Genomic DNA, 144,179 nt, shown 5'->3' on the forward strand with positions numbered 1-144,179 from the left:
CAGCTTCTTCCCTGCTGCCATCAGACTTTTGAATGGACTTACGTTGCATTAAGTTGATCTTTCTCTACACCCTAGCTATGATTGTAACACTACATTCTGCACTCTCTCGCTTCCTTCTCTATGAATGGTAAGCTTTGTCTGTAGAGTGCGCAAGAAACAATACTTTTCACTGTATGTTAATACATGTGACAATAATAAATCAAATCAAATCAAAAGGGTTATACTTCCAGACTGAACGGAGGCATTCTGCAAAAAGGTTACCTAGTCTCCATTTGGTCTCCCCAATGTAGAGGAGATCACATTGTGAATATAGCACACTAACTTGAAAGAAGTGCAGTTAAGTCACTACTTCACTTGGAAGGAGTGTTTGGGGTCTTGAATGGTGAAAAGGAGGCATGTGAAAAGACAGGTGTTGCAACGCCTGTGCTGGCATGGAAAGATGTGGTGGGGAAGGGAGAGGGTGTTGAAAGTGGCTCAAGAGTGTAGAAGGGTGTTGAAGAGGAAACTGTCCCCTCAGTATGCTGAAAGGGGAAAGGGAGATCTGTTTGTTGGTGGCATCTTCCAGAGCTGGCAAAAATGGTGGAGAATGGTTCATTGAATAGAGCTGGTGGGGTGGAAGATGAGGAAGAGGGGAACAGGTAAAAACAGAAGTACTCGAAATGCATCAGACACAGTAGAACAGTCCTGTCAATCATGCCGGGTGAGAATCTTCATCTAAGGAAAAAGGAAGACATATCTGCAGCACTGGTGTGAGAAGTTGCATCATCATACTGGATGCAATAGACATAGAGAAACTGGTAGAATGGAATGAAGTTCTTACATGAAGCAGAGTGTGAGGAAGTATAGTTAAGATAGCTGCGGGAGTCTATGGGTTTGTAGCGAATATTAGTTGATAGCCTAATATTTTAAATTTGATCGTTAGGGGACCTATAGCCAATGTCGGTAAGGACCAGTTAAATGGACAAACAAGATTTGGTGGGATGCCAGAGCTCCAGGGACACAGGTGAGTGTAGTGGCCATCACTAAGGAAAAGGTTCTGGGGAAACAAACAAGTCTGAAGGGGATAAATCACCTGGACTGGATAGACTACACCCAGGGTTCTAAAAGAGATAGTTGAGGAAATTGTGGAGGCGTTGGTGGTGATCTTTCAGGAATCACTGGAGGCAAGGAGGGTACCAGAGGACTGGAAAATAGCTAATGTAACATCACTGTTTAAAAAGGGAGTGAGGCAGCAGATGGGAAATTATAGTCCGTTTAGCCTGACTTCGATCATTGGCAAGATTTTAGCATCCATTGTTAAAGATCAGTTCACAGAGTACTTGGAAGTGCATGATGAAGTAGGACTGAGTCAGCACGGCTTTGTCAAGGGAAGGCCATGTCTGACAAATCTGTTCTTTGAGCAAGTAACAAGAAAGTTAGATAAAGGAGAGACAGTGGATGTGATTTATTTAGATTTCCAGAAGGCCTTTGACATAGGAGACTGTTAAATAAGTGCCCATGATGTTAAGGGTAAGATTCTGGCATGAAGAGAAGATTGGCTGATTGGCAGAAGGCAGAGAGTGGGGATAAAGAGGTCTTTTTCAGAATGACAGCTGGTGACTAGTGGTGTGCCTTAGGAAATCGGAAACACAAAGGGACTTAGGAATCATTGTTCAGGATTCTCTCAAGATTAATATGCAGGTTCAGTCGACAGTTAGGAAGGCAAATGCAATGTTAGCATTTATGTCGAGAGGGCTAGAATACAAGAGCAGAGATGTACTTCTGAGATTGTATAAGGCTCCAGCCTGGTTCCATTTGGAGTACTGTGTAGCCACCTGATAATATAAGGAATATCCAATGACACTGCAGGAATAATCTTCCCAAAACACCTTTAACACAAATACCTTGAGCCAGGACACATGTGTCTCAAGTTGACCATCCTGGATATAAAACAACAGGTGATGTGTAAACTGCATTTTTTCTGGTTTTAAAAGAGTCACCTCATTTATTAAGTAAACAATGAAAATTCTTGGGAGAATTGCTATATCTATGTCCTTGAAGGAAAATTAACAACATTTTCAAAATTAATGTCAACCTGCTATGAGACTCAGTTTGAAAATAAAGGTTTTAGCTCCCACATAAATCAAAGATGTGGGGGAATTACTTCTCTCAGAGGGTTGTTTCTTATTGGAGTTCTCTTTCGCAGAGAGCAGTAGAGGTTGGATCATTGAATATATTAAAAACTGAGTTAGATAGATGATCGACAAGTAAGTCAAACATTATGGAGGATAGGCGAAAAAGTGGAGTTAAAACCACAATCAAATCAGCAATGATCTTACTGAATGGCAGAGCTGCTTGAGGTGCTGAATAGTGTACCCCTGTGCCTGTTTCTCATGATCTTATAACCTGCTTTACTACAAATAATTAATAGAAAGTGGCACAATGAAAATAACATAAGAAATAGGGACAAGAATAGGCCATTCAGTCCTTTGACTCCACTCTACCATTCAATGCAATAATGGTTAACCTACTACTTCAACATAATTTTCCTGAACTATACCCACATCCCCTGATGTATAGACATCTATCCATCACAGTCTTGAAAAGATCCAACAACTGAACATCCACAGGGCTCTGGGGCAGAACATTCCAAAGATCCACCATTCCCTGAGTGAAGACATTCCTCCTCATTCCAGTTCTACATGATTTACTCCTTATTCTGAGCTTGTGTCGCTGATTCTTGACCCTGTCCAGCCAAAGAAACATCCTTCCCCAACCCAACCCTTCCAGTCTCATAATAGTGGCTGGTGCTGTAACTGCGCACGCGCGAATTGCTGAACCGCGTGGGCAGCCTCTGGGGAAGGAGCCGTGGAACCGCGCAGTCGCAGAAGCCAACCCCTTTTCTGCCCGGACGAAACATGGCGGCACTGGAATAGTCACAGCCTGGCGGCGCGCATGCGAAGTGAGGTCACCGGTACGTGGATGGCGATTGGAAGGTGCTCGCGGCGCGCTATTTGAAAACAGGGAGTCGTTGGTGAGCGGGGCGTGTGTAGTTGTGCATTAAGGCAGTCTCAAGTCATCCTTAATTCAGAGCAGACAGGAGAGGCTGCGGTTACAGGTTAGTGCGAATACCCCGGAGGGGGCGGCTAGTTGGCGTTAACCGGACTAGGTCGCACTCCCCTCCCCTCGCACACAGACACACGATATACCCCGATCACTACCACAGGCTTTACTGTCTGAGAGCTATCGGGCTGGGCCCGGTCCCTGGTGCAGCAAGCACCCACCCTTCCCATAGCAGTGTTGCTGCAGGTTCACATGATGGTCTATCGCAGCACTCCACCCCACACACCACCATTTCTCCTGAGGAGAAAAATAAATGACCTTCCTGCAGCTTGATCAACAGCCGCAGAAAGAGCAAGCTGCATTTTTTTAATTTTCGGAAGGGATGGGGATTTGCCCTCGCCCGGTACGTCTGGCATGTTTGTCCATTCGGCACTGGGGATCATCATACAGACTCTGCACAGACAGGCATTTCAAACTGGAAATTGAACTTGCTCCCTGGTGCTGTGAGGCAGCAGTGCTTGCCACTGTGCTGCCTGATGTGTTCAAGGCTGGCATTTATGCCCATGCTTATTTTCTGAGGTGGTAGTGGATCTGAATGAACCATGAGGGAGATGTTTTGATTTTGGAGAGTAATTAACAACCAAAAGTGTTTTGCTTTGTGAGTGGAAGTATGTATAAGCCAGATAAGACGAAGACAGCAGGTTTCCTAAAAGGCAGCTGACAATCTGATTGCTTATTTTGTTTCTACTTTTTATAAACTGAAGTCAAATCTTAATGTGGCATGGTGGGATCACTGCATCCTGCTGATCAGCAGTCTTGCTCTCTTGTTCGCCAGTCCAGTAATATAACTACTGTGTTGTTTGATAGTTTGCCTAGTGTTTTGAGTGGTGATTTTGGGGTATATTTAAAATTTATTTTATCACTGTAGGTGATATTTCCAGGGATTCTAATTTTTAAAACCTTCAAAATTAGTAACTGCAAGCCCCCCAGCGGAGGTGATCTTGCACAGCATAGGTAAACAATTTAATGAAGAGGGGCCACCACTGGAAAAAGGGAAGGAAGTAATCTATGATAGAATTCATTTGACTTTAACCACTTTGCCCTGAGGCAGTGTTTTTTATTTGTGCTAAGATATAAAGAGGCACTCGCTCTGGTTTTCTGAATTTACGTCCTCAGAGAGTCTTGCCTGCTGGCTAATCCTATCAGCAAATCTTGGGCATGCTGCCTATATTTTTTCTGAATGTTCATTGTAATTGTGTTGAAAATTATGGGCAGCATGCTGACAATTTTCTGCTATATACAAATTGATGGTTTACACTTCTAGTGTTGACTCTAAAATAATGAAATTTTGCTCCTTTTGGTGTCTGGCTGCATTACAAAATAGCTTTAGTTTTGGCATCCAAAAGATGTTTTTACAGATGAGGACTTTGGGTGACCACAGGACCTGCAGGGCAAATCAACTAATATGCTGTTAAGTGAAGACCGCTTCCCCCCCCCACCCCCCGACTCCCCAGCCCCCTTCCAGCTAGTACATGGTGTGTGGTTGTATTAGCATGATGAGACTGGCATCTGATGCCTATCTTTAAAAATAACGGATAGAATGGCACATGAGGTCAATCTCCTGACACTTCTGAAAAGAAAATGAAGTGCAACAGTTTCTAAAATCCAATATTGCTTAGTTTTGGTCTGAATTAATCAGTTTTAAGTAATAAAATTATGCAATTTTTTGTTGTTTGATTGTTTGAGATTAATCAAAACAAGTATGTATTGTCCCATGGTGTTCCTAGCATGTTTGCAATTTGTGATTGAAGTTACCTTTTCCTGGTTTAAACCTATTGTATCTTTTCAAACTTTTATAACTGAAGAGTTTACCAGATATTTCTAATTTTGTGTACAGCAATTATTATTGAATGATCATTCACATACAAATTCTTTCATGTACATAGTTTTGTTTTCAAGAATGCAAACCATCTACCAGGAATGAACTTTGTCAGCATTTCTTTTGTGTGCAAAGCCAGCTTATTTCTTGTCTTTGTCACCATTTCTCCCTAAAGCACCATTAGTCAGTTCATCTATTATTTTGACAATTCATCATCAACCTGGAACATTAACCTTACTTTTCTCCTCCACAGATGCTGCCTGGCCTTGAGCATTTATTATTTTTGAATTTGTGTTGCTTGTGGGGTCTTGCCAGTGATAACTAGCTACCCAATAGTGGTTGTGTTTTGGAAAAATAATACATTGCTTGAAAAGCATGGGATATTGAGGAGGAGGCAACTCGCATAGCTTTGGGTATAATGTTAAAATATTAAAACTAATTATATGATTAAATGTAAACTAAACTAGTGTGAATAAATAGGGATGATGATGAGTTGGATAATGAAAGTCCATTGGATTTTAAAAGCCCTGAAGGATATTTTTGTAATCTTTGTTTTTATTTCATATGTCATTTGTATTTTCAGTTTTAGCTGAGAAAACAAGCAGTAATTTTGTCAATTGTGAATGGTTTGTTTTCCTGTGGCAGCATATTTCTGTGCTGTAGCTTTGGCATTAGTTAAAAGCAGTGTCAAAGTCGATGTTTGCTCGTTAGCTGAGGCAGCCCTTTACTGCACCGCAGAGATCATTAGCTGGAAGTTAATGACAACCTTACACTGTGGACAAGGGGCAAAACTTCAAACGTCCGAAGCTTTTTTTTGTGTGCATTCACAGCAGGCAGTGTTAGAGGCCCTAGTGATGGAATTCTCCTAACGATCTCTTCGCATGACATCAAATTACTGCTTTCTCTTTGAAACCTTTTTTTGTGTGGATAAAGTGAAATTTGTTTTCTGGAGTAGTGTTCAGGATGTAGCTATTGTCTGGTGTCTGCTCCTTTTCACAGTAAATGTAAATATACTTGTGACTAATAAATAAACTTTAACTTTTAATCCTTGCTTGTGTGATGGTTGATGTAAACAAACCAAACAACATCTGGTTTCACTCCAAAGACTTGGATGTGAAGTCACTATATTTAACATCTGGAGTAAATGAGAGCATTCTTTATGTGGGTCAGAATTTGAATTTGGTTGTTTGGATTACTGGCAAATGGAAAGCCTGGTCCAGTCCACTGAAATCCAACGAGTTAGTTAAACAAGTTTTATGAAGAATGCAGATCAGCTCCATTGTTTCCCTTTGTCTCATTCTGGCTGAGAACTGTAAAATTTTTACAAACATCTGAAAATCATTTGGAAATTATTCTGCTGACCCCAGTAGCCTCTTGCACTTTAATGTTAACGTAACTTTACTTTATGCAATAATTGTCATTTAAATATTCAGTATATCTGGAATGATGAGGACTGAGATTGAGAGGGTTTAGACTTGTAAATGTATACTAATTAATGTGACAATAAATCAAATCAAAACATTCCTGCTTTCTCCCTCAGCCCTGCCTTTTGAAAGTTCCTGTGTAATTTGCTTCCATTATAATTTCAGACAGTTTGTCCCACTTCTTAACTGTCTGTGACAAATGCCATTTCTCCTTCTCGTTTTTTTTGGCAATTACTTCAAATCTCTATGACTGCTGGGTACTGACCACTTGCCAGTTGAAACTGGTTTTCTATTTGCTCCATTGTAATCCTGAATACCTCTATTTGGATTTCTCCTTAACCTTCTGTTTTTAAAAAAGAAAAAAAATCCTGATGTCTCCAATCTTTGCATTGCTGCAGTCTCTCATCCTGGTAAACTCTCTGTTCCTTCTCCTTCCTAAAGTGTGTTGCCTATGGTTGTATACAGTGTTCCAGCTGAGGTTCAGTCTGTGATTTGTAAAAGTTAGAATGACTTGTTTTTATATTGGAAGCCCAAATATCTGGTAACATTTCCTTAGCCACTTCATTAATTTGCTCTGTCACCTTCAAACATTTATGAATGAATCCCCCTGCTCTCTCAAAATTGTTATACTACCTTGCTACAAATTGCATTTTATTGCATTGTGTCTGCCCATTTCACCAGTGTATCTTCCCAAGATCTGCTACAAAGCTCCTCTTTATTATATAGCCATTTGTTATATCTTCCTGAAACTTCAAAATTTTACTCCCTAAGCCCAAGTGAAAGTCATCTAGAACAATGAAGTAGTAATCTTAAGGGGAACAGTCATGTATTTTTCTCGTTGGTCAGGCAAGCTTCTGTTCACCAATCCTCTCCACCTCCTGTTCCTTAGTCAATTACATATTCAATTCACTTTGCCTTTCATCACGCGAGTAGTGTTTTAATCAGGTTAGTCAGATGCAATGTCTTTAACTGATCTGTCTGGATTGCATCTTATTAATTCATTCTCTTCCAAGTGAGAATTAATCTTGTCCTTGACAATAGTCATATGTGATTATCCCACCCCTGGCATTAGGTTGAATGGCCAGGTTTATCCCCTCATTTTATTTAATGGCAATATTACCAGCCCTCCTGCACTCTAGCACTACCCCCAGATCCAGTGATATCAGATTGAAAGATTGTGATCAAAAGTTTCTGCTATCACCACCCTTGCTTTTTTTTATAAACAATTTAGGATGCATTCCATCTTGACTCAATGATTTGTTAACTATGAGCAATGCCAAACTATTCCTCACCACCTCTTAGCTATTTTTATCCTATCAAATATCTTCTTCCCTGCTGTGGTATTAACTTCATCCTTTTCTTTGGTGAGGGCAGGTGCAAAGTACTTATTGAGTACCTCTCATTTCCTCTCCCTTATCAGGATTTTTGGGAAATTGGAAATATAATGGTTATGCTACTGAGCTATTAATCTTGAGGTCTGGACTAATGCTCCAGAAAGGCGAGTTTAAGTATCACCAGGGCAGCTGAGGATTTTACATTTGATTTTGATTTATTATTGTCACATGTATTAATAGCGAAAAGCATACCGTTCATAGAGAAGGAAATGAGAGAGTGCAGAATGTATTGTTACAGACATAGCTAGGGTTTAGAGAAAGATCAAATTAATGCAAGGTAAGTCCATTTAAAAGTCTGACGTCAGCAATGAAGAAGTTGTTCTTGAGTCTGGTACGTGACCCCAGACTTGTATCTGTTTCCTGGTGGAAGAAGGTGGAAGAGAGAATCAAGTAGATAAGGTTGTTAAGGAGGCATACAGTGTCTTGGCGTTTATTGGTAGGGGGATTGAATTTAGGAGTCGCAGCGTCATGTTGCAACTGTACACAACTCTGGTGCGACCGCACTTGGAGTATTGTGTGCAGTTCTGGTCCCCACATTATAGGAAGGATGTGGAGGCTTTGGAGAGGGTGCAGAGGAGGTTTACCAGGATGTTGCCTGGTATGGAGGGGAGGTCCTATGAGGAGAGACTGAGGGATTTGGGGTTGTTTTCGTTAGAAAGAAGGCGGCTAAGAGGGGATCTTATTGAAACATATAAGATGATTAGAGGTTTAGATAGGGTGGACAGTGATAGCCTTTTTCCTCGGATGGAGAAAGCTAGCACGAGGGGGCATGGCTTTAAATTAAGGGGGGGGGGGTAGTTATAGGACGGATGTCAGGGTAGGTTCTTTACCCAGAGGGTGGTGAAGGATTGGAATGCCCTGCCTGCTGTAGTTGTAAATGTGCCTAGTTTGGGGGCGTTTAAGAGATCTGTGGATAGGTTTATGGATGGAAAGGGATTGGTTTAGGTTAGAGGGTCATTGTTTTTTAACTGGTTAGTGCAACATCGTGGGCCGAAGGGCCTGTTCTGAGCTGTTATGTTCTATGAGAGAATGTCTGGGGTGCATGGGGTCCTTAATTATGCTGGCTGCTTTGCCAAGGCAGCAAGAAATGTAGACAGTCAATGGACGGGAGGCTGGTTTGTATGATGGATTGGGCTACATTCATGACTTCTTGTCATTCCTTGCGGACTTGAGCAGAACAGAAGCCATACCAGACTGTGATACAACCAGAAAGAACGCTCTCTATGGTGCATCTGTAAAAGTTGGTGAGAGTCGTACTGACATGCCGAATTTCCTTAGTCATCTGAGAAAGTAGTTGGTGGGCTTTCTTAACTATAGTGTCAGCATGTGGGAGACCAGGACCGGTTGTTGATGATCTGGACACCTAAAAGTTTGAAGCTCTTGACCCTTTCTATTTCATCCCCGTTGATATAGACAGGGGCATGTTCTCCTTCACGCTTCTTGAAGTTGATGACAATCTCCTTCGTTTTGTTGACATTGAGGGAGAGATTATTGTTGTCACACCACTTCAGTCAATTCTCTATCTCATTCTTGTACTCTGTCTCATTGTTTGAGATGCGACGCACTATGGTGGTGTTATCAGTAAACTTGAAAATTGCATTGGAGGAGACTTTGTCCACATAGGAATATAAGGAGTATATTTGGAGGCTGAGAACACAACCTTGTGGGGCAGTGTTGAGGATGATTGTGGAGGAGCTGTTGTTGTCTATCCTTGCTGATTGTGATCTGTGAGTTTGGAAGTTCAGGATCTAGGGCCTGTACTGCGCTGTAATGTTCTATGTTCTATGTTTAGTCACAGACGGAGGTGCCAAGGCCCAGGCCATGGAGTTTGGAGATGAGTTTCGTGGGAATAATAATGTTGAAGGCTGAGCTGTAGTCAATAAATAGGAATCTGCCATAGGTGGCAAATTAAATAAATATAGAATAAAAAAGAAACAAATAATGACAAATGGTGACTGAAACTCACAGGTTGTTGTTAAAATTCACTTGGTTCAGTAGTGTCGCTCTGGGGAAGACTATTTGCAGTGTTTGCCTGCTTTGACCCAAAGGTGACTCTAGATTTGCAGCAATGTTGTTGACATTTCACCATGTTCTGGAATGGTCAGGATAGCCACTCAGTTGTACAGTGATGGGAATTGATCTTGGCTTTGCCAGTGACATCCATATCCTTTGAATGAATATAATATTGTACAAAGCTATTTTATAATCCATCATTCATGGATTAAGATTAAATTTTGTAAAGCTATTTTCTGCACTCTGGAACTTGCTAAGAAAAAACATGAAATGTTGTGAGGCAGGATTTTGATTGTACTATTTGTATTTCAGTGCAGGGACAAAGCTGTAAAAGAAATGGCCACAGGACTAATTTCTCCAAATGGACTCTCCGATGATGAGGAGGTTGGTGTTTGGGAGTCAACTGCTGTCGATGCAATGAACGTTGTGAGCAAGCAATTGTTGCCAGAACTCTCTGTCATCTCACCAGGAACCAACACACCAAATTGCCACGATGCAGGGCAAAATCCTGTGGAGACATCTCCAGAAGATAGAGTGAAGGTTTACCTCCGGGTTAGACCATTCACTGAGAACGAGCTTGAGAAGGGAGAATCACAGGTTAGTGGCAGACTACTGAAAGGTTTCATTTTATAACATTCTTTTCAATTCCATTCAACGATCACTGTGTTTTAATTTCATTAGATGAGACATTAAACAGAGGCCTCATCTATCTTTTCAGGTAGACATAAAGTATCCCTTACCAGTACTTTAAGATGAACATGAGTGTATTGGTCAACATTTATCCCTGAAAGAATGCCACTAAAACTGACCATCTGGTCATTTGCATTGATCTTTGTGGGACCTTCCTGTGTGCAGTTTGGCTGCTGCATTTCCTACGTTACAACAGTAGCAACACATCAAATGTACTTTATTGTAAAGCTAATTGCTGGTTGCCTTGCGGTTGTGAATATGCATTTTTCCCAATATAATTTCCTCTATCAATCTTTTCTATATCTCTTTCAAATTAGAAATATTGTAACTGTTTTCTTCCAATCTGTTTTTAAGACTCTGCTGAGTGCTCCGTTTCACGTTAACTTGGTACAGTCTGTTTCTATCGTGACTTCTATTTGGCCAATCGGGCAGTATTGGCATTAATCCTCTACACAAGAAAATAGTTGTAATCACATTTTGCCTATCCTGTTTTTCCCCTATTACTTCAGCTCCTTTGAGTAATCATCTACCCATCCAATCTAATCTGGGAACATGAGTTAAAATAGAACATAGAACATTACAGCACAGTGCAGGCCCTTCGGCCCTCAATGTTGTGCCAAGCTATGTCCACTCCCTATAATTCTGGTGTGCTCCATGTGCCTATCCAATAGCCACTTGAAAGTTCCTAAAGTGTCTGACTCTACTATCAGAGCAGGCAGTCTATTCCACACCCCAACCACCCTGAGTGAAGAATCTACCTCAGACGTCCCTCCTATATCTCCCACCATGAACCTTATAGTTATGCCCCTTAGTAACAGCTACATCCACACGAGGAAATAGAGTGGACATGCAGAGACTATCAATCCCCTCATCATCTTATAAACCTCTATGAAGTTGCCTCTCATCCTCCTCCGCTCCAAAGAGAAAAGCCCCAGCTCCCTCAACCTTTCCTCATAAGACCTACCTCCAAACCAGGCAGCATCCTGGTAAATCTTCTCTGTGCTCTCTCCAATACTTGCACATCCTTTTTATAGTGAGGTGACCAGAACTGAACACAATATTCCAAATGTGGTCTCACCAAGGTCCGGTGTAGTTACAGCATAACCCCACGGCTCTTAAACTCAAACCCCTGTTAATAAACGCTAACACACTATAAGCCTTCTTCACGGCTCTATCCATTTGACTGGCAATCTTCAGAGATCTGTGGATATGAACCCCAAGCTCTTTGTTCCTCCACACTCCTCAGAACCCTGCCGTTGACCTTGTAATCTGCATTCAAGTTTGTCCTACCAAAATGAATCACCTCACACTTATCAGGGTTAAACTCCATCTGCCACTTTTTGGCCCAGCTCTCCATCCTATCAATGTCTCTTTGCAGCCTGCAAGAGCCCTCCACCTCATCCACTACTCCACCAATCTTGGTGTCATCAACAAATTTACTAATCCACCTTCAGTTCCCTCTTCCAAGTCATTGATAAAAATCACAAATAGCAGAGAACCCAGCACTGACCTCTGTGCTACAACGCTAGTAACTAACCTCCCAGTCTGAAAATTTTCCTTCCACCATCACCCTCTGTCTTCTATGAGACAGCCAGTTACTTATCCAATCGACTAAATTTCCTTTTATCCCACACATCCTTATCATCTTTATGAGCCTACCATGGGGACCCTTAACAAATGCTTTACTAAAATCCATGTATATGACATCAACTGCTCTACCTTCGTCCACACACTTAGTTATCTCCTCAAAGAATTCAGTCAAATTTGTGAGGCAGGACTTACCCCTTATGAAACCATGCTGACGATCCTGGATTAAACTGCATCTTTCCGAATGGTCATAAATCCTATCTCTCAGGACCCTTTCCATTAACTTACCAACCACCAAGTATGACTAACTGGCCTATAATTACCAGGGTCATTCCTATTTCCTTTCTTGAAGAGAGGAACAACCTTCGCCACTTTCCAGTCCTCTGGCACAATTCCCGTGGACAGTGAGGATCCAAAGATCAAAGCTAAAGGCTCTGCAATCTTATCCCTTGCCTCCCACAGTATTCTAGGATGTATCCCATCTGGCCCAGGGGACTTATCCCCCCTCAGGTTTTTCAACGTTGCCAATATATCTTCCGTCACAACACTGGTAACCAGCCTCGCCACTAAATAAGAGGATTCAATATAAATTAAGTCTGGGGCTATCGCTAGCCAGGCACTTGGAAGTAACCTTACAACATGCAAGTAGCTATATTTTGACAAGCCAGAGGACAGTTTGTTTTATTGGCCCATAATTAATTGTTACCTTTATACAAAGGCATACACGCGGTGAGTCATGTGAGGGCTGCTCTTGGATGTTTCAAGAGTAACCTAGTGCTTCACGTCGTTAGTGTACGCTTAAACTGGACCTGTTGATGGGCAACACGACAGTTCAGTGACTATTACTGTTTGCTGTGCCGACACATGGATTTGGGCCAATGTCTGTGGGAGTTTGCGCATTCTCCCTGTGCTTGCGTGGGTTTTCTCCGGGTGCTCTGGTTTCCTCCCACACCCCAAAGATGTGCTCTTAGGCTGATTGGTGTAACAAATTGTGTCCCTAAATTAGTCTCCCCTCAATCTGGTTTCCAATGTGGAGTGCCATAAGCGTAGTCAAGGGTCATGGGTGGAAGAGGGGACGTACAATGTTGAAATGGCAGTGTGGACTCGTTGGGCCGAAGGTCCTGTTTCCCATGCTGTGTTGTTCTTTTTCTTTTGGGTTTAGTTCCCTGCAAGTTGTATATTTCATTCATTGTACTGTTAATGAGGCTCTGTTTGTGCACAGTAGCATTTTTTTGAGTGCCATGCTATCTGGCATTATTAAATTATTTCATCAAATGTGAAGCATGAAGGTCAGTGCTTACCATAGTACTAAGTCATTTAAATGAGGCATTGTTTTCCCAAGGGAAACCAACTGAACTGTATCCTTTCTGCCCTTTCACATTTGCCCTGATTGTCAGTTGTGCATTACACATTAGTGTTACACATTAGCATTACAATTAGCGAGCCCAATCTAATTGAATCTTTAATACTCTTAGCTTTAAATTCTGGAAACAGTTGCTTAATTATGAATATTTCTGAATTCTCAACAGGGTTGTGTTCACATTGAGGATTCTGAGACACTTGTGCTGCAAGCTCCAAAGGACTCATTTGCCATGCGGAGCTCTGAGCGGGGAATTGGCCAGGCTGTGCATAAATTCACCTTCTCTCAGGTTTGAAATAGAAATGAGATTTTAATTAGCTGCACCAAAATCATCAGAAGTGAGCCATGCTTTCAGTGTTTTGTTGCATTTAAATTGTAATTAACTCGCATGTTCTCTTTTTCTCTGTCTTCTGTTTTTGATACAAGGGAACTTCATTCAAAAGACAGCACTGGGGGAAGGGGGGTTAAAGTAATTGGGCTATGTGAGAGTTCAGTGAAACAAGTGAATGTACTGTATCCACTATATTCATTAATGCGGATTATCATCTGTATCATTCACTGTGTTCTGACCTCCCCAGTGTCAGCAAATTACCAACGACATTTTGATAGAATTAGTGTCTTTCCAGTTGTCAAGTGACAGTGTCGGCATCCCTAATGCAACTGCCATTCATCCAAACCCAAAAGCCAAGCAAGAGTTCATGCTCTGAGGTTTTCCTATAGTAAATCCCATAAACAGAGTCAATCACTTTGCAGAGGGTTGATTTTAAAGCCTATTCAAACGCTCCATCTTTATTTTTATTTCAAAACGTCTCCACTCCATGCTTCTTGCCAATTAGTTGATGGCCAGCAGAACTTCCAGAACCTCGGTTTAAGTTCCAGGTGCAATACTCCAAATTGTTAGGCCCCTGGTGAGGTAGGATGAAGTGATTCCCCTTCTTCATTCAACAACACCCACCCCCACCCTGGGTCACAACAAAATAGCTTCAACAGGATCCCTTTGTTTGTGGATACATTTTCCAGTGCCAACACATTTCTACCTTAAAAGAAGGCAATTTAAACAGGCTTTCTTGACATGAGTCTGTTAGCTACTAAATATGGAAAATATTAAAACACATGGGTATACGTTCACACAGATTACAAACGAGGAGTGAGTCCAAAAATAAATTTAAAAAATACAGATCAGTCTTTGACTTGTCCATGAGTAGATGGTGAAACATTTCACTGTTTGCTACTGAAATCACAAATCTCACTGACTTCAGCAGTTGAATAGTTAGATTTGAGGTTCCAGGGTTCTACAGTCTAGCTGAGAAGTTGTCCTGCTTCATTTTCAGTAGTGGCTTTGCAGACTTGACTTGTTTCAACAATCAGAAAGAGAGCAAGGTCTTCTTTTAAAACTGCAAAAGTTGCTGCTGCATTTCTTCTTTTTATGTCACACACTCTGACATGCCCAGCACTGGTCCACAAACCAAGCTTTTTATTCCAGATCTTGTGTATTTCTGGGAGGGGGAAAACCCACAAAACAGAATGCAATTCCTGCTGAGATCATAATCAGCTTTCGTTACCATCACAGGTGATGGCAGTTCACTTTTGCTTGGCTTCTTCCTTTTGAAATGCCTGTTTGAGAAGGAGTGTAACATTCCACTGGGTCTCTACCACAGACAAGTCTCTCAGACAGTTACTGAATTTTACATTCTCAGAATTTACATCCTCAACCATCTTTGGCTTCCATGTCCATTTTTAAAAATGTGTGTCTTATTTAAAAGTCCAATATGTCTTTATGTAATTTGGGGTTTTGGTCCATCATTATGACTGTATAAGGTGGGGGGGAGGGGAGGAACCTTAGTATATTTGAATTTTCCAAGCTTGATAAGGTGTGAGACTAATACAACACTGGGACTAATGGCATGGATTGATTGGTTAACAGATAGAAAAGAGCGTAAGAATAAAGAGCTCTGAAGAAAAGTCATATTGGACTTAAAGTTAACTCTGTTAGCGTCTCCATAAGTGCTACCAGATGAGTTTTTCCAGCTTTTTTTATTTCAAGAATTTGAGGATTATTTTTGGGGTGGCATTGCATAATTAATGGAACATCATGAAGGGCCTCAGCTATGTGACCTTATCGATGACCTGGATGAAGAGCTCAATTGTTTTCTAAAGATACAAAATTAGGGTGGAAAGTAAGCTTGTGAAGAGGTTGCAGAGATAAGTGACTTGAGCAAGGTGCCAAATCGAATTTAATGTGGGTAAGTGTGAAATTGCCCACTTCAGTAGAAATTTTTTTATATAAAAGTAACAAGCTCAAAAATGTGCGCAGGTGGCCTTGGACACGAATCACAAAGTTAACATGCAGGTACAGCTGAGATTAGGAAGACTTATGGAATATTAACCTTTGTTGGAAGCACTGTGATTATGTAGTACTTTGGTGAGACCACTATGTACAGTTTTAGTCTCCTTACCTAAAGAACGATATATTTCTCTTGGAGAGGATGTAAATTCACCATCTCATGTTCCTCTCAAGCATGCTATACCGTCTGTGTCATGACTCATATTCTGTGTCTCGTGCACTGTATTTTAAAATATTAGATTCCCTTCATTACCCAATGCAAACTAAGAAATCCTGATGTAATAAGCTACTATTAACATAAGCTGTACATTTTTATTATTTTCACAGGGATGCTTAATACAACATTGTGTTAAAATTAAACCATTCATAACAATGAATAATTTGAAACAAAATCTTGGTATTGTTCTGATTAACATAATTCCATATAACATCTATCTTGTCTGTTCCTTCAGATATTTGGCCCTGACACAAGCCAGAAAGTGGTCTTTGATGTTGGCATGAAGAGCTTAGTAAAGGATGCACTGGAGGGACAGAATTGCTTAGTTTATACCTATGGTGTCTCAAACTCTGGAAAAACCTATACCATTCAAGGTCAAATACATTTCAGTCTGCTTTTATATACTTGGTTTATCACACTAACGTGCTTGGGTGCACTGCACAAAGAGTATGATTTATTGGATCCTTTTTCATTTGTAGGCAGTAGGCGTGATAATGGAATTCTCCCTCGATCATTGGCAGTAGTATTCAGCAGCATCCAGGGAAAACTATATCCCAGGATGGACCTGAAGCCTCACCTCTGTAACGATGTAATTAAGCTGGATAACAAAATGGTGAGACAAGAGGAACTGAAGAAACTCTCATTACTGGGTGTTGTCAGAGAGGTCAGTGCTGAATTTCTACTGAAAGCATGTGATTATGGTGCCTAAGTGTGAATATGCAAATAGCAAGGCCTTGTATGTGAGCTGTTTGGTATTCCATGTTAAACACAATATGCAAACTCATTATCAATCATGTTCTATGATTATATAAATGCAGAAAATCTTGTATGAGAAACTATTTTGGGTTTTCATGATGTTTGCCACCATCAAAACATCTAAAGCATTGAATGTGTTTATTATGCTGAATCTACATTTGCTTTTTTTGTAGCACAATATATTACTTGTAGTTATATGAAGTAGTTTGAACTGACCTTTGTATTTGTGAAACTCCAAAAATAGGATTTACCTGTCTGCTGATGTCTACTCTCCATATGAGCAGTAGTCCCAATCCCATGTGTCTTCTCTGACTGCATATCCTATTCTCCTTTTGTTCAGGCACCTATGCAACCTAATCTGAAACGAATGGTGAATTTTGTTCAGTGTAAAGAGATGTTAAATTCTGAGGCCTTTTAATAACTGTTACTTGGGTCACAGATTTATTGAACAATGAAATTGGATAGAGGAAAATGAGTTTTTAATGGTTTGTAAAAACTAGCTGACTTCTAGTAGAATGTACGTCAAAAGATACTGCCATCGAATGCACATCTATCATGTCCTGTTCGTAACTTAAAACGAGGACTGTGCTCCTGTGGAAGCTACTGAAACCACCCGATTTTACCATCACTTTGCACCTGTCTCTGGTGCAAAATAACCGTGTCCGAAGCGGACATGACAGCCAATTAAATGCATTTAAATTGACTTAATGGGCTGCATGCCCAACTTTGCCAGCACTTCCCCCTTTACCGCTGCGTTTGTCCATCGGAATCAGCGCAAAACAGACATGCTCAATAGAAGTCCAATTTGGCTCCATCAGTGAGGGCTAGTGAGGAGGTAAGTGCATAGTGTCCGATGGCTGTCTGCTTGAAATTGGGTTGGGGGATGGCGGGGGGAGGGAAATGATAGGTCCAATGCCACTGTGCCTGTGGTCAGTGAGGGAGAAGGGAGATCCGCTTGCACTCTGCCTGAGATTCATTGATGTGTGTGTGTGCGTGGTTGGGGGGGGGGGGGGGGGTGGGGCGTGGATGCACACGCCTGTTATTGGACTCGATGGTTGGGGTGTGGGGGGATAAGGGAGTCAGTAATGTTGTGGGGGTGGGACAATCTTTGTGGGTGTGAGGGGAAGGCTTTATCTGGCCTGGGAGGGATGTGGCAGTGGAGCAACTGCGTGTGTGCAGCTGGAGGTGCTGATCAAAACTTCAAAGTTTTGGGTGTGTTAAGCCCCACCCACAGGCTTGTGCAGCACAATTCAGACTAGCTGATATTTTTGCAGGCAGAGTGCTTATAGGGGCACCTGAGAACAGGTCTAAAAGTCGGATCTGAAATACTCCCAGTTTCAAGTTCGCCCAGCGCTGATAAAATGGTAAAATAGGGCCCTCCAAGTGACTAAGGTAGCTGCCAAGAGAAGATGACCATTGTTTACTCTACAGAGACTTTCATAAGTTTCCAGGAGGCTAAGTCACCTGGGTGAATCATAGAATCCCTATAGTGCAGAAGGAGGTCATTCACCTAACGAGAGAGGCCGACAACTTAATGCTGAGTGGGTCACTGCACGCTCCGAGCTGTCAGTGAGAGATCGGCACATGCGCCCAGGCCCCCCCATCGCCGACCACCCGATTTGCTGACCTGACTGTTTGCCCCTTCTCCACCAATCCAAATGCAGAATGTGCAACAGGTCTCCGTTTTGCCCACCAGTCCGATCGGCCCCCAGCAGTGCCCCCCTCAATGGCATCTGTCCTCACCAATAGGGTGAACGTGCCTGGTCCCTGTTGGTAGGGAGCAGTTGTAAACCCTGGGGTGAGGTGGGGCGGGTGGGGGGGGTGGGGTGGTGGATAGACAATAGCGGGCCTGGAGACTATTGTCCCAGGCTTACCAATCACATGGAAGTGGCAATTTCCGTATAAGACATAGGAGCAGAGCTAGGCCACTCTACTCATTGAGTCTGCTCCGCCATCCAACCATGGTTGATATTTTTCTCATGGTAATCAGCCCTATGCCAATTTCTGGTGCAAGGCTGAGTCACCCAGGCCCTTCTCCCCCCACATAACCAATCAGCAGGATGCCAGTCACTGATGTGTCTTGGCCCACTGTGCTACTCAAGCAGCGCTGGGAGAATCCTCACCATTGTGTAGAATAGCAGAAATAATATTGAATATAGTTCCGAAAGGATAACCTTTATCCACCTTCTTGAGGCTGGTTACAGTGACAATAAGTGGATTGTTTATATCCCTGCAGCTGAAGATTCACAATGGAATAATCCTGGACTTGAATACAGATATGCATTGCACCTTTTGGTTTCTCACTCTTCTTTGCTTGATGGGATGTTGATGTTAACAAGGGTAGCATTTATTGCTCAACCTATCTGTCCTTAAGTGTTGGTGAGCCTCCATCTTGAATTCCTGCAATCTCTGATGAATCTGATTTCAATGTACTGTGTAAACTCACTTTATAAATTTCTTTGTAATTTCTTTAATTTCTTTTCTAATGTACTAGGGCAGAAATTACTTAAATGTTTGTGCAGAACTGAACATTTTATTTGTGGGATTATTCTTATTCCTCTATTATTGACTTTAATTAGGAGGATCTGCAAACTCCAAAGAAGAAAAACATCAGCACAGAATTTACTCCTACAGCAGGTCTTAGCTGTGATTCTGATAGTGGCATTGGGAGCATGTCCTCCGTCAGTAACCTGGAAGGTAAAGTGGTCATTCATTTTGGATATTGTGCTCAAATTGAGATTTGTGATCAGTGTTCAATTCTGGAGCAATTTCACCGATTTTCATCTTTGTAAAGTGGTCATGTGGGCAACCTGCATGTAAAGTAATAGAGGAGCTTGCAGCATGCAGTGTCTTTTATATCCTTGTGGACTTTGCAAAATGCTTCACAGCTTTAATAACTACCTTTTGAAGCGTAGTCACAATTTTGTGGTATCCAATTTAAAACCACAGAACAATGACATAAAAGACTGATTAATTGGATTTGATGGTACAGGGATAAATAATGACCAGTACACCAGGGAGCATTTCCCAGTTATCAAATCAGGCCTCTATAGTTAGTCTCCAGAACAGATCCATTAAATGGAGACAACTTAGAAGAATATTTTGCATTGCTTAAAATGTCTGCATACTTGAAATTACTTGTATGTAATGCTATGCAATTGAAATTTGCATAATTGTTTGCTTAAGATTTCACTGATTTCTGCCGTCTTTTTCTCTCCTTTGCTGTCTCAGAATCTGCATCCCGCTGGGCTGAACATGATACAGTTATTCTTCGTCAGGAACAGCGCACACATTACTCCATTTGGGTCTCCTTCTTTGAGATTTACAACGAACTCACCTATGACTTGCTGGACACTACTCCTGTGGTAAACCGCAAACGACAAACCTTAAAACTGTGTGAGGATAAGAATGGAAATTCCTATGTGAAAGGTACTAGCCCTAATCTGCAAATGGCTCTTTGCTTGCATTTTTGAAAGAACAATGTGTTGATTTGGGTATTTTTGTGTTTTGCATTATGAAAATAGAGATTGTGCTATAATTTACTAAAAGCTGAAAATGTAGCTTGACGAGAAAGCACGAGTGCCATATGCAGACGAGTTCATATGTTCACATAACTCTGTCCTTGGCTATGGGGTTGACTTGTTTATTGAAAGTTCCTCTGAGTCTTCAACATTGATCCCAGACCCCATGGTATCAGGTCAAAAGTGCTGTCCCTCAGCTGATGAATCAATATACTTCCATTTTGAAAACCAATTGTATGACGCATTGAGGGCACAGAATGTACTCTGGGGTGGGGTTTTCAATGTCCATCATTAAGAGTAGCTCAGTAGTACCACTATTGACTGGCTGAGCCCTGAAGGCTAGACTAGGCCTGTGACAGATGATTCAGCCAACAAGAGGGAAAAGCCTGCTTACCATCATCCTCACTGATCCACCTGTCACAGATGCATCTGTCTGTGGCAGTATTGGTAGGCATAATCACCACGCTTTCTTAATGATGACAAATTCACATTGAAGATATCTCCATCGTGTTGTATAGTACTCCCACTGTTCCAAATGAATTTATTTAGAACAGATATAGGAACTCAAAAAACTGGACATCTGAAGCATTGTGGGCCATCAGCAGTAGCAGACTTGCATTGGGCCTTATCGTTTGATATATTCTTCACTCTCATTTTCATCAAACTAGGGGAACCAATCCATGATTCAGGCACAGGAAAGCCAGGAGAAGCACTAGGCATATCTAAAATTGAGGTGTCAACCTGATGAAGCTACAGTACTGGACTACAAACGATTGTGCAACCAACCAACCAATCCAATGAAAGCTCTGGTTAATGGTCCACCACCCTTCATAGTGGCTATGGCAAGACTGCAGAGAAGGAGGTTACACAAGTATCCCATCCTCAGGGGAGAGCCCAGCACATCAATGCAAAAAGAAACGCTGGAGCATCTGCAACCATCTTCAGCTAGAATACTGAGTGAATGATCCATTCAGAACTTTTTCTGAGGACCCCCGGATAATTAATGCCAGTAGTCAGCAAATTGATTCATTCCATATGATACCAAGAAATGACTGAAGGCACTGGATATTACAAAGATTATGGGTCCTGGTGACATTCTGGCAGACATGTGCTCCAGAACTAGCCACATCTCTTACCAAGCTGTCTGGTTCATCTACAACACAAGTTTCTACCTCACAATATTGCCCATGTATATCTTGTCTACAAAAGGCTGGACAAATCAAACCACCTACCGCCCTATCAGTTTACTTTTGATCGTCAGTAAGTGGTGGGAAGTATTGTTAATGTGCTATCAAATGGCATTTAATTCAGCAATAACATGCTCACTAGTTCTAAGTTTGGGTTCACCAGAGCCACTTGGCTTCTGACCTCATTGCAACCTTGGTTCAAGCATGGATAAAAGACCTAAATGCAAGATGAGGTGAGAGTGAATGCCGTTGATTTCAAGGCAGCATTTCACCTAGTGTGGCAGCAAGGAGCCCTGATAAAACTGAAGTCAATGTGGGTCAGGGGAAAGATCTCCAATGGTTGGTGTTGAACTTAGCACAAAGGAAGATGATTGTGGTTATTGGAGTTCAGTCATCTTGGTTGCAGGACATTGCTGCTGGAATTCCTCACCCTGTGCCTGACTTTTTTCAGTTGCTTCATCAATAAATTCAAGTAACATTTACGCAAAACAAGTGACAGGCAATGACCATCTCCAAAAAGAGAGAACCTAATGTTGCCCCATGACATTGAATGACATCACCATCCCTAAAACCCGCATGATCAACATCCTGGAGGTTGCCATCTACTGGGAAATCTACAGTAAATAATTCGACTCCCCAAAACTTGTCCACCATCTACAAGGTGGTTTGATTTGAATCAAGGTGCAAGTCAGGAGTGTGATGGAATACTCTCCATTTGCTGAAATGCAGCTCCAAAAACAATTCAGTTCAACACCATCCAGGACAAAGCAGTCTACTTGATTGACCCACCGCCAATGTATAGTGGCAACAGTGTGTATCATGTACAAGATGTGCTGCTTTAACAGCACTTTCCAAACCCATGACTTCTCCCATCTAAAGGATGAAAGCAACAGATGTGTGGCAATACCACAGGTTCCCCTCTGAATCGTATGCCATCCTAACTTGGAACCATATCGCAGTTCCTTCACTATTGCTAGGTCAAAATCCTGTGTATCCTCATTGTGGTGTCCCTATACCACATGTATTACAGCAGCTCAAGAACCTTCTTGAGTGCAACTGGTCAACCAATGTTGGCCTAGCCAGTGATGCCCACATCCTGTTAAAAAAGTTTTTAAAGTTGTGCTGCATTATTGACTACAATGTTCCTTTATTATTGGAACAAAGCTTGTGTGAACATGTTCTTTGACCAATTCCAAATTTGTTTTTTGCTTCATTTTAGACCTGACCTGGATCAATGTGATTGATGCAGAAGAAGCCTGGAAAATTTTGAAAATTGGCCGTAAGAACCAAAGCATGGCCAGCACACACATAAACCAAAACTCCAGCAGGAGGTAATTTTATTTTTATTTTAGATTTTGCGCCTTCTCCCACTAATGGGTGATCATTTGAGTCCAGCTCATTAGACCAGAGTAGGGTGAAGAACACATACCTGAGATCATGACGTACAATTTTCCTAAAAACATTCATTTGTTACTGTTCAAAAGCACTGGATTGACCATCCCTTCTCCCTCCACCCCTAATCCTTTCTCTCACATTTATTTTGCATACAGCTGGATATTTGTGGTAACAAATTATACCATGGAAGTTTTTAGGCCCAATTTGAATGAGTTAAAATGATGCCCTTAATCTTGATTGTTAAAATTCTAAGAGCTGTTCATAGATCCTCCTCAGATTTTTAATCTGAGTCCCTGTCTTTGTTTTAAAGAAAACTAAATGTGTTTTAAATGAAGTAAAAAGTCTGAAATTTGTGTAAAAGCGAAAGTAACTGTTTCCTGTATGTAAGCTACTTCAAAACGCGTTAGCCTATAATGTTTCTGTGTTCGAATAGACTGATTATCGTTCAGAAGAAACTAAATGTTCAGTATTTTGATATCCCTGCTCACTCTTTCCTTTCGTTTATAGTCACAGTATCTTCTCTATTCGGATCCTGCATGTATCTGAAGACTGGAAGACTGTTCTTAAAACAAGCGAGTAAGTATTGATCTAAGTAAGTATTATTGTGCTTTTATACTGACTATCTGTTGCAGTGTTTAACAGAAACATAGGATTTCCAGTACCACCTGCCCTGAGACCAGAAATTCCCAGCTGAGGTCAAAAAACCTTTCAGTGATCAGTCAAATTGTTTGCCTGCCCATGACAGTTCTTGCAGTGGGTGAAACTGGAACATTTACACAGTAGAAAATGAATGGTCATTCAGACCACTACTATTATTGGCTGCAGTGATGAGCAGCTAGATGTGAAATTTGAAATCCTTCAGCCAGTTGGCAGCCTTCCCATCAGCCTGATGTAGGGCACCAGCGCAAAACCACCACCACCACATCCTACTTTCTGGTTAATGTTCCATAACCCCGTAGATTATGGCACTTGAGTGCAGCTTTTTTTTAAATGCGATAAAGGTTTCTGATTCTGCCAAACTACATACAGTGAGTTCCTGTCTGCTTGTTATACCAATTAAATCTCAGCTCAGCTTCCTCTGTTCCAAAGAAAATAATCCCTGCATTCCTAATCTTGCCATTCCTGGCAACAGCTTCATAAACTTTTTCTGTATCGTCTCTGGTATGGTCACATTCTGCCTTAATATCCAGTATCCAGAATTGTATACAGTACTTTGGATGTTGCCTAAGTAATGTTTTATGCAGCTCTAGCATAATCTTCCTACTCTTCCATTCTATATCTTGGCCAGTAAATGTCTACACCTTTCAGCTCTATCTTTTTAACTAGGAGCCTCTGTCTGCCTCTTTCTTAACTTCCATGAATAATACTTTGTTCACATTCCAGTTTCTTTTGTCCCTTTTGACTTCAGTCTTCCCGGAACTTCTCTTTCATTCCCTGGTTTCTAGAACTATCTGTTCTTTAGCTTCTGGAATTTGCTTTCTGCCCCTACTCCATTGCCCTGCCCTGCGGCAGTTTGTGAGAGCTGCTTTCTTCTCGGGAACCTGGTTTTGCCTGAATCACAAGTGCTTAGGCTTTTTGGTATGGGCCCTAGTTGCTAAGTAAACTCACATCATAAACCCATTAATTACAAGAGAAATTGAGAATTAAACTTATGCTTTATTTGCAGGTATTAGAAACAAGATACAAATATATAGTTTCAAACTAATTCCAATTCCTAACAAGAGAAAGAGTTGAGCCGGTATGACTCTTCAGAGCTCAAGAGTCATATGGACTTGAAAAGTTAAACTTCCTCATTTGTTAACACAAATGCTGTCAGACCTGTTGAATTTTTTCCAGCATTTTCTTTTTTATTGTAATCCTCCATACTTGCTGGGAGCCCTAAGTGAGTCAGTGTAAGTACTGGGTAATCAGCTCAGGTTTACACACTGATCAGTCCCAGTGGGCATGGGCCTTCAGCATGGCCTGTTGTGGAGCCCTTTTAAGATGAACTACAACTCTCAGATTCAAGCATTAGTGAAGTTATTATGTCCTTCCGCTATTGGGACTACAGTAGGCCGTTGTTCCAGTTGTGAATTTATTTACTCCTAGTTACATTGTGATAATGTCAATGGGCTGTTAATCCAGAAGTCTAGGCTATTGCTGTGGGGTCACAGGTGCAATTCCCATTGTAGCAACAAGCGGGATTCAATTAATTAATAAAAATCTGGATTCGATCCATCTGTTTCACATTAACTTTCTAAGCGGTGTTGCTGGGAATATCCTTTTTTTTAAGATTTGCTTCCTCTAATCCAAAATTTGCTCTAACCTGGACAAAGTCAATAACTGATTTTTTTTTTCCTTTACTCCAGACTAAGTTTGTGTGACCTGGCGGGGTCAGAACGCTGCAAGGAGCAGAAGTCTGGCGAAAGGATGAAGGAGGCAACTAACATCAACACCTCCCTGCACACATTAGGCAGATGCATCAGTGTCCTGCGCCAGAACCAGCAGATCAAGTACGTGCGTCATGATCTTGTTCTTTCAGCAGCTCATTCCATACACTTCGTTTCAATGCTCCATGGTCTCTGCAGTGGGTTGGCTAAATAGGAAGTGGGAAATTAGAATAGTGCCTGAAGGTTGCCTCCCTTTCTATTACTAAGTAGTGCACTGTTTGGCTATGTAATAAGTGTCTCTGATTCAGCTTGTTGATTTGAATACTAGGGTGCCCTGCAACTAATCCATAAGTACTACTGCTGGCACTCCTTATCATTCAAGTTTGTTTTGAGTGACCAAATTCCTGAAGTTTCTAATGCTGTTTCCAGGTCAAAGCCTAATGTGGTGCCCTTCAGGGACAGCAAATTGACTCGTGTGTTCCAAGGGTTTTTCTCCAATCGTGGGAAATCCTGTATGATCGTAAATATTAATCAGTGTGCGTCCATGTATGATGAAACATTACAGGTCATGAAATTCTCTGCTATTGCCAGCCAGGTAAGAAATCAACAGCTCATTTTAAGTTAGTGAATGGTACAAGATAAAAATCCCATTAGTCATGGTTATGGTTTGTGCATGTTTGGTTTTGCTCTTGCAATCGTGAAATAAGCCACTTTGACAAAGCTGGCAAAGCATGATGGTTAGAATATTGCTTAATATAATCAATGATAATTTGCACTTCACAAATCTAATTTAAGGGGAAATATCTGATTGCCATTCTATTTATTGCAGCTGATACAGGCACCATCATCAAAACTGTTTCCTACTTTCCGGTCTCTACTTCGAGAGCATGATGGTTGGAATAACTGCAATGCTCAAGAACCTCTTGAAGAACAGGAAGAATTTGTTGATGAGGATGATGGTGAAGATGAGACTGATATCAGTACGCTGGATAAAGAGGTGAGTTCGTTGCATTAGCACACAGCAATGAATATCTATCATATGGTCCTTTTTGGCTTTTGGTGTCTCTTGAATCTTCCCACATGTGCTAAGGTTATAGTGTCTGAACAGCTCTCGTTAACATAGTGAGAAATTAAGAAAGGAAGGTATGCGATTCTAGGTCAGCAGTGTGCTACCAAACTTAGTTGACCCAATTTTGTTTTTGTTGGTATCTAACCGGGTGCACTGTAAGACTGTGTTTTAGACTTTTTTGCTAAGTTTTTTGAAAAGTTAATAACGTTACAGAACCTTAGACAGAACAGAGAGAAACATGAAACCTGGCACCTGAGAGAAGAAGTTAAACAGCAAATCAAATAGAAGAATTGTAAAATAAATAGCCCAAAGGCTGAAAAGGAAGTGTAAATAAATTGGGTGAATTCAACGCCAAATTGATACAGAAGAAGAAACCAGGAAAGAAAGATTAGACAAAGATAGAAAAAGAGGCACAAAGTTAAATATTTTAAATTTTACTTTTTAAACCTCCAATTGATTATCTGGAGGAGTGACTCCCACTTGTAGTAATTAAATTTCAGTGCCAGTGAAATTGACTAGCAGTCGTAACTTTCTGTGAAGAGTTCAATGTGTCCTATAGTGCAAATATAGCATCTTCATACCATTCAATAGATTTTGATGGTAAAGTAGAGAGCAAGATGTTGCTTTAACAAAGCTAATTTTGGAGCGGCATAACAGAGCAGCACTCTAATGTTTAGATGTTCTTGTTTAACTATATATCTGAAGTTTCTGTAACATTTTATGCAAAAAAATTACAGTAAGTGCTATTAATCTTGGCATTTTGACAGGGCAACCTAGCCCAATTTTTTTTTTAATACACTTGTAACAAGTTGGAGTCCATGTGCCAATATTGTGGTTTCCCATGGAAGCTGGATATGCTCTGGTTGAAATAAAAACAGAACGTGCTAGAAATACTCTGCATCTATGGAGAGAAATTTAACATTTCAGGTCAATGACCCTTTTGTCAGAACACTTAATAAATCTGTGCAAGCGTATTTTAGCATTTGTTAGTGGGTGACCTTCAGGCAACGTTCATTTATTGCTAATTAATTGATTTTATAAATCTTTTATTGTCCTAGTCTTAAATGGGGTGACTGGTTCTTCAAGAACGTGACTTGATTTCTGATTTACTTTTTTTCTATCTCGTGCTTTTATTATTTAACTGACCACAAGTTTATTCCTCAGTCATTACAGAAAATTATTGAAGGCCTGCAGCAACACCTGATTAAGGAGAAGCAAGAGAAGTTGTTAATGGAAAGTGAGATCAGGCAAAATGTTGTCAATGAGATGATGGAACAATACAACATCATGGAGAGACACTGGAGGTAGATGTTGCTTGCTTTAGAAGTGTGACGTTATTGCCTGTTGTCATTAAGACTGGCTAATCCTTGATATTTTACAATGTATAAAATATTTTATTCATCTCAATTTGGGCAAAACTGCCAATTGGAGAAACATACCTGTGTCAAAGAATTGTTTATGAAACACATTTTCCACATCTGGACAGCTCAGTGTGATTTTAAAATCACAAGCGTAACAAGTCCCCAGAAACAAAACTTGAGTGAAAGACTGATGTTGGCCAGGATGCTGGATAAGCTCATTGATGTTCTTTGGAAAAGTGTCTCAGTAAATCTTGCACTCCAATGTAACAGGCTTTAGTTTAACATATCATCTATAAGATGCAACAGTTCCTCAAAACTGCACTGAAGTGTGGGCTAAATTATGTCACCGATGCTGGAGTGGAACGTGAACATGCAACCTAACTTGGAGGTAATCATGGAGCCAGGTTATTGCACAATGAGGTTTTTTATATTCTGAATTTGGATATGTAGACTGCTGTATTTTAGCTACCTTTTTGTTGCTGCAGATGGTTCAAATTCAAGGTTGAATCTACCCAACTTTTTTGTAGATTCTTGAAATAGTGGCATAATAATTTAAAGCTTGAATATTGCTAAGAAGAGAGTCATGTTGCCAAAGCTTTTCATCTTGCAGTCATCAGGACAAACGTATGGCCAAATTTTAAATGATCACGATTTATACTACAGGAGAAAAGTGCGGTGATTGGCAGGTCAACTCTGACTGAGGCATTGCTCTGAAGAGTGTTCAGCAAGAGTTGTTTGATCACAGAATTCCATCTAACAGTTGACATTTAGTTTTGGGTTTTGCAAGCTGGTTGAATACAGTTGTGCGTTGCATATTGTGCATAACCAAAAGAATATGCCGTTAGTTGGATCAACCAATCGTGAGGTACGGCCTATGTCCTTTGCTCTGCATTGGGACTAAAATTCATGGAGAATATTGCTTAATAGTGTGATGGGCAGAAGTGGATTGGACTGTTGGCAACCTAATGGAAAATACTATTTGCATTGGAGCAGCGTGAAACAACTTGCTTAACTGCTTTGAGATACTTTGCCTTTCCAGGGTAATTTGAAGTAGACTGGACACATTATCAGTTCGAAGTAGCAGCCTTTAGCCCAATTGCACAATAAACAATGACCTGATCAGGATAACTTTGCCCCACAGATTAGCTTTGATGAACCCTCCTTCTATCAGACTTGCAAATTGAGCAAATGGCTAGGGCTCTATTTACAAGACTGAGGCCAATGCTACAGCATGTGGCGCTCTATAAATCTCACATGTATGTATATTGATCTTTCTCTACACCTTAGCTATGACTGTTTTAACATAATGTTCTGCACCCTCTTCTTTGTATATATGCTTTGTATAGTGGCAAGAAAGCAATACTTTTCATTGTATACAAATATGTGTGGCAATAAATCAAAGTAAATGTTGATTTCATTGCTAGTTTGATGCCAGATATGTAGATTGTACGTCAGAACAGACTGTATTCAGCCAAACCTCAGCCAAAACAAAATGTCTGCTGTTAGATGTGATCCTGTGATTGGTGAACTATCCTGAATGTACATATACCAGAAGCAAAATACCTTCTTTTGTAGGGACCTATTCTCTGCAAAGAAAAGGAATATGTTCAAGTGCTGTGCTGTTTTGAATTACCAGAGATCTTGAGAGCCTATAGTTCCCCACTGCTTTCTTCTTGTGTTTGTCCCGATGAGCACAAGATGCAAAGCTTCAGCCATCTACCCCTCTCTCCTGCAATATTCCTGAAATACTAAGGATTTCATTCTTAAATTTTACATACTATTTAACATGCACATTAATTCCTTCCCCTTTTTTTGGTTATTATGCAAGTGTGAATGTGTTTTTTTTTTACCCTTTTCAGTAGCTTTTATTGAGATGGATTAGCATTCCAATCATCTTTTTTTCCCCCAAGCAGCCCTTGAACAGCTGACTTGCTTTTTTGCAATGAATATCTCTCTCTCTGACTATCCAAATGCATATTGTGGAGGGGAAAAGTTGTAGTTTTCAGTTTATGTTCTGATTTCTGGGGAGGGAAGACAGTGTCCTTGTGGGAATGGGGTAAAATTCAACTGTTTACCTCTCAGAGAGCAACTTGAGGAACAAAAGGATCATCTAGAAGACGCCTTTGAAGCAAAGATGAAAAACTATCAATCGTATGTGAAAACCTATTATCAACTATCCTCTGAAGAGGAGGATTCCGATGATTCTGGTGATGAAATGTGTGATGGTAAACCAATGGTAAGAGAAAGCTCTTTTTTTTAATTCCTAATATTGGGATATTTAGAATAATCCTGAGGAGCAAAATATCACTGGTTTGTAAAGCAATGAGGAAACGGGCAAAGTAAAGAAATAAATGTTTAGAACTGGAATTGATAGTTGTTTACATGGCTTAGAATCAGAATATTTTCAATTGGTGGCAAGTTATGTAATACTGTCAATATATTGGTACTTTTTATGGGGAGATTTCCTTTGGGAAGCACATAAATTAAAGCATCCTTTTGTGTAGCTATATTTCCTTTATAGGCAATTAATATAGAAAGGTTCCACTTGTGCAAATAGATAACATTTAAGGAACTAGAAATTTGAATTAATTTATTTCTATAAATATTTAAACAGGAAAAAAAACTAGGTAAGATTTTTTGGTGCCGTAAAGAGTGAAAATGGAGAGCTGATAGATAATAAGGAAATGGTGAATGATATGAACAATTTTTTTTGCTTCTGTCTTCAAGAGGACACAAAATAATAGTGATAAATCAGAGGGAGAGGGTAGAGAGGAACTTGGTAAAATTTACAATCACCTAAGGAAGGGATGCTGAGCAAATTGATGAAACTCTAAGCTAATAAGTCTCCAGGCCCAGATGGACCCCATTCTTTGGTCTTGAAACAAAAGGAATTCATTTCCAAAATTCCCTAGATTCCGGAAAGTAGCAAATATAATCCCTGCGTTTAAGGTGCAGAAAACAGGACATGGTCGGCCAGTTAGTTTGATATCTGTGTGGGGAAAGTGGTGTCCTTTCAATAAAAGAGGTTATAGCTAGGCATATTCAACCAGTAAGAATCAGCACTGCTTTGTGAAAGGGAATTCCTGTTTAATGAGTTTATTAGAGTTCTTTTAAAGGAATAACATGTGTTGTGTTGCGATTAAAAGGGAGTGTGTAGACATGCTGTACTTGGATTTCCATAGGGCATTTGATAAGGTTCCACATCAAGGGTTATTGCTGAAATTAAAAAAAATCTAATTGTAGGATGTAATAATATATTAAGCTGGACAAAAGATTGACTGGCATGAATCAAGAGTATGCATTAATAGGTCTTTGTCTGACAGAATGTGACTAATGGAGTCCCACAAGGGTCTGTTCTGGGGCATCAACTTTTTGCAGTTTATGTCGATGAGTTGGATGAGGGGAGCATATGCATGATAGCTAAATTTGTCGATGGCACAAAATAGGTAGGAAAGTGTGTTGTGAAGTAGGTGTAAGAAGTTTCTGGATGGTTATAGATAGGTTGAGGGGATGGGCACGGAATCTGGCAGGTGGAGTATAATGTGAAAAAGCAGAGTATTACATCGAAGGAGAATGACTGCAGAATTCTGAGGTACAGAGGGATCTAGGTGTTTGTGTGTATGAATCACAATGTTAGCATGCAGGTGCATGTGTAATCAAAAACGCTAGTGGGATGCTATCCTTTACTCTGAGAGGAATTGAACAGAAAAGTAAGGATGTTATGCTTTAGTTTATAGAGGATTGGTTGGACAGGCTGGGCTTGTTTCCACTGGATTTTAGAAGTGTGATGGGTGACCTGATTAAAGTATAAAAGATCCTAAATGGTATTGACAAGATGGATGTGGAAAGGATGCTTTCTCTTGTAGGTGAGTCCAGAACTAAGGGACGCTCTTAAAATTAGGGGTTGCTTTTCCAGACAGATGGGGAAGCACAATGGCACAGTGGTTAGCACTACTGCCTCACTGTTCCAGGGATGTGAGTTTGATTCCTGGCTTGGGTCACTGTCTGTTTGCAGTTTGCATGTTCTCCCTGTATCTGTGTGGGTTTCCTCTGGATAATCTGGTTTCCTCCCACAGTCCAAAGATGTGTGGATTAAGTACATTGACCATGCTAAATTGCCTCTGTGTGTCCCAGGATGTGTAGTTAAAGGGGATTAACAAGGCAAAAATGTAGGGTTACAGAGATAGGATGTAGGTGGGATTGCTTTTGGTGCAGACTCAATGGGCTGAATGGCCCCTTCTGCACTGTATGGATTCAATGATCCTAAGGTGAGGAGAACTTTTTTTTTAAAGAGACTTGTGGAACTTTAGAACTCTTTGCATCAAAGGGCAGTGGAAATGGGATCACTGAATATTTTTAAATAGATTCTTGTTTGGCAAGAAGGTCCAAGGTTTTTGGGGGTAGATGGGAATGTAGGAATCAACCTAAATGATCAAGCATGATCTTATTGAATGATGGAATAGAGCTGTGGGTCTGAATGGTTTACTTCTCCTATTCAGAAGTTTGTATTTGACTCTGATCGGGGAGGGGGGGTGGGTGTGGTGGTGGTGGGTTGTGTGTGTGGGTGTTGGTGGTGGTGAAGTGGGGTCAGCGCACACTCCTGGGCTGCTCAGAGGAAGACCCCAGTTAACTGTGGTAACTAGACTGATGTTCCCACAGCTATTTTTTTTTCCACTGCTCCACAGTTTTCATTGAATGGCCCCATTGGAAGCTGCCCAAGTTTCCTTATACCTTTTGTCTCTTCCCTTCTATCATCACTATACTTCATAAAGTGCCACCCAAGATTTTGGAATTGTCTGAGTGGGCTATATTTTCCCCTAACCTTCACCTTTCTATAAAAATGGGTAGAAATATAATCGTTGACAAATGAATATTTTTGTAACTTCAAGAAATTCTATTATGAAATTATTAGCAAGGACAATTAAGCTTTTTCATGAAAAGCAGAAGATATCTTAACTAATTCCACATTTTCAGTTGAGATGCTTGTTTTTTATACTCTTACGATTATTTTGAGAGATTTATTTTTCCCCATTCCCAAGTCACACAAAATCAGAGAACTAGAAGCAACTATTCAGCAGTTAAAGGCAGAGAGAAAGTCCACTTGCCAGCCAACAAGGCGATCTGCTCGCTCAGCCAATACAAAACTCAATGATGAACTGCACAGTCTGAAACTGGAGCTGGTAAATGTAAAAACTGAGCTGGAGCAAAGCAAAGCAGAAGCAGCGACCAATGCAGAAGGTGAGTGCTCCTCAGGAATGGTATTAATGCTTGCTAATCTCGGCAAACAATAGATTGGGAGAAATTAAGGGAGATGGACCCAAAATATGTTTTATTTGTGGCTATTTCTACTTCTTCTGTTCAAAAATACAGTTTTGAGACGAGGGGCACTTTAAGACCTTGTTAATTGACAGTGTTTTGGCTCCTCAAGGTGGACTAAAATTGTAATTGATTATAATGTAGTCACTTCTTTATTGCACCAACATTAAATCCCCTGTGAAAACTTGCTATAATTTCCTTGCAATTTACAAAAACATGTTTTTCTGTATATTTTGAAAAACTAATGCTACCTTATTAAACATGTGGCTTGTCACTCTCTCTTGTTTTATGTCTGTCCCTCCTGGAAATGTCTTGTTGCCTGATTACATAAAACTTGTTGAACTATTGATGGAGGTTTTGTAAAGCATTCTAACAGGGCTGGACAGACTGAATGAATGCAGGATTGTTGGCGAAGTAGTGGTTCTACAACAAGGTTCTCAATCCCAAATGGCCTATTCCATATCCTGGAACGGACAGGAGGAGAAATTTCTTCACTTGAACAAAGAACAAAAACAGCCCGGGAAACAGGCCCTTCGGCCCAACAAGCCCGCACCATCATTTTAACATTACCAGTACCCCCCTCCACCCATGACCCTTATCTATTGTTTGTGGCATTCCACATTGAGGGAAACTAATTTAGGGACAATTTATTACCTCCAGTCAGCCTAATAGCACATCTTTGGGGTGTGGGAGGAAACCGGAGCACCCGGAGAAAACCCACGCAAGCGCGGGGAGAATGCGCAAACTCCCACAGACACTGGCCCAAATCCATGTGTCTGCACAGCAAACAGTGATAGTCACTGAGCTGTCGTGTTGCCCAGCATCTGGTCCAGTTTAAGCACACAGTAATGACATGAAGCACTAGGCTACTCTCGCACATTCAAGAGCAGCCCAAGTACGACCCATCGTGTGTATGCCCCTCGTTGGACAACAAGGCGGACTGACTTAAAACCTGTGAGTTAAAAGAGAAAAACATTATTATTTATTATTATTCCATATCCTTTTACATTACCAGGGACGTCCCAATGCTAATGAACCTTATTTAAAACAATCTCCTATATCCTCCCATCTGCAACCCACTCATGTGCCTGTCTAAGTTACTCTTAAACAACTCCAGCGTGCCTGCCTCCACCACCTTACTTGGCAGAGCATTCCATACCCCCAGTACCCTCTGTGTGGAAAAACCTCCCTGTAATATCTGTTATACCTCTCCCCCCTCACCTTTTAAGCCCGTGACCCCTCGTACTGTGTGTCTCTAACATAGGAAATAGCTTACCTCTGTTTACTCTATCTATACCCTTCATAATCTCATATACCTCTATTAGATCCCCCCTCAGTTGCTGTCTTTCAAGGGAAAACAGCCCCGATTTTGCTCAATCTTTCCTCATAACCCAGTCCTTCCATACCAGGCAACATCCTGGTAAACCTCCTCTGCACTCTCTCCAGAGTCTCCACATTCTTCCGGTAGTAAGGCAACCAGAACTGGACGCAGTACTCTAAATGCAGTCTAACCAACGTTCTATACAACTGCAACATTAGACTTCAGCTCTTTATATTCTATACCCCTTCGTATAAAGGCTAACATACCATAGGCTTTCTTCACAACCTTCTCCACTTGTACTGCCACCTTCAAAGACTTGTGCACTTGCACCCCCAGGTCCCGCTGCATTTCTGTACTCTTGATAGGCTTACCCTTTATCATATAACTCCCCCCTACATTATTCCGGCCAAAATGCATCACCTCACATTTATCAGGATTAAACTCCATTTGCCATATATCTGCCCAGTATACCAGCCTATCTATATCCCGTTGTATTGCCAGACACTGCTACTCGCTGCCCGCCAATCCAGCCATCTTAGTGTAATCTGCAAATTTGCTGATCACACCACTTACTCCCTCTTCCAAGTCATTGGCACACCACTAGTGACAGACCTCCAGCTAGAAAAGGACCCCTCCACTACTACTCTCTGTCTCCTCTTAGCAAGCCAGTTCTCAACCCATCTAGATACCTGGCCTTGTATCCCATGAGCCTTAATCTTTTCTACCAACCTACCATGAGGGACTTTGTCAAACGCCTTACTGAAATCCATACAGGTGACATCAACGGCTCGTCCTTCGTCGACCGTTTTTGTCACCTCCTCAAAAAAATTCTACCAGATTCGTAAGGCAAGACTTCCCCTTTACAAAGCCATGCTGCGTATCCTTAATCAGATCGCAACACTCTTAAGTGCTCATACATCCTATCCCTAAGAATCCTCTCCATCAACTTGTCTACCACTGACGTCAAACTCACCGGCCTAAAGTTACCCGGGTTATCCCTCCTACCCTTTTTAAACAATGGTACCACGTTCGCTATCCTCCAGTCCTCTGGGACCTCACCTGTGTCCAAAGAAGAGACAAAGATTTGCGTCAGCGGCCCAGCAATTTCATCTCTCGCCTCCCTAAGCAACCTAGGACAAATGCCATCAGGCCCCAGAGATTTATCAGTTTTAATGCTACCTAAAAGCCCTAACACTACTACCCTCGTAATCGATAGTTCCTTCAATTGGTCTAAAGCTCCCTCGAAGACCATACCAGACATCAAGCCCCTCTCCTTCGTGAATACCAACGCAAAGTATTCATTCAGGATCTCCCCCATTCCCTCGGACTCTAAGCACAATTCCCCTCCTCTGTCCCTGAGGGTGGGGAACCTTTGGCGTTCTCTACCACATAAAACTGTGGTGGCCAAATCACTGAAAATATTTATGAAATAGATTTCTTGACACTAGAAGCAGCAAAAGGTATGGGGAAAGAACATGAATATGATATTGAGATAGAGAATCAGCCATGATTACATTGAATGTCAGAGCAGGGCTGGAAAGCTGATTTTTGTTAACTATAGGCTTCAATGTAATGAACATTCCAGGTTTGAATTCCTATTTTTTCCTTGTATAATAATTTTGCTGGGAATAGATCCTGCTTACTGCGAACTCCATTCCACAGTTGAGGGGGTTATGACTCCTGTGGCAGTGTATGCAACTAACAGCAATTGAAGTTCTGCTCCAATTTTTTCACTTATTCTTCTGTACCTGAAAGTTGTGATTTAATTGCTTTTGTGATTTTTTTAATTAAAATTTTGGTGACTACAGTCTCTCTATTATTAGGAGAAAGAGTGACATTTAATGGGTACATAAAATAATGTCCTAATTTGAATGCTTGGTGCGCAAACTTATGGAATTTTTTTCAGTGGCTATTTCCCTGGGACATGTGCCTTCGGAATTTACTGGCAGATTTAAAAATAATCTGTCATGGATTCTTTCTCTGCTGTGTTGCAGAATTGAAGCGATACAGGGATATGGTTGAGCTTCCAGTTGGAATGAAGTATCTCACAGTTGATGCAGATCGAAAAATAGAGGCAGGACAGAAGGTGAGTCATGTATTTCCCTCAGTTTAATCTTATATAGTGGGATTTACCTTTTGATATTCTATAGCCAAATGGTTGCTTGGAAGGACTGAGTTACTATTCAGGTGCATTATGGCACCACAGAGACACTATGATTTATCCATCTCAGCAATACTTTCAGGTCCAGAGTTTAGCTGGAATGTGAAGCTGTACGTAACGGTTAAGGACTGCCAAAGGAACAAATTATTGGGAAACCTCTGGGTGAGACAGTGTCTCCCAGTCAGTTAGCACAGTTTGCACACCTGAACTGTATCTCTGAGTGTAATGTCCTGGTGACCTTGAAACATGAATTGCCCTCTGTGCTAAAGGAGCTACAACAAATAGAACGGGAATTGTTTAATTTACAGCATACAAGAAGGCCATTCAGTCCATCCAGTTCTCTGGAAGGGTTGACCACTTACTTCCATTGTTGCTGTTCCTCATCCTTGCTGACTTCAAATATTTTTTTTAAAAAATTGCATTTATATAGTGCTTTTCTCAAGCAAAAATTTATTAAGGATAAAATGTGATTTAATGAAGTGGGCAGTAATTACAGGTTATATTTCCCGTTTCAGCAATGAGCGACAGAGCATGTAAAAACTCAGACTGCACTCATTTTGTAGACTTCTGTAGTTTCTTCAGACCCTGGAAATCTGCTCTCAAAATCCTGGGTAGAGGCAATCCTTTCCCTTTGCAGCAAAGAAGGTTTCTGTTGCCCTAAGCAGTTAATTAGTCACCTCCTGTTGCAGGCTTTGATGTCAGCCTTTTTAATTGATCACAACTTTACCTTTCGAGTAATCACACAAGTAACAGAGTTTTCTTAAAACAGCTGTTTTAATACAAGCTATAACGAGAACGTTGGAAAGCTACAGTTCACCTCCCTGTAGCTAGCCAGAGTGGTGCATTCCAAGATACAAAGGCAATTAAAGTTTTCAAAATCGATTACAAGTGATTAGTATAAACCAATCACAATCATTTTACCCTTGCTTCATTATAATAGCAATCAGTGAGAACTTCATAGGATAGCTCGTTTCTGTATCTGTGGATCATTTCCACTTTCCAGTTACAGATGTTTGATTTTTTTGTGCTTTGTCAAATTAATGGCCTTGGTTTCTGTCTATGAAGGCCCTTTTGTTTCTCAGCCTTTTCATTTTTAAGCATGTGACTATTACCCTTTCATCTCCTTTACAAAACATTTGAGCCAATTGACCAATTATTAGGGCACAGAATTGATCTTTAATTGGTACCTACATTAAAACATTTCTAATTAAGAAAATTCTCACACATCCAAATCCTCATCAGTGACGTACTGGTTGTGACTAGTTCAGTTGAATGCCACAGCAAACATGCAAGTTAAGTTTGCAAGGGTTTACTTAGAATCCAAACTATGATTATTACTGAAGTTGTACAGACGTGTGTTAGAGCTGCAGAATTTGAATAAATTGTTCATTTCCCTCAAACCGTGATTCTAAAGCATGGTTTTCTTGCAAAAGTGAGGAGTCAGAGTACAGACTAAACAGTACAAATTTAAAGTGGGAGGAGGAGCAGAGACATCTGTGGTTTCACATCCTCCAATTCATTTGGCTGTGGTAAGACAAGTTGATGAGGCTTTCTAAATGGAGCATGGAATACAAAGGTTGGGTAGTTATGAAAAGCCTTTAGAAATCACTGGTGGAATTAGAATTTGACCAAGTATAGTGGGCACTCCACTTTGAAGACAGTAAATCTAGGTCATGGAAAGCGTGTAGAGGAGATTTCCCAGAATGGTACCTGGAAGGAGGCAATTCAGTTATACAGAGAGATGAGAGAGACTGGGATTGTCTTTCTTTTCAAAGCAGTGAAGGTTTAAAGAGATATAGTATGGGTGTTCAAAATTATCAGTGGTTTTGAGAGTGCGTGAAAAGTTGTTCCCAATGGTGGGGTCACTAACTTGATGTGGAGATGCTGGTGTTGGACTGGGGTAAAACAGAAAGAAATCCCACAACACCAGTTTAAAGTCCAAACTGGTTTATTTGTAGCAAAAGCCGCAAGCTTTCAGGACAGCCTGTTCCTTCACCAGGTGGCTGGGAGTTCACTGTTTTTAAAATCTATGCATGGAGTTCCCAGCCACCTGATGAAGGGACAGGCTGTCCTGAAAGCTTGTGGCTTTTGCTACAAATAAACCTGTTTGGACTTTAAGCTGGTGTTGTGGGATTTCTTTCTGTGTCACTAACTTGAACAGACAATAAGATAATTGGCTGGAAGTAGATGAGAATTTTTTTACGTAGAATGTGCTGCCTGAAGGAGTGATGGAAGAGATTCAATAATAGTTTCTGAATGAGATTAGAAATGTTATGAAATAAAACTATAGTCCATATTGGAGTGAGAAGTCAGTATACAACACTAATTATTGCAATCAAATTCAGTGCTAACACAATGGGCCAAAAGATTTACCTGTGCTATATAATTCTAACTTATTGGCTTCTTCTTTAAAAGCTATTGTAGATTCTTGAGCTCTTGCTTCTGCTGGAACACTTTTTTTAAAACTGAAATTCCCTGAACCCTTCTCTTTTGGTAATAATCTCCATTAATTTTCAGAATGCAAAGGCCCTGCAGAAAGAGCTACAGAAAATAGGGGAGGCTCTGCAAGCATCAGAAAGGGCATGTTGCCATAACACTGGAGCAGAAAACCTTCGGCGTACTCTAGCCAAATGTGAAGACATCATGGTGAAACAGGTATGTTATCACTTGTTCTTTAACTACAGGGATCCAAGGAAATTTGGCAAATTGGATCCAGAGTTGGCTGAGGGTGTTTTTCAGACAGGAAGACTGTCCAGACTGCAGTGATCCGTATTGGATCAGCCCTTGCTGTTTGTGGTTATATAAATAATTTAAACTTAAATGCAGGAGGATTGATCAGTTAAGTTCATGGATGATAGGAAAACTGGTAGGGTGGTAAATAGTGAGGGGGAAGCTTTAGATTACAGGAGGATATAGATGGGCTGACCAGTGGCAAATGGAATTCAATCCAAATAAGCGTGAGGTGGTGTACTTGGGCAGGACAAACAAGATGAGGGATGATGAAAAAGCAGGACCCTGAGAAACGCCACAGATCAGAGAGATCTTGGTGTGCATTTACAGATGTTAGATAAAGTAATTACGATTTTTTTGTATACTTGCCTTTATTAGCCACGGCATGGAGTTTTAAGAGCAGGGAGGTTCTACTGGAACCATGTAAAATGTTGGTTAGGCCACAGCTAGAGTATTGTGTGCAGTTCTGGAATCCACGTTAGAGGAGGCATGTGATAGCACTGGTTAAGATGCAGAGGACATTTACCAAGATGTTGCATAGGCTGTTAAGTTTTAGTTATAAAGAGAGATTAAATAGATGGGGGTTATTTTCCTTTTGAACAGAGGAGACTGAGGGGGGGACATAATTGTAATGTATAAAATTATGAGCAATATAGGTAGCATAGACACAAAGATACCTTTCCCCTTGGCGGAGGGATCAATGACTAGGGGGCCTGGATTTGAGTTAAGGGACAGGAAGTTTAGAGGGGATGTGAGGGAAAAAAAACCTGTTCATCCAAAGGTGGTGGGAGTCTGGGGTTCACTGCCTGAAAGGTAGAGACTCTCATAACATTTTAGTAAATATTTAGATGTGCCAAGGGATACAAGACTTGGGGACAAATGCTGGAAAATGGGATTAGAATACTTGGGTGGTTTGCCTTTGACTGGCATAGGCACAGTGGACCAAAGGGCCCTTTTCTGTGGATCTCTGTGAAAGTCCTCAGTCATGTTGATCTTGATTCTGTGCATAGATTTTAAAAATAATCAAAAGTGGCAATACTTGCAACCTTGGTTAACTTTTCAACTCTTTTTCAGGTAAACTTCTGGTGAGTAAGAGGTTGAAATTTGAAAGTAGGCATTGTAGAACTGGAAAGGCGAATTTTATTTGCTGTTTAATTTTTTGTGTTAGAAGAAAGCGCATACCTGTTTTTCCAAGCTTTTAAGTTTGAGATGGTACATTAAATTGATCCATTAGGCACTAGAGCCTTGTTGAGACCACACAACTATTACAAAACTACAGGTGTAATATTTGCATTGTGATACTGTGCTATTAATGTATTTTATGTTTAAAGGATCTGTTTTAAAATTCAGTTTTTGTACAGGCAGTAGGTATGTCTGGAAGGAAAACAGCTCAGATGCTGGGAAAGCAGGATAATTATTCATTTTAGCCATATAGTGTTTACTTTGGAGAGGGCTAATGGAGTCTTGTTTATAAATGGGAAAGTTTCCTAAAGTTTTTTTTGATAAAGGGAATAGAAGATGGGGTTTTTATTTGGGCATACAGGGTCATGTGGTGATGCGAATGGGATGTATAGCAAAGATTTTTCTGCTAGTTTAGCTTGTTTAGATTTCAAAGCTGAGTGGAGTTACAGCAACTATACCTGGGTTTGCTAGCTATATTTAATGTAGGTTTAAGTCTATAGGAACAATAATTTGCAACTTTTCACTATTTCAGATCTAAATAAGCAAACAGAGTTGTTTCCTTTCATTTGTTAACTATTGTTCAAATGTCAAAAGTTAAACTGCTTCATTTTGTCAGTTATGTTTAAACTGTTACGAACAAAACTTATTTTGATAAAAGATCCTTACTTTGTCAGTAGCTTTACTCTGGAGCAAAGCATCCCATTCTTGTACTTGTGCCAAAATAGAAAAATTGTTGGGGTCTAGTCTGGTTTCATAATATACTTTTGGGTTTGGGACCAGGACTCTGATTATATATAGTATGCATTTGTATTATCTGCTTGTATTTGAATATATAATCATGTTTCAAATTTAATTGGTGAAAGTGGTTAAGTTTCCCTCACTGTCTCATTGTTTTGCTACTTGATCTGGATTGGGAATTGCTTGATTTGATTTCAACTTATTTATAGCCACCGTTTCTAGGCCCACGTCTTAGGTAGCCAGAAGGATTTGAGGATAAGACTGATTAATGTGTTGGAGGGACCTACCTACCCTCATTTAGTTTTCTACTCAAGTGTTGTGGCAATTCCATTGAATGTTTCAACTGCTTAATGGGGCCTTGCTGGGATATACAGCACACTGTCTTGCATGATGCACACATTATGGAGGAATCAGACTTCACTTCTAGACCGTAGGAGGCTATCTTCAAAAGGTGTTGATTCTAATTGGGATAATTGATTGCAACCAGACCATTGCTACTTCGATGAAAAGCCACTCTTAATTTCAGCAAGTTATCTGATTGTTAGTAGGCACCACCACCCAGCCCATCCAGTTGTTGCTTCAAATCTGTACTTGTTCCTTTTGCCAGCAGGAGTCACTGTTAATGTCAGGACTCGCAACTGACTTTTCTCTCCAAGTGTGCTGAGTTTAAGTGTGCTTCAACTGCTGTCTGAGATGAAACGAATTAAGTCAGCGCAGTTGAGAAATCAAAATTAGTCTGCTTGTCTGAAAGGTTTAGTATTATGTCTGACCATGCTTTTTGCCAACTAGACATTCTATTTGTTGAGTTTCTTGTGGGTGAGTCCACTTAGGGGTAGCCCCTTTAGGACAGAGATGAGAACTTTTGGAACTCTCTGCACCAGAAGACAGTGGCGGTGAGGTCATAAGAACATAAGAAATAGGAGCAGGAGTAGGCCATCTAGCCCCTCGAGCTTGCCCCGCCATTCAATAAGATCATGGCTGATCTGTCGTGGCTCAGTTCCACTTTCTCGCCCTCTCCCCATAACCCTTAATTCCCTTGCCTATCAAAAACCTATCAACCCGCGTCTTAAATATATTTAGCGAGGCAGCCTCCACCACTTCAACGGGCAGAGAATTCCAGAGATTCACCACCCTTTGAGTGAAGAAGTTCCTCCTCAACTCTGTTCTAAACTGCACCCCCCCCCCCCCCTTATCTTGAGGCTGTGCCCTCTAGTCCTACTGTCCTTTGAGCGGGAAGAGCCTCTCCACCTCTATCCTATCCATCCCATTCATCATCTTATATGTCTCAATGAGATCTCCCCTCATTCTTCTAAACTCTAACGAGTACAAGCCTAGTTTATTCAGCCTCTCCTCATAATTCAACCCCCTCAACTCCGGTATCAGCCTAGTAAACCTCCTCTGCACTCCCTCCAAGGCCAAAATATCCTTGCGTAAGTGCGGCAACCAAAACTGCACACAGTACTCCAGCTGCGGCCTCACCAGTGCCCTGTACAGTTGCAGCAAGACCTCCCTACTTTTATATTCAATCCCCCTTGCTATAAAGGCCAGCATCCCATTTGCCTTCCTGACCACCTGCTGCACCTGCAGGCTGGGTTTTTGTGACTCATGCACAAGGATCCCGAGGTCCCTCTGCACCGTCGCATGCTGCAGTTTTTCACCATGTAAGTAATAGTCCTTCCTACCATTATTCCTACCAAACTGGACAACTTCACACTTGCTAACATTAAATTCCATTTGCCAGTTCCTGGCCCATTCGCCCAGCCAATCTAGATCCTTCTGCAGACTTTCCACACCCTCCGCACAATTTGCCGTTCCACCAATCTTGGTGTCATCAGCAAATTTCGACACCATACACTCGGTTCCCTCCTCCAGATCATCTGTATAAATGGTAAATAGCTGAGGCCCCAGCACCGACCCCTGGGGCACTCCACTAGTCACCAACCGCCAATCCGAATAGCACCCACTGACCCCCCACTCTCTGCCTCCTATTTGACAGCCAATCCCCTATCCACGCTAACACCCTGCCCCCCAACTCCATTCCCCCTAACCTTCTGTAATAACTTCTTGTGCGGCACCTTATCAAACGCCTTCTGAAAATCAAGAAACAATAATGAATATTTTTCAGCTGGAGGTTAATGGATTCTTGTTAGGCAATGGAATCAAAGATTATCGGGGCAGATAGGAATGTAGAACTTGAAACACAAGCACATTAGCCACGATCATAATGCATGGCAGAGCAGGCTTGTGGGGCCTAATGGTCTACATCTCCTTTTCCTATGTTTGTATGTCAACCTCCTAATCACATTGCTAACTGTGGAAGTATGTCGTCTTTGTTTAACAGCATCCCACTGCAAAGAGTTATCCCTGTGCTGACAGTGCATATTGTAATTTTACAATGGATCTGATAAGAGACTGAATAGGTTTTCTATGCTTGTAGCTGAGAATGTGTATAGCGAGAAGGCAATGTTCAAAATACTTGCATTTGGTGCGACTACAGTTACAGCTGTTATGCTTTCAATTAAAATCTTTTTTTTTCCTGACAGGATCAAACATTAGAAGATCTCCAGAAACTGATGATCGTGATAAAATTGGACCTGAAGAAAAAAAATACCTGCATCGCAGAACAATATCAAACAGTCCGTCAGCTTCAGGCAGGTCCAGGCTGCAATAAACGACGCTGTGCTGGCAATATTGAAAATCAACCACCCCCAGGGAAAAGACCATTCCTAACTGGTCTCCTGACTCCATTGAGGCTTGCCCAGCAGCAGCGCAATAACACTCCTTCCAGTTGTATTCTACGATCTAGGGCCAGACTGGATAAGACATCACAGGTCTCAAAGATACACTATTAAGTAAAATTTTAGGGAAGTCATGGGAGAGGATTGCAGACTGTTACTTTTTAATTTTAAAAGCATTTCATTTGGAAATTAGGCCTAATTAAAAGTATTTACATGGTAATGATTTCTACAATAACGGAGTTTGCTCCTTTTTTTAATAACCCTTTGTTTGTTTTTAATTTTTGGCAAAGATTTGTATGGAATTGGGAATGGTATGCTGGGAGATTTGTGCCAGAGGTTACATGATCACTGTTTTATTTTATAAATATTTTGTGTACTATGCTGCTCGAAGAATCCACTCTTCAACAACCTGTTTTTTTATTTTGTATCCGGCCAGTATTTGTATAAATGTTGTTTGGAGTTCTACTCCGAGTCAACCTACAAAGAATTAAGCAACAGGGGACTATTAGTGCATTAGATGTTTTAATAGTTTGTAAGGGTATATTATCGTCAATATCGTGGCAGATTTTAAGTTGAAAATGAACAAAATGTTAGGATTTAGAATTTCCTTTCAGTTGGCCTGATGTAGAAGAATTGTGAAGGTATTGTTTTGGATCTTGTTGTTTTTGCATCTGCTGATGTGGAAATAGGCAAGGTCTTTGGCCATTAACACTTTTTTAAGATGTACCTAACCCATGAATATGATTAATAAGTTTCAAGTAAGCCATATTAGTGTGTGGTATGCATTCTGTATATTCCAAAGATGTTCATTTGAGGAGAAAGTGTTGAACCAAAAGAATGTAAATTCAGTTTACATTATTTTTTTTGAGCTCCCACTTTATCTGGAAGTTTATGCAATTCTGTCAGTGCCTTATATATTGCAAAATGCTTTGTTTCTCCATGTATGATGTTCTGACTAATGTAACCAGTAGAGTTTTTACAGACAAATGATGTAGCGTACTACAAAACTAGCTTTGAAAATACAGTAAAGGTGCTATTGTTAAAGCATCATTGTTTTTAAAATGATCAGAAACATTCAGTTGCAAGAAATTTTAGAATCGTACAGTACTTGCTGTGTATATCATCATTCTGCTTGGAAATATTTTTCCCAGTTTTGATTTAAACAGCCTCTCAAAAGGATTTATACTGTATATGTAATGATGTAAGAAGTCTCACAACACCAGGTTAAAGTCCAATAGGTTTATTTGATAGCAAATGCCACTAGCTTTCGGAGCACTGCTCCTTCATCACCTGACAAAGGAGCAGCGCTCCGAAAGCTAGTGGCGTTTGCTACCAAATAACCTACTTTAACCTGGTGTTGTGAGACTCCTTACTGTGTTTATCCCAATCCAACGCCGGCATCTCCACATTTACATAATGATGTAACAGGTAGCATGGTGGTACAGTGGTTAGCACTGCTGCCTCAGGACCAGGGACCCAGGTTCAATTTGCCTTGGGTGACTTTGTGGAGTTTGCATGTTCTCCCCATGTCTGTGTGGATTTCCTCCTCTCTCAGTCCAAAGCTGTGCAAGTTAGGTAGATTGGTCATGCTCAATTGCCCATTAGTGTCCAAAGATGTGTAGGTTAAATGGATTAGCCATAGGAAAAGTGTGGGGTTAAGGGAATGAATGCTCTGACAGAGTCAATGCAGATTCTATAGGCCAAATGGCCTCTTCTGTACTGTAGGGATTATATTCTATAAAAAATGAAATGTTGGTTTAAATGTTAGTCCTTCACCTTCAGTTATATCATTAACAAGTTGCTTACTCCATATCATTAGTATGTAGGCTTTAGTTGACTTAAGTTATCAGGCTTATTCCATAAAGTTAAATGTGCCTTTTTTAATGTAAAAAAACACCACTGTTGTACTTTGCACACCATTGTATTGGTATAATTATTCAAATCTTTCTATTGAAATATTTACTCTTACACTCTTGTATCTTGATGTGTACCTGAGAAATGAGGAAAATTAAAATTGAATTTCAACTACAAAAGAATGAGTTTTATGAAAAAAATCATTGTGACATACATACTTTGCCTTACTGTACTACATAGACAGTAAACATCAGTAGTCCTGATGTCAAACATGGAGTAAAGAGTTGCTGCTCACTAGTAAATAGAGTTCACATTGACAATATCTTTACCAGCTGTTACCTATGTTCAAAACTATTTATTTTATTTGTTGCCCATCTCTAATTGTCTGTGACAAGGTGGTGGTGAGCTGCTGCCTTGGATTGCTGCAGTCTAATGTATGCTCACAGTGCCGTTAGGGTAGGAGTTCCAGGATTTTGACCCAGCGACAAAGAGTCAGGCAGGTGAGTGATTCAGGGAACTTCCAGGTGGTGGTGCTCTCGTGTGTCTTGTACTTCTAGATGGTAGCTGCCGTGAGTCTGGAAGGTGTTGTCTTAAGGAGCCTTAGAGTTCCTGTGGTGCCTCTTGTACATGGTGCACACACTGCTGCCAATCAAGCAGGCATTCATGGAATTTATATTAAGGAGCTGCACTCATCCAGGCAAGAGTATTCCATCTCATTCCTAACTTGTCTTATAGATTGAGAAGCTTTGGAGAATCAGGAAGCAAGTTACTTACTCCCACTTTTGTTCTCTACACTATGGATAATCACTAATATTTAAGCATTCATGGATTTTTTAAACTGTGTTGGCATTGCACACCAAGTTGAGGCAATTGTTTGAAGGCCTGCCCCTTGCAGATGTTCACTGGCCAAGTGAAATTGAAAGATGACTCTAGTTCTGTAGAATCGACTGTCAGTTAATTCAATCCTTGGGCAAAGGGAAAATGTGGGGTGGGTGGAGAGATAAAGTTAACTGGTTACAAAAATTGTAGCAATTATGATCTCTTCATTGAAAGATATTCTCAATCAAGAAGGGAGAAGTGCATTTTTATAAACATATTTAATATTTACACATGCAGAAATTACACTTCCCGTGAAATACAAAATCCAACTATTAATGACTGAGTGGTTAGTTATTGAGGTTGTAATAGGGACAGAGCCACTAGAGTCACATTGCTTTCGGATAGCAGCACCAGCATTTTCATGGTGTGATGGAAGATAAGTTGAGTGGCGGCAGTTTTGCAGAGGGAGTATTGACTCCAGGGACAAAAGTCCGTGATACATCAGCAGCCATGGGTGTTGTTGTCACGTCACCCTGGCTACGAAGCTGTGATATCTGTCTAAGCAGAGCTTTTCCTTCTTCTCTTGTCTGGGGGGGGGGGGGGAAAAAAATCAAAATATTTAAAGTCCAAAAGAATCAAATCAAAGCAGTAAACATTTTATTGAAAGTTAACTTGAATTTAGTACTACTAAGGTCAGCTCAGCTCATTTATATTGAAAAACTTACAATATTCTACTTTGGGACATTTCCAATCACTTTATAGCTAATGCAATACTTGATATTTTTAAGATACTTTTAATACAAGTTACATAGCAATGAAATAAATGACCAGAGATCTTCTATTTAGCTGTCGGATCAGGGAATTCCCTTGCCTTTTTTCTTAAGTTAGTGCCCTTGATTGAGAGATCAGATGAAACAAAGGGCTCCGTGAGCATCCTTGCGCTCAACAGCATACATGAAATACAGAACTGACAAATAATATGGCTTGCTCCTGTCCATGAACTGTATTAGCTTGATGTTTTGGTATGGACATCAGATTACAATTAGCATAGACAAGCAATCCACCAACACAGACCAGCTGGCTGATGCCATTCTACTTTAAGATAGCATTGGACAAATTGCAGAAAGTAGGTAGTATTTCACGTGTCAGAACTACATTGGTTTACTATTCTAAAATCCAAATCTTAATACTGATCAGCTTCCAAATGAGTTCACAGGCTCTTTCTCAAAGTTTATCAAAATGAGTTATTCTTGAGGAAAGAGAGACCTTCAGTAATGCCTACAGCAAGGCTAAAACTAGTAAAGCCTGGATTACTGAAAACAAAAAAGCAAGTTGTTCTGTCATGCCAGCAACTTATACCGAAGGTATTTGGTTAAGACTTACATCATTGTAATCACAACATTTCTGTGCACAGACGGATGCCTCATCCCACCGTTTACACTTAAAATAATACTGTGCCAGAGCTCGAAATGCAGTGCTCATTTCATGATGCTCCAGAATCTCCTAAAGATTCAAACAACAAAAATTACTTGGTTCATGGAATGACCACGATAAATCTATACATTTTCAATTGAGAGCTGCAAAAAAGACATACAAATGTGAAGTTACAATGCAAAATAAATTTACAAATAAATCAATATACAACTATTCACTTCAATAGTTGCTCTTCTGTTCTTTCCCTTCATGTCTCCAGGCAGTTTATGCACCACACACATTGATAAGATTATTCTACATTGCATTTTACATGCACAAGAATGTGTTTCTGTAATTTGAACTCTCAAGGTTGTATCTGTGTGATTAGCCCAAATCCAAGAAGGCAGGGGCCAACTTCATATTAAGAAGCTATAGGAGTTTGTAGACAGCAGGATTGTGCTGTGTGCACATCTGCATTAGATGTCTCTGGCTCAGCATAACAGAGGAGTGGGAAGAGGTACTTGTATTCAGTTCACGCCATGCTTTGATTACTGCCTCTTAGAAGCTCAGATTCTGCATAGATATTGGTCACACCTACCATCTTCTGAGTACACAAACACATGAGGTGGAGACCAAGGATCTTTAGAAACTGACCCAAAAACTAAAATACTACCTAAAAGATTGTTTGAAAGATAGCCAGATGCAGACTATGGAATCTTGGAGCAGTAATGGGCTGGGGAGGAAGAGGAGGATGTTTAATAGAGGAGCAGATTTATAAGCAGGATAGAGTCCCACAGAATATCCAGGGTGAGAGTGAGGAACAGCATGAATTAAGATCATATGAAATTGGAGGGAAACATTTAAGTCAGTGATCCATGTTTGGGCTGACAACTTAAAGAAGACAAAAGGAACCAAGTCCTAAATTAAAGCAGTCTGGCTTATTCAACCATGTGCAAATTTGTGTAGGGACAAACCGATCAGGTGGGTTTAAAGAGTGCTATGGGAAAGGGATTCAATTTCATGAGACACTGGCAGTGAGAAACTGGGGCAGGCTATCTGATTTGGACTGGGACCAGGATTCTAGCAGTTAATAAAGAAGGTGGTCACAAGGACTAAGTGCAAGAGGAGGAGGAGATTTCAGGTGGAAAAGATAAAGATAACAGTTGAAAACAAAAGGGAAAAGTACTACAGGGGATCTGTGTTAGGTCCTCAAGTATTCACCATATTCATTAATGACAACTGGATAGATAACCGATTATTTAAGTTTGCCAAATGTTTAAGGATAGGTGACAATGCAGTTGAAGGGTGAGATTGAAGAGATATTAATAAATAAAACTGAGTGGACAGAAGTGATGAATAGCTTTCAATGCAGGCAAAAGAAAGCAGAATGAGAAGCGATGAATAGCTTTCAATGCAAGCAAAAGAAAGCAGAATGTGACTGAAAAGAACAAGTACAGTATAGGTCCAAAGAGACGTAATGGTCCAGATATATCAAACCATTATTTGCTGACCCGTTCATGACATTTTAATCAGAAAACTAAATTAATGCTAGATTTATATCTAAAGGAGTAGAATACAAGGGAGTAGAAGTCATGCTTCAAGTATATAAAACCTTGGTTAGACCACACAGTGCAGTGTAAATTTACTAGAACACCTAGGCTCCTTGGGTTAAATGACTAGGACAGATTACAAAATTATAGGGTTGTATTCCCTGGAATTTAGTTAAGGGGTGATTTGATCAGAGTTTAAGAAAGTAAAGGAAACAGATAAAAACAAGTTTTGCAGTGGGGAAGTCTAGGAACGTAGGACATGGTTTAAAAATCAGAGCCAGATCTTTCATTGATGAAGATAAGCACATGTCTACACGCAAAGGGGTGGCAGAAGTTTGGTTCTTCCACAACCAGCAATTTGTACTGGATTAGTTGTTCATTTTGAATGACGGACTTTTATTCGTCAAAAATACTTGGGAATTTGGGATAAAGGGGGTAAATTGAGTTAGGTCACAGATTCTATCATGGCTAATCTATTCAATGGCTGAACAGGGTCATGGGAAAAAAAATTACCTACTCCTGTCCTATGTTCACTGAACAACTAATGCTTGTTTCAATTCTTGAGCCTTAAAATGCTGCACGGACAGCAGAAACAATATGATCTGTGCTGGTTTGTTCTTGCTTGTGTCAGAGACTTACCCCACAGTCGCAGATGTCTTGGACATATTTGATGTAGCACTGTGCTGCTTGATCTGATTCACCCAACTGCTCATGAATTCTGCAACATGGAAGGAAACAGATATTAAATGAGTATGAATGTACAAAGCTCTGGGTCCTGCACTCGCAATGCTAGATACTTAGAAGAAACACCACATAAAACTTCAAATAATTGAAAGTTCTTCACAGTAAGCTATCGGTTTCCAATTTATTACCCATCCCCAGTTCCACAAGTGTGTAATTTCTGTTTGACCACAAACAGATTAAAGTATCTTGTAAACATAGCAAGATATCATTGCGATCTTGGACTTGGTGAGATAAAAGTATTGCTTAATGTTTCCTGGTATCTGATCCTCTATTTGGACCCTGTCAGGAGCAGTGTAAAGGAACATGGTAACATGAGAAATCAACCCTGAGTTCCAATCTTAACCACGTCTTCCTCCCAATTCACTTCATTTCATCCCTCAGCAACTCAAGCTCGCAATGGAATTAGCAGTTGAGGGCAAGTCAGTGGGTTATAAATGGTGTATGGAGACACTGGTTTGAAAAAACTGCTGCAAGTCTGGATGAAACATGTACCTGTTGTGCAGGATTTTACCATGTCATCCTCAATGGGATTAAAGCTCTCCAAAGTACTTACTTCGCTAGTTTCACCAAAGCCATTTTCTCCACATCACCAACAGAAAATGCTCTCCAGTAACACTGCCAATGGAAAATAGAAAGGAAGACAAGTAATTAATTCCATTGTAGGAGTGTCTGATAAATTGGCTGGACAGCACTAAGTGTTACAGCTGCAGGAGATGGGCCTCTTAAACACACTGGTAAGTGCATGGTTAAGTGGTTAAACACAAACAGGGACTGTCACAATTGTGTCTATTGATCTGAACTGAATAAATGCCTGGAATATCAAAAACCTCACCTTAGTGTCAACACATCTTACAGTAAATTGGAATAATCAGCGATATTATGCTGACATGATAGTTTGAGCTCATACAGGCATTTCTAATGATGCATTTTTTTAAAAATGACAATGTTCACTTTTACCAGGGAGACTTTTATCAGCGAACAAAATTGCAGTTGCAGTGTCTTGAGGTTTATATTTTGGCTTCACTGGAATGAACATCATTCTTTTGATCAGTTAACAGATTTCAAACCTCTGCTTTTCACATTTCTCCAGTAAAGGTGTAATATGCTGCTACTGCAAAGTAAATAAGAACATGGCTGTAAAGTACCTTCTTGGCTTCAGACAACTGATTCAGCTTTTCATAACATTCACCTAAGGCAATGAGCATTCGAGAGTCATTGGGTCTGTGGGGGAAAAGTCACATTGAATCCAAATCTTTTCAAATTACAGATGGCAAATGCTAATAGAAGTCCAGATGCAGACTTGTTCCCTTCAGTGGCTTACCTCAACTGATGGGCTCGTCGGTAATAATACAAACAGTAAAATGGCATCTTGAGGATCTCGTAAGTCTGTCCCAGTCCATACCAAGCTCTGTAATCGCGTTTGTTCACCTCAATGGCATGCCTGCAGAAACACAAAGAATAATTGGTGCACACTGCTCCTTGATGGACAACACAGCAACTTAAAGATACTTTTCCCAGAACTTAGGCCAGACTCCATCAGGAGTACAGTGTCAGCTCTGGGCTCAGGAAGGATGTACTGGCCTTAAAGCAGGTACAGGTTCACCAGAATTATAAGAGTGCTAAAAATGGTTAAATTGTGACAACTGGTTGCATAAATTTGATTTGTTCTCAACTGAATTTAGGTTGATGGAGTGATTTAATTAAGGATTTTAAAAAGGATTTCATACAGTAACTACAGAGAAGCTATTTAAGAATACGGTGATTTAAGAGTAAGAACATTTAAGAATAAGGTGACAAGAACTTCAAATTAAAGCTAGGCTGCTCAGGAGTGAAATCAGGAAGCACTTTTTCCTCAGAATGGGTACTGAAAATATGGAATCTATTCCATAAATGGCTGTGGATGCAGTTAATTTAAATTTTTAAGACAAAATAAATTGAGACAAATATCAACCTGCATTTAAATGAATGTTGGATTGGGTTCTAAGGGGCTGAATGACCCATTCTTGTTCCTATAGTACTAAGGATTTAGTATTTACTTCAGCACTCTGGTTTAAGACACTGTCAGGACCTGATGTGACGTGGAGATGCCGGCATTGGACCGGGGTAAACAAAGTAAGAAGTCTGACAACACCAGGTTTAAGTCCAACTGATTTATTTGATAGTAAACTCACAAGCTTTTGAGGTTTCCCTCTTCGTCAGGTGAACGAAGAGGGAAACCTCGAAAGCTTGTGAGTTTCCTATCAAATAAATCGGTAGGACCTGATGTGCCAACTAACTTGATGGGTCTGCACAATAACAACCCTTATAATCATAAGACTGCCTCCAGTTTGTAGCATAATAATATCTCTATTGCTTCTTATCTCTAAATAAATAGATTCTACCCTTGAACCCTCGAGGACAGTCTCTGTCCAGCACATATTCTCCTTAATCAATACTGCCATTCATCCTCCTCTCTTTCTTTCCCTATCTTTTCTGAACACCTTGCATCCAGGAATATGTAGTCCGCAGTCCTGCACTTTTTTTGAGCCAAGCCTCCATTATCGCCACAAAATCATATTCTTAAATAGCTACAGTGCTTGCAGTTCACCAACCTTATTTACTGCACTCCATGCATTCACACGCATGCACCTGGTTTAAGCCTTACTACGTTCCCTCATACATGCACTCTGGTTTCTCTTGACCCTATAAATATTTTACCAGGCGAATTCCATGCGCCACCAACTGGTGGGAACAAGAAAGACAAACCGCAAGGAAATTACAAAGAAAAGTACAGCCGAGAAACAGGCCCTTTGGCCCTCCAAGTCTGTGCTGATCATGATGCCTTAACTAAACTAAAAAAACCTTTCTACCCTTGTTTGGTCCGTATCTCTCTATTCTCTTCCGATTCATGTACTCATCTAGATGCCTCTTAAATGTTGTTAATGTGCCTGCTTCCATCACTTCCTCTGGTAGCACAGTCCAGGCACCCACCACTCTGTGTGAAAAATGTCCTCCGCGCATCTCCCTTAAACTTTCCTCCTCTCACCTTGAACCTGTGCCCCCTTATATTTAATACTTACACCCTAGGGAAAAGCCTCTGACTATTGACCCCGCCTACGCCTCTCATAATTTTGTAGCCCTCTATCAGGTCTCCCCTCAACCTCCGTCTTTCCAGTGAAAACAATCCTAGTTTACTCAACGTCTCCTCATAGCCAATATCCTTGAAACCAAGCAACATCCTGGTGAGCCTTCGTTGCACTCTCTCCAGAGCTTCTGCATCCTTCTGGTAGTGTGGCAATCAGAACTGAATGTTATACTCCAAATATGGCCTAACCAAGGCTGCAACATGATTTCCCAACTCTTGCGCTCAATGACCCTGCTGATGGAGGCAAGTGTACCATATGCTTTCTTAATCACCTTGGCTGCCCACGTTGCCACTTTTAGGAAACTGTGGGCCCGCATGCCCAGATCCCGCTGTGTGTTGATGTTTCTAAGGGTTCTGTCATATAGTTCACACCTAAATTACAGAGACAGCCCAAAAATACAAGTACTTATAATGGGGCACTTGAATCATCCTAATCTAGACTGCAATAATAATACTGAAAAGGCAAAGAGAGGGAAGAGTTTATGAACGACTTTCAGGAGAATTTCAATGTCACCACCTTCACAATTCAACAGAAAAGGAAAGATTACTCGAACTAGGTCTTGAGGGGTGAGATGGTGAAGTGGATCAAGTGACAACAGGCAAACATTTATAGGACAATGATCATAGTATCTCAAAGTATAAATTGGCTCCAGAAAGGGCAAAGAGCAATCCAGAGTAAAACTAATTAATTGGGGGAAGGCCAATTTCAGTGGGCTGCGAGTGGATCTTGTCCAGATAAACTGGAATCAAGGACTGTCAGGCAAAGCTGCAATTATACAATGGGCTGCCTTTAAGAAAGTGATGGTTCAGATATAATACAGGTACGTTGCCACAAAGGGGAAAGGTCAGGCAACCAAAGTCAGAGCTCTCTGGATGGCGAGAGAAAGAGAGTAACATGAAGCAGACCCATGGTGTGTATGACAGATTTCAGGTTGACTATAAGAGTGAGAACCAAGTAGAAGACGGAAAGTTTGAAAGGAGAATTGTAACATAACAGCAGCAAAGAGAAGTGGGACTAACTGAATTGATCTCAGACAGCCGGCGAGGCAAGTGTGTAAATTTCCTCCTTCTGTGATATAACCAATCTATGATACCTAAGGACATGTCAATGCAAAAGCTAATGGATGCTGAGATGCTGCCAATGATATGTATAACCTTCAAGCAAAGGCAGGTACTAAATCTTACATTAGTTCAATTGGACCAAATCTATTCTACAGGATGGGAACTGATGCATTATTCAATGGTGTTTTTGTTGTGAATAAATGGAAAAGAGTTGCAGGGTTTAGATCTGTATCAGTTTAAAGACGTTTTGTGTGTGAACAGTCAATTGGCTTGTATACCTGTAGGCCTGAATAGCTGCTGATATGTTCTTCATTTCCATGTACTCATGACCCATTAATGTCCAGGCACCAAGGTAGCGAGGATTTAACTTCAGTGCTCGTTGGAAGTACAGGGCTGCTTTCTCATGTTGAGACCTTAAACTGTAGTAATTGCCTTGATGATGAGAAAAAATATTGGACTCACAATTCAGATACAGCAGCTCTAAATCATACAGATTTGAAGATCCTAGGATTAAATACTGATCTACACTTAGCCAAGCGTCCTCAGCAATACAGTAATGGGGGTGTTACAATTAGTTTTAGGATCACTGGCATAATGCATAATATGCATATATTAATATGCATAATATAATGCATAAAATGCATAATATTCTTCACATGTGAAGGGCCTACTTGGCTCAAGTTCTAGCACTTGTGGAGCCACGTCTGAACAAAAGGAGGCAATAAAATGTAAGCAACCTATAAATGGTGACCTCACTTAAATTTTTCAACTCTGGTAGATATGAGTGACCTCAATAGTTTGCACTTCTGCATTGCTCCATTCAGCTATGTCATGCATCACAGAATCAACGGCTGCCCAAGACCGTGAGGAACTGCAAAACGTCGTGAATGTAGCCCAATCCATCACGCAAGCCAGCCTCCCATCCATTAACTGTCTACATTTCCCGTTGCCTCGGCAAAGCAGCCAGCGTAATTAAGGATCCCATGCACCCTGGACATTCTCTCTTTCACCTTTTTCTGTCGGGAAAAAGATACAAAACTTTGAGGTCATATACCAACTAACTCAAGTACAGCTTCCTCCCTGCTGCTGTCAGACCTTCGAATGGACTTACCTTGCATTAAGTTGATCTTTCTCTACACCCTAGCTATGACTCGAGCACTACATTCTGCACTCTCGTTTCCTTCTCTATGAACAGTATGTTTTGTTTGTATTGCACGCAAGAAACAATACTGTACGTTAATACGTGACAATAATAAATCAAATCAAATCAATACCTCACACTACAAGGTAGAAGAATGAAGCTGTGCACTTGCAATTCCTGACACAGTAAACCCATTGTTACATCCAATTCCTGGCGGTCTTGTGATGGCAACAGATCTGAATTCCATTCAACTCCCTGGTATTTAATAGAACATATTTCCCTGATTTCTCTACTATGTTGCAGAGGAGGGGTTTGGCTGGGAGATAGAGAAAGAATGTAGCTGTTCCATTGCGAATTTTCAGCTGACTTCAATGCAACCCTTCTAATGAACTGAATGCCAAGTAGAAGAAGAGCCCTAATGTGCTGTGCCACTGGATGCTGGACAGTGCAGCTGACTTGTGATCCTTTACGTAGATTTCTCAATCTCGGCCACAGGAGAGATCAAGCGCAGGCACGTTTCATAGGGAGAGGAAGAATTAACTTGGTTTCAGAGAGGCAATGGAAAAAGCAGCTAGTGCAGAGGACTGAGAACATCGAAGAAAACAGGAGCTAAAAATATAACGCAGAAATCTCACTGGGTTCACCAATTAATAATGGGTTAAACAGACAGGGACTGCAAACCAGAAGAAGTACTTGAAATCAACTCGAAGTTGATTGATTGAAAAGGCAGTCTGCTGTTGAAAATGAATAGTACTCACCAATCACACAGCAGGTTTCTACTCGATACTTGTCGATTTCACAGAGGTTGTGAGCCAAGTAGCTCAGCTCAGGCTTCATGTTCTAAGAGAGAAATAAAAACACAAATTTCCACAACTACTGCAAAGAAAACTGTTCAACTGGAATAACAATTTACTCTTCTTAATTCAAAGTTACTTAAATCAAACAAACTGATGAATCAACTGGAGATGATCAAAAGCAAGCTGTGCATGTGTATTTCAAAGGGAATTTAAAAAGGATGACAATCTGATGCACTAGGGTTGGAAAAATAATTGTCCTCCTTTTGTACCTTTATGGATGAAAGGAACATTTCCAAAAAGCTCAATTTATCCTTCAAGTGAATGTGCATGTTGTCTGCTGAAGACATGGACAAGCTTCAGCGCCCAGAGACATATTTTCTCTTCTCTTCCCAAGCCTTCTGTAACATTAGCACTTATTATCCTTTAGCAGCTGACATTATTTTGCAAATTAGAACGGAAGTCAAGGATTGCCCGTGTGGTTCCCACATAGATTGGAAAATTCCCCATATAACAGGTCCAGGGACAATACAACATTTAAACAAGTTTCTTCTGATTTAAACAGTGCAACATTAACTCTCATCAAATCCTGATCCTATTTACCTCCATCTCCTGCTTTCTTTCAATTTCTCTGACAAGTTCTACTCCGACATCCAAACCCAAGGAGGAGTTTTCTCATTGAAGGCCTTACTGCTTGTTTTAACTCAGTCATCAACTTCTCACCTCCCATGCCTAAAAATCTCTCTCCCTCACATCACCACAGTGTCTTTTATTCATCTAACTTGGACAAATCCCAAGCCAAATAAAATCTATCAACTATGCTTTAAAGTGGACATCCAGTTTAAATGTTAGTGGATCCAGTTTCACAGCAGAATTCAGGGAGTATTTTCTATTATTTTCATTAAGCATTTATAATCTCCCAAAGGGCAACACAGTAGTTAGCTCTGCAGTTTCACAGTGCCAGGGGGCATGGGTTCAATTCCGGCCTTGGGTCACTGTCTGTATGGAGTTTGCACATTCTCCCCGTGTCTGCGTGGGTTTGCTCAGGATGCTCCGGTTTCCTCCCACAGTCCAAAAATGTGCTGGTTACATTAATTGGCCATGATAAATTGCTCCTTAGTGTAAGGAGGATGTTAGGGGATTAGTAGGGCTTGGGTGGGATTGTTGTCAGTGATGGCTTGTTGGGCAAATGGCCGCCTTCTTCACTGCAGGTATTCTATGCGCTGTACAAGAATGACTTCCAACCATCTCTCTCATAAATTACTAAGCAAGCCAGCAGTCAAAGATGACCGACTCTCAGCTTTTCCCTCTCTCGGACAGAAGTTCAGCACTTCCCTACAGTAGCACAGCAAGGCCAGACACTTGAGCCTTTTTGTTATCAATCATTGTAAGCAATCGATGGATTAATACTTTCTGCAATGCGGTAAGGGTTGTTCCTCACCTCTGTGCAACTGACTGGTCATCTAATTAATGGACCACTGCTCCTACAATACAGTCAAAAAAAACCCAATGCCCAACTCCTCCAAAATTTAACTTTTCCCATCTGCCAAACAAAAAGTCTCCACTTCAACTTTGCCAGTGTTTGGAACCAAACAGGAATAAATTATTATAAAAATATAGAAAGACATGACTGGGTGCAATGGTGACTGGAGGCTAGCGATGGGGAAAAGATATGTGTCAGATAAGAAGCTTTTGTGTTATTTTGACCAGAAGTGAAATGTACTGAGAGGGCCTCTCCTGTTATACGAACATATGAATTAGGAGCAGGCCATTCGGCTCCTCAAGCCTGTTCCACCATTCAAAAAGATCATAGTTGATTTGATTACGATCTCAAATCTATATTCCGACTACCTCGGATAACCTGTGACTTCTTTGACGGTCGAGAATCTATCTATCTCTGCCTTAGCAACATTCACTGCCACTGTCTCCATTGCTCTCTGTGAAAGAAAGAGTTCTGCAAATTCACAACCTCAGGGGAAAAATATTCTTCTCATCTCCATCTTAAATGGAAGACCGCTTATTTTTAAACTGTGACCCCCTAGTTCCAGCCTCTCCCACAAGGGGTAAAAGACTTTCAGCATCCACCCTGTGAAGTCCCCTCAGGGCCTTATATGTTTCAATAAAATCACCTCTCAATCTTCTAAACTCCAACGGATACAGGTCCAGCCTGTCCAACATTTCCTCCTAAGATAATAACGCCTTGGTCTCCAAGTCCCAGCATTCCAAGTATCAGTTGTGTTTTTCCTGCATCAGAGGCAGCGTTCAGTCTGCATAAACTTGCAGCTGAGAGAAAAACAAGTATTTGACACAAGGTAAGAAACTGAGCTCCGAGTGAGCCCTTCTAGTGAACATATGGGAGATCCAACCAACAAGTATGTCAATAGATGAAGGATGACTCAAGATGCAGGAGTGTCATGAAGGCAAGAGATGATTATTGTTGAATAGGGTTGCACAAGAAATGATAAAAAAGTGAACTGAAAGAAAATGTCATTGTACTTTGACAGTCATGAGGAAGATTAAGATGGGGGAGTACTGGAAACTGTAAACTGCAGACATCCAATATATCAAATTTTACAACAGAACGTGCAATGAAGTTGGACAGCTTTGAATGATGTGAGAAAGTCATAGTGGGTATACGGCCTTGTTTAATGGACAGAAGTGTTTCTGAATCAATCCTCAACTATAGCACAGAGATTTGACAGGAATCTAGATAGCTATGAACATACCTTTGGTGGAAGGCTATTTAACAGTAATTTGTTAGAAATATGCACAGGGAGACCAGTCGATGGCTTTAGAAATGTGTTCAAGGGCAGAACCCAAGAGTTGTGGAAGGTAACCAAGATGACAGCTAGCGAAATAGTTGTGTGAAAACCATATTGATAAACATGGAATACATGCAAGAATAAAGTATTACATTGGAGCAGGAAGAGTTAGAATAGAATCATAGATTCCCTACAGTGCAGAAGGAGGCCATTCGGCCCATTGAGCCTGCTCTGACCACAATCCCAACCAGGTCTTATCCCCGTAACCCCATGTATTTACCCTGCTAATCCCCTTACACTAGGGGCAATTTAGCATGGCCAATCAACCTAACCCGCATATCTTTGGAATGTGGGAGTAAACCGGAGCACCCGGAGGAAATCCACGCAGACACAGGGAGACCTTGCAATCTCTACACAGACAGTGACCTGAGGCTGGAATTGAACCCAGGTCCTTGGCACTGTGAGGCAGCAGCGCTAACCACTGTGCCACTGTGTCACCCATGAGGTTCTGCCTTCAATGTGTTCCTTTCAAATTTTTTAAGTACACAAAACTAGAGGACTCGAGATGGAGTTGATTCAGGCCGTAGAGACTAGAAAAATCAGCTTTTCTGTAAAGACATGAACGCAATGGTAAAACGGAAGGATGGGACTGATTGAAATTTACTAGTTGAGAAAGTCTCTGCGCAGGGACTCGGCAATGGCAGCTGCTTGAGTTCACACGTTTTATGTCAATACTTGTTGCATTTGTAGTGCCTTCCTTCCCAAACAGCTGCTAATTTGCCCGAGAAAAATCCCAAGTAGTAGCAAGAGAAAATGCTGGTGTTTGATTAACAGGAAGGCACTGGTCCTAATTACTGGTTAGCTGCAGTTTCCCAGCAGATGTACCAGTCATCATTATAATCCCTGATCACCTTGACCAGGCTACAGTCTCTAGTCTACAGGTTAAACTTAAAATACTGATTCAATGGATCAGTGAAAAGCTAGCACCAGTGTAACTGTTTTCATCAATAAGTTCGAAGTATATATAACCAACCATACAGTGCTGATGAATAATACAGGCCATTTTCACTTTGTAACTAACTACAGGTTCTCAATCTTTCTTCCATTGTCTCCTCACAATGTGATGTTGAGCAAATAGTTCATCAGGTAAAATTTAGGTTAGAGAATTAAAACTTAATGATTGTTCATATAGATTCAGACTGGTGTAATTAATCTGCTCTGTACTAGAGGCTGATGGTTCCTTTCAATGCCATTAAGGGATTAGGCTGATTTACAGCATCTCAGATAGATTTCTGCACCAGTATTATTTTGTTGAGATTTGATTGAGATTTATTTACCAGTATAGGTGAAGGATGCTTATATAGGAATTCTGAGTTATATTCGACTAGAAGCATCAACTGTTTCTCTTCCCACAAATGTTGACAAACCATGAGTATTTCCAGCATTGTCTTCATAGAATCCCCAAAGTGCAGGAGAATGACATTCGGCCCATCAAGTCTGCACTGACCCACCAACAGAGCATATTACCCAGGCTCTATCCCCATAACTCCACGTATTCACCCACTAATCTGAAAGAATTTATTATGCTCTATAAAAATTACGCAACAGTTAAGTCATAGAGTCATTATGGCACAGGAGGTCATTCAGTCCATTGAGTCCATGCCAGCTCTGTGGAGCAATCCAGTTAGCTCTATTCCCACACTCTCTCCCTAAAACTCCGCAGGAGTTTTCTTTCAGGAGCCCATCCAATTTCCTTTTGAACCTTGATTATCTCTGCCTCTACCATCATCGTAGATAGTGAATTCCAGATCATTACTATTTGTTGCATAAAATGTTTTCCCTCACATTTCCTCCCATATCCATGGTTCAAAACATTAAATTTATGTCCCCTAGTCCTTGTACATTCAGCCAATGGGACCAGCTTTTCTTGAGTCAACCTATCTAAAGTTATGGTAATCTTCTACATCTCCATTAGATTTCCCATCAACTTCCTTTGCCACAAAGGGAATAATCTCAACTTCTCCAGCCTAATATTATAGTTAAAATTCCTGGAATCATTCTGCTAAATGACAGAGGCTTGTTAGATTTGTAGAATGAAAATAAATGCGACAGGTATGAGTTTTTTTTAACCTTTCAGGAAGGCAGTAACTCTGAGTGGGATATGAGTACAGAACTGCCTCTGGTATCTCTTGACAAAACAACGTACGTTGGAGACTAATGTGAGGGATTCACAGCCAATCACATCAAACCCTCATCCAGCATTCACACATGCACTTTCACTGCAGGGTCCACTGAAGAGTAATCAGATAATCCAGAAACAAATTACACAGATTAATTGTAATTATTAAATTATAAATCACACAAATTATTTTGCCAGGACTGAAACCCAATTAACTCAGAACAAACCTAGAATGTAACCCAGGATTCACTTTTCTAAATAGCTTATTGCTGTACTGCAAGTGTCTTTAGTATAGAATGGCAGGGGAGCTGGAGGGTACAATTTTACATAACTGATATCAATACCTAAATACAATAGGTCTCAGCCATTGTCACAAAGGACACCTTAGTTTTAGTCACAAAATTGTTAACAGAATGTATCACTGATTGAAATACTATGGAATAAATGAAAACTTAAATCAAAAATAGAAAGCATAACTAGACTAATATTGAGTTTACTGGAACAGACATCAGCCCCATGCATCCTTAAACCCGTGAACCAAAATAGCCAGCCTTACCCGAACATACAGTAGATTAGACAACGTGTCCATATTCTCTATCCTGTATGGGTCTTGATTCCGTAACTCATTGAAAAGGGTTAAAGCTCTGTCAATGTCTAAATATTAGGGAGCAAAAAAATGGAAAAGTAGCTCAACGTTTCCTGAATACATGACACAGATTACAAACAATCACAATAAATCAAAAGTACCCTTTGTTTTCTAAACACAGGATAACACACTCTAGCATATATCATTCAGCAGTAACACACTTGCTGCTTAAGATAATCTCACAACTCACAAACGTAGACATGTAAAGATATATAAAATGTTATTTTTAAAACACACTAGTGTGGTACAGAAATAAAAAAACAGACGTTTATTCAAAAATTAATATAAAGGCACCCCTTGCCTCATCAGGTGGTTTTATTTGTACAAGTAAAATTTATTGTATGAGGCAGCCATTCATAGAATAGAATCATAGAATCCTTACAGTGCAGACGGAGACCATTCAGCCTTACAAGTCTGCACTGACCACAATCCCACCCAGGCCCTATTCCCATAACGTCTCATATTTACCCTGAAACTAAGGTCAATTTAGCATGGCCAATCAACCTAACCCACACATCTCTAGACTTTGGGAGGATACCCAAGCAGACACAGGGAGAAAGTGCAAACTCCACACAGACAGTGGCCCAAGCCAGGAATTGAACCTGGGTCCCTAGCACTATGAGGCAGCAGTGCTAACCACCATGCCAATTCTCTCAACCATTATCTCAGCTTCCCTCACAGGCCATTAAAGCATTATTTTTCAATGCACAATGGGGAATCCTCCAATTTTATTAAGTGCCCAAAAATAATGATATGTACAAATTCAGATTTATAATTTGTAAAAGCCCAAACTTAAAGCCCACAGAACTGCAATGTAAAGCAGGGGCCCCAAAGTGCAACTAAACAAATGCTCTGCAAAAACAAAAACTGTGTTGATCAAGAGACATGTTGAACTTAAACTTAGCAAGAGAAACATTGTTACGGATCCCATTTCAAGTGTTACACATGTCTGTTTAATCCTAGAAACACTAGCCCCATTTCCTCTCTTACAGAAGTTAAAACGAAGATTGGTAAGGGGGCTTTGGTCTGGATTTTCGACTTGATTGCTCTGGATTTTTCAGTGTAATTCACCTGAACTTGGCACAAAATAAAAATTGCAGAGTCTTTAACGCAAATTGTGTTTAGCCAAGTTGCATTTCCATGATGTTCTGTGCCAGTTTTAAATCATTCCACAAGCAAATCTCATCCTGTACAAAACGAGCTACCCCCAAGGGTGAAACTGATTACCATTAGGAGTTTCTGCTAATTGTATTTGCTTGTAGGCTTTCAAGGAGAATCTAGAAATTAAGTTGGGTCTTTTGGGCACGAGGACACTAATAGGTATATTTTAAAAGATTTATAATGCAATTTCATTTTTTTTATTTACTAAGGAACAGGCTAAATAAAAATTTTAAAAATAAATAAACCAATCTAAATAGAAAACAGCTTTGTATTTTTAATAAAGTCATTTCCAACAAGCAAAATATTTTCTGAACCATGTTTTTGTTAAAGTTGTTTAAAACATTTGCTAGTCTATGATAGATTATACATTTACCAATATGTATGAGTTTGAGCAGGGTGTAATTTGTGCTGTAATTGTCAACTGTACGCAAAGTTTAAACACTAGATCTTTCTCTTTAAGCAACCGATAAATCCAAGCTGAAATCCACATTTACTCTCAACCTTAGCACAGCACCAAGTTGCAGTCTCTCTTCAGAGGGGTCTTCTGGCATAAAGCGATATGCAGCAACCAAAATCTGCCACATTGTCATACAGGGTTATTGGATCTGAAGGTATTCGTTATCCCGGCACCAGGATACAGCTACTGTGATGTCATATTAAGTGGGTACAGTAAGAAGTCTCACAACACCAGGTGAAAGTCCAACAGGTTTATTTGGAATCACGAGCTTTCGGTGCCCTGCTCATCAGGTGATGAAGGAGCAGCGCTCTGAAAGCTCGCGATTCAAATAAACCTGTTGGATTTTAACCTGGTGTTGTGCCCACTCCAATCCAACGGCGGCATCTCCACCTCATCACATTTAAGTGGAGACAGAGACACGTGTTGGTATTTAGCTTACATTTTTAGAAAATATCCAGATGCCAAGGACTGTTGAGTGGCAACTCCAATGACACAACTGACAAGTCTTGCATCTAATTTTGTCATCTACAAAATTATATCAGGCAAACAAGCAAAGAATTTGGTGGATAAGAACATAAAATGTTGGAAAAGCTCAGCAAGCCTGGCAAGATCTGTGGAGAGACAAACAGGTAACGTTTCCAGTCTGTGTGCCCCTTCTTCAGAGCTCTGTGGGCATCATTATAGACTCAAAACGTTAACTTTGTTTCTCTCCGCAGATGCTGCCAGGCCTTCTGAACTTTTCTGTTTTTATTTCAGATTTTCAGCATCTTCAATATTTTGCTTCTATTTTAAGGATTTGGTGGAATTGGGTTGGATCAAGGCCAGGTTCTAGCTACACTGAGAGTCATGCTGAGACAAAGCTTTTACTGCAAGCATTCCAAAGCTTCTGAAAAGGTTGACAGGCAGGAAAGGAGGCCGAAAAATTGCATTTTAAAAAACAAATTACACACAAAATTTGAGATCATCCCAATTTGATTTTAAGATAGTGAAATGAAGAGACCTCAAACTGACCTCGAACATTGTGATAAGCCACGGCAATTTGGGAGATGATATAAGTGCTTTTGGAGAAGCCAGCATCAATTAGGTTCTGGTATTTTTGCAGTGCCTCCTCAATCAGCTGCAGTTCAGTGTAGATGTGAGCCAGGAAGAACTCTTTCATCCATGTACTGGGCAGTACCATGGGCTTGAGCTGGAAGAGGAATGCAAAGGATATCAGGTATCAGTAGTGTATACAAGCCAAGGTTGAAGTCACTGCCAGAGTCCAAGTGCCTGGGGAGATCCTTGAATTTCCATAAAGCAATCGAGGCAGAGACCTTGGAATCATTTAAGAAACCATACTGCAATAGGTGAGGGTGGGATTATTACAGATTAATGATTAAACCAGGTTTCCTCATCTGTAAGTATCATGATCTCCTCTAACATTAGATCCATTAACGCATCCTACATGAAGGACCTCCAAGTTAGCTTTAAATGAGCCAGAATAAGGGGCTTTAAAATGACTGATCCAGACATTAGTGAATGCCTGGCTTGAAAAACCAGACTCAAATTAAAAATTGGGGATAGACCCAACTTTTACAGCAGAATGATCATACAGCAAGTGAACAAAGCCTGTCACGATCTCATGGGAGTGTGAATTAAGCTAATGTACCCTCCTGCTTCAGCTTTTATTCAGCACAAAGCTTGTACCATAATTGGAAGGGACTTGTATTTCTAGTGTTCTATTGTACATTGCAAAGATTCCACAGTACTTCATAGTGATTGGTTTGAAGTGCAGTCACTCTAAAGCAGGCAAACATGGCTCAGTAAGGTCTCACTGACAGCAATGAAATTCAGTAACTAGTTAATCCATTGTTTGTGGAGGAATATTGGCCGAGACACAAAGAACTCCTTGCTCTTCTTCAACTGTCGCCAGTGCATCTTTAATATCTTTCTGAATGGGCAAATAAATTGGCACCTCTGGCAATGTAACACTTCCTCGGCAATGAAATAAAGTTTATTTATTAGTCACAAGTAAGGTCTACATTAGCATTGCAATGAAGTTACTGTGAAATTTTCCCAGTCGCCACACTCCAGCATCTGTTCAGTTCAATTCACCTAACCAGCATGTCTTTCAGACTGTGGAAGGAAAGCGGAGCACTTGGAGGAAACCCACACACGGGACAACATGCAAACTCCACACAGTGGCCCAAGTCAGGAACGGAATCTGGATCCCTGGCGCTGTAAGGCAGCAGTGCTAACCACTGTGCCACCCATTATGAACTCCCCTTAGGGTGTCACCACTATTAACTGTGCTCCTCATTTAACAAGAGGTGCTGTGGGAGAGTAAAGTCTCTCTCTCTGTCTCTCTCTCTCCGTCTACCCTTTCCAGAACAGTGGACAAGCTCAGAATCTGAAGCTTGTTGGACAAGATCTGTTGGCCAAGACCTTAAATTGATAACTTGATATTTGAACTTATGGTTTCCTTTTCTCTTATTACAGAACTACACTAAAGAGGAACTTCAACCATTAATACGTCCAGTGTCAGGGTTTTATTCCACTTTCATTCACTTTTTAAATTGCAGCAATCTTAAGGGCCCGATTTTACCATTTTGATTCTAAGTGGCAAATCTGGATGCAATTCAGATCCGACTTGGAAACCTGCTCTAGGTGCCCCATACGCACTTAGCCTGAAAAAAACATTGCGGGTCTGAATCGCACTGTGGGTGGGGCTTATTGCACCTGAAAAGCTGCTGTCCGATAGGAAATCTGAACTGCACATCTGCAGTGAGAAAAAAATTTGAAAAAATGCGTTCCTGTCACACCGCTCCCAGACCACAAAAAGCAGATAAAGCTGCCCGGGACTGATGGCCTCCACAGACATTACCCCACTGCCACAATATAACTGTCCCCCTTATCCAATACCTCCCCCCCCCCACCCCATCACAATCCTCTGCACCCTATCTCCCCTATCTCTGGCCTCCCCTGCTACCAACCACCAAAGAATGAAACCCCCTCCAGAGATTGATCAGGCCTCCCCCACCCCGCCAAACCCACTAGAGAATGATCCGGCCTGCCTCCCTCCCCCCCACTATCAACCTGAGTCAGAGAGCCGTTGGAAGCTCTGAACTTACCTCTTTAGAAGCTGAAGCGCTCGAAACAGACCTTTGCTGTGCATGTCTGTTTTGCGCCAAATTTGGACAGGCCAACATGCTGGTAAAGAGGGAAGTGCTGATAAAGTTGGGCGGGCAGCCCATTAATTCAATTTAAATGCATGCACATGCATTTAAATTGCCATTACACCCGTTTTGGGCGCAGTTCAGATCGTGACCATTTTTGGGCCTTGGTAAAGTGGGCAACTGCGTGGACATGGGTGCAGATCGCGCTAATGGCCCTCACACCTGACTTTACCCATTTTTGTACCCGAAAATGGGTGCGGCGCAATGGTAAAATCGAGCTCCAAGTCTCTGACGTCTAAAAACATTTCATGATTATTATGTTCTAGCAATGAAATTAAAAGCTCTGTTTTGAGTTGCCACTCAGCTGAAGAGAAACAAATGCACTCACTAAGCTACGAGCCATGAGAGAAACTCCCAGAAAAGGAATGAACTAGTCACGTACCATCTCCTTGTCGGTAATGAGATTGCAGAGTTCAAGCCAAGCTCCCCAATGCAGAGGTAGACTGTGCGTGGCTTCCACAAACACATCAATAGCTTCTTTAACTAGATCCAGTTTCCGCAGGACTACTCCGTACCTAATATATGAATGAATTTCAGCTTACAGAGAAATAAATATGTTAAACTGATCTATACTTTGATAATTCAATGTTAAACTCATCATGCAATGCAAAAACAGGCAGGCAGCTAGTTACAAAGCTGTGCGAGGATAGTAAATGCCATAAATGTAATTGAGGTTGAAATAGCTTGTGCCCTGAGAAACAATGGTGGCCAGTTTAAGTCATCTAACTCCTGAGCGCTCACTGCAAGCTATGACATCTCTTTAAAAAAATAAATATATGCCACCATCATCCAGTATTAATTTTTTTGCAGTCAGCCTGGCCTACTGCAGAACTCCTGAATGCGTGCAACGAAACCCAGAGCTCCATGGAACTCAGTTTTGAAAACCCCGTCTTAACAGAATTCTGAAATGAATTATAATTTGGCTCACAAAATCATCCATCCAAAAACAACCCACAGCTCTCCTCCTGTTTCTTTGATAATTCTGGACTTTTCACTCAATTCCCCGACTAGAAATCCATTTCCAAGGATTACTCTTAGAATCAATCCTAAATTTGCTTTTCACCACTTGATATTTGAGGCCCTTTGCTCGACCATTATGAATCAATCTGAAGTAGCCTTTGGATTTACTTCTTCTGTAGCATTTACTATCCTCATACAGCTTTACAAAGTCACCTTTCAAAGCTGAAACCCCACAAGAGCCCTCAGTCTTTCCTCATAACTCACTCTTCTGGCACCCCTGTATTGTGAGTCATCTGTCCATCACCCCAAAGTCTTGAATGCTTCGGCAAGCGGAACTGAGGCCAGTACTCAAATCAACAAAAACAAAATATTACAGATGCTGGGAATGAGGCGGGAGAGCTGGCAGCATCTGTGAAAATAAAAACAGTTAATGTTTCAGGTCAATGACCAGAACCAGTTCTGATGAAAGGTCATCTATCTGAAACATTAAGTCTGTTTCTCTCTCCACAGACACTGCCAGTGCTGCTGAACATTTCTCATGGTGCAGCCTGACAAAAGACCGAAGGTTGGAAGGAGGGCTCCTTGAGGCTGGCAATTGTTCGTTTAAACTAAGTTCTGCATTTTAGAAAGCCACCTTCTTACTTTGGGAAATTGTGAAGACAACAGGGTTGTGAAATATTACGATAGCTCATATTCCCTGATCACAATGTCACTGAGTACAGCTTCACAATGCAGTGCATTCCATCCAAATGGTTAGTTTCCAGCTGTCTTTTACCAATTCTGAAGTACAACACATGGCAATAAACAATCACTGAAATATGGAACAGTGCACAGATAATACCCATTGCATTCCCCGACATCACCTCTTCCCAAATACAAGTTGTGGGGAAATTTGGTAAAATCAGTTTCCCAGGATTGTCACCTACCTCATCAGTATGGACTGGGGAAAACAAGGCAGTTAAACAATCACATTAGCTGGTACATACAAGTATAGTCCAAAACCATCCAGTTCCCTGGCTTTGTGTTTTTTGCTCAGTTCAACTCGCAATTCCCTCAGAGACTCATTCTTCACTTGTCCTTTCTCCAAAGGTCCTGCCAAGCAAATAGAAAATAAACCTTCACACATATTGGCCTAGGGCAATGCTGACATGGCTTGGAGTCACAGATCACAGTCTAACAGACCAACAATCCTCTTTCTTCCTTTTCAAAGGACCTATAGTTATGTCAATAAAGCTGTGCACAGCCATGGTCTTTCAATATGAAAATGTAACACTGCTATAAGTCTTTATAAGCTTAATAGTTAAATGAAATGTATTAAAGCATCTTCTCTTCAACAGTTTAGCACATCCATTGAGGTTAGCTTAACCTCCCTTAACAGATTCTAGCACATGTAGTAAAATATATATGCCACTAATATTGCAAGTCAATAAAGAAAATTGTAGTCATCACCTCTTTCTTCAATACACATTAATGAATTAAAACTTCCAAATACAAAATAATGCATGATATTAATTTTAATCTGTCAAAGGAGGCTAAACTGTTTAATATGTTTAAGTCAAAATAACTAAAATATGATGAACACATTTGTGTGTCCTCCAACAGGCTAGATCCAGAGTCCATAAGGACATAAGACATCAAATACTAAAAGCAGGTTGCAGAGAAATACAATATAAAATAAGAAGACTATTTTCAATTACCACACCATATGTTCAATAATACTGCATTTAATTAGCTTTAAATCTCTCTGGCAACTCCCCATAGCCTTCAGGTCCTCATTAGGTCAAGTGGCTAAGTCACACAGGTCAGAAAAGGTTTGATCACTGGCCTAAACAGAGTTCAGTAAGAAGCTTCACAATACCAGGTTAAAGTCCAGCAGGTTTATTTGGTAGCACAAGCTTTCGGGGCGCCGCTCCTTCTTCAGTGAAGAGTTGCGTTTACAAACAGGCCCTTGTTTGTGAGCACACCTCTTCACTCACCTGAAGAAGGAGCGACACATCGAAAGCTTGTGCTACCAAATAAACCTGTTGGACTTTAATCTGGTGTTGTGAGATTTCTTACTGTGCTTACCCCAGTCCAATGCCGGCATCTCCACATCTAAACTGAGATGGCAGTGGGGTATTATTGATGGCCGCAGTCACCTGAGTTAGGAACGGAGAGTAGGAAGAACATATCATCTCAGAAAGTTCTGACTGATATTTGGCCAATGACTCTCCTGTTCTCCAGCCCCAACTTTGCTTAACACATAAGTGTGGCTGTAAAACGAGAATAGGGTCGCACTTAACATCTACGATTCCCATCGCAATCAAATATCATATTTCTCACACAGCTCACGGTTATACAAGAATAATAGGTAGGGGGAAACAGAGTGTGACTAGTGTATGTACTACCACAACCCAATAAAAATCAGCATCTCAGTTAGCAAATGCAAAACAAAAATTAAAAATATTAATCTTTTCATTATTATTTTAAACAAAAAACTCAATTGTGAAGTTTCATGCAATGGACAAAATCACAGCTTATTGCTATGATAACTAGTTATCGATGGAAGACAAACTTACCCAAACTGTCTACTGTTTCATCATCCTTCTTCTTTTCCCCAGACTAAAATACCAAAAAACAGTTACTAAACATTTAAATAACTTCATCCCATTATAATCAACATGACAGCACAGATTCAGAACTACAACATAACAGAGTCAGTAACTGGGATGATCTTTCCATTATCCATATTCCTTTCTGGATTATTGGTCCAGCCAATAATGATACTTTCCAGTGCCATGGTACTTCTGTGGCAGAATGCAAATTAACATTCCAAAGTTACTGAACTCTGCCGTGTATATTTCACCAGCTGATCCATTGAACCATGCCACACACAAAGAGAAAAATAAAAACTAATTGTTACAAGATGTTTGTAAGGATTAATTTCATCTGCTTTCCATCTTGCTTAACAACTTATTTGAAGAATAAACTTGCATTTATAAAATACTTTTCACATTTAAGCGCATTGGAATCTTGTATTATCAGAAGTACTGGCATTATAGCCAATAGGCACTTGTGAAATGTGGTTATTGCTGTTTTCTTTCCAATAAAGGATGAGAAGTCTAACAACTGAGAGCAGGGCAAGGACATTAAAAAATATTTGTGCAACTGAACAGCAAGAAAGGTTTGCATTTATATGTAACACTCTACAAAACCACCAGATGTCTCAAAGTGTATTACAATCAATGAAGTACTTTTGAAGAGTACTCACTGTAGGAAATGCAGCTGTCAGTTTGTGCACAGCAAGCAGTAATATGATAATGATCAGACAATTTATTCTTTGTGATGTTGTTTTAAGGATAAATACTGACCCAAGACACTGAGACATCTTCTTTCCTTCAAAACAGTGCCATGGGATCTTTCGTATCTCTTGAATAGGCAGACGGGTCCTTGTTTTAACACCTTACCCCAAATACAGGAACCTTGACAGTGCAGCACTCCCTCAGCACTGCGCTAAAGCGTCAGCCTCGAATTTGGTGCTCAAGTCCAGGATTGTGACCTTCTGATTTAGAGGCAAGAATGCTATCAACTGATCTAGGGCCGTCATTCCAAAAACTGGGAAATATAGTTGCCAATGAGGTGGGTATTTTCTGGACAAACCAAGTAAACAAACTAAAATTACATTCGGACAAAGAAAAAGGGGGCGGCTCCCCAAAAGGAGGGGGAATGGCCCGAACAGAAACAAAAAGTACAAAGGAAACTTAAGACACGTCAAATCAAAATGCAATTGTCGGGGTCTATAAGGCACCTCAGCCCCTGCAGTGCCCAATGGGCACAGAAGGCCTCGACTGTGCCTGCAGACACCGCGTGCTCCCTCTCCAGGGACACCTGGCTGCGAACGTAGCCACGGTAGAGGGGCAGATAGTCAGGACAGATGGCCCCCCAGATCGCCCGCTGCCTGGACCTGTTGATGGCGCGTCTTGCCAGGCCCAGGAGCAGGTTCACGAGGAGATCGGCATCCCGACCCTCCCCTCTCTGCACCGGGTGTCCGTAGTTCAGGAGCGTGGGACTGAAATGCAAACAGAACATCAATAAAAGGTTCTTCAGAAAATCAAAAAGGTAGTGCAATCTATAACACAAAACGTAGACGTGGTCCACGGATTCCTCGAGGCCACAGAAAGAGCAGTCTCGGGAGCCCGCGAACCAGCGAATCCTACAGTTGTGCGGCACTGCTGCATGCAGCACCCTCCACCCCAGGTCCCCGAGGTAATTGGGGGAGATCCCTCCGTAGAGCGACTTCCATTGGGGACCTCCGCCGCCCGATGGCAACAGGGCCCGCCAAAGTGTGTCCGGGCGACGGGCGAGGACGCGGTAGTGGAAGGGCCAACGAGGAGGACAATAACAGAATGCCAGAGGCATGGAATAATGAAATTGGCAGATGGAATTTGGAGATTCTTGACTATTGCCAATTTTTGTTGTTCATGGGGTAGGAGGATGGTTCCTCACAAGAGATAATGAAGTTGCTATCAGATCGTAGAAAACAGTGTATAGTATGACTCTATCTAAGAAAAGATGCTAGAAGATGAATTTCATCCCATTTGTCAAGGTTGGATTAAGAATAAGCTCCAGGGTGAAAGGCACCATCCAGAAATGCATCTGACGGATCACTACAAGTTTACTATTAACGAATGTTGCCTTACCAGATATCTGGAGTACATATACAGGAAATAAGCCTTCTGACTCTGACAACCTTTGAGAAAATATGCTGCACGGTCATATTCCTTTAAGTCAAAGTATGATTTGGCCAAAGTGTAAGCATCCAAATCCACCAGGTCTTCCTAAATAGAAACATATTTTTACAAAAAAAAATCAGTTACTCAAAAAGAAATCTCTCATGAAATGTAGACATAGCGCTACTCTGGATATTGCACTGAAATGCAGCTGATGTTCTCTGCCACAAAGTTACCAGGATTTTGTTAATGACAGAACTGAATGAAAAGGGATTTCAATGCTTCGCCTCATTCATTCATTCCCCAACCACCCCCTTCAAAACAGGGTACCAGGATACAGATGTAATTATAGCTTAATATACTGTTAGTTTACCCAAGCACGTCCTGCTCTACTAAAGCTGTGTCCCCTCTCAAACAGTAACAATGAGAAGGGAATCAATGCAACACTCCTTTTAAATACATTTTCTAATCTCAAACTAGCAGAAGACTGAAAAAAACCTTCAGTTCCAATGGTTTCAGACCTTTTAAAACTGTGGCATCTTCAATTCTGAGCTGCATCTAAAGCTGCCTGTTCGAAATGAGGGGAATCTGTGTACTGTTTAAAAGAACTGTTGTACCTCTGTCAACGTAGGGGCAGGTGGCAGCTCGTCTTTGGGAAGAGGATCCAGAGAGAAGGCCAACTCTGAAGCCCTGTGTATAAAAGAAAGAGTCAACCTTAATCAGAGCATCAGAAATCCAGACTTCTCCCCAAGTTCTGTGTAAAATGGGCAAACCCATCTGAATAGCTGCTTACTTTCCATTATCAAAAGAACAAGGGAACATCATTCATTTTGTCACCGTCCAGGGTTGCATAAACTTGTTAAATGTTAAGATTTTAGAAAGATATTTCTTTCCTGTCCAGATCTAAGATCCACTGCCAGCTTCATGCCTACCTCCTATAATGTATGACACATTAGGCAGAATAATTGGTAATGTTGTTCTATCCAGTCATTACCATGATTAGCTCACTGGAATTCACACCAACCTTTTCAGTCTTTGGATAGCAGAAGAGTAAATACTCAGCTCGACCAGACCGCGCTACAGACAGATAGTCAAGTTCAGTGCAAATAAAAGACCTAACTTGATTCCAGGACCAAAGGCACAGCCAGGAATTAAAAACAAAAGATTTAATTTGATCTGAATCCCTGAATAACGATGAAAGAGGGGGACAAACGAGTAGATATTCTTCTGCTACAACATTATTTTTGTGACACAAAGGATTCTGCTAAATTTGCAGATAGATTTTTTCCAATGACAGCATATAATCCACATCATTCAACAATGATGCACATGGATATGTGCACTGAAGAAATAATGGTCAAGATTATCACTGCAAGTTTATTAAAGTAATAATCACTAAAGTCTATAAATTGATTACTTTATAAAGTTAGCTGTTCAGAGTTGAAAAAAGTCATCTGTAAAAAAAAACAAGTAACTACAATTACACAATAACTACAGTCAATTTAACTTCAGTGGGGGGGGGGGGGAACTTCTCCAAACAATAATTAGGAACAAAATGAATTGTCAATAGACAAACACGGGTTAATTAAGGAAAATCAGGATGGATTTCCTCAGGGAAAATCATGCTTAGCTTGTTGGATGAGGTAACAGAGGGTTGATGAGGACAATGTTGCTGACGTGATGTATGTGGACTTCAAAGGTACATGGTACTATGCCACACAACAAACCTGTGAGCAAAGTTATAGCTCATGGAATAAAAGGGAAAGTAGCAACATGGATATGGAATTGCCTGAGTGACAAGAAATCGAGAATAGGGAGGACTGGAGGAAGGTTTGGAGTAGACTTCTCCAGGGAGTCAGTTTTGGGACCTTGCTTTTCCTGATGTGTATTAATGATCTTAGTGTGTAGGACACAATTTCAAAACTTGGAAGCATTATGAACTCTGAGGAGGATAGCGCAGAACTTCAAAAGGACACGGGCAAGTTGGTGGAATGAATGCAGAGAAATGTGATTAATTTTGAAAGGAAGAACGCGGAGAGTTAATATAAAATAAAGGCTTTAACTCAAAAGTGGATGCAGGAGCAGAGGGATCTAGGTGTATTTGTGTCTGAATCATCGACACATTGAAAGAATGGCTGATAAAATGTGCAGTATCTGAAACTTTATTAGTAGTAACAAAGAGTACAAGAATAAGCAGATTATGCTGAACTTGTATAAGACGTGAGTTCAGCCTCATCTGGAGTATTGTTTCCAGTTCTAGTCACTGGACCTTAGGAAGAATGGATGGGAAGGTATTGGAACAAATGCAGAAAAGATTCTCAAGAATGGTTCCATGGATCATGAACTTCAGTTAGTGAACAGATTGGTGAAATTATGAAGAGATCTGATCGAAGTATATAAATGTTTTTCAAGGGATTGATAAAGTAAACGTAGACCAAACGTTTTCTCTTATGGGGCAAGCTAGAACAACAGGTCACAGGTATAGGTTAAGAGGTGGTAGATTTAAAACTGAGATGAGGAACAACAACTTCTCACAGATGGTGGTGAATTTGTGGAAGTCACTGCCTTATAGAGCAGTGGAGTCTGAATCGTTGAATGGTTTCGAGAGGCAGACAGCCATATTTCCAATAACAAAAAGGGATGAAGGGATATGGGGAATAGGTGGGGAGGTGGATTTAAGACAGGGTGAGATCAGCCATGATCTGACTGAATGGCTTGAAAGGCAGAATTTGCCTACTTCTGTTCCTAATTCCGATGTTCCTATGTTCCTTTTCCTTGGGGAAGGAAAGGCTGGGGGGGAATCTGACAGAAGTATTCAAAATCATGAGGTTTCTGGACAGAATGGACAGTGAAAAAATTTTGCCACTTGTGAAAGGATCAACAGTGCTCAGATTTTACGTATTTGGCAAGAACAGCAAAAGTGATGAGAAAATGTCTTTTTACACTGTGAGCAGTTATGTTCGTTAATGCATTGCCTCAGTGTGTATTGAAGATGATTTCAAGTGAAGCATTCAAAACGGAATTAGACTATTATTTGAAAAGGAGCAACATGCAGGGTCAAGGGGAGAAGGCAAGAGAATGCCATTAAGTGAATCGCTCATTCGGAGAGCCAGTGCAGACACAATGGCCTCATCTGTGCTGTAATTCTGGAGGTGTTTCTAACTTTACTCTCATATTTAACCATTTAGAATATCTATTCAAAGTAAACCACTCTGCGATCCATTTGTACAGATTGACATCAGGCTGAGGTGTGTCAGCTGCACTGAAAGATCCTGACTGTGCTGATGAGCGGTGTGTCTTAAACCTTGTAGCATTATTGAGGAGTAGATAACAAGAGCGGATAACAGATTAAAGTGTAGAGTGGGGGAAGTTTGAAACGAGGTCTGCATTATTTAAACAGTGAGAATGATGGAACTACATTTAAACACACTGTTGCATCTGCAATGCTGCAAAGTGGAAATGCAGAGTTTCAGCTGGTCTTTGTGCTGGCCCAGTCTCCGCACTCGCCCACCGGCTCTCTCACTCACTCACTCATTCACTCACTCACTCACTCACCACTTGGCGCTTTGCAGCAGGCCGCGCTCCCGGCACAGGCCGCTCACCGCCATCAGGCCCCGCTTCACCTCCTTCAGCTCCGGGAACTCACTCAGCGCCGCCATCTTCCTCCCGCTCGCACGCACATCCAATCACAGCGCTGCTTCTCTCACAGCCAATCACAGCGCTGCTTCTCTCACAGCCAATCACAGCGCTGCGTCCATCTCAGCCAATCACAGCTCTGCTTCCCTTACAGCCAGTAAAAAGTCTGACGACACCAGGTTTTAGTCCAACCGATTTATTTGATAGTAAATTCACAAGCTTTCGAGGGGACTCCGTCTTCGTCAGGTGAATGGAGAGTTCTGGCCTCGGACAGAGCATATAAAGCACAGACAGTTTACAGATTACTGATTAGAATGTGAATCTTTACACCTAACCTGCTGTTCAAGTCCTGAAGTGGCCGACAATGCTAAACTCTCCATTCACCTGACCAAGAGGGAGTCCCCTCCAAAGCTTGTGAATTTACTATCAGATAAATCGGTAGGACTAAAACCTGGTGTTGTCAGACTTTTTACTGTGTTTACCCCAGTCCAACGCCGGCATACCCACATCATGACTTACAGCCAGTCACAGCACTGCCTCCTTCACATCCAATCACAGCTCTGTGTCCCTCTCAGCCAATCACAACGCTGCTTCCCTCACAGCCAATCATAGTGATGCATCTCTCACAGCCAATCACAGTGCTGCTGCCCTCACAACCAATCACAATGCTGCATCCTTCACAGCCACTTAGCAACGCCTCACCCACCAATATCTGCTCACCAGATTGGCCATTGTGCCTGCAGCCCAGCTGTCAATCATATCAATGATATTTTATTGTGGGGTGTCATGGAAAGGGAATCATAGAAAACCCAGAGTGCAGAAGGAGGTCTTTGGCCCATCAAGTCTTCATTCACCCTCAGTTAATTATTCCCAATCTAAATTGGTCTTTGTCCTTCTGTATAGAACATAGAACATTACAGCGCAGAACAGGCCCTTCGGCCCACGATGTTGCGCCGACCAGTTTTTTAAAAAAAAAACACTGACCCACAAATCTAAACCAATCCCTTTTCGTCCATAAACCTATCCACAGATCTCTTAAACGCCCCCAAACTAGGCGCATTTACAACCGCAGCAGGCAGGGCATTCCAATCCCTCACCACCCTCTGGGTAAAGAACCTACCCCTGACATCCGTCCTGTAGCTACCACCCCTTAATTTAAAGCCATGCCCCCTCGTGCTAGCATTCTCCATCCGAGGAAAAAGGCTATCACTATCCACCCTATCTAAACCTCTAATCATCTTATATGTTTCAATAAGATCCCCTCTTAGCCTCCTCCTTTCCAGCGAAAACAACCCCAAATCCCTCAGTCTCTCCTCATATAAACTCCCCTCCATACCAGGCAACATCCTGGTAAACCTCCTCTGCACCCTCTCCAAAGCCTCAACGTCCTTCCTGTAATGTGGGGACCAGAACTGCACACAGTACTCCAAGTACGGCCGCACCAGAGTTGTGTACAGTTGCAACATGACGCTGCGACTCCTAAATTCAATCCCCCTACCAATAAATGCCAAGACACCGTATGCCTTCTTAACTACCTTATCTACTTGATTCCCAACCTTCAGGGATCTATGTACACATACACCTAGATCCCTCTGCTCCTCCACACTATTCAAAGTCCTCCCGTTAGCCCTATACTGAACACATCTGTTACTCCTACCGAAATGAATTACCTCACACTTCTCCACATTAAACTCCATCCGCCACCTCGCGGCCCAGCTCTGCAACCTATCTAAGTCACCCTGCAAACTATGACACCCTTCCTCACAATCTACCACACCACCAACTTTGGTGTCATCAGCAAACTTACTAATCCACCCAACTATACCCTCATCCAGATCATTAATAAAAATTACAAACAGCAGTGGCCCCAAAACAGATCCCTGAGGCACACTGCTCGTAACCGAACTCCATGACGAATATTCACCATCAACCACCACCCTCTGTCTCCTATCTGCCAGCCAATTCCTGATCCAAGTACCTAGATTACCCCCAATCCCATACATCTGCATTTTCTGCAGAAGCCCACCATGGTGAACCTTATCAAACGCCTTACTAAAATCCATATATACCACGTCAACTGCCTTACCCCTATCCACCTCTTTGGTCACTTTCTCAAAGAACTCAATAAGGTTAGTAAGGCACGACCTACCTGCTACAAAACCATGCTGACTGTCTCTAATCAATTCATTACTCTCCAGATAACTATAAATCCTATCCCTAATAATTCTTTCTAAAACCTTGCCCACAACAGAAGTAAGACTCACCGGTCTATAATTCCCGGGGAAGTCTCTGTTCCCCTTCTTAAACAATGGGACAACATTCGCTGTCCTCCAATCTTCCGGTACTATACCAGAGATCAACGATGACCTGAAGATCAGAGCCAGAGGCTCTGCAATCACCTCTCTAGCCTCCCAGAGAATCCTAGGGTAAATCCCATCCGGACCAGGGGACTTATCTATTTTCAAGCCCTCTAGAATATCCAGCACATCCCCGATTTCAACTGCAATACTTTCTATTTTACACCCCTGCACCCCAGTGTCCTCCACAACTACATTCATGTCCCCCTGCGTGAACACCGAAGAGAAATATTGGTTCAATGCCTCTCCAATCTCTTCCGGTTCCACACACAACTTCCCTCTACTGTCTATAACTGGCCCTAATCTTGCCCTAACCAACCTTCTGTTCTTGACATACCTATAGAACACCTTAGGATTCTCCTTAATCCTATCAGCCAAAGTCATCTCATGTCCTCTTTTAGCCCTTCTTAACTCCCTCTTCAACTCCCTCCTAGCCAATCTAAAGCTTTCTAATGCGCTACCTGAGCCCTCAAGCCTCATCTGAACATAAGCCTCCTTTTTCTTCCTAACCAACGAATCAACTTTTTTAGTACACCACGGTTCCCTAGCCCTACCAAATCCTCCTTGCCTGACAGGGACATACCTATTACAGACCCGCAGTAGCTGTTCCTTGAAAAAATTCCACATTTCGGACGTTCCCAGTCCCTGTAATCTCATAGTCCAACCTATGCTTCCTAATTCTCTCCTAATAGCCTCATAATTACCCTTCCCCCAGCTAAAACTACTTACCCGAGGTTCATGCCTATCCCTATCCATCACTAAGGTGAACGTAACCGAATTGTGGTCACTATCACCAAAATGCACACCAACTTCCAAGTCTAGCACCTGGTCTGGCTCATTACCCAGCACCAAATCCAATATAGCCTCACCTCTAGTTGGCCTATCAACATACTGAGTCAAAAAACCTTCCTGCACACTTTGAACAAAAACTGACCCCTCTAACGAGCTAGAGCTATAGCAATTCCAATCAATATTAGTAAAGTTAAAATCCCCCATAACAATTACCCTATTACTTTCACTCCTAACCAGGATCGTCTCCACAATCCTTTCCTCAACCTCTCTAGAACTTTTTGGAGGTCTATAAAAGACTCCCAGCAGGGTGACCTCTCCTCTCCTATTTCTAATCTCCGCCCATACTACCTCAACAGACAAGTCCTCATCAAACTTCCTCTCTGACACTGTAATACAGTCCTTGACCAATAATGCTACTCCACCCCCCCTTCTACCTCCTTCTCTACTCCGACTAAAGCATTTGTACCCCGGGACCTGCAACATCCATTCCTGACCCTGCTCTATCCATGTCTCTGAAATGGCCACAACATCAAAGTTCCAGGTACTGATCCACGCTGAAAGTTCATCCACTTTATTGCGAATACTCCTCGCATTAAAGTATACGCATTTCAAACCCTGCTCCGCCCCACCCCCACAATGCTGTGCATTGCAGTCCCCAACTATGCCCCCCTCACTTTCACCCCCTCTACTCAGGATCCCACCCCCCCTCTGAATCAGTTTAAACCACCCCGCATAGCCTTCACAAATTTACCCCCCAGGATATTTGTTCCCCTCTGGTTCAGGTGTAAACCATCACTCTTATAGAGGTCCCACCTTCCCCAGAATGAGCCCCAATTGCTCAAGTACTTGAACCCCTCCCTCCTGCACCATCCCCTCAGCCACAAGTTCAAACTTTCCCTCTCTCTATTCCTCTCTAAACTATCCCTTGGCACAGGCAAGAGTCCAGAGATAACCACTCTGTCTGACTTGGCCTTTAGTTTCCACCCCAACTCCATGAATCTCTGCTTAATATCCCCTTCCCTTAGCTTCCCTATGTCATGTGTCCCCACAAGAATTATAACTTGGGGTTGATCTCCCTCTCCCCTAAGAGTCTTGAATATCCCCTCAGATACATCCCAGACCCCAGCCCCTGGTAGGCAACACACCAGCCCTGAGTCCCTACCATTACTACCGACTCTCCTATCCGTCCCCTTGACTGTGGAGTCCCCAATCACGAGGCCCAATCTTTTGCATCCCCTAACCACCTGAGCTTTTTCAATAGGCTCACCCCCAGAGACCTGCTCCCTTTGGCTATCCCCAGTTGATTCCTCCTCAACTGAAGCCTCCAGGACCGAAAACCTATTTTGGAGGGGAACAGCCCCAGGGGATTTTCCCCCCACTTGCCTCTTTCCCCTCCTCTTGGCAGTGACCCAAGACTGATTTCTAGGAGTGACTATCTCCTTATAACTCCTATCTATGTCCTCCTCTGCCTCCCGAATTATGCGGAGTTCCTCTAATTCCCCCTCCAGCTGCTTTACACGCTCCTCCAGAAGCTTCAATCTAACACACATAGCCAGCATAAACCCAAAGATACAATGTTCACAGTCCCCACAGTATTCTCTCTGATACTTGACCCACTTGGTATAGCATTGCCAGGAACCAGGACCAGCAATGCTTCCCCAATTTATAAAAAAAGATAAAGCCATCACCACAGAGCCCCACCAATAAGTTGTGTTCTCAGTTCAAAGGAAACTCTGGTACCATGACTGCGCACCATTCAAATTTTAGCAAGGGAGAAATGTGAGATGTGGACTAGTTGCTGAGAATTGTGAATCTTTGGGTTGAAGATGTTCCCGATGTAGGGATGTTGGCGTAGGACTGGGGTAAACACAGTAAGAAGTCTCACAACACCAGGTTAGAGTCCAACCAGTTTATTTGATAGTAACCTTCCACACACCTGATAGAATCTTCCACACAAACTGACGAAGGAACACTGTTTCCAAAAGTTTGTGGGATTACTATCAAATAAACTGGTTGGATTCTAACCTGGTTTTGTGAGACTACTTATTGACGATGTTCCACCATTGAATACATTTAAAGCTAGGATGGCCAGATTTTTGGCCTCTCAGGGAATTAAAAGAGGGTGGGAAAATGGAGTTGAAGCTCAATGTCAGTCATGAATGTTTTGAATGATGGAGCATCCTCAATGAGCCATTTGGTCTACTCCTACTACTCCTACTTCTTGTGTCATCGTGACTAGCTTGTCTACTATTTTCAACCAGGAAAATTGTATTTGGTGTCCTCACAACAGTAAAGGACAGTTTATAAACAGAAGTCACAATGCATCCATGGAAGAAAATGCTATCTTCATCATGGCTGATGTGGAGAGGAACAAGAAAGGAAGGTGTGGATGCTGAGCTAGAAATAAACAGAAATTCCATTCAACGTTTGAAAAATACAATGGTCATCTGTGTAGCTATTGCTAAGATTGGAGTTTGACCAGGAAACTCATAACTGAGGTTTGCTTCTCAATAGAAATGCAATTTTCCTGGTTGAAAATAGCAAACAAGCTAGCCACAAGGACACAAGAAATAGGAGCAGGAGTAGACCATATGGCCTGTTGCTTTCTCTTGATGTTTAAAAGAGTTTTATAATATGTGCTCCAGATGTCAGAACAGCTCTGGAATGTCTCTCACACTCTCGCTGATGCGATATGTTGAACTGAAGCTCAGATTTTCAGGAGTATAAACAATAAGATGTTGGAAATACTCAGCAAGTCTGGCAGCATCTTTGGGGAGAGAAGTAGTTAGCATTTTTGGCTGATGACCTTTCATCAGAACTTACAGGTTTTTGTAAATCTTCTACAGGTACATATGCACCTATATCAGGTATAATCACAAAACAAAAGTGGAAGAATATGAAATTTCAAAGACGGTGCCGTCCAACGGGACATTGTTTGTTGGACTGTGAAGTGACATTCTATTGAGAAGCAAACCTCGGTCATGAATTTTCTGGGCAAACTCCAATCTTAGCAAAAACTACACAAAGATGAACATTGTATTTTTCAAACTTTGAAAGGAATTTCGGTTTATTTCTAGCTCAGCACCGACACCTTTCTTCCTTGTTCCTCTCCACCTCAGCAAGGACTTTAGCAAATGAGTAGCAGTATTGTATGTAGAACTAGGCTTCTCCGGCTGAATCCATGTTTCTGACTATTAGCTCTGGGTCAGTATGAGAATCCAGGCTGTCACTCCAATCCATTGTCCAGTGCATGTTGTCTGGCAGAAATACTTAACCCAAAGGAAATGCAAAAGATCTTACAGCATGATTTGAAGGTGCAATGACAATAATCTCTCAATGTTGACAAAATGAAGGGGATTGTCATCAACTTCAGGAAGTGTAAAGGAGAACATGCGTCTATCTACAGCAATGGGGACGAAGTAGAAATGGTCAAAAGCTTTAAGTTTTTAGGTGTTCTGATCACCAACAACCTGTTCTGGTCCCCCAGTGCTGACACTATAGTTAAGAAAATCCACCAATGCCTCTACTTTGTCAGAAGACTATGAAAATTTGGCATGTCTGCTACGACTCTCACTAACTTTTACAGATGCACCATAGAAAACATTCCTTCTAGTTGTATTACAGTTTGGTATGGCTCCTGCTCTACCTAAGACTGAAAGAAACTACAAAAGGTTGTGATTGCAGCCCACTTCATCACGCAAACCAGACTCCCATCCATTGACTCTGTTTACACTTCCTGCTGCTCGGAAAAGCAGCCAGCATAATTAAGGACCCCGCGTATCCTAGACATGCTCACTTCCACCTTCTTCAGTCGGGAAATAGATACAAAAGTCTGAGGTCACGTACTAACCCGCTTAAGAAAAGCCTCTTCCCTGCTGCCATCAGAGATTTGAATGACTTTTACTTTGCATTAAGTTGATCTTTCTCTACACCCTAGCTATGACTGTAACACCACATCCTACACTCTCTTGTTTCCTTCTCTATGAATGGTATGCCTTGTCTTGTATAGTGTACAAGAAACAATTCTTTTCACTGTATGGTAATGCATATGACATTAACAAATCAAATCAAAATCCTTGTGTCATGGCCACTGTCCCATTCTCAACTAACACAATGACAGATTAAATCCAGACAATCATGAGTGGATGCAGTCATGTATTTCAGCACCTCAAGAGTCTGAAACTCCTCCCCTGCCTTGTGAAATCAAAATGTTTCAAACAGCATCAGCAACTAATTGACTGTCCAGCCCAGGTTTGTCCTAGAACATGATGGAAGGCTTTTTTCCTGGATACAGTTGAGGGGCTTGCTAGACCATCAGAGTTAGCTGGACACTAGAGTCACATATAAACCACACCGGATAATGTGACAGATCAATTTTATGGACACTTTTTACTGCTCTTAAAACTGATCTCCAGTTCTCAGACTGCCATGGTGGCATTTGAGCTCACATTTTTCTGGGCTATTAGCACAAATCTCTAGCATACTAGCCCAATAACACAACTACTAAACTATTGCATCCCTTCTTTCACTCTTTTCAAATTTAGTAGTGGTCTACATTTCTGGGTCATGACGCTTCATCTAAGTTTCTTAATATGTGAATAGGCAACCAGTTGATTCGGGGGATGTCATAAGGTCTGTTGAAGGACACAGCATTGGTACTATCAGACAATCTGTCTGTAGGGTAACTTTCCTCACACTATCACTCATTCAGAGTCAATCTATGTTAGATCCATTTATCCCACTGCCCCATTGAATATGATATAACTTTATGATTTATATACCCCTATTCCTCAATGTTCACTGGTAATCATTTGCCGACCTGTTTCTGTGCACTAATTTCTATGTAATTGCATGAAGTACACCTGGCAATCAGGATACTAAATTAATGGATTTTCACAATAACTTCATTGCAGTGTTAATGTTGTGACTAATAAATAAAACTTCAAAGAACTTGAACTGGTGTGGGAGATCAAAGTGCAAAACCATATCCCACCACTGGATGGCAGAAGGTATTCATTAACCAGTGAACCAGCTCTTCTGCCAATATTTCGAGTCTGGATGACCCTTCATCAGTTCTCCAACAAAAGGTCATCCAGACTTGAAAGATTGGCTCAATTCTCCTTCCACTGATGCTGTCAGACCTGCTGAGATTTTCCTGCATTTTCTGTTTTTGCTTCAAATTCCAGCATCTGCAGTAATTTGCCTTTGACTTTCTTGTTACTTTTCTAAAATGAAAGAAACAGCTCAAATGCAGGTATGACAGTTGCCAACTACAATATTGGAGTTTTCATAGGCTGTTCAGAGTAGCTCAAGGTACAAAGCCTTTTAGGATCCTGTTATACAGTCGCTTTATCAATATTCATAGGTTTGCTCTCCGACCTGACACGAGAATGTCAACACTATCAGTGAAGCTGAGCTGTCGTCAGGATCCATAGAATAAGGGTGCTGAGTCCACAGGTGATTCAGTCCGCCTTGTTGTCCGACAAGGGGCACACACGCCGTGGGTCGTGTGAGGGCTGCTCTTGGATGTTGCTTCAAGAGTTGCCTAGTGCTTCACGTCATTAGTGCACACTTAAACTGGACCAGCTGATGGGCAACATGACAGCTCAGTGACTATCACTGTTTGCTGTGCAGATACATGGATTTGGGCCAGTGTCTGTGGGAGTTTGCGCATTCTCCCCGTGCTTGCATGGGTTTTCTGCAGGTGCTCCGGTTTCCTCCCACACCCCAAAAACGTGCTCTTAGGCTGATTGGTGTTAACAAATTGTCCCTAAATTAGGCATCCCTCAATCTGGTTATCATTCCTTTATGGTGGAGTCCAATAGGCATAGACAGAGGTCATAGGTAGAAGAGGGCACTTACAATGTTAAAATGGCAGCACGGGCTTGTTGGGCTGAAGGGCCTGTTTCCTGTGCTGTGTTGTTCTTTGTTCTTTGAGTCCCAAGCCAGGCTGGTCTGATGCTGTTTGGGGCTTGACAGCACACACGGTGTATTACTGCCCCAGCTCTCAAAACTGCACGGGTGGCCCACTGAGCCTTGTGAGCACTTTCTAAACTCACTGTGTCCTCCTTTATTGTCGCTTTAAGAAAAACTCTCCCAATGCTGCTCTCCAGCTATGAAAGGCTGTATCACCAGCACAGATGTCGAGTGTTTCTGCTGACAGGCTGTGCCCCAGTCACAACGTGCCAGAGACCTTGCCCTTTCTGCTTTGAATGCTGCAGTTGTCGGGTTCTATAACCTAAATAGCTGCAGGTTCTCGAATCCTCTGTAAAAAAGCAAAAATATAGAAATTACTGCACTGTTAACAGTTAATGTAGTGTTGTTGATCAAGGTTATAAAGCTGCCTAAGGCACAGCCTTGATTGAGGCCTCTGCAGTCCCCCACACATTTTGGAAAGACTTTCCAGTCCTGCTGAAGGTGACCCTGCTCCCACGGCGGGCTCCCCAATGGACGGATGAGTCGCATAAAATGGCGTAGACATTGGCAGGACTGGAAGATCTTGTCACTAATGGTGAGTTGTGTCTGCTGCCAGAAAAGACGCCGCAGAAAGTCCCACATTTGGTTTCTAGGGTTTGTGGAGGGCATTGCAAAGATGGAAAGCTTTGAACACAAGCCCTGTGGGAAGGCAGGAATAATCAGTTAAAGACAAAACCTACATTTCTACAACGTCTTTCACTGTCTCAAGGCATCCTGAAGCATTCCACAGCCAACTAAGTATCACTCTTTTGAAGCCAGGCCACGTAGGAGAACAAGGCAACTAATTTGCACACAGCAAGCTCTAATGCAATGTGATAAATGACCAGATAATGTGTTTTAGCCACGCTGGCTGAGGATAAATGTTGGCAGATCATCAGAAAGGGCTCCACTGCTCTTCTTCGAATAGTGACATGAGACCTTTGAGAGGGCAAACAGGGCCTCACGAGCTTCAATATCCCAACCAACAAGTGGTACCTCTGACAGTGCAGCTCACCCTCAGTACTGCGGGAGACTGGGAACAGTACATGTGACCATTCATTATATGAAGGTATGGAAACACGGGGGGTCGGACTGGAAGGTGGTCTTAAAAAGGGTCTACCCGAAGTATTGTAGTTGAGGAGGAGTATTTGAGGTGAAACATTGGATTATATAAGTCCAACGCAGGCATCTCCACATCATTATATAAGCAAACAGGGGAGGAAATATGAGGGGGTTTCGATTCTTTGAAATCAATAAATCATCAGGCCAGGATGATACCTCAGGTTGCTAAAAGGAGGCAATGACAGAGCTCTGAGCATCATGTTCCAATCCCCTCTCTGGCTGCAGATGTGGTGCCGAAGGACTAGAGGATCACTAATGTTGTATCAAGTTTAAAAGGAAAAAAAGGGAATTATTTAAGGAAGGAAATAAATGTATTGGAGGTTGTTCAGAGGAGGTTAACTAGACTGATACCCGTGTTGTCTTATGAGGATACATTGGAAAGGCTGGGCTTGTTTCCACAGGGGTTTAGAAGAGTGAGGGCTGACTTGATTGAAGTATACAAGATCCTGAATGGTCTCAACAAGTTGGACTCACACCAAAACCAGAAAATACCACCTGAGGTCAACGGACCTTTTCATGGTCCATGTCCCATCTGCTACAATTCCAGTGACGGGTGGGGAAGGAAGATTCCACACTTTGTGTCAGAAGACAGTGAAGGTGGGATCACTGAACATTTTTAAGTCAGAGGTAGACAGATTCTTGCTAAACAAGGGAATCAAAAACTATTGGGAGTAGATGGGGAATCTGGAATTCAACACAAACAAATCAGCCATGATCTAGGGGCCAAATGGCCTACTACTACTCCTATTTTGTATATTTTTTATACAACACCACAGCAGGATCAACGTAGCTCGGTCTCTATCCCTATGTGAAAGACATTGGGCTCTTTGGACGTGATGTTAATCGACATGGCATGGTGGTATAGTGGTTAGCACTGCTGTCTCACAGTGCCAGGGACTGGGCTCAATTCCAGTCTGGGGTCACTGTCTGTATGGAGTTGCACATTCTCCCCGTGTCTGCATCTGTTTCCTCCGGGCGCTCTGGTTTCCTCCCACAGTCCGGAGATGTGCAGGTTAGGTTGATTGGCCATGCTAAATTGCCCCTTGGCATTTGGGGATTAGGAGGGTAAAAATGTGGGGTTACGGGGATGGGACTTAGGTGGGATTGTTGTCGGTGCTGGCTTGATGGCCCAAATGGCCTCCTTCTGCACTGTAGATTTTATGTTGCTTCTCTGCTTTTGCTACCAAATAAACCTGTTGGACTTTAACCTGTTGTTGTGAGACTTCTTACTGTGCATCATGACTTCTTTGTCCAGCCAGGGACTGAGAGTTTACATGCACTTTCTGCAAGCACCAGCAGAGGATGCTACAAGCTTCCTCTTGGCATGTCTCAACTTCGCCACTCAAGCAACTGGCGCCATGGTTGCCTTGACAACCAAGTGCTGCGGACCAGTTAATTTACTAAAAGGTTTTTCAACCAGATGATTTTTTTTTTTAATTTCTGCAAAATGATCTGACACCCAGGTGCTCCTGTATTTGACAATGGGTTCCTAGGAAAATGATTTATATCTCCCCGTTTACTGATGTTTACAAAGGTCTGTCGATAACTGCGGCAGCTGCTGAGGTAAACAGATGGATAATCTAAGTATTGTTTACAGGGCCTCAACAGGTGCACATTGGGTTCAAAGTTTCATTTTCTCATTGTCGGAAAGGTTACTCTGACAGACGGAAAGATTTCTACCTGATTTTAATCCCAGTACTTATCTTCTGTCATGTTGCAGAGGGAAAAAGGGGCTCTTGTCTGATTGACCAACTGGACTGACGCTATTCTGCCGTACGGTCTCATTACACAGGCCCTGATACCCGATCATAAAAACATCGAAACATAGAAAATGAGAGCAGGAGGAGGCCATTTGGCCATTGGAGCCCACTCCGCCATTCGTTATGATCATGGCTGATCATCCAACTCAATAGCCTGATCCTGCCTTCCCCCAACATTCTTTGATCCCTTTTGCCCCAAGAGTTACGTCTAAATTCTTCCTAAAAAGATACAGGCCATAATTTTACCGCCCTGCCTGCCACAGGAATCGCATTGGGCGAGGGGGGGTGGGGTGGGTGGACAATGGGAAGGTCTGTTGACTTCAGGCTGGATTTTACAGTTTTGGGATAAGCGAGTCCGTAAAATCTCACCCACAATGTTTTGACCTCAACTACTTTCTGTGATAGTGAATTCCACAGGCTTACCACACTCTGGGTGAAGAAATTTCTCCTAATCTCAGACCTAAAAAGTTCATTCCGTATCCTTAGACTGTGACCCTTGGAGACTGTGACCCTTGGTTCTGGACACCCTCACCTTTAGGAACATCCTTCCTGTATCCACCTGTCTAGCCCTGTTAGAATTTTATAGATTTTTATGAGATTTGCCCCTCAATCTTCTAAAATCCTGCGAATATAATCCTAACCAACTCGATTTCTCTTCATATGCCAGTCCTATCAGCCCAGGAATCAGTCTGGTAAACCTTTGCTGCATTCCCTCTATAGCAAGAACATCCTTCCTCAGATAAGGAGATCAAAATTGAACACAATATGTCGCAGTGACATAGTCACCATAGTGAAATCTGGCGAGACCAATCTAATTTTCATTGGATGCCTTAGTCTCACACTCAGTCAGTGACAGTTCCCCTATTTGGTGTGATATTAGGAACAGCGTCACTGTCCTGTGCAAGTACAATTAAAACAATAGACGGGAATTTCATGCAAACTTCTTAGTGCTTTGCTGTTAACACCATACAGTTCTGTCTCTCAGTCTTGAAAACTTTGATATACTTCTCGCAGGAAGAATTGCCTGACCTCAAAGGCTCAATCAATGAAGTTATTTTATTGCAATGTACCTTCAAGACTCTCCCTGATACTATTCGTGAGCTGATATTTAAAAAAATAAATCAATTCTGATAGATTGAAAACTGTACTTTAATTACAATGGTCACTCTGTCAGGCACTGTCTCAATGACATATTATGGCAATAAAAAGACTGTGGATAGTTTGTAGTGTTTACAAAAGGTTTGTTGTCAAATCTCTTCCATAATCCTGGCTGTAAGTTTGTTGGGGTACGTTTCCGATTCCACGCTCCAGATTTTCATTATTGTGCTCCGCCTTTATGTAATAGTAATTAGACTTGCAGTGAGGCCCGATCACACTCTATAACCCCCACACCTCTGCGTGTTTCTAGCAGTTTGCTCCTGAAACCTGGCCCTCAGGTTGGTTGCTACATCGAGCTCAGCACAATGAGGAGTCCTGTAAAATTCTCACTGTCAAGTTCAAATACTGGTTCCAGGATCTTGCTCCTATCTCTCCAACCCTCCCAGAACTCAGCATTCCCCCATCCTGGGCATCCCCAATTTCCTTTGCCCTGCCATTAGCTTCCAGCTCTCCAAACCTGAAGCTGTGGACTTCTGTCCTTCAATACCTTGGTTTCTTTTAGGTGTTTCTTTCAACCTACTCTGAAGCTGTTGGCTGCCTGTTGTACTGTCTCTTCCTTTGGCAGAGTGCAACTGTCAAATTGCACGCCAATAAAACGCTTTGGGATATTGTACAATATTATAGAATGCTATGTAAATTCAGGTGGTTATGGCTGGTCTTGTAGCTTGACACCTCAGCGTTGATATCTTTTCCCTGACAACCAGCAGAGCTGCCTGAAACAGACTGCTTCCCAAATTTTGTTTTGGGTTTTGTTTCAGTTACTTTTCACCCTCTGATGGTGTCAGACCGGTGATGTTGTGGGATTCCCCAGGGGTTCACTGCAGCGATGTCAGTGCAACAACAATAATTTGCATTCTTTTTGATTTGATTTGTTTTGATTTATTATGTCAAAAGTATTAGGATATAGTGAAAAGTGTTGTTTCGTGTGCTATCCAGACAAAACATATTGTTCATCGAGTACATAAGGGAGAAGCTTAATGCAAGGGAAGTCCATTCAAAAGTCTGAAGGCAGCAGGGAAGAAGCTGTTCTTGAGTCAGTTGGTACGTGACTTCAGACTTTTGTACCTTTTTCTCGTTGGAAGAAGGTGGGAGAGAGTATCTCTGGGGTCCTTGGCTATGCTGGCTGCTTTTCCGAGGCAGCACCAAGTGTAGATGGAGACAATGGATGAAAATTGATTTGTATAGCACTGCTCATGTAACAAATGTTCACGGTGCTTCACCGAGGGGGTAATCAGACAAGGTGGATGGCAAACCAAGGAAGTAAATATTAAGTGGGGTGACTAAAGGATTGGTCATAGAGGTGGATAAGCCATTGCTAATTGCATCACTACAGGATGCCAGCTTTTTACATATGCTTTCAGTGAATGTGAAGACAAAAACAAAAGCCAACAGTGATAACTTGTCCTGGTTTTCCATTGGGAATGATCTGCTGGAAGATACAACATTGATTCAGTGAGGTATCACATGGCCACAGTTAAAGGGGGTGAAATTCCTCTCTTAATAAAGAGTAGGAGTATGAATTCCTTCTGTATAATTTTGATCATCTACCAATGCAATTTAAAGATTATTTATTAGGGTCATAAGTAGGTTTACATTCACACTGCAATGAAGTTACTGTGAAAATCTCCTAATCTCCACACCTATTCGGGTACGCTGAGAGAGAATTTAGCACAGCCAATGCACCTAACCAGCACGACAGTGGGAGGAAACTGGGGCATTCGGAGGAAACCCATGCAGACACCAGAGAACATGCAGACTCTACACTGACAATGACCCAAGCTGGGAATCGAACCCAGGTCCCTGGCACTGTGAGGTAGCAGTGCTAGCCACTGTGCCGCCGATGAAATTGAAGAAGCGTGCACTTTAGGTATTTGATTATTAGCTATGTTGTTTTGATTGCCTGGTCCTTCTGGGGATAGATAGGGCTGGATGTGACGAAGAGGTTGTTACCCCACATGGTGTTTTCCAAAACATAGAGAGCACAGTTTCAAAATAATCCTTTAAGATGGTTGTGAAGAGGAATTTCTTCCCTCAGAACGTCTTTGGAATTCTCTACCCCAGCCGGCAGTGGAGATTGGGTCATTGACATATTCAAGACTAAGTTAGGCAAATTTTTAATCTACAAGGGAATCAGTGGCTACGGAGGGGTGATCAGCAGGAAATTTGAAGCCACAATCAGATTGGTCAATGTGATGTTGTGGACCCTTAAAGAGGTTCATGATCCTCTAGGGACCTATCAGAATGGAGTAAATGAAACTCAGACTATTGAGTGTTAGGGTGCAGGGCCGGGTAGGAGGGGGCTTGCAGGGTGAGTCTGTAAGTCAGTGGGACTAGACTTGTATCTGTGCTTTTTTTTGTATATAGTTATAACTGTTATTCAGTAATCGCCATATTACCTCATGCGACAATAGCCATGATCTTATTGAATGGCATCATGAGGTCAGGTGGCCTGTTCCTGCTTTTTTTTTTAATGACCCTATTTTCTAATTTAGAAGAAATTAGTTTCAAGCTATTGAGATTTTTGACTCAGCATTACATGGCTTCATGCTCCATATATTGGTAAGACTCACGTTGTCAAAGTACCTCAGCCATTTCCCCATTTATGGACCTCCTTGAAGTGAAAGTTGTTGAAGTCCCAGAGGAGCACAGGCTTTGAGAGAGAGAGCTGTCTGGTGGTGATTTAACTTAAGTATCAGTCCCTGAGCTAAACCGACACCCTGGACTTCTTTACAGCTCTGGTCAAGAAGAGTTGGGCGAATTGCTCCTGAAAGACCTCAGGTTTCCAGAAAATCTGGCCTTTGGTATATGGAAGCTAAGTACAAGTAAGGTTGGTGCTTGGCTGAGAGTAGAATCTGTGTGGTAAAGGATGCGGCACCAATTACCTACTCACACAGGGGGGCAAGCACTTGATGTCATCGGGGAAACCAATGAACACTGCCATTCCATGTGTCAGTCCTAGCTCAGCTGCGAGTACTGAGTCAGAGGGTTCTAGAGGCTTGAGCAGAAAAATCCGGACACTGGAGCAGTAATGAGGGAATGCTGCAGTGTCAGAGGTACCAACCTTCGAATGAAATGACCTCACTTGCCTTGGCAGTGGACGTAAATGAGCGTACAGTTGAAGAACTGCAGGGGAATTCTGGCCAAGATTTCTCTCTCAATCACCTGAAAGGAAATCAGGTAGTTGTTAGTGCAAGTTCACACTGTGCAAATGGCTGCCATGTTCCCCACAACAGTGACTACACTCCAAAAGAATGGAATTGGCTGTTGAGATATGTTGGGACTTCCTGAGCTCGTGAACGACCCTGAGTAGATGCAAGTTGTTTTTTTATTATTTCATATCACGTTGAACTGTGTCTTCAGTGAAATTGCAGTCATTCCAACTGCTGCCCTGAACAATGCATCCTCAAGAGTATAGCTTCAGGAAAATATTGAATGGTTTACTTTATAATGAATGAGGGGACTGCAGATTGTTCGACAGGCGATGTTCCCTATAAATCATAAAAGCAGAATGCTCATAGCTGCCGAGAATTTTTAATGTGAAAAAAGTGAGGCAGATCGTTCTGGAGGATTCTTTCTGCTGTGCAAGGGGAATTCTAAAAGCTCCAATAAATGTCTCATGACTCAGAATTGTTTATTACACACTCGCAGGGAGGGCAATCTACACTTTAAGGTGGGTTAATTCACATTGTTCACAGGCTAACATGGGGCCAACCTGCAACCTTTTATTTGACATTTTTTTTACCAAAATTATCTGAGACTCTATACAAGACCGACATTAAGCCAGGCCAATCTTAAAAGCCTGTGTATTTTTTTTGGTCCCATATTGTATAAGAAAAGGATGTAGAGGCACTGAAATTTAGACAACAGAAAGAACGCTCCCAGTTCTAAGTTTTTAAAGTTTATTTATGAGTGTCACAAGTAAGCTTACATTAACACTACAATAAAGTTACAGTGAATATCCCCTAGTCGCCACACTCCGGCACTTGTTCAGGTACACTGAGGGAGAATTTATCATGGCCAATGCACCTAATCAGCACATCTTTCAGACTGTGGGGGGAAACTGAAGCACCTGGAAGAAACCTATGCAGACACGGGGACCAGACCCTACACAGACAGTGACCCAAGCCAGGAATCGAACCCAGGCCCCTGGTGCTGTGAGGCAGCAGTGCCAATCACTGTGCCACCATGTTGCCCCCATTCTAAAACTAAAGGTCATTGTTTTTGATAGTCACTCATGAATCCAATAAGGGGTTCTTGGAGAAACTTTACTCAGTGAGTGGTCAGAAAGTTAATCTTGCTGCCACAGTTGAGATGATCAGCAGAAATGCACAAAGCTAGATAATCACAAGAGGAAGAAATGAATGAATGGGATAGAAATTTTACTTGAATGGTGGCTGTAAAATGGCCAATATTGGATTGGCAACCTATCATTCCAGTGTCTGATATTCACTCCATTACAGTTCATGGAATTCAATCTTAGGCACTGTGCATAATATACAAGTATCTATAGTGAACAACCGTCCAAGACATGTTTTTACAGCCAGTTGCGTTGATGGGGTTAAATGTAGAGGGAAAAGGGCTCATTGTGCAGCATAAATCAGCTAGACCAAAGAGGGCAGTTTCTCTGCTGTAAAATTCTACATGAACACATGAAAAGTTGTAACTTTATAAATCACTTAATTTATTTTGGGCTCTGTAGGTGCTCAGGCCCAACGATCAGCTCCGCTCCCCTCACTGACTACTGACTACTTTGAAACAAAATCAAATGTGGTCTGCCTGACAGTGGCCTGACAGTGAGGTTACCTGCTGCCAGGTGAAGTGAACAGTTCAGATCTGGAGGACAGTGTTGCACTTTGGTCCTCATCAAATCTTTCAGTTGTTTCTTAAAATGCTTCTCACAATATTAGTGAGTGTAGGCAAATCACTAATACTGCACAATTTATATGTGTGTTTTGTGCACGTGTATATATGCATATCCATATATGTGTATGGATGTTTGTATATATATGCATGTATCTGTGTGTGTGTATATGTGCATATATGTGTATGGTTGTGTTTATGTGCACGTTTGAGTATGTGTGTTTGTGTGTGTACATATATATGTGAATGCATGTGTATGTGCGTGTGTATGTGTATATGTGTGTGTACATATATATGTATTTGTATGTGTATATATACTTGTGTATGTTTATATATATGTATGTCTATATATGTATGTGTATGTGTGTCAATGTGTATATATGTATGTGTGTGTATATGTATATATTGTGTGTGTTGCAGTGTCAGTCATGTACACATGCAATGTACAGCATGTAAAAGGAAGAAGTTGCTCCTCTCCGGTTCTGTACGGTTCTACAAACTCCTGTATTTGTGCTGCAATTTGTGTAAAAGCAGAGGGAACACATCTCCAGACAGACATAGTGTGCTGCTGAAGAAAGAAATGCTACTCATTCATCTGACACTGCAGCAGATGCATCAATAATGTGCAGCTCCTATTTGAATGGTATCAGCCATTCCATACCGCAGGATCCTCTGCGACATTGTCTGTTTGTGTTACATTCCTCGTGCTCCAATGCACCCCATGGTTTGAGATTTGGTAGCCTCAGGCTAATGGCCAGGCTGATGGATCGAGCTGCCCTGGCTGCCATTTGCTGATGAAAAGCCTGTTTGAAAATGACATTCATTAATGATGCGCTCAATTAGTCTCTGCAGGAGTGTTATCAATTGCCATCAGACAAAGACAATTACATACTTAGCCAATCCATACTGTAAAAGGATCGGCTGCCCAGTATCTGAAATGGAATCATTCGATATTCAGAGAAAGCTTTCCAAACCATTCAAAAAGGAAGTTAGCTCCAAACTTAAAGTAAAGCTTAAAGTTTTTTTATTAATTAGTCACAAGTAAGGCTTACATTAACACTGCTATGAAGTTACTGTGAAAAACCCCTAGTCGCCACACTCCGGTGCCTGTTCAGGTCAATGCACCCTAACCAGCATGTCTTTCAGACTGAGAGAGGAAACCTGGGCACCCAGAGGAAACCCATGCAGACATGGAGAGAATGTGCAAATTCTGCACACACAGTGAGCCAAGCTGGGAAGTGAACCCGGGTCCCTGGCATTGTGAGGCAGCAGTGCTAACCAGGGTTTTCTCCCTAGTTTCCTCTTATTGCTCAGCTTGGAGTTTGCATTTAATATCGTGCTTTCAAAACCTTAGACAGTTCCAAAATGCCTTTGAAGCATAGTCACTATTGTAAAGTCAGAAATACAGTAACCATGTTGCATCCCAGAACCATCAACTCAATAATGACCAGAGAACCTGGTTTTGGGTTTTGCTGGAGAGATATTTGCATCGACAATGTACAGAAATTCACTGCTCTTGAAACCAATGTTTTGCTTGAGTGAGCAGATAGGCCTCAGATTAAAGTTTCATCTCTTTCTCCCCCAGCTCAGCACTTCCCAATATTGCACTGGAGTATCAGCCTAGATTTGTGCTCAGGTCCCTGGAGTGAGGTTTGAACCAAAAATCTTTGGACTCAGGCCAGAGTGCTAACCACTGAACCATGCAACAATGACTGGAAATTAATAAGAATAGTGGCAGCACGGTGGCACAGTGGATAGCACTGCTGCCTCATAGCGCCAGGGACCCGGTTTCAATTCCTGGCTTGGGTCTATGTAGAGGCTGCATGTTCTCCCCGTGTCTGAATGGGTTTTCTCTAGGTGCTCCAGTTTCCTCCTACAGCCTGAAAGGCACACTGGTTAGGTGTGTTGGCCATGCTAAATTCTCTCTCAGTGTACCCAACCAGGCATTGGTGTGTAGCGACTAGGGGATTTTCACAGTGATTTCATTGCAGTGTTACTTGTGACACTAATAAATAAATAAACTTAAAGATCAAAGCTTATCAATGGGAACAAATGGGTCCAACTGTTTCTATCTCATTCAGAGGCAGATGATCAACCCTCACCTCAGGTCTTCATTAAGAAACTCTGAGACTCAAAGTTCCTGTGGGCATTTGACACTGGCTGGAGAACACCACCAAGCTCAGAAACTCATGAAAAGGATATTGAAGAATCCTGCCGCTGACACCATGAAGTGGAGATGCCAGTATTGGACTGGGGTCAACAAGATGAGAGATCACACAACATCAGGTTATAGTCCAACAGGTCTATTTGAAATTACAAGCTTTTGGGGCACTGCTCCTTCATCAGGTGAAGTCTTCATCTTCATCTGACAAAGAAGTAGCACTCCAAAAGCTTGTGATTTCATATAAACCTATAGTCGTGTGACCTCTCATCCTGAAACCATGAAGCAGGTTTCATAGTCTCGAGTATACTAACAGCAAATCTTAAATGCCAGGCAATAACCATCTCCAACAACAGAGAATCTAACCATCACCCTTTGACATTCAATGGCATTATCATCGCTGAATTCTCCACTGTCAACATTCTGAGGTGTTACCACTGACCAGAAACTGAACAGGACTAACCATATAAATACCATGGCTACCAAAGCAAGTCAGGGCCTAGGAATCTTGCAGTGAGTAACTCACCTCCAGACTCCCCAAAGACTGTCCACTATCTATAAGGCACAAGTCAGGAGTGTGATGGAATACTCCCCACTTGCCTGGATGAATGCAGCACACTCAAGAAGCTCAACACCATCCAGGACAAAACAGTTACTTGATTGCTACCCCTCCACCACTGAAGATCAGTGGTAGCCATGCACACCATGAACAAGATGCACTGCAGAAACTCACTAATATTCTTTAGACAGCACCTTCCAAACCCACAACCACTACCATCTAGAAGGACAAGGACAGCAGACAGATGGGAATACCATCCCTCTGTAGTTAGGATATCCTCATCGAGGGGGAGCTGCCAGAAACTGCTGTTAGTGCCTTGTTTAGAAAATACCGTATTCCTTGAAAGCTTGGTTGGGCTCTTGTCCACTAAGGACATGGGATAGACATCCCTGACCATGTTAAATCATGTGAGGTCTTTAGGGATGAGGAGAAATCCATTTGTTTTTGGACTGGGACCATCAGATTGTTTGGCTGAGGAAATGGCTCTCATTTTGATCATGTCATCCAGCTGTCACCGTGATTTCTCCATGAGGGAGGGGTGAGGGACAGTGCATGGAGACACAGCTGAGCATAATCCTGCTGCCATTTTTCAGGCAGCCCAGTCCTGAGAAGAGCTTTGGAAATACTTGTCTTTATTTGGAGACAGGCACTTGTTGGTTGACTTCATCGCAGGAGGTTAAACTCAATACAAATACTGTTTCTTAACAGAGAGAAATCCAGATTGTGGGCCATTTTGTTCCTGTACAGTAGAATGGCCGGCAGGGAGGCCTTTTACTGGAGGGAAGAGTCCTCCTATTGCCTGAGGAAGCATCATTTGAAGTTTGCTGGCTCCTGAATCTAGTTTAAAATTTGTTTGATAGCCATTTACCAGGATGTCAGTATTCCCCAAAATGAAGAACCACGTTCTCTGATCGCAGCATGGCTATGCATCTTCAGCATTTTCAATCTCAACCTCATGGGTTACTTTAGGGCTGTCTGTGCGATGCAGGGGTTTGGCCTTGCACAGTTCATCAAAATGCCCCTGTTAGTAACAGTAGAAGCTTTGGGCAGTTCACAGGATCTCTCCTGTGAGGGTCCTTTGCACTGCAGCGCTGGCCAGGTGGCTCTGCTGGATGGTTCAGGAATAGCTTTCCCTGACTTGGATTGCTGTTGTGTCTTTACGACTTGATAAACTGGGTTGAGGGATGGTTTCTCTCCCCTTAGGATTGTCTTGTCCATGTGGCATCGCATTAGTCAGCTGCAGCAGTGGTAAAGTGCAGCAATCTTGTTTGTAAATATTGTAACTACAGCAATGGAGACGAAGTAGAAAGGGTCGAGAGCTTCAAGTTCCAGATCACCAACCTGTCCTGGTCCGCCCGTGCCGACACTATAGTTAAGAAAGCCCACCAATGCCTCTACTTTCTCAGAAGACTAAAGAAATTTAGCACGTCAGCTACAATTTTCACCAATTTTTACAGATGCACCATAGAAAGCATTCTTTCTGGTTATATCACAGATTGGAATGGCGCTCCTGCCATGAATGTAGCCCAGTCCATCACACAAACTAGCCTTCCATCCATTGACTCTGTCAACACTTCCCGCTGCCTTGGAAAAGCAGCCAGCTTTAATAATTAAGGATGCCACGCACTCTGGACATTCTCTCTTCCACCTTCTGCCGTCGGGAAAAAGATACAAAAGTCTGAAGACACATACCAACTGACTCAAGAACGGCTTCCTCCCTGCTGCCCTCAGACTTTTGAATGGACCTACTTCGTATTAATTTGATCTTTCTCTACACCCCAGCCAAGACAATAACATTACATTCTGCACTGTCTTCTTTCCTTCTCTATGAACAGTATGCTTTGTCTGTATAGCATGCAAGAAATGCTACTTTTCACTGTATGCTAATACATGTGATAATAATAAATCAAAGCAAATCAAATGAAATCAAAAAGATGATGGGGCTGGACAGCAGGTTGGTGAAGATGGTGGCAAGGGAGTGGGGATTATGGAAGGGATTTGTTTGTGTCGAGTACACAGAAACCTTACTAATTCAGCCACCCGAAGGCATTTTAAAGTGAAAGATTTGAATTCTTGTTACTTTATTGAAACCTGCAGGGAGTGGGGGGAACCACACTGTGACTCAACAGAGCAGCTTTTAATTCTAAAAGCCAATTAAATGCTTCCAGCAGTCTTTAATCAAAGAAATAACATTTATGTTTGCAGTAAGTAAACAAATGTAATTATTAATATTCTTCTGATTAGGGTCTTCCATTACCACAGGCTGCCCAGAGGTAATTATTCAATCCTCTCAATGAGCTTACCTCTGAGCAACATTCCAGATGGATTTGTAATTATTTCCTATTTAGGACAAGAAAAATTAATGAATTTCTGCTTGGTTGCCACTGTCAAAGAAAAGGAGAAGCTTTTCCTAGTCTCTCTCTGCCTCATGTTTAAGTATATCAGCGTGAAACATGCTCAGACTGAAAGCACATTACAAAGATGTCCCTCCTGTTTCTAAAACAGAAGAAGTTTGTTTTTTTTAAATGGTTTGCTACGACCCATGGATGCAGTTGCAACTTTGAAATGCGAGATGGTCAGAGTAGGAAGTTTTTCATTCCCATTGAAAAACTAGCACCTGTAAAAAGGACAGAAACACGTAGAGACATGAAAAGTAGGACGTTTTATAGACTCTTTCGCAATCTCAAGACACAGTGAAGTGCTTTGCCACCAAGTCAGCAGATTGTAGATTCAAGTTTAACTTTGGTACAATGGGCAACATTCACAGTGGCACAATGTTCAGCACTGCTGCCTCACAGCACCGGGGACCCAGGTTTGATTCCTGGCTTGAGTCACTGTCCATATGGAGTCTGCACGTTCTCCCCGTCTCTGTGTGAGTTTCCTCCGGGTGCTCCAGTTTTCCTCCCACAGTCTAAAAGATATGCTGGTTAGGTGCATTGGCCATGGTAAATTCTCCCTCAGTGTACCCAAACAGGTTCCGGAGTGTGGGGATTAGGGGATTTTCTTGGTAACTTCATTACAGTGTTAATGTAAGCCTACTTGTGACACTCCCAAAATAAACATTCCCTCTGATTGTTCTTTGTTTTGTGGCCAATTTGTTTGTGTGTGGGCCTTTAAATTTTAATTTGTGGCTGCGGTACGCTTGGTCACTTAAAGGAGCCAATTTGTGCTTGGCAAACAGGTGAATTTCCAGGTTGCTGCACACCTTCGAGGAAACATTTGACATTGAGGGCAAAATCTAACTGACACGCTCCCTGCAGTATTGAGGGAGTACTGCAGTGTTGATGGTGCTGTTTTTTAGATGTTTGTCTTCTCAGATTGAAATGAAAGATCCACTGATACTATTTTGAAGACAAGCAGGGGAGTACTGCCCTGTACTGGCATCTATATCAAGGGCAATTAGAGATGGGAAATAAATGCCAGCCTTGCCAGCAACACTCACATCCAATGACCAGATAGAAATAAAATTGCATTGGTCAACAAAAATCTCAGATTTAAACATGTGTCTTTCAAACAATATGACTATAACATCTGGTCATATATCAGCTTTGACAAAGGGTTGTTTGGACTTAGAACGTCAGCTCTTTTCTGTCCTTATAGATGCTGCCAGACCTGCTGAGATTTTCCAGTATTTTCCCATTTGGCCATATATCACATTTCTTCTTGTGTGGGAGCTTGCTGTGCATAAATTAGCTGCTTGTTCCCTACATGACAATAGTAGTTACAGTTCAAGAGTACTAACTTTTTTTTTGTAAAGTGCTTTAAAGCATTCTGAATTTATGAACGGTGTTATGTATATGGATGTCTTTCATTTGTTGAAGTGTCGTAACCATCAGCTATGGTCTAGGAAAAAGGACAAGAATGGGCCAAAGGCCATTTGGTCTTTCAATCCTGTTCTGTCATTCAATGAGCTCAGGACTAATCTATGACCTCACTCCAAGCACCCCACTTGTGCTCCAAACCATTTAATCCCTTAGTCTCCTTTTGCTTGATGGAGTGTAGCTCCCAAAACACTCAAGAAGCTCAGCATTACCCAGCTCAAAGAGACCTACCACCAACTTAATTATTCCCTTTCTCCACCACCAACAAACAATAACAGTATGTCCCATCTACAAGATGACACCAGCAATTTGCCAAAAGTCCTTTAGCAGCATATTCCAAACTTATGACCTCTCCCACCAGGGGCAGCAGATGCACGGGAACACCACCACCTCCAAGCCGCACACCATCCTGACTTGGAAATATATTGCCATTCCTTCACTGTCGCTGGGTCAAAATCCTGGAACTCTGTCCCTAACAGCACTGTGGCTGCACCTTCACCAGATAGACTGCTACAGCTTAAGAATGTGACTCACAAATACCTTCTCAAGGGCAATTAGAGATGGGAAATAAATGTCAGCTTTATCAGCGATACTCACATCCAATGACGTGATCGAAATAAAATTCCATTGGCAAAAAAAACTCAGATAAATCAATCTCAGATTAAAATCAATGATTGATCGAGAATCATTTGCTTGTGGAAGGTGTCTCCAAATTTTTACCAGCCTTAGAGTGGAATTCTCTGATCCTGGGACTAAATCCTGGGGCCAGAGTGGGAATGTGGAATGTTTCCCGCTGCGAAAGAAGGCAGGAAAACACACCATGTTCTCCTGCACTGATGTAATTGATGATGTAACCATGTATTTTGCACCCTATTATGTATTAGAGCAGGTCTGATGGCACATAGTCTGCTGTTGTATCCAGATGCCATATTGAAAAGGCACCCAACACCTCTGACCCACCATTGAAGGAAGAAGATGAACCTTCTGAAAATGAAGATAGATCTCTGGGAGCACTCTGAAGGCGGAAGATGAATCTTCTGAGAAAGAAGATGATTTCCAGGAACATTCGGAGGCTGGAAGTTGGGCGTGGCTCCATGACACCAAATCTGGAAGATTAACATGTAGATGCTCCCCCCACCCACTGCTAGGGTTGAGGGTTGCCAGCAGCCTCTGTCCTGAATTCTGGAGGGAGTCTCGGGCATTTTTCTGGTGGGTCCAAGCAGCTACATGCACGTTGTTCTGAACGAGTTTCGCACTGGCATGTTTTACTGCTGGCATCACAGAGGATCGGGTGTAGATGGTAGATAGTGGTTGGGCTTCCTGTGGCATCCCATTAGAGGGATGTGAATCAGTTTCACATTGGCCTCAGCAGGTTTCCCATTCGGCGTCACCAGCGGGAAATCCACACGTGTAAACCTGGCTCCCCAGATCCCAGCGTAAATACTGGGGGGGGCGGTGGGTAAGACCTCCTCTACTGTGCCAGTGTGCCCCTCTTGACACATAGGCAACATTGCAGGCTAGTTTTAGGTGACATCCAAAATGACCAATGGCCTGGTATTCTCTATTGTAAAACAAACCAATCTCCTGTAACACACTCTGCAATTGGCTGATTAGTTCCTAACTGATACATCGGAGGGAATTCTCTCGTCTTGGCCACCACAGGAATCAGAAGGTGCTGGTGTGGGGAAGGCTGCAAAGGTCCATTGACTTCGGGTGGGGGTTTTTACCGGTTTTGGGGCGAGCGCAGCCGGAAAAACCCGCCCATCATGTTTATTGCCATAATTAAGGTTTAAAATGCTGAAAAATAATTTAGTTTGAAGAAAGCATATCGAAGTTTGCTCTGCAATGGCTGATTGTTGAAGTGGTAACAATACTATCCCAGCAACCAAGGTGATCTGGACACATTTGGCCATAAGTGCTGTAGCCCCTTTAATGGCCCCCTCGCTGACATTACCACAGCTGGAAAAACAACAACCACTAAAAGTCACAATTCTAAACACAGTGAAGTGCTCTGATTGGAAGCTTCAAGTCAATGTTCCCCATAATGAACGTCCCTAGTGCGTCAACCTCTTCCTTGATATCCTGTCACTATCACTGAACTTGTTTACATTTCTTCATGGATTCCTGTGTCAATGTCAACTTTACTGCATATAAACCCATCAACATTTCACAGAGATATTTTTATCCTGTGAGTGACGTTCACTGATATATTTATAGCACTAGTGAGTGTGTAAACACACTGATAAACATGCAAAGTTGCGTTAACGGTGTGCGTGTACATTTGGCCATCAGTGTCTATCATTTAGTTTAACTTCAGCCTAACAGATTACAGTTGTAAACAAATGTGGTAAGGTGTGAGGCTCGTAATCCAGGCTTTGAGCTTGAGGTTGAATTTGTTCTTGTTCGTGGGGCGTGTAGCTCATGCTGTAGATTTTCCCCCTGGCTCTCTTTAATGGTGAACTGTGGCATTCTATAGAATAGTCTTTTGCAGAGCAGAAAAAGGAACGGTGGCCCATGTCATTGCGGTAAGCAGTGGTATTGTCACTGGACTCTTAATCCAGAGGCCCATGACTAGATTCAGGCACCCAGGTTCAAGTCCCACCATTTGTGAAATTTGAGTTCAATATAAATGTGGAATTAAAAGCCTAATGAAACTGTTGTTGATTGTCATAAGAACCAATCTGGTTTGCCAATGTCCTTTAGGGAAGGAAATCTGCCACCCTTACCCCTACAAGTGGCTCCAGACCAGGTTGGTTCTCAGATGCCCTCTGGAATGGAGGGTAGTTGGGGACAGGTGATAAATACTGGGCCAGCCAGAGATGCTCACACTCTGTTTAAAAAAAATTTTAAAAGTGATCTTGGTCACCTGTGAGAATCAAAGAGGAATTTTGCAGATATTTTTTCCTTTTATTGACCCATAGTTTTCCTTTATTTTGCCCTTGCCAGTGAGGTTACATGTTTGCAGAGTGGGGCTGGGGTGGAGGGTGGGGGGAGGTGGAGAAGGAGGTGTGGCTGAAGGTAAGTAGTGAAAGAAAGGCAAGGACTTGCATTTTTGTGGTGCATTTAATAATCTCACACCTTCCCACAGCACATTAGCAAGATTGGAGTTCCTGAGAAATGGCATCAACACTGAGTATCTCATCCTGGCCTCCTCACCATCTTCACTGTGGGGCAGGATAAGTATTTTTCTGCCTGTCATGTCTTGTGGGTTTAGGCCCTCTTGTTGGCTCAGTGCGTTTATCTAGTTGTCCAGCAAATAGCATAAAAACTAGGAAAATTCAAATTTTGATCCCATCTTCCCCTGCACCCCCAATCCCAGCTACCCTTGTACTGAGTTGAATGATGTATGGTGGTCATGCAGATGTAGGGGAATCCCTACAGTGCAGAAAGAGGCCATTCAGCCTGTCGAGTCTGCACCGACTCTCCTAATCAGGCCTTCCCCTCCACCCTATTCCCATAACCCTGCGCATTTACCATGGTTAATCTCCCTAACCCCCACACCAGTGGACACTAAAGGCCAATTTAGCATGGCCAATCCCCCTAACCTGCATATTATTGGCCAACGTCACATGTAAATCCTGCAAGTTAGGAGGACTGGCAGAAACAACTTACATGCTACACGTTGACATACTCTCATGGGTGTCTGGGCACTTGTGTGATGTTGACTGCACTTTTCCACATTTCATCATATGAAAGGCGTGGAAAAGCGGATTCACGCTATCCATGAATCTTGGATTGTTCAGGTCAGATTTTTTTGTGGAGGAGGCAGGAAAGTTGAGCTGGGAAACTCCCCAAACCAGCAGATTTACCTCCTTTAAAAAGACTCCCGCCTACCATATTTCATCCTAGGGGATGCAGACAGGATGGAGTTGGTCTGATGCCTCAGAGGCAGACCTGCAGTGGAAATGGAGGTGGGCAGAGAGCTATGCTGTTAAGCAAGGACCCTGCCTCCCTTTACTGAGACTCATTTTAATTATGAATATGAGGCCCCCCCCCATCCCCTTTCACCCTCCCCATTGCCCACTCCATTTGCACTCCAGGCCTCTCCATGTCCCTTCATATTTCCTATGGTCCCCCACACCCTGTATGCCCCTCCTCTATGCCCACCATAACCACTCACCCTGTAGCCACTATGGACAGATCTCAGGAGCCCAGACTTTGAAATGAAAATTTAAGAAAAATAAACTTCTAACAAATTAGCAGAGCTCTCACTTAAACACACTTCTTACAGCTGAAACTCTGATTCAAAAACCCACCCAAAAAGTTAAATCTCCTCCAATCAATCTGTAAAAACAAACAATTATTTCATAAACTACGGCAAAGACAGATGAAAACACTTGCCTTTCTAATGCTTGCTGTACCTATCTGCTTGCTTTCAGTGACCGGTGAACTAGGACACCCAGGTCCCTTTGTACATCAACATTTCTCAATCTATCACCAATTGAATAATATTCTGTTCTTCTGTTTTTCCTACCAAAGTGGATGACTTCACACATATCCCCGTTATATTGCATCTACCATGTATTTGTCCACTCACTCAATCTGCCTGAATCAGCTTAAAGCCTCCTTACATTCTCCTCATCGCTCACATTCCTGTCTACTCCTGCTCCTGTTTTCTCTCTTCCTATGAATGTGTTCCCTAGAAACTTCTTGGATTTGAAGTTTAAAGTTTATTTATTAGTGTCACTAGTAGGCTTATATTAACGTTGCCATGAAGTTGCTGTGAAAACCCCCGAGTCGCCGCACTCCGGCGCCTGTTTGGATACACTAAGGGAGAATCTAGCGTGGCTCAATCCACCTACCAACACATCTTTCAGGCTGTGGAAGGAAACTGGGGAACCTTGGATAAAACCCATGCAGACACGGGGAGAAAGTGCAAACTCCGTGCAGACAGTGACCCAAGACTGGAATTGAACCTAGGTCCCTGGCACTGTGAAGAAGCAATGCTAACCACAGTGCCACCATGCCACCCTCATGCCCCCAAAATGTTGTTGCCTGGGATCGAACCAGGAACCTTTCACGTGCAAGGTGAACATTGTAACCATTACGCTACAGAAACACTGAAGTGGGTCCAGAAATCCTGCCATCCGTAAATTGCTACCCTGATGTCCATATTTTAAGGTAAAAGAGAAGCTGGAACAGGGAAGCAGTTGCCAACAACAGAAACAATCAAGTGTTATAACCTCTTAATTCCATATAACGGAAGCCCCTTAAGATTCTGGGACAAGGGATCATCAAAGGACTGGGGGTGATTTAGGCTGTAGACCCATCCATCCATCCCTCCCAAGCTCAGGTCCAGCAATACTCTTTGGTAATTATTCTTTCTCCCATCTTTTGCTCACTCACTTATTCCTTCACATCATTGAAGCACAGCATTCTTATCTTGTGGGGCTCAGTTAGCTCAGTTGACTGGATGGCTGGTTTGTGATGTGGAAAGATGCCAACTGCACAGGTTAATTCCTGTACTGGCACAGCCTGAAGAGCATGGAGGACACTTTCTACCTGAGCAATGTGGTGCCCCAGAATCCTAATTTAAATCAAAATATCAATCTTGAGAAGTATTGTCCACGAAGGATTGCCAGCATTGTAATTTATAATACAGAAACAGGAAGATGTTGGAAATACTCAGCTGGTCAAGGCAGCTTCTGTGGAGGGAGAAAGGGAGTTAATGTGCAGGAACATTGAATGCAGTCAGCCACTCAAAGTTCCAGTGACCTCAGTAGGAACAGAAGATCCCAAAGGCAGGAAAATGCCACCCAATGTTTCAGGCCAATGACTCTGAGGGGGTATGACAATGTAATTGGCATTGTGGGGAAGTTTTGTCTCAGTGGCGTCTTCTGGTGCATTGATCATTAAGTGAGGCAGATATCCACGTTAAGAGGTGGATGTAAAAGATCCCATGGCACCGTTTCAAAGAAGATTGGGGGAGTTATTCTCAATAAAAGTGAAATACAGCAAGATCTGGAATAAAAATTAAACACAGCAGGTGTGGCAGCATGTGCAGAGAGAGAAACCCAGTTAAACTTTTGAGTCTTCTTTCGAACCAATGTCAAACTCTGCATCTCTACAGATGCTGTCAGACCTGCTGAGAGCTTCCAGAGTTATTCTCAATGTTGTGTTCAGTATTGACCCACTGAAGCGGGGATATCTGGCCATTCACCTCGCTGTTTGTGGGAGCTTGGTGTACACAAATTGGCTGCTGCATTTCCCACGTTGGATCAGTGACTACACTTCAAAAAAATACTTTATTGGCTGTATAATGCTTGGACATGCATTGTGGTTGAGAAAGGTGCTATATCAATGCAATTCCTTTCATTCTGGGTTGCAACACGTCCTTTTACTGTCTGCGCTTGTGCTGAAATTACAGACATGAACACAGGGATGGGGTGGGGGGTGGTACACTTACTTCAAGCCTCTTGCCCTCTCACCCCCGGTAGGTTAGATGGTCCCTTGCCACTCATTTGGTAAATTTGCTCCATGCTGTAATTTGAAATGGTGTAGCCCTTATTCTAAATGCACATGAGGAACGTAGGAGGCTGTGATTAAACTGAAACCCTGGAAACATTTTGACTCCACCGAACATAAATTACTAAAGGTTAACTCCAGTCAGACTTCAAAACTGCTGCAGTTAGGAGCCTATGGCTTCATGGATAAAGAGTGCTACCCTGAGCTCATGCTTCCTATTCAGGGGGTCACAGAGGTGGGACTTGATGATATCAGTGGAGAAGTTCAATTCAAAAGGTTTACTCCCATGCTGGCTCTAACTTAGTATTTTAAAGCATAAAATTTATTGCCAAGGGGCAACTAAGATGTTGCCCCTTGGCACGTTTTTTTTCCCCAGCACTGATGCTTAACCAACTGTCCAATACAATGTGTTTTCTCCTCCAATTTGTTAAGGCTGTATTTTTCAGTGTAATAAGGGGTATTAATGTTTGGAAATGGAATACTTTGCATCTCAAACACCCAGTGGTGGGCAACCTGCAGCCTGGAGTCCATGTGAACCCATCCAGGCTGAGCATGGTCCACGGGACAGCTTTATTGACCCATTGGCAGGGTTGCCACATTCCGCTGATTGCCATCTGGGCAATTGTTTTCCCACTGGCAAGACTGAAGTGATAAATATGTAAAACAACAGCACGTGAAGTGAAGTGCATACTGATTACACACAATATTGACTGTGAACTCCCTCTGTGTCCAAAGTTTAAATATTTCTTTGTTGTCATCATTTGAAGTTGATGAGCGTTCTATTAATATATAAATAAGCACTTTCTATAACTTGTTATGAAATATTTGGTGTGTATCAGATGTATTTGATATTATTCATGGGGTCTTGAACAAGCCTGATTTCAATTTTGTGCTTCAACGAGATGAAGGAGGATTGCTAATACTACTGAGTCACCACCTTAGGTTGCTCAGCAGGGTGCCAGATAATCCGAGATCAAGTAGAATAATTTGGATGCAAAGTGGGGCTTCTTCTACTCAACTCTGTGCAATGAGAGCAAATTGATACATAACTTGTTTGTGATTTAGCCTGTTATTGGCTTCTTTATTTCTGTTAGAGAATGGGAATGGGACTAATCGGCTAGCCCTGAACAAAGGGCTGGTACAGGGATGAGAGGCAAGGTGACCTCCTTTTGTATCATTCTATGGTTCTGCCGGGGGTTAAACCTCACATTTATTCATGGAAACTATTCTCCTGATACTTTGTGGCAACAGTTGATCAGCTTTTCTGAAGATGGGTGTTTGATGGAGAAAGCTTGTAAGGGGTGGAACAGTGGCACAGTGGTTAGCACTGATACCTCACAGCGTCAGGGACCTGGGTTTGATTACTGACTTGGTTCACTGTCTGTGTGGAGTCTATACGTTCTTCCCTTGTCTGCACGAGTTTCCTCCAGGTGCTCCGGTTTCCTCCCACACTCCAAAGATATGTGGGTTAGATTGCTTGGTCATGATAACTTGATTCTATTGTCAGGGGATTAGCAGGGTAAATATGTGGGGGGAATAGAGCCTGGGTGGGATTGTGGTCAGTGCAGACTTAATGGACTGAATGGCCTCCTTCTGCAATGTGCGTATTCTATGGTCAAATTCAAATATCGTGTGCAATTTATTTGTTCTTCTGTTTTGATTCCCAACTTCTTTCTGAATTTCTTGTTTAAATTCTGTTTGGCTGCAATCACTTTCCATATATATTTATCAACCTACCTCTTTTCAATCAGGAAGACTTATTCTGGAATTTTGAAAGGTGGGTGTGGCAGAGAGGGTTGTAAGAATCTAACTAGAATTAAGTAATTGAAAAATAATTAGTCAAACCAGATAACTTCGATAGAGAGAGAGAGAGAGAGAAACTATAAGTAAATTACTTAAATCTTAGCTAAGCACGGGGTGCACAGGGTAGAACCGGGAGTCAACATCATCTCTTAAAAAAAGGTTCATTGCCAAAGTAAAAGCAAATTACTGCTGGAATCTGAAACACAAACAGAAAAATGCTGGAAATGCTCAGCAGGTCTGACAGCATTTATGGAGAGAGACTACAGCCCATGTTTCGAGTCAGGATGACCCTTCATCAGAGCTAAGAATAAAGAATATCAGACAAGATTTACACCGTGAGGCTAATTGGACAAAGAACATAAATAGTGATGATGGACATTGAGAAAGGTGCTAAAATTGTCCATTAAGTGATCAGAATGTATTAAACGCCAAACAAAGGCACAGATTGTTAAGGGACTACTTGACGAATGTGGCAGTTTCCCTGAATGGTTGGGGGTTGGGGTCATTGACCAGATGTGGTCATACAGCCACTATCATTGTACATGTTACAGATTTCTACCTGGAAATGATTCTTAGAGACCTTGTGCTCATCTGTGCTAGTGAAACATCTAGAGTAACGATAGATGAAAGAGGCTAAAAACTATCATATGCCATGGCCCCCAAAACTTCAAGAAAAATCTCGCTGTAACAATGCATCATTTTCCATTGAGTACATGAGGCATCTCGAGACTTTCCTGTGTGAGTCTGTTAATTTGTGGCAAATCACAGGCCAATCTGCCAGGCTCACACTGGAGCCCTATAGCTTACTATTAATCTCCTGTACACCTACAGGTACAATGTAGCAGGAAAGAAAAAGCATATCTTATTTGTTTTTCTAATTTATTTTAACTCTTCATTTACTACTTCTCAAAGTACTGGAGCTGGATATAGTGCTGTTTGACTAGATAGAGCACAGGGAGTTAGTACCTCTATCCACCTCCAAGGATACTTCATATTAACTTTTGTAACCATGGTCTCAATTTTATGGGCTACCACCATTTTTCAAGCCTCACCAGCACCCTCCTGCCTGCCACCAGCAATCACATTCCCACATCTGTTTGCAATTTTACAGGGATGCCCAGATGAAAGAAACAGTAAGATTTGGAAATGGCTGGTAGTGGTCTGAACTTGAGTTCCATTTTAAGGTTCACATGGCCAGTTCAGATCAGTATTTCCCAAGTTATTGGACATTCATTTGGGCGAGGTCAAGGGCAACCTACTCATCCTCATTGAGGCCCTTACGTGGCCAATTAGTGGGCCATTTCCTGCTCAGTCTCAATCTCGAAGGCAGTTGGGGAATTTAGAGCCCAGCCCAGGTGGAAGCCCGGCAAGTTAGGATACTCAGGTCACAGAGAGGAAAGGTTGAGAGCACGGGGGTGGGGGGGGTAGGATTGGGAGGACTGGGGTTGGGGAGGTGCCAGTGGGGGTGAGAGGAGAGCATCCTTGGCCCCCCTTCCAAGTTGGAGGGGGAAGCCCCACCTCAAAGCCTGTCTCTTTCATGTGCTCCCCCCTCTCAAGCTTCTCCATCAAGATATTCCCCTACCTTGCAACATCCTGCCCTATCCCCACTTTGACAACTTCTGCCCACGATCTAATTCCCTTTATATCCAGCACCAACCCCGCTGCCCCCCAACTGAGTTGTCATCCATCCTCCTGCCTAAAAATTGAGGCTGCGTGGGAAAAGGCCCTGAAATAATCATTAATTGACCACTTAACTGGGGCAAGTGCAGTCTTCCCTCTGAGGTTCTGCCATATCAGCGAAAAAGCACTACTAGATCAGATCAAGCAGGAGCCCAGCGGGGGTCCCATGCAATTTCACAGCCCCTTCTTCCAGCACCTCAGAAACCACTGGGGGGAATGTAAAGTTCTGGACATTGTGTGTAGCTACATAGAAACTCCTGACTAAAACAAGACCACTGAGCACTCGTACGAGCAGTAAATTGGATTTATCGCTATATTGTTCAGAGACTGTCTTTCTATTTCAAATTCCCATCTCATCATGCGTCATTGTGTGCATGAAGTGATTGACGTGCTTTGAAAACAAAACTTCGCATTAAGTCAACTGTGAGGTTCTCAAGGGCGCTGAACTCTGTTTTTTTCCAGATAGGTGCCTTGGTTCAAATTGAGACAGCTACTTGAGAGATCCCCTTTTGAAATAATAAAATCCCTACTTAGCTGAAGTTTCTGTGATATTGGCAGCAGTTTCCTGCTTAAATCCTACCAACATTTACCACTGGACAAAACATTTACACTAATAATTTGAATCTCTCAGTTAATTTGTATGCTGTAACTCACTCACAGTATCCATTGCTTTATATTTATACCAACTGAACCCCTCGATTAGATTCCAGCCCATAACTCACTCTGATGTAGCCATTATTGTATAAATAAGCCATCACAGTCTGTCGATTAGATTCCAGTCTGTAACTCGCCCTAGTGTATCCATTATTATTCCATAAAAATTTTGAACCTTGCAATAAACACTTCTAAAAATAAAGGCAGGGATAATGACGTCAACTGGCTCATGCCCCTCTCTAGGGGAATATGCATGTCTTCAAACATCATAGCTTCAAGCCAAATAAATTACACCCATTGTTGTCCTATTGGGAAATAGTCATTGTCTCTCATCTCATACAGACTGCCCCAGAGAGCTATAAATTACAAGACAGGCAGTTTATGTTCTGAAAACCTAAATAAATAATTAGTCAAAGACCCAGTGAAGTGACTAAGGCCCTAGATTGAAACACTGACCCCTCAGGAAAATGAGAATGTTTCGCTGAGTGGAGGCTAGGCAGAAATTATTAGGAGCAAATTAAAAGGGGCAGTTAAAATGTCACCCTGCTGCAATGGATGATGGTATAATTGGTGACAGGCTAATAAATGTTTACTTAAAAATGAGGATAACTTCATGAACATTGGTACAATGTGCTTAATTATCCATCATCATTCGAATGCTTTAAGGAGAGAAAGGAAGAACTTGCATTGATATGTCTATCATGACCTTAGGATGTCCATGATGCTTAGGAACTATGCTTGTCACGCAGGTCAATGCAGCAGCCAATTTGCACACAGCAAAATGTCACAGGCAGCAGATGAGATGAAAGGCCGGGTTATCCATTTTTGAGAAGGGTAGTTGAAATTTTACTCCATCAACAGTCGTTCTTGCTATTGCAATAGTGAAATTATCTTTCATTTCTATTTCATCTTTGCAGCTATGCTTGTGTCTGGGCCTCTTTTTCCCAATTTGTTCAACATTTAATAAGTTTCTAAATATTCCAGATTTTACCTTGGTGAACCCATTCCCTTTTTCATCCCTGCAATTTTAGGCAAGGGCTTTTCCTCTTTATTTTACAACTAGTTAGGCTTCATATCATTTTGGGTGGTTCTTGTTTGCCCTGTGCTTTTTGATTTTGTTCATATATTTGCTTGCAAGATCAACATGATTTCTTTGATGATGTGGGCAGCGTGTTGGCACAGTGGTTAGCACTTCTGTCTCACAGCACCTGGGAGCGATTCCTGGCTTAGGTCACTGTCTGTGTAGAGTTTGCATGTTCTCCCCGTGTCTGCATGGGTTTCCTCCGGGCACTCCAGTTTCCTCCCTCAGTCCAAAGATGCGCTGTTTAGATGGATTAGCCATGCTGAATGGCTAACTGGGGGAAAGGGGGTGGGGGGAGAGTGTTCAGTACATCAGTTCTTGTTAACTGAAATAACATAATTAAAATTAGAAAATAATGAATCAGTCATGTGGAAATTATTTTATCCAATCAAAAATGCACTGGAATTTATAAACAGCATGTCTTATTGGTACCAGGGAGTCTCTGAAGAATAGTATTCCTTTAGATCCGCTGAACACTATAAATACAAGTTATTTATTTCCAAGTTTGTCAGTTCTTATTTCAAAAATCACTCTTTGCCTCTGAATGATTTCACATGAAAATATCAGAATGTACACGAAAGCCCATCTTTAAATTTATTATAAATTCAAGATGCCCATGACAAAGAAATGGGGTTGTGGGGATCGGGCTGGGGAGGGGAGAGCAGGTGGGGAAACAGATATGCATTTATTTCCCAGGACATCTCATATTTCTCCACAGACAATAAAGCACCTTCTAACAATCCCAGCAATCAATGTGCACAAGGCAAGCTTCAGTAAACAGCAAGGAGGTAAACAAATGAGAGAGAAAAATACATAGCATCTTTCATGATCCCCACATTCCATATCCAATGACGTGTTTTCTGAAGTGTAGTCGCTGTTTTAATGTAGGAAACATGCCAGCAAGGCCCGTCAAACAACAAAGTGATCTCAGACAGGTAATCTTTTTTTTTTGGTATTAGATTGAGGCGTCAAAGTTGAATCGTGCACTGGGAGAATTTACAGTTCTTTGTGGAAATAGTGTCAGGAGGGACACCTTAAGGGATTGGTTCAACATCTTGCTTGAAAGAGGGCATCACTGCGAGTGCAGCGCTGCTACCCAGTGAATCATGGAAAGAACATTTAAAGAGAGAGATTTTTATCGGGGATGAGGGAATAATAATGTGAAATGGAATTTAGTGAGGGCGATGTGGGGTGGGGGGGAGGGGGGTTAGGGGAGGTGGAATAAGGGGTGGTGGCTGACTTCCATCACCAAAACCACTGGCACCCTAATCTCTGATAACCCCTTGGGAATTAAGTCTCTAACTGGCAGAGGGAAATCTATTGCTGGGAACCTCAGATCCACGGGGGGGCATTCAATTGCTGCACTTCCTCCCAGTCAGGTGAAAATCCCATCCGAGAGGGCAGCTAGCCAGTCAGAGATTGGCAGTCCTCCATTACTGAAAACCTGTTTCTGACATAACCTGTTTGCTTTTATCCAAATTCTTACTAATCTCCAGCTCTGAACTTTCTTCCCTGGTATTCACCTTGACCAAAACCCTCTCTCTCTCATATCTACCATATCTCACAGCCTCATTTTAATGGAATCCATCCTTGCTTTCCTCTGTGCTGGCTGGAGCCAGTGCCCCATGAATTGAAACTCGTGCCTCTCAAACTGTGCCTTCAGCCATGCATTCAACTCTTCAAGTACCTGCAAGCCCCTCTGCCGACTGTGACATAGCTCAAGTAGTAATCCAGAAATGATCTTTGACGTTTGTACTCAACCCCATTAGCAGAACCACATTTCTAGCTCTACCTATGTCATTGCTTCCAATGGACCACAACACATGGATGCTTCCCCTTCTTCTGCAGCCACATGGAGGTATCTTTAATCCTGGCACTGGGCAGGCAACACAACCTTCAGGGCTCCCCAAGATGGCCACAGAGAACAGTATCTACTGATGGGCAACCTCGGCTAGTGAGTGAGCTGCATGAGAGGCCCTCCTTCTTCTCAGTGGGCCACAAGATTGAAATCAAACTTGTTTACTAATCATGACCCCATGAATAAGATTAAATACACTTAACACATGCTGAATATTTCATACAGTAAGAAGCTTCACAACACCAGGTTAGAGTCCAACCAGTTTATCTGATAGTAATATTTCATAACCAGTTATAGAAAATGCTTAATTACTTTTATATTAATAGAACTATCATCAATTTCAATTGGTAAAAAGAAAAGGAATATTTACACTTTGGAACAGAGAGAGGGTGCATGGCTCTCACTCTCAATGTTGTGTACAATCAACATATATCTCACTTCACCTGTCCTTGCTTTACACTTGCATCACTTCAGTCACATTGGGAGGAATAGAACTACTTGGACGGAAATACTTATGGACAATAGTCAACAAAGTTCATGGTGGGAGATATAGGAGGGATGTCTGAGGTAGATTCTTCATTCAGAGTGATTGGGGTGTGGAACGAACTACTTGCTGTGATAGTGGAGTCTGACACTTTAGGAACTTTCAAGCGGTTATTGGATAGGCACATGGAGCACACCAGAATGATAGGGAGTGGGATAGCTTGATCTTGGGTTTGGACATAGCTCGGCACAACATCGAGGGCCGAAGGGCCTGTACTGTGCTGTAATGTTCTATGTTCTATGTTCTAAAGTGTCTCACAACCCAGATGAGCTACATGTGGACCCTGTGCCATAGGTTGCTCATCACTGATCTATTCCCTTGCCTATACTGTCCCTATCAAAACTACATTTCTTTTCATGTCCCTCATTTAAACAGCCTCTTGTACCATCGTGCCGCTATTAACCTGCTCAATCTCTTTGCAGACTTTTCCTCTGAGCCACCTCATAGAGTGAGATTATTGACCAGCCAGGATCTCATTGAATGGTAGAACAGGCTTAAGGGGCTGAATGGCCTTCTCCTTTGATCCTATATGTCAGTAAATGGCAACAGCTGCAAATGGGTAAATTGAGTACTGATCCTCAGGTCACTATGTAGAGGATGAGAGGAAATGTTTCCAGTAAATGTTGATCAAAATCTGCAAATCTTTCTTACAGCACTGCCGAGGAAGTTAATTTAGTTACAAAAGGGGCCTTTTCTAAAGTGCACTTAATAATCAGGATTCTCTGATCACAGATAGACACATTCCCGAATCTGTGCAATACTGCCTGTGTTTGAATGGCACTCTCAACAGTCCCCTGTGTACAGAACTCCCGTATTGAAATAGATGGTGTAGCCAAACAGGCCATCTAAAATGGCGTTTTGTAAAGCACTCTGGGACAATTGGGCAAGAAACTAAACCAACAGGCTGCAGTTTAAAGACAGACAAACAGGCTGCAACCCTGATGAGTGAATACACAGGATATGGGCCATCTCCAGGATGAAAGAGACTTTCTGGTCACACTGGGTTGTGTGCCAGACGTAAAGGCACCGTGAATCCTTATTTAGGAGGAAGGTATGTGACCTATGTGCCTACAACACATACAGGCATGGCCGCCAGGGACACACCCAGAGATCGGTGTGGTAGCACCTGATTGGACTCTTATTGATCAGGGTGATCAAGCCCTGATCGATTGATTGGCAATGGCCAAAAAAAGGGCGTGAAACCAAACGGGGTATAAAGGATGCTGCACAACCAGGAATCTCTCTCTCTGATCCCATGAACGAGCTACAACAATGGTGAACATCGCCAGCAAGAGGAGAGCCACCACACCCAAGAAGGAAGAAAGAGAGACTACAGCCAGTATGCAAGACCAGAGCAAAGGACCAAACTACACAGACAACTACCAAGACCAGCACACAGATAAAGGCCAGTATCTGTTTGGGTATTTGTCAGTCACACAAAGTTAAGTCAAGGTCTTGTATTGTACTTGAATTCTAGTATTTTCTGTAAGATAACTTATTGTTGGTCGGGTGGGTGATTATTGATTGTGTGGGTTTAAATAAATATTGTTTGTACTAATAAGACGTCTACTCAAAGTTATTTGTCCACCGTATAAGGGTTAAAACAGACTGATTTTTACAACAACAGCCTGAGAGAGGAGGGTGGAGATCTTGTTGCATAAATGCTGTGTCTATATATAGCCTGGGTTTGTATTTCGGGCTATTGATACAACCTCCCTCTTTATGCTTCAACGTGCGTACACAGGCAGGAGCAGAAATCAGTTCCAGTGTCACCAAGGAGTTCCACATGACACCAAAAGAGGAGAGAAAGAGAGAAACAGCCAGGCCTGAATCTCTGCTCCCGTGACTCATGAGCAATCCCAGCTCCACAGACATGAATCCTGAGAAACAGCCCCAGCAGTTCTGATTTTCATTTGGGGGAAGAGGAGGGTGAGTTGTAATGGGAGATGTGCCTTCTGCCCCTTTGCAGGCAACACAGAGGCTGATGGGTGTGGTGGCAATCTGGGTGAAAGGTCGGCCTTGGTGATTCAGCACTTTGTCCAAGATTGAACAAAACAATAAAACTGAAAACAGCCATCTAGCCCTCATGCCCTCACAGTTCCTCAACCTCAAACCCTACCTATGCCCTATCCATGCCAACACAAGCCACCATTAACCCCCATAGTACCTCATACCTTCCATGTCCATTTAGGCCCCTCCATACCAATCTATGGCCCCACCATGGTCCATCACATCCTCAATGCCTTCTCATGCCTCTCCGCCAATCCCCCATGGCTCTTAATAACACATGCCAACTTAGTGCCAACTCATGTCAACCCATGCTTCCCACGCACTACCCTTTGCCCTTACAAATTATATACCAACTCATCTAGCATCCACCGTGGGCAGATTGCAGGACTCATGCTGAGAGGAAACAAAGTAAAGCTCTAAGTGTTTATTGATGGCTTCACTTTTATGTTAAAAGACATTCTCATTGATAAAACCCATTTATTACATTTAAGTTCCTTCAACTACTTAATCCCATATAAGAACAAGCATTTGTCTTCATTATTCTATCTCAAAGATTTCATAAGCACAGGCACTGCAAATCAAACTGTGAACTAACAGATACCCCTGGGTGATAATAATAGATTATGAAACTAATCTTGTAGAACAAATTCTCATAATGACAACCCTCAGGCTTATGTCAACAGGGAGGAATGACAAGCATTGTTTTTATAATTGCTGTATAATTCTGTAGAAGAGTCATATGGACTTAAAATGTTTACTCTGTTTCTTTCTCCATAAATGTTACCAGACTTGCTGAGTTTACTTAACATTTTCTACTTTAATTTAAATCCTTCAGTTCCTGTGATAGTTTGACAGTTTCCATGATTGCTTGACAGTTCCAGTGAATTTGATGGTTGCAATGAGTCACACATTTGACACAAATATTCAAGTCTACTTATAATAATCCCAAAAGGCACCGTGACCCCTCTCAAAGCATATATCACCTCTCCTATAGGACATCTGTCCTCTACCACTGGGCACCTCACCCAGTCCTTGGACTTGTCCAAAATTGTACTCTACCTCTCCAAAGAACTCTGCTAAACTTAGACTTTCTCCTAATAGGGCTAAAGTGTTTTGCACATGCCGCTGGAAAGAATGTGATCTGACCAAAGGCAAGTGCACTTTAAAATGTATAGTTGTCTCCATGGACCACAGATGTGCAAAGTACAGTACGCCTCCTGCACTGGAGAAAATGTCTAGTGTGGTGGCATTTTATTCTGAATTGGGCTGTTGGATAAGCTGGAAATGCATGCCAGCAGTGCAAAAATTCAGACCAAAAAAATCTGTAGTGAACATGGAAAGATTCGCAGAACATAACAGCACTTAGGACCAGTGCAGAAGGAGGCTGTTCAGCGTTTCGTTTCTGTCCCCAGTCCCACCAAGGCCCTATCCCCGTAACCCCTAACCCTAGGGTCAATTTAGAATGGCCAAGCCACCTAACCCACACATCTTTGGAGTGTGGGAGGAAACCAGAGCACTTGGAGGAAACCCACGCAGATACAGGGAGAATGTGCAAAGTCCACACAGACTGTGACCTGAGGCCGGAATTAAACCGGGTCCCTGGTGCTGTGAGGCAGCAGTGCTAACCACTGTGCCACCATGCATCACTAGTTCCGTTTTGAGACCAAGGAATTAGCACAGGGAACCTGGGTGGATCAAAGTCAAAACTTACTTTGCACGATCCCTATTCCATCGTTTAACTCCATTGTTCTGGATTGACATCACAGTCTCTTATCTACTTGTGAGCTGAGGGTAAATTTGGTTGTAAGATGTATGACACTGAAAACAAAGGATGTGAAGAGGCCTGTTGATTTGGTGGGGTTGAGGGAATTGGAAAGGCTAGCAGGGGTGGTGTGGGGGTGGGGCTGGTGTTCAGGACAAAGAACCTAATGAACACAGAGTGCTTGTGAGTATCAGCCCCTTCCCCCCAGAGACCAGGGTAATTCAGTAAATTGCAGGCACTCGACTCTGTTTAATTAATCCTTTGGTAAATAATTTACGAGGTGTAAACAACTCAATAATCTGATGTTGGAGGCTGTTCATTAAAGTCTCCTGATGATTGAGGACAAGACAGAAAATGATTTTTTTCTTGTTCTTGTTAAGGTGAGTGATGGAAGTCGTGTCAAAACTACCCTTTAGAAAAAGGCCATCTACGGATCATTGTCCGGTGATTCCAATATCACGGAATTATGGATAATTTCCACATCCAGATTTATTCCTGTACAAACGCACTGGTGCCTTTTAGGTACCCAGGCAGAAAAAAAATCAAGTTATTTACCATGTGGCTTCATAGCCAATTAATTACTTTTGAAATGTAGGCAATGTAATAATTGTAAAGACAAACCTTCATCTCTGGCTGATATTGTCCAGTACAAAGCATACTGTACATAGAGAAAGAAAGGAGAGAGTGCAGAATGTTGCATTACAGTCATAACTAGGGTGTCGAGAAAGATCAACTTAATTCAAAAGTCTGATGGCAGCAGGGAAGAAACTGTTCTTGAGTCAGCTGATACATGACATAAGAACATAAGAAATAGGAGCAGGAGTAGGCCATCTGGCCCTTCGAGCCTGCCCCGCCATTCAATAAGATCATGGCTGATCTGTCGTGGCTCAGTTCCACATTCCCGCCCTCTCCCCATAACCCTTAATCCCCTCTCTTATCAAAAACCCATCAACCCGCGTTTTAAAATTATTTAGCAAGGTAGCCTCCACCACTTCAACGGGCAGAGAATTCCAGAGATTCACCACCCTTTGAGTGAAGAAGTTCTTCCTCAACTCCGTTCTAAACCGCCCCCCCTTTTTTGAGGCTGTGCCCCCTAGTCCTACTGTCCTTTCTGAGCGGGAAGAGTCTCTCCACCTCTATCCTATCCATCCCATTCATCATCTTATACGTCTCAATGAGATCTCCCCTCATTCTTCTAAACTCTAACGAGTACAAGCCTAGTTTATTCAGCCTCTCCTCATAGCTCAACCCCCTCAACTCCGGCATCAGCCTAGTAAACCTTCTCTGCACTCCCTCCAAGGCCAAAATATCCTTGCGTAAGTACGGCGCCCAAAACTGCACACAGTACTCCAGCTGCGGCCTCACCAATGCCCTATATAGCCGCAGCAAGACCTCCCTAGTTTTATATTCAATCCCCCTCGCTATGAAGGCCAGCATCCCATTCGCCTTCCTGACCACCTGCTGCACCTGCAAGCTGGGTTTTTGCGACTCATGCACAAGGACCCCGAGGTCCCTCTGCACCATCGCCTGCTGCAGTTTTTCTCCACGTAAGTAATAATCCTTCCTACCATTATTCCTACCAAAGTGGACCACCTCGCACTTGCCAACATTAAATTCCATTTGCCAGTTCCTGGCCCATTCGCCCAGCCTATCTAGATCCTTCTGCAGACTCTCCACACCCTCCGTGCAATTTGCCGTTCTACTAATCTTGGTGTCATCAGCAAATTTCGACACCATACACTCGGTTCCCTCCTCCAGATCATCTATATAAATGATAAATAGCTGAGGCCCCAGCACCGACCCCTGGGGCACCCCACTAGTCACCAACCGCCAATCCGAATAGCACCCATTGACCCCCACTCTCTGCCTCCTATTTGACAACCAGTCCTCTATACACGCTAACACCCTACCCCCAACTCCATGTCCCCTGACCTTCTGTAATAACCTCTTGTGAGGTACCTTGTCAAACACCTTCTGAAAATCTAGAAAGACCACATCCACCGGCTCTCCTCTATCCACCGCCCTAGACACATCCTCATAGAACTCCAGTAAATTTGTCAGACAAGACTTCCCCTTAACGTGCTGCGTCTGCTCTATCAAGCAATTCCCCTCAAGATGCCTCGCTATTTCCTCCTTGATGACGGATTCTAACATTTTACCTACAACAGACGTTAAACTAACCGGCCTATAATTCCCCGCCTTTTGCCTGGCACCACCTCAAACTTTTGTATCTTTTTCCAATGGAAGAAGGTGGAAGAAAGAATATCCAAGGTGTGTGGGATTCTTAATTATGCTGGCTGCTTTTCCAAGGCTGTGGGAAGTGTAGACAGAGTCAATGAATGGGAGGCTGGTTTGTGTGATGGACTGGGCTTCTTTCACGGCCCTTTATAGTTTCTTACGATCTTGGATAGAGCAGGAGTTATACCAAGCTATGATACAACCAGAAAGAATGTTTTCTATGGTGCATCTGTAGAAGTTGGTGAGAGTTGTAGCTGACGTGTCAAATTTCCTTAATGTCCTGAGAAAGTAGAGGCATTGGTGGGCTTTCTTAACAATAGCATCAGCGTGGAGGGACCAGGACATGATGGTGATCTGGACACCTAAAAACTTGAAGCTCTCGACCATATCCACTTCATCCTCATTGATGTGGACAGGGATATGTTCCCCACAATGCTTCCTGAAATCGATGACTATCTCCTTCACTTTACTGATATTGAGGGAGAGATTATTGTCATCGCACCAGTTCACCAGATTTTCTGTCTCATTCCTGTACTCTGTCTCATCATTGTTTGAGCTCTGACCCACTACAGTGGTGTCATCAACAAATTTGAAAATTGAGTTAGAGGGGAATTTCATCACACAGTCAATGGTTTATAAGGAGTATAGTAAGAGGCTGAGGATACTACTGCCTTGTGGGGCACTGGTGTTGACTAATTGCAGTCTATGGGTTAGGAAGTCTAGGATCTAGTTGCAGAGGGAGGAACCAAGCTCCAGGCCATGGAGCTTGATGATGAGGTTTGTAGTAATAAGGAGTTGAAGGATGAGCTAAATTGGAGTCTGACGTAGGTGTCTTAGTTATCTTGGTGTTCCAAGGTTGCGTGTAGGACCAGGGAGGTGGCATCTGCTGTGGACCTGTTGTGGTGATAGACAAACTGTAATGGATCCAGGCAGTCTGGAAGGCAGGAATTGACATGACTAACCTTTCAAAGTACTTTATAACGATGATGTCAGAGCCACAGGGCAATAATTATTAAGGAGCGCTGCTTGGCTTTCCTTTGGTATAGGGATGATGGTCGACTTCTTGAAGCAGATAGGGACCTCAGGTTAGTGTAAAGAGTGATTAAAGATGTGTGCAAATACCCCTTCCAGCTGGTCCAGGCAGGATCTGAGTGCCTATCCAGGTATCCCATTCAGACCAGTCGCTTTCTGTGAGTTGATTTTTGAGAAAGCTGCTCTGACATCTGTGATGGAGACCTCGGATACAGGTTCGTCCAAGGCTTCCAGGGCAGAGGGCACGCTGTCACTAACCTCTTGCTCAAAGTGGGCATAGAATGAATTGAACTAATCAGGGAGGGATGCATTGGTGCTGGTGATTCTACATGCCTTTATCTTGTAGCCTGTTATGTCTTGCAGACTTTGCCATAGTCAGTGGGAGTCCATGTGGCTAGCCTGGGACTCTAACTTGGTCCGGTACTGTCATTTGGCATCTTTGATGGATCTCCCTGGATCCATCAAAGGCCTCCCTGTCACCTTCAACACTCACAGTTCAGCTTCATGCAGCCACACCATCAGTGATTCTGGAGGGAGGACTGTGTGTGTGGGACAGCTCCTTTCACAGTCTTGTGCAAGCAATCCCTTCACACACAGATCCTCCATCCATCACACTCATCTTACAGTCCGGAGGCTTTCCAATAATGTCTGCTGGGGCTCTCTTTCAGTTGTCCATCTGAGTAAACCAGCATCTCTGCTCACCCACTCCCATGCAGCCACTGTGTCTGTCTAACATGAGGCTCCATTCACTCTATTCAACTTGCCACCGTGGTGGTTGTATGCTCCTTTCTCAGCGCCCAATTTCTTCCCCCATCATCCAATTCCTTTCTCCCATTACCATAACCCATAACCCCCCTTCAAAATCACCTCCAACCTCCCCACTGAACATCCCACCCCAATCCGGATTGTCTTCCTGAAAATCTTCCTTCACACTTCAAGTCCCCATCCTACTGCTGCTGACACATCCACATCCCCTTCACACCAGGAATCTGCCCTGTGAAATGGCCTCAATACAAGGGTGTTTCGGGATGGACAACAAATGCTGGCCTTGCCATTGACATCCATATCCCAGGAAAGAATAAAGAAAAAGAGACCTCTGAATAAATTCAGCACCTACAAATGCCTGATTTTATCAAGTTTGATCAGTATCATCAGTTTACCAGCTAACAGACATACTGCAGAGCAGTGACTAAGGGTGGAATTTTCCCATTTTGAGACTAAGGGCAGAATTTTACAAGATTGATTGCAAGTCCAGCTAGTCTGAAAATGGGAGATTTCCAAATCCATTCTTTGGGTGAGTTTTCACATCCAATCTTATGCAAAATGGGCTTGACTGTTTCTAGCTGCTGCCAGCAGTGGGCTCGGCTTAATTTGCCAGCCAGCCTGTAGAGGGAGCTACTGCATGTGGGCAGACCTCTGATGCTGCACATGCTCACAGCACAGGCCTGAACATATTGACACTGGTGTGTGGCATTGGGAGGGAGATCCCTGGATTCCCCAATCCCAGGCGCTGTACTGATCCAAGATGGTGATACTGAAGGACCCATGAGTCCATGAAAAACAACCCAGCATGGAGATGAAGGGCAGGAACCAGTCTGTAGCGTGGTGAACAATGCATCAGGAGCAGTGCAGCACTATGACAGAAAGTTGTTGCACTCACCTTGAAGTCTTTGGTGAATGGAAGTGCACCTTGTGCATGCCACTCTTCAGCAATTCAGTTTTAGACCAATGTGATTTCCTGTTGGCTGATGCAAGATTGGAAGGTCTAACAGGATGCTGACAGGCAACTTTTTTAATGAGCATTCATGAGATGCAAATGAATGCAAATAGAATTCATGAGTGACCCACCATTTGGGGAATTGCAGCATGATTTTACATTGGCGGGTTTCCAAATTTTTGGCTCCTACTAGATTCTCCGCTCCCGCCTGCCACCAAACCGACCATGGGGCAGGGAATTGGGGCAATTCCACCCTAAATATGAGCAAGGAAGTGCTACTATTAGAAAAAACATTTCAGGATCAATTCTTTAACCGGAGTCCAAAATGTTGATAAAATGGCAGCTCAACCTAAGCATATTGCACGGCGTTAGTGATTTACATAATCTGAATAAATTGTGGTGCATTTTCCCATTTGCTGAGAGTGTTGAGTTACATGTGGATGATAATCAGCCATGGAGAAGTTCCTAAAGAGTTTCTAAAGTTCATAAAAGGCATGCATGGAAGAGGGTGGCCAATTGTCTCCTATGTGCAGTGCTCATGGGAACAGTCTGTTTTCTAGGCAGAAAAAGGCAGTCCATGCAAAAGTGTAGGATTTTACCTCATAACCTTTGGCCTGCTGTATGTCTGTAGTGAAACCTGAAAGTTACTGGTGTTTGCCACCTATCACTTTGTAAACCTTGAACTATCTTGAAAGTGCTGCCAATGGGATACAACTTCTTCACAGCGCCAGGGACCTGAGTTCGATTCCCGGCTTGGGTCACTGTCTGTGCAAAGTTTGCACATTTTCTTGATGTCTGCATGGATCTCCTGTGGGTGTACCGGTTTCCTTCCACAGTCCGAAAGACATTCTGGTTAGGCGCATTGGCCATACTGAACCCTCCCTCGGTGTACCCAAACAGAGACCAAAGTGTGGAGACCAGGGATTTTCACAGTAACTTCATTGCAGTGTTAATGTAAGCCTACTTGTGACACTAATAAACAAATAAATTAAATTAGGTTTTCTCAAAAAGTCACATAATTAGCTGCTATGATTTCTGCCTTCCTTTCGCATCAGGTGGAATGTGAGCTTCTCGTTGGATTATCCCTGGTGATAACCTTCAAATGTTGTGCGTACCCACCAGGACAGAGGCAGCGCTGGTGGTGTTACAATCAAGCTTTAGTAACTTACTGAGTACAGGTCATCCAAAATGGAGTACGTCGAGGGGGATGGCAATGGAGAGCTGGGTGTCATTGTGTTCTGACCTGCCCTACAGAGAGTAACAAGCACTTAGCTTAAGGCAGGTTTAATGTGGAAGTTGTGTGGACATTTATAAATAACCTGCCTTCAATCTACCGACATGACCAGAAATGTGGGATTGAATTACAACACTGCAACTCACTGCCAGACAACTGGTTTGTCATCTGATATGAACTGCACATTGCAAAATATAAAAACAATAAAGTTTAATGTTGATAAATGGAAATGATCTGTAAACAAGATTTACACATCTAAAACAAATGTATTAGCTTTCCAGCAGTATGTAATATCTGACCAAAAATTGAAAACGTACAGAGTGCTAAATAAGTTACTGGTTGCTATTAGCCAATATAGACAGAACATTAGGTACTGGAAGACAAAAGACATATTAGACACTAAGGAACATTATATCTGGTAACGTACTATCAATAAATGTGAAAGTTTTATTCCCTGTAACACACAATATAGTAAGACATACCAGATCCTCTAAGCAAATGTGAGTGTGTTCAGTCAGAAGGTAAATTTAAAAGGCCCTCCTTATGCTCTTCTGCCCATTCCCCATTGCCCCTCATGCCAATTTCTGCCTGTTTCACCCACCCGAGCTTCTTACGCCAAGTTCTGATCTTCCACCCATCTCCCCGAGGCCCCTCATGCCAAGTTCTGCCCTTTCACCCACTTCCCATGGCCCCTCATGCTCCCCATGCCATGATCTGCCCTTTCACCAATTCTGCATGGCCCCTCATGCTCCTAGTGCTTAGCTATGCCCTTCCTTGGTATGTAGATTGGCCTTGCCATGAAATTAACTGAAGCACCTGAATAAGTAAAGAAGGAAGCATAATTTTGAGGCAAAATGGAGTTAACGGACAAATGTAGTTGACGGCCAACTTATCTGCCATGGCCCCCTCAAGGACAGTGGGGAATCACTCCCAATTGATCTCCCTGTGGAGCTCATTAAGTTTGAGTCCCACTGGTAACAGGCAGTGGCCTGCCCAGCTTGAACTCATATTCTGAGCCCTTTATATGGCAGGGCCAGTACTGGGCCTGCTGAACTGTAGTCTCAGGCAGCGAATAGTGTGTGTACAGCACGATAGCGGTTTTACTATGCATTCTGTAATAAAATATATTTCTTTCCAGACCAGTCAGGCTTCCTGAGTCATTATAATATCTCTCTCCATTCTACTTCCTGTACCCTGTCCACTGCTTATTCTCCTCAAGATAAAGTGTTTTGAATTTTCTTCCTGGACTGTGGGGAGCCAATGGCATAATGGCACTGTCGCTGGCCTACTAATCCAGGGACCCATGATAATGTTCTGGAGACCTGGGTTCAAATCCTGGCAGATGTTGGCATTTGAATTCAATAAAAATTTGGAACCTAGCTGGTTTATGAATGACATTTAAGGAAGAAAATCTATCATCCTTAACTGATCTGGCCTATATGTGACTCCAGATCCACAGCAATGCCAAAGATAACTAGTTGGCCTAGCTAGTGATGCCCATGTCCGATGAACGAAGTTTAAAGAATCATAGAATCCTTACAGTGCAGAAGGAGGCCATTAGGCCCATCAAGCCTGCACTGACCACAATCCTACCCAGGCCTACCCCCATAACTTTACATACTTACTGTGCTAATCCCACCCCCCTGCTAAACTAGCCTGGCAGTGGGGGGGTGAGATCCAAAGCAGTAGGGAGGCAGAAGAGAAGTTTGAGGACAGCTTGGAAGTTAAAGAGAGCACATTAATTAGTAAAGGCAGTATCAGTAATCCTAGTACCAGACAGATCAGACAGAAGCAAGACAGAGAGCAAGGGAAATCCAGGTTAAACTGCATTTATTTCAATGCAAAAGGCCTGACGGGCAAGGCAGATGAACTCAGGGCATTGATGGGTACATGGAAATGGGATATTATAGCAATTACTGAAACATGGCTAAAGGAAGGACAGGACTGGCAGCTTAATGTTCCAGGGTACAGATGCTATAGGAAAGATAGAACAGGAGGTAAAAGAGGAGGAGGAGTTGCACTTTTGATTAGGGAAAGCATCATGGTCGTACAGAGAGGATATATATCCAAGGGTTCGGCCACTGACTCTATATGGGTAAAACTGAGAAATAAGAAGGGGGTAATCACTTTGATAGAGTTGTACGATAGGCCCCCAAATGGTCAGGGGAAATTGAGGAGCAAATATGTAAGGAGATTACAGATAGCTCCAAGAAAAATAGGGTGGTAATAATCGAAGATTTTAATTTTCCCAACATTAACTGGGACAGCAATAGTATTAAAGGGTTAGATGGAGAGAAATTTGTTGAGAGTATTCAGGAGTAATTTTTCATTCAGTATGTGGGTGGCCCAACTAGACAGGGGGCAAAACTTGACCTCCTCTTGGGAAATGAGGAAGGGCAAGTGTCAGAAGTGTTGCAGAGGGATCACTTTGGGACCAGTGACCATAATTCTATTCGTTTTAAGACAGCATTGGAGAATGATAAGTCTGTCCCAAAAGTTAATATCCTAAATTGGGGCAAGGTCAATTTGATGGTATCAAGCAGGAACTTTCAAAAGTTAATTGAGGGAGTCTGTGGGAAGGAAAAGGGATGCCTGGTAAGTGGCATGCTTTCAAAAGTGTGTTAACCAGGGTTCAGGGTAAACACATTTCTCTCAGAGTGAAGGGCAAGGCTGGCAGAAAAAGGGAACCCTGGATGAGGCCCTGGTGAAGAAGAAAGAGGTACATGACATGCATAGGCAGCTGGGGTCAAGTGAATCTCTTGAAGAGTACAGGGGATGTAGGAGTAGAGTTAAGAGAGAAATCAGGAGGTCAAAAAGGGGACAGGAGATTATTTTGGCAGATAAGGCAAAGGAGAATCCAAAGAGCTTCTACAAATACATCAAGGGCAACAGAGTAACAAGGGAGAGAGTAGGACCTCTTAAGGATCAATAAGGTAATCTATGTGCAGATCCACAAGAGATGGGTGAGATCCTAAATGAATATTTCTCATCAGTATTTACTGTTGAGAAAAGCATGGATGTTAAGGAATTTGGGGAAATGAGTATTGATGTCTTGAGAAGTGTACATATTACAGAGAAGGAGATGCTGGAACCCTTAAAGCACATCCAGGTAGATAAATCTGTGGGACCTGATGACATATATCCTAAGATGTTGTAGAAGGCTAGGGAGGAAATTGTGGGTCTCCTAGTCGAGATATTTGAGTCATTGGTAATCACGGGTGAGGTGCCTGAAGATTGGAGCGTGGCAAATGTTGTGCCTTTGTTTAAAAAGGGCTGCAGGGAAAAGTCTGGGAGCTACAGGCCAGTAAACCTCACATTTGTGGTGGGTAAATTGTTAGAAGGTATTTTGAGAGACAGGATCTACAGGCATTTAGGGATGCAAGGACTGATTAGGGACAGTCAGCATGGCTTTGTGAGTGGAAAATCATGTCTCATAAATTTAATTAAGTTTTTTGAAGGGGTAGCCAAGAAGGTAGATGAGGGCAGTGCAGTTGATGTTGTCTACATGGACTTTGACAAGGTACCACATGGTAGATTGTTGCATAAAGTTAAATCTCACAGGATCCAGGGTAAGGTATCTAAATGGATACAAAATTGGGTTCTTGACAGAAGCCAGAGGGTGGTTGTGGAGAGTTGTTTTTCAAACTGGAGGCCTGTGACCAGCTGTGTGCCTCAGAGATCAGTGCTGGACCCACTGTTATTTGTCATTTATATTAATGATCTTGGTGAGAATATAGGGGGTATGGTTAGTAAGTTTGCAGATGACACCAAGATTGGTGGCATGGTGGACATTGAGGAAGGTTATCTCCAATTGCAGCAGGATCTTGATCAATTGGGCCAGTGAGCTGACAAATGGCAGATGGAGTTTAATTTAGACAAATGTGAGGTAATGTATTTTGATAGATTGAACCAGGGCGGGACTTATTCTGTTAATGGTACAGCGTTGGGGAGAGTTACAGAACAAAGGGATCTGGGGTTACATGTGCATAGCTCCTTGAAAGTGGAGTCACAGGTGGACAGAGTGGTGAAGAAGGCATTAGGCATACTTGGTTTCATCAGTCAGAACACTGAATACAGGAGTTGGGTCGTCTTGTTGAAGTTGCATAAGACATTGGTAAGGCCACACTTGGAATACTGAGTGCAATTCTGGTCAACCTATTATAGAACGGATATTATTAAACTATAAAAAGTGCAGAAAATATTTACTAGGATGCTGCCAGGACTTGATGGATTGAGTTATAAGGAGACGCTGAATAGACTGGGACGTTTTTCTCTGGAGCGTAGGAGGCTGTGGGATGACCTTATAGAGGTCTATAAAAATAGTGAGGGGCATAGACAAGGTAGATAGTCAATATCTTTCCCAAAGATACTTTAAACCTTGGCCCTCACACCTTAAACCCCTAGTAATTGAAGCACCTTGGTAAATTTACTCAGTATTCTGAACTTAGATATCTTATTGCATCTCCTAGTGCCTTCACATGACAATGTTGCTCTCTGATGGCGTGGCTCACTTATGATAGCTCACATGCTCCGGATCAAATCCAGCGTTTTCAAACTGTACCTCGAAGGGAGGAAACCGAAGCACCCAGAGGAAACCCACGCAGACATGGGGAGAATGTACAAAATCCATACAGACAATCACCTGAAGCTGGAATTGAACCCTGGGGCAACGTGGCAGCCTGGATGTACTTTGTTTCACTTTCCTCCATTGGGAAAAAGATACAAAATTCTGAGTCACATACCAACTGACTCAAGAACAGCTTCGTCCCCGCTGCCATCAGACTTTTGAATAGATCTACCTTGCATTAAGTTGATCTTTCTCTACACCCTCGCTATGACTATAACATTACATTCTGCACTCTCTCCTTTCCTTCTCTATGAATGGTATGCTTTGTCTGTATAGCACACAAGAAACAATACTTTTCACTATACATTAATACATATGACAATAATAAATCAAATCAAAATTAAATCACTGTCCACTGTGCTGCCGTTGAGCAGCACATCTGAAAATGTGACAAAGGGAGGGAAAAATTGTTGGGGAAAGCGATTGTCAAATCTTCTCTGCTCTCACAATTGGTGAGCCGCGCTGTCACGTGCCTGCTCCCCTCACCAATTCTATCCTCTTTTATGACGCTCTTTAAAACCTCTCTCTCTGATCAAGCATTTGCTCATCTTATGGGTGGGATTTTACGGCAGCATTCATCCCTGAACCAGAAAATCCCACTTGAGGTCAACGGATCTTTCCATAGTCCACCCCTTGCCCACTCCAATTCCTGTGACGGGCAGGTGGGACAGTAAAATGGGCCCCATATCTCCTTCTTTGACTCGGTGCCAATCTATTTGTGTGGTTACAGCCCTGTGAAGCACCATGAGATGTCTCACTACATTAAGGGTGCTCTATAAATGCAATCTGCTGCTGCCATAAATCAATGACTGTTTGAAAATGAGAAGCTTCACTGAAAACTCTGGATTCCATACGGAGCATGTGAGCTATCATACGTGAGTCACGCCATTAGAGAGCAATATTGTCATTCGAAGGCACTCGGAGACACATTAAGATATCTAAATTCAGAATGCTGAGTAAATTTACCAAGGTCTTTATCATACTGATCACTGTGTTGATATTGATCAGTTAGCAATCGAATCCACTGTAACACACACTGGGATGTAGACTCTAACTGTAATGAGTGTTTAATGATTCTAATAACTGTAATAGGTTAGGGGATTGAGTCTTTTCCCTATCAGTACAGAGATGGTACACAGCAATGAATGATGGAATTAATAACACATCGAAATGAATAATTTAGCAAACTGACCAATCCAAGTTGTCCACAATTAAATGAAAAAGATCTGAGTGATTATCTGTCCCCTCTGCAATGAACCTGCTATCTCATTACTGACCAGACTACTCAGCTTTAGTGGAATTTTTATTTTAATTTGAAGAGTCACATGAGAAAAAAATTTGAAAAAAGAAAGCAATATTATTTTGCACTTTTCACAACTTGGGATGCGGAATTTTCCCATCCCGCCTGCCATGGGAATTGTAGTGGGTCGGGGGGAGGAACGGACCATGGAAAGGTTTGTTGACCTCGGGTGGAATTTTCCAGCCTTCGGGCAAGCACAGTCATAAAATCCCACCCAGGATGTCCCGAAGTGTTTTACAGTCTATGAGGTTAAAGTTTATTTATTAGTGTCACAAGTAGGCTTATATTAACATTGCAATGAAGTTACAGTGAAAATCCCCTAGTCGCCACACTCCGGCACCTGTGTTCATGTACACTGAGGGAGAATCTTGCACTGCCAATGCACCTAACCAGCACATTTTTTGGACTTTAGGAGGAAACCGGAGCACCTGGAGGAAACCCATGCAGACACAGAATGAGCATGCAGATTCCGCATAGACAGTGGTGACCCAAGCCGCAAATCAAACCCAGGTCGTTAGTTACTGTTGGAGTACAAGAAATGTGGCAGACAATTTGCGCACAGCAAGCTCCCACTCACAGCAGTGAGATAATGGCTTGACAATCAGTAGCGATTGCCATGGTTGGGACTACATGTGGAGCAGCCCAGCTAAGATTCTGTGATTGCAGTGAAGGGGCTGAGAGGGGTGAGGGACCAGGTTCCATGAGCAGGAGGAGGGGATAAAATGGAGGGATGAAGGGGGGAATGATCATGGCTAAAGACAGGAGTGCCTCTGATGGGCCAAGGAAGTCCTGAAAAGTAGGTTCCCCTTCCTCTTGTCCGAGACCTGTCTGCATACCTAAAGCCGCATGCCAGGTTTGTGTGCCAAGACCTCTGCCCATGGGGGATAAAATATTGGCTGGGAAGGGGGTGTTGGGGTGTGAAGAGGCCCTTAAGTGCCATTTGTTGACCACTTAATGGCCTCAGTAAACCCAAAGACAGATGGGCTGTCCCATGCCTCCCCAACTCTATAAAATGCCAGACAGGTAGAGGCTGGGTAGGGAGATGGCCCTCCTCCCCACCTTCAAACCTGCTGGTGGGGGAGCGTAAAATACAGCTCTGTGTTTCCACATCCTTCTTTTCCCAGCACATGGAAGTAGTTTACATGTTTCTACCCTTTCAAGATGTGAAATATCTTGATCAGATCACCTCTCAATCTCTTATTCGCCAAGGCAGTATAAAACATGTTAATGCAACCTGCCCACATAACTTAACCATCTGTGGTGCACAGCTAAAGACTATCATTTGTGGCTCACAGGGTAGAGTGCACTTATGGTTTTTTGGTGATCTAGGCTGGCTTTTCAACCCTGACTAATGATACTCTAATGTCCACCAAAGACTGAAGCAGGACACACTAGGCCTATAGTCAGTCAGGCAAAACGTAAGCCCATGTAGAGAACGGCATCAGCAGAAGAACTGAGTTTCAGACAGTTGCCTGCCAATACATCATTGACAGTTCAGCTTGTACACTATTGACAGCAGTGTGGTATTGCAAACAGTTTACTTAAATACTTTCCATCTGTGTATTCAGGGAGAGCTGGTGTATTGGACAGGGCTCAGTATCAATGCAATTCACAGCAAAATACATAGTTACCTACCGACAGACAGCTGTGTAGCACGTTCGAGTATAATTCCAGCTAGTCAATAAATCAAGATTCCAGTCCGATATTGTACAGCATTCTGTTGCTCAGGAATTGTTAAAAGGAGTCCCAGCTCCTCCAATCTACCATTCCTGCTTTATCATCTTCCCACAATGAGATCTTCAAAAAAGCAACTTCCAATCTTCCGTTTTCATTTCCCAGCACGTACTTTTGTGGCATCAGGGTCTGCTGGCTAATTCAGTGATAAAACACGGCCACTTTTTATTTTTTATTTTATTTATTTATTAGTCACAAATAGGCTTACATTCACACTGCAATGAAGTTACTGTGAAAATCTCCTGGTCGCCACACTCTGGTGCCTGTTCAGGTACAGTGAGGTAGAGTTTAGCGTGACCAATCTAGCACGTCTTTCAGACTGTGGGAGGGAACTGGAGCACCTAGAGAAAACCTATAGGTTTAGTCATCCAAGGTGGAACTGAACCCAGGTCCCCGGCTCTGTGAGGCAGCAGTGCGAACCACTGTACCTTTGTCGTAAGCTCATGTGCTCTAGGAACAGAAGTGGGACTTATAACCAGCAGAGACAATCAAGGCAGGTCTGAACCTAAATGATGGCTGGAATTTTACCGGCACACCCACCTTGAAATGACTCACAGAACAGCATTTTCCATTGGCCTTAGGAGGGATCTTATGAGCCTCAGGCAGGACAGGTGGTAAAATTCCAGCAGACAGCTTTACTTTATGGATGTTATGCATTTTATGATAGCCTTCAGTTTATTATTTGTTCTCAGAGTCTGATCTTAAAGGGTTATCAATAGGTGTTTAATTTCTAAGCAGTTTCACACCTGTTTTTGTTACTAAGGGATCCATTGGTTCTGTACATAGTGTATACTTGGTGGAATGGGCCAGGAACATCTGTGCATTTCCATGGATGTTACCAGTGGCCAGGGGAGTGGGTGGATCATGATTCCCTTCCTGTTGGCGAACACTTCAGTGGTCATGGGCATTCAGCCTCTGACCTTCGGGTAAGCGTTCTCCAAGGCGGCCTTCACGACACACGACAGCGCAGAGTCACTGAGCAGAGACTGATAGCCAAGTTCCGCACACATGAGGACGGTCTCAACAGAGATCTTGGGTTCATGTCGCACTATCTGTAACCCCCGTGACTTGCCTGGGTTTGCAAAACCTCACTTACTGTACTGTCTGGAGACAATACACATCTCTGTAACCTGTGATCAGTGCTCCTTCCACTCACATTGTCAGCCACTTCAGGTCTTGAACAACAGGTTAGGTGTAAGGATTCGCATTCTAATCAGTAATCTCTAAACTGTCTGTGCTTTATATGCTCTGTCTGAGGCCAGAACTCTCCATTCACCTGACGAAGGGGCTAACCCCGAAAGCTTGTGAGTATATTATCAAATAAATAGGTTGGACTAAAACCTGGTGTTGTCAGACTTTTTACTGGATCATGATTGGCATGGGTGGGGCAAAAGGGGTCAAAAGTAAGAATTTTTGGACTCATCGTTCAAAAGGTTCCCAAATCCAAATTATAGTTCACGACACGTTTGAGATCCATGTAACACAAGTCATGGAGAAGCAGAGCTTCCTCCACAAAAATTATGGGAGGCTATGAGATGTCTACCCTGCAATGGAACCAGGCAGAACAGGAGTGCAAAGTACAGGCTCACTACTCACACCTTATCCCATATTGCAAAAATTGGGAACACCAGGAATGGAGAGGGAATTCTGGAACTGGGTCCCAGTCACCATTTTGCCATTTTTAACCCCCCCACAACCCTCATCCCAGCACCCTCTACACCCGTCCCCATACAGTTAAAGACATGAAGATCCATGCCATTCAATTTCTGGTGGTGGGATTATGAACTCATAATCTCTGGGGTATTAGACCAAGACTAAAATCACTAGATATTGCTGTACAGTGTTGGGGACTCAAATCAAACTCTCAGATCAAAATTAACACATTGCTTTTATTAATCCACTGAACACTCTTAATATCCAAGGAAAGCAGAAATGGCAGCAAGGAATCTTTTTTTTCGTGACTTAAAACGTTAATAGGGTGGAAAAATAAGCATGGAGTATTTAGTTATCACCTAGCCTTTAAATTACCATTCTCTACACAGTGATTTACTGACAACAGTCAATTAAACCACCAAATCAAATGTAATCTATACTAATGCAAATGAAACAATTGGACCATGTTCAACTGATCGTTATTGATGTTGTAATTTTGTTCTGTTTATGTTTTACCCGCCTCACTCCCAAAAATATCAGCAAAATCACCATGAGTTTCGCAATGATTCATAGGGGAGTAAAAGCTGTAGTGAAATAAATTATAGAATTGGAAAGTTGGTTGCCCACAGATCTGAGGCAATTAGAAACATCACGTGCAGATGCTCAACTAGATAGATGCTTGATTAACAAGGGGGTGAAAGGTTATTGAGGGTAAGGAGAAATATGGGGTTGAGATAACAGTGAAATCAGCCTTGATCTTACTGAATGGTGCAGCAGGCCTGAGGGGTCAAGTGGCCTACATCCTGCTCCTGAATCCATATGAACTCAGATGACACTGGAATTTTACCAAAGCTGCTGTGCCGCCCACAAAAAGCATGAACAGAAAAGGTGTGATCAGTGCAGAGACGCTGATCATATTCCATTCTCCGCCAGGATTCTGACAGGAACCAGCCCACACCATTTAAAGGCACACCCAGAAATCACACAGCCTGAGAATGGGACACCCCCGCTGTTGTACGCCATCCAATTCTTTACCCTCTGATAGAGTCACTCTTTTCTCATCCAACTGCACTAATAGGTGATAGCTCATTTATCCAGCATCCCCCCACCTCAAGTTTGAGCTGTGAATTTTTCTCCCTGTGCAGTCATCCTTCTCCTCCTTTAAGCTGTTATCAGCTTCCCTCCTTTCTGGTCATGATGGCCTTGTTCCCATCATTAAGTTGAAATTGCCACTTCCTCCCTCCCTCGGCTCCCAAATCTGTTAATGATGGCACTCAGGAAGGAACATGACAACCATAGTGGGAGTGAGGAGGGGGAGAACTCCCCCAGGGATCCTGGTCTTCATGGATTGTGGCATAGGGTACAAAAGCCAGGAAGTTTAGTGTTGCTTTGAGTGCACAGAGTGTCAGACTGGGAGTTGGGTGAGTGAGGGAGTTCAGTGAAAAGGGAAACAATAAATTAAGAAACATGAATGTATTTAATTAACACAATAAAGTGTCATGCTGGAGCTCCTGGACGCCACTATAATCAGTAAGTGTTTCGAGGAGCTTTGGCTCAGAATTAATGAGCTGGAGGATGAGCTGCAGACACTGCAGAGTTTTCACATTCCTGCCTGCCATGGGAATCATAGCAGGCGGGGACACAGACCATGGCAAAGGTCCGTTGACCTCGAGCGGGAGTTTCTGACCTTAGGGTGGTGAACAGAGCTGGAAAATCCGGCCCATTAAGGAGAGCCGATGGCCAAGTGGTTTTATCACTAGACCATTAATCAAGAAACTCAGCTAATGTTCTGTGGTCCGGGTTTGAATCCCACCACAGCAGGTGGCGGAATTTGAATTCAAAAGAAAATATCAAATTAAAAATCTACTGATGGCCATAAAGCCATTGTCGATTATCAGAAAAACCCATTTGGTTCACTAATGTCCTTTAGGGAAGGAAATCTGCTGTTCTTGCCTGATCTGGCCTACATGTGACCCCAGAGCGATAGCAATGTGGTTAACTCTCAACTGCCCTTTGAACAAAGGCAACGAGGGATGGGAAATAAATGCTGGCCAGCCAGTGATGTCCATGTCCCATGAATGAATAAAAGAAATGTGGCACATCAGGGAGGGGAAATATTATCTGGACATTTTGTACCAGAAAGTTAGATTAACATCATCGGATTTGGTCAATGGTTAGGGACAGGAGGGGTGACTGTGAGTCAGGCAGGGAAAGGGATCAAGAAGATCAGAATGGAAGACCCTCAGCCCTTGCAACTGATCAACACCTTTAAAAGGGAATTGGATAAATACTTGAAGGAGAAAGAAAATTGTGGGGATATGGAGATAGAGCATGGGTATGCTCCTTCATTGCTGTTTGAAAGACTAACACAGATCCAATGGGCTGAATCACCCCCATTGGCACTAAAATGCCCTAGAATATTCTGTACTAGAATTGTAGAAAACTGTTCTACGATTCCAATCAGACATACTGATTCCACTCGTGTGGAATACTCTCTGCGTTCCATACAATCCACTGTCCACTTCTGTGTATAAGTTTGATGAATTTGGAAATACATTCATGAAGAATGCATTTAGAATACCTTTAAAATGTGAAATATCTCCTCATGTGTGTCGTATGTATTAGAACCTAAAAAGGAGTCACAATACAAACAGTGAGAGAGAGAAAAGGAGAAGAAGGGCAATGGAAAGAAACAGAAGAAGAAAGAAGAACCAAGGCAACAGACAACAGCACCAGAAGGTGAAAAGACACAAAGAAACAAAGTTGTATTGATATAGTACATTTCCTAACCACGGAAACAGCAATGTGATAATGACCCACTGATTTATTTATAAGATGTTGGTTGAGTGATAAATATTGGCCTGCAAGAACCTACCAGTTCTTCTTCAAAATATTGGCATGCGATCTTTCACATCCACTTAAGAGGGTAGTCACAGCTTTAGCTTAATGTCACACCCGAATGACAATGCAACATTTCCCGAATATCGGCCTAGGTAATGTGCTAATGTCTTTGGAGTGGAACTTGAACCCACAACTTTCTGACGCAGTGGCAAGAATGCCAAGTCTGACACATTGTTTAACTGTAAATCCATTAGCAGTATTAATTGCTAATGTACAAGCAACTGGTGGTGAAGTCACTGGCAGTCAATGTTTCTATCAATATCCCTTTCATATCTGAGTAGACCTACACGTTTCAATCATCACGGTTATACTTTCATCATCAACAGAACTCGATGCCTGCCTCCAAAAGTTTCCTAGCAGTATAAATGCTCTCAAGACCACAGGCTGGGTGTCATCGTTCACAGAATAGAGTCATAAAATCACTACAGTGTATAAGGAGGCCATTTGGCCCATCGAGCCCACACTGACAACAATCCCACCCAGGCCTTATTCCCATAACCCATATCACCGTATTTACCCTGCTAATCCCCCTGACACTAACAGACAATTTAATATGACCTAACCCACACATTTTTGCATCGTGGGAGAAAACTGGGACACTTGGAGGAAACTCATGCAGACACGGGAAGAAAATGCAAACTCCACATAAGACAATCAACCAAGGCAGAATTGAACCCAGGCCTCTGGCACTTGTGAGGCAGCAGTGCTAACCACTGCGCTACCGTGCCGCCTGCGTACTCTATGTCAATAATGGGTAGCATTTTCTGCCCTTAGACGATGAGTGTGAGTTGGGACCATTTGCGGGTCGTGGCCATGCTCTGACTGTCAGCATGCCCAATTACTCCGTGATTACTTGGTGCCCAATTCACCCAATTACTCAGTTTTTCTCTCACGCTCCAGCAGTAACCTGGGTCGATTTTTCTCAAGCCAATTCAACATTAAATCCATTTAAAGTGTTCAAGTCTTTACTTGCAGATACCTGTTGCCACCATGTTACTTCCCTTGGTTCCCAGAGTTCAAAATAATTACACTTCTTGATTAAAAATGCTGGAACTTCATCAAGTGTATTCTTGCATCATTCCTTATGATGCAAGATAGAACTGGACTGATACAGTGTTGTTCAATACCTTATTGTAATGCAGCAGTAAATGTAACATCACCGATGCATATTTGGGTAAAAATTATTCCAAACTCTTGCAAACAATGTAACTATATGACTCCCAATATGAAAATGGCCATTAATTGACATGTCAAAAGTCTGAATTGCCAGCCCATCGAACAAGGAGAGTGGGTCACTGACTCCACTCATAACCTACCTCTTAGAGCACCTTGCCGGGCTAACTTGAAGGGTTGTGTTCTAAATGTCTTTGTTCACCCCACTGCTCCCAAAGTTTCCTCCATGTGACTGGGAAAATTAAGCCAAAGTCTCCCACATCCTCACTTGCCAACTACTGAACTGCCATCTTCAGCCCAGTAAATCTCATTGAATATAAAGACAAAAAAACTGCCTGTTTGCCTAACAAAAACTGCGTGCACTTACAGAAGGAAGCATCTTCACAGAAGAGTTATTAAACATCATTTGGCACTGCGCCACGTAAGAAGGTATTAGGACAGATGACTGAAATTTTGGACAAAGGCATAGCTTTCAAAGTGTGTCTTAAAGAGAGGCAGTGAGGTGGAGATTTTTTGGAGGGAATTATAGAGATGAAGTCCTTGGCAGCTGAAGTGCATCACAGTAGAGTGATGAAAATCGGGCATGCACTAGAGGCTGGGATTGGAATAACCCATCTGGGTGCTGCTGAAATCATGGCTGTTTGGAATTGGGCTGCTGCTGCTGAGACTGAAACAGGCGTCCAGAATATTCCGGGAAAAGTGTTTTCAGCACTTTGTTTATTCAGCCGCAGGCTTGTCTTATTAACAAATGGAGACTGAGGATTAGAAAGGGCACCGAATAACTTTCTGTATGTGCCTAACTTTGCTATGGTAGAGCATCCTATTATAAATAATTAAGTGTACATCTCCCAACACACAAATTGATGTATGATTTCAATTACTGAGCTAATTGACTTACAAAGTGCTCTACATATCATAGCAGACTTTTGCCCTCAAGCTCCAATGCGCAAATTCATTTAAAAATCAGACAGGCTATACATTGCATGACTGGAAGTCAGACAGCAAGTACCTGCTGACTTAGATGGGGTCAGTAGACAGAGAATGATGTAAGCACAAGGTTTGGTATTGATAAGCAACCGTCTTTACATCAGGCGATGAATCTGTAATTTCTTCAACCTATTATCTGTTCTGTTCATTAGCAGGCCTCACTGAGAATAAGATTGTATTTGGAATGCTATCTTTTTTCCCCTTGGTGAATGGGATGTGATGCGACTCTTTTCAGGGTCAGTCCACCGGTTACATTTGAACAGAGTCAGATCAAGTCCTCATCAGGTTGTAGGACGAAGGTTAAAGCAACTCCCAGAGGTCACTCAAGGCCTTGTTGCGCTGAAAGGGAACATCAAACAGGTGGAGTTTTAAAATTTGCCTCAACTTGTTAAAGACAATCAATTCCTCTTGAAGGAATGAGAGCTAGATTTTCTCATAGCAGGTGTAGGTTGAACATCTGGGTAGTCCATGAACTGCCAAAACAGATAGATCAAAATAGATGCTTCTAACTTCCAGGCCTATCATTTGCCTCACTCATCACATTCCCACTCTGCCTAACACAGAAATATGGTAGAATCATAGTATTCTACAGTGCAGAAGTAGGCCATTCAGCCCATCGGGTCTGCACAGATCACTATCCCACCTAGGCCCTATCCTCATAACCCCATGCATTTAGCCTAGCTAGTCTTCCCTGACACTAAGGGAAAATCCAACTTGCTAATCCACCTAACCGGCGCATCTTTGGACTGTGAGAGAAAACCAGAGCACCTGGAGGAAACCCACACAGACACAGGAAGAATGTGCAAACTCCATAAAGACACTGACCTAAGACAGAAATCGAATCCTGACACTATGAAATAGCAGTGCCAAACACTATGCCATTGTGCCGCCCCCAAATGTGTGGGGTTACGGACAATCTAAGTTTCCAAAGTCCAAATTCAGAACTGTATGATAACTTAACTCCCAACTTCCCCTTTGACAATATTTGGCAAGTTACTCTTACAGCCCACTATAATGTTATGCCCAGGTGCTACTATTGTGCAGAAAAGAAATTATGTGGCTGATATCTGGATGAGTAATTCACAGGTTGGTGGTGGCTTGTAACCTCTTTCTCAAAGGATGGTCACAAACTGGCAAGAATACTCATCCAAAATGACAAATGTCTCTCCTTTGCCTCTTCTGTGCTTGATGCTGGTTAGTTAGAATCCCTACAGTGCAGAAGAGGCTATTTGGCCTATCACGCCTGCACCAACCCTGACAGAGCAACTTATCCAAGCCATCTTTCCCTGCTCTATCCCCGTAACCCCACACATTTCTCATGGCCAAGCCATCTATCCTGTACATCTTGAATGGTGCAAGGAAACCGGAGCACCCGGAGGAAACTCACACAGACACAGGAAGAAGATGCAAACTCCACACAGACAGTCATCAAGGCCAGAATTGAACCCAGATACCATGTCGCCCAAAAAATACAAAGTTAATTTTCATCATGAGATTCATCATTTTGGGAACATCCCCACACAATGAACTTTGTCAGATACAGGCTGGATATTTTCTGGCCTGCCTGCCACAGGAATTGGGTCAGGCGCGGGGTGGACCATGGGAATGTCTGCTGACCTCGGGTGGGATTTTACGGTTTTGGAAGAGTGAGACCATAAAATCCCATCCATAATATCCAGGAACCAGTTCTAGGAAAACTCCATGAGCCTGATGTGATTTGAACACACAAACGTCTGATTTGGAGTCAGATGCGCTACTGTTGCACCACAAACCCACCCACATTTCCTGCTATTTGCATGGGAGAAATCCACAAGGGTGTTAATTTGAGGCTCTGGTTCATGAGACTATCCTAACAATTCCTCAGCAGTGAGGATCCAAGCAGAACTTGCACAGTTTAAACATCTGAAAAGCACCAGCTATGGTACAATTTGTCGTGTGGATTCTTGCTAAGTGAGTTGAGGAAGTGTCTTCACTTTAACAAAAGGGACACAAACTCAAGCAATGTGAGACTGTTTTCAGTCAGACCGGTCACATCCAGCGAATTGACTTCACCACATTTAATAGATTTTCAGAACTGATTATTTTAATCTTGTGCAAACTCAGCAGTGAGGCCCGGTGGTGTAGTGGGAAATTATGAGGTGCACCAGCTCTCTGGAAATGTGTTGGATGTATCAATTCTCACATTCACCATTATATTGTTTTCCGATGTACTCATTATTTGAATCCCCAAACGTCAGCAAAACAATGATTTTTTAAGTGAAAAATATTAGTGCCGGTATACTGGAGGCTGAACTGTGTAGTGTTTTGAATCATTAGTCTTCAGCGTAGCTGGAATTTCATTATACAAGAATTCACTTATTTCATTCGATCCTATGACGAACATGACTGACAGAAAACACTTCTGACTGGGGGTTAGTGTACAGAGCAGACACCACTTTTCTTACTTTGTATTAATAACCAAGACCTGGGTATACAGGGCACAATTTCCAAATTTGAAGATGGCGCAAGACTTGACAGCATTGTGAATTGTGAAGAGGATAGTGATAGACTTCAAGAGGATATAGAGGGGCTGATGGAATGTGCAGAGACATGGCAGAAGACATTTAAATTAGAGATGTGTGAAGTGATATATTTTGGTCAGCACAACAATGAGAGGTGAGCCATTAGGCCTGGATAAGATACTCTGCCAGAGAGCCAGTATAGACCCGATGGGCTGAATGGTCTCCTTCTGCACTGTTATGATTCTATGATCCAAAGGTTTGCTGTCTTCAATGGGCCTGGAATATCCTGCCAGTGGGAGGAGCCAGAAAGTTCCAGCTCAGAAGTGGGAATTGGGACCAAGTTAGAAAGAGAGACAGATGGAAGTGGGCTTGTTCTGCAAAGAATGAATAATGTGTGGCAACAAGGTGATTTAATTGATGCTGTGGATCTTGAGGACCAAAGTTCATTTCTATTTATTATCACCTTCTGTCTCCTATTGCTGCACTAGTTAGCTTTGTCATTAAGTTGTGGTTTCCTGTCCTACTTTTAAAGCCTTCGCAATAACCTTCTCTTCAACAAAGCCTTAAGCCACTTTTTCTAACCCTACCACAAAACTTTGGTGACTAAGCCATTTCTCTTCTGTCAAATGGCTTTGGGCCTCACATGTAAAATGTAGTCAATGACCTCCTCAGAATGTTTCAATAGGTTTTTGAGGCATGTCTTGTTGTTCCTAACACCATATTAACTGTCCGTGTTTTTCACAATCTCAGAGTGTCCCAAGACAATGAAGTATGTTTGAAGTGAAGTCACTTTTGTTATTTAGGAAATACAGGGGTCAATGTGCTCACAGCAAACAGCCTAAGATCCAGTACAACTCTTGCTTTTAAAAGGTCCTTTTTAAACTGTTCAATATCTGTCTGATCAGCCAGTGAAATTATAGATTGATATTACTGATGCACAAGTGACATCATTCTGCCACAGCATGTTATGTAAAAGAAGGAATTGTGTAATCTGATCAGGAACAGGTAATTGGGAATATTCTGGTGGCTGTGCTCCTTTAAATGAAAAAAATAATTATGGAAAGAATGCAGAGTTCCCATGTGTCTCTGGGGATGGCCTATCTGTCTACATCAACTCCAGTAAATGTGGCTAATGAGGATCAATTCATTGAGTTCCTGACGGTGCGGGAGGCTCTTGCGGCTTGTCACAGCAGCGTAAACACAAGATTTATCAAAGTAATGGTTAATTAAATTAACGCACAGCAAAAAAAAGGGCATTAACATACTATGCTTTGTCCTTCATCAGGAGTGTTGCAGGCAAAGCTGAGATGATGGGGTGGGAAGTTAATCAGCCATGGCAGGGGAGGGCATTCAGTCATGATGGGACAGGAATTCCATGTCGGTACTTATGATCAAAAGGGACAATTAATTCCCAGCCTACAACTTCATGTTTTTGTTCAGAAATGTAAAATATAAGAAATCTGCATTGAGGAATACAATGTATAACATTACACACTCCTATTTAACTCCTGTAGCACCCATGGTTCAAAACATTAGCCAAGTACAACTCCTCACTGTTGAACAAGTATCAATGAATGCTATTATTAAATAGCATTTCAATTTATCAGTTCTAAGAGCTTGTTTGAAGGACCTCCCAGTATCCAGCATTAGAAATTCAAAATTCACACATGTGCAACACCACTACATTAAAGTAAGCAAAATAGTTCATGGTGTTCACCCACTTAACAGTGGCATAATGCATTATATGTGAAGCATGTTGAGCTGATTAAGGGAAATGATTAATAAATCTTTATTTTTCTCCACACTTGAAGTTCTTTATCACGATGCTGCCATGGGGAAGCACAGGGAGAGAGGTAAAAACGCTGGGACAAAATTCATTACAAAGTTGCCTGTGTGTAGATTTTCTTACACACCTTCATGAGCACAAGACATACTGGAGAAAAGAGGAATGCACTCATATCCAGAACCAATATGGATTATCTCACGTTCAGCTTCTGTACCTGTGCAGTTCACACCAGATACAAAGTGATGAGCTCTCATTATACCACTTGAGCCAGGTACTTTTCCTCAGAACTGTATAACTGCACACAGACAAAGAAAAAGGAACAACCTTTACCACATACATGCACACCTACATGTCTCTTCCTTCAACACCCATCTATTCCTGCACCTTATTATCATTGTTTACCTGCTCTTGCATAGATTTCAACCTTGTCTATTAGGAATAAGTGAGTAGCAGAGAAATCAATAGGATTCACTTAAAGTACAGCTGTCATCTCTGCATAAACTTAGAAACCAAGGGTGGCACGGTGCCTCAGCAGTTAACACTGCTGCCTCACAGTGCCATGGACCCGGGTTCGATTCCAGGCTTGGGTCACTGTCTTTGTGGAGTTTGCAAGTTCTTCCCATGTCTGCGTGGGTTTCCTCCGGTTTCCTCTCACAGTCCGAAGGATGTGTTGGTCATGCTAAATTCTCTCTCAGTGTACCTGAACAAGTACTGGAGTGTGGTGATGAGGGAATTTTCACAGTGACTTCATTGCAATGTTAATATGACACTTGTGTCACTAATAAATAAACTGTAAAAAAAATCATCTGGACAGGAATCAAAAGAGGATAAAATATTATACTTTTTTCTGTGTTGAATGATTTCTCTGGAACAT

The 144,179-nt window shown here is 42.2% G+C and overlaps 2 protein-coding genes across 3 annotated transcripts; one reads left to right on the forward strand and one right to left on the reverse strand.

Moving 5' to 3' along the window:
* The first annotated feature begins 3,021 nt into the window (after window positions 1-3,021).
* Window positions 3,022-45,024, forward strand: kif20a (kinesin family member 20A). The gene is made up of 18 exons (XM_080201130.1): window positions 3,022-3,097; window positions 10,065-10,349; window positions 13,559-13,678; window positions 16,186-16,324; window positions 16,430-16,614; window positions 19,286-19,403; window positions 19,938-20,135; window positions 22,634-22,745; window positions 23,317-23,385; window positions 25,158-25,301; window positions 25,608-25,773; window positions 26,008-26,175; window positions 27,412-27,551; window positions 29,691-29,844; window positions 32,648-32,846; window positions 36,240-36,331; window positions 38,924-39,061; window positions 43,600-45,024. Exons 2-18 carry the CDS (start codon window positions 10,089-10,091, stop codon window positions 43,906-43,908), a joined length of 2,712 nt encoding a protein of 903 aa, XP_080057256.1. The 5' UTR covers window positions 3,022-3,097; window positions 10,065-10,088; the 3' UTR covers window positions 43,909-45,024.
* A 120-nt stretch (window positions 45,025-45,144) lies between these two features.
* cdc23 (CDC23 (cell division cycle 23, yeast, homolog)) lies at window positions 45,145-76,095 on the reverse strand. 2 transcript variants are annotated; one of them, XM_080201740.1, is made up of 16 exons: window positions 75,940-76,095; window positions 73,002-73,074; window positions 72,355-72,492; window positions 70,234-70,276; window positions 68,662-68,767; window positions 67,098-67,230; window positions 64,512-64,689; window positions 61,793-61,890; window positions 56,260-56,341; window positions 54,639-54,792; window positions 51,496-51,615; window positions 51,320-51,395; window positions 50,728-50,789; window positions 50,070-50,148; window positions 47,851-47,970; window positions 45,145-47,054 (listed from the first exon to the last, which is right to left on the reverse strand). In XM_080201740.1, exons 1-16 carry the CDS (start codon window positions 76,041-76,043, stop codon window positions 46,887-46,889), a joined length of 1,734 nt encoding a protein of 577 aa, XP_080057866.1. In that variant the 5' UTR covers window positions 76,044-76,095; the 3' UTR covers window positions 45,145-46,886. The 2 variants fall into 2 exon arrangements, with proteins under 2 accessions (XP_080057866.1, XP_080057867.1); XM_080201741.1 differs by lacking the exons at window positions 73,002-73,074; window positions 75,940-76,095 and adding an exon at window positions 72,906-72,997.
* Window positions 76,096-144,179: the final 68,084 nt, after the last annotated feature.

Source organism: Carcharhinus amblyrhynchos, chromosome 13, assembly GCF_965287045.1.
Source record: "Carcharhinus amblyrhynchos chromosome 13, sCarAmb.v2.hapA, whole genome shotgun sequence".
Lineage (NCBI taxonomy): Eukaryota > Metazoa > Chordata > Chondrichthyes > Carcharhiniformes > Carcharhinidae > Carcharhinus > Carcharhinus amblyrhynchos.

Bases quoted from the DNA above. Each gene is read 5' to 3' on its own strand.
- kif20a (XM_080201130.1), top strand. From the start codon at position 10,089: ATGGCCACAGGACTAATTTCTCCAAATGGACTCTCCGATGATGAGGAG. The intron at 25,302-25,607 runs GTACGTGCGTCA...TGCTGTTTCCAG, and splicing joins CGCCAGAACCAGCAGATCAA to GTCAAAGCCTAATGTGGTGC. The intron at 26,176-27,411 runs GTGAGTTCGTTG...TTTATTCCTCAG, and splicing joins TCAGTACGCTGGATAAAGAG to TCATTACAGAAAATTATTGA.
- cdc23 (XM_080201740.1), bottom strand. From the start codon at position 76,043: ATGGCGGCGCTGAGTGAGTTCCCGGAGCTGAAGGAGGTGAAGCGGGGC. The intron at 70,277-72,354 runs GTAAGGCAACAT...TTGGTATTTTAG, and splicing joins ATATGTACTCCAGATATCTG to TCTGGGGAAAAGAAGAAGGA. The intron at 50,790-51,319 runs GTACTTTACAGC...TTCCATTGGCAG, and splicing joins AGTTGTCTGAAGCCAAGAAG to TGTTACTGGAGAGCATTTTC.